The 143,730-nt window shown below is 42.0% G+C and overlaps 5 protein-coding genes across 8 annotated transcripts; 1 reads left to right on the forward strand and 4 right to left on the reverse strand.

Annotated features, from left to right (window-relative positions):
• Nucleotides 1-20,985: 20,985 nt before the first annotated feature.
• SPA17 (sperm autoantigenic protein 17) lies at nucleotides 20,986-32,266 on the reverse strand. The gene is made up of 5 exons (XM_015074032.3): nucleotides 32,108-32,266; nucleotides 30,753-30,933; nucleotides 26,827-26,897; nucleotides 24,186-24,272; nucleotides 20,986-21,314 (listed from the first exon to the last, which is right to left on the reverse strand). The coding sequence occupies exons 2-5, from the start codon at nucleotides 30,904-30,906 to the stop codon at nucleotides 21,171-21,173; spliced, it is 456 nt and encodes a 151-aa protein (XP_014929518.1). The 5' UTR covers nucleotides 30,907-30,933; nucleotides 32,108-32,266; the 3' UTR covers nucleotides 20,986-21,170.
• A 42-nt stretch (nucleotides 32,267-32,308) lies between these two features.
• Nucleotides 32,309-73,040, forward strand: SIAE (sialic acid acetylesterase). 4 transcript variants are annotated; one of them, XM_027036808.2, is made up of 11 exons: nucleotides 32,385-32,466; nucleotides 33,083-33,142; nucleotides 36,072-36,233; nucleotides 43,910-44,085; nucleotides 54,323-54,461; nucleotides 56,870-57,047; nucleotides 58,683-58,792; nucleotides 59,353-59,486; nucleotides 67,576-67,730; nucleotides 68,741-68,930; nucleotides 70,291-73,040. In XM_027036808.2, the coding sequence occupies exons 1-11, from the start codon at nucleotides 32,400-32,402 to the stop codon at nucleotides 70,540-70,542; spliced, it is 1,623 nt and encodes a 540-aa protein (XP_026892609.2). In that variant the 5' UTR covers nucleotides 32,385-32,399; the 3' UTR covers nucleotides 70,543-73,040. The 4 variants fall into 4 exon arrangements, with proteins under 4 accessions (XP_014929571.3, XP_026892609.2, XP_014929572.1 ...); XM_015074085.3 differs by lacking the exon at nucleotides 33,083-33,142 and having other exon boundaries at nucleotides 32,309-32,466; XM_015074086.3 differs by lacking the exons at nucleotides 32,385-32,466; nucleotides 33,083-33,142 and adding an exon at nucleotides 32,604-32,625.
• Nucleotides 73,041-74,678: 1,638 nt separating this feature from the next.
• On the reverse strand, nucleotides 74,679-86,015 carry TBRG1 (transforming growth factor beta regulator 1). The gene is made up of 9 exons (XM_015074087.3): nucleotides 85,641-86,015; nucleotides 83,878-83,948; nucleotides 82,998-83,230; nucleotides 82,289-82,425; nucleotides 81,848-81,994; nucleotides 76,567-76,664; nucleotides 76,196-76,306; nucleotides 75,695-75,837; nucleotides 74,679-75,016 (listed from the first exon to the last, which is right to left on the reverse strand). Exons 1-9 carry the CDS (start codon nucleotides 85,788-85,790, stop codon nucleotides 74,871-74,873), a joined length of 1,236 nt encoding a protein of 411 aa, XP_014929573.1. The 5' UTR covers nucleotides 85,791-86,015; the 3' UTR covers nucleotides 74,679-74,870.
• A 2,745-nt stretch (nucleotides 86,016-88,760) lies between these two features.
• On the reverse strand, nucleotides 88,761-97,313 carry PANX3 (pannexin 3). The gene is made up of 4 exons (XM_015074033.3): nucleotides 96,526-97,313; nucleotides 95,173-95,315; nucleotides 92,205-92,419; nucleotides 88,761-90,716 (listed from the first exon to the last, which is right to left on the reverse strand). The coding sequence occupies exons 1-4, from the start codon at nucleotides 96,704-96,706 to the stop codon at nucleotides 90,077-90,079; spliced, it is 1,179 nt and encodes a 392-aa protein (XP_014929519.1). The 5' UTR covers nucleotides 96,707-97,313; the 3' UTR covers nucleotides 88,761-90,076.
• Nucleotides 97,314-130,918: 33,605 nt separating this feature from the next.
• On the reverse strand, nucleotides 130,919-132,799 carry LOC106976581 (olfactory receptor 151). Its single transcript, XM_015074005.3, is given in 2 exon segments — nucleotides 130,919-131,691; nucleotides 131,693-132,799. Coding segments are annotated over 2 exon segments (963 nt in total). The 5' UTR covers nucleotides 132,610-132,799; the 3' UTR covers nucleotides 130,919-131,645.
• Nucleotides 132,800-143,730: the final 10,931 nt, after the last annotated feature.

Here is a 143,730-nt window from a genome sequence, read left to right on the forward strand (position 1 = left end):
ACACATCTGCACGCTTCACTTCCCTGTGGCCCTGTGCCCCCCTCCCCTGCCCCCCACCACCCTGTCCACCACCAGGACTTTCAAAGTCCTGGAAAGGTGCCTTCTGTCCTCACCTTCCCAAGCTGCCCCACCTCTCTGGCCCAAAGCCCAAACTGAGGCAGTCCGTTGATGAACCGAAGAAGGAACATGGGCTTTGGTGCCAGCAGCCTGAGCTCAAACTCTAGCTTAGTCGCTAACTCTATGACCTTAAGCAACTAAAGTTAGCTTTTGAGAATTGGATTCTTTATCTGTAAAATGAGAGCAATTGTGTCTACCTCATAAAGCCATATCCCATAGATGTATGTAAAGTGTTAGCACAGCCAGACATACAGGAGGCACGCAACAGATACTGGCTTCTGCACTTCTTACTTATGGTTGCTGTTGCTTAGGGACCAGGTGGGAATTTCAGCTGCGATTGCCAAGGCAAGGAATGCTATTTTCCAGGTAGCCCAAGATGGAGCTCAGAATATAATTCTACCACACACAAAAATTAGTTTGTCTTTATTATTGATTAAATAGGTTTTTATGGATTGATCTGAGATTGTAACTTCTATGTCTGTTTTTCACCATTGTGTCCCCAGTACCTGGGGTAGCACCCGCTCAATAAACAAGTGTTGAGTGAATGAACAAATGTGTTGTTTATGTCAGAAGAGGCATTTTAAATGAAAGATAATCAGCTTACAAAAGAATATTTGAAACATAAGGAGTTTATAAGTTTGGTCTGCTTACAGAATCTCTTTGAGGCTAGGACCAGAGAAGATAGGTCAGGGTCCAGGTTGGGCACCTGATTTGCCAGTGGGTCTGGACAACTCTGGAAGGTTCCTGGCTCAGACAAGGCCACAGGCTGCAGTCATTCACATAAATGGATTTTGTTGGGGAGGGTCTTCCCAGGAGATCTCTGAGGGGCTGTTGGGGCCAGTAAATGAATAGCCTTGGCCTTGGCAACTCCATTGTCTATCCATTCTCCCAGCAAACGAGGGGCATATTCAACTGAGATCTGCTCCAATGTGTGATTTGTTCTCTTTCCACCCAGCCCAGCCCAACCATCTCGTTCTCTCTGTCTCTCTCTCTGTCTCCCTCTGTGTTTCTCTCTCTCTCTCTCTCTCTCTCTCTCTCTCTCTCTCTCACACACATTATGTATGTGTATATTATGTATACACACACATATGAGTTTGGATATTGATTTTACCATTTTAACTCCAAAAACTGTTTCTCAAGTGTGGATAGTTCTGGCTTATTCACTTATTGCTGGAGTTGTCATAAAAATCAATTTCCCATTGCTGAAATAGTAGTTCCCTGTGTCTCTTGGGGACTCAGCAGGGAAGATGGCCTCCCTGTTGGACCTCTGGGAAATCACAGAGGCTGTTATACTTGTGGGCTCAGCATGTGACAGTCCCGAGGGGATTACGGCTATTCCTCCTGGGAAGAGTGTACCTGCTGCTTATTTGCATACTCCTTGAGTCCCCAACTCATTGAAGTGTTCACATCCTCTTCTTTATGCTTCCTACACAGGACACACTATAGACCTGCAGAATTCAGAATCCCTGAGTGAGGGGCCTTAGCTTTTTCCTTTCTAAAAATAAGGGTCTTCGATCCCTGGAAGCAGGCTGCCTGATAGCGGTATCCGGGAAACTGGGGGAGAGTAAGAAATGGGTGGGAAATCAGGTCATCCTCGCCTAAGGTATCGAATACTCCCCCGGGCTGTGGAGAGCGGGTTCTGGTTTCTACCCAGAAAAACTATAGAGGAAAACTGTGGCTGCCTACTACTGAGTATCAGGGGAAAAAGCGGAGATATTTTTAACATACGGAATATCAGTGAACAGAATGCTAAGGAACTAGAAAACTTATTCCAATAAATATGAAGCATATGCTCTGCCTAAAGCAAACCCAGCTTTTGCTATATACAAATTTCATGAAGAAAAAAAAATGTCGGAAATTGCAGAAATATCTGGCCGTAAGTGGGCTACAACCATTTGTTGCGGTAGACCTGGAAGGCTGTGCAGGTGGCATGGCCAAAGTGATTGGGTGGGCCCAGGGCGCGTGGGGGCCTTGGCCATGTCCTCACGCAGGTCTGGGGACTTGTCCAGCGCCCTCTGGAGTCCCCAGAGCACAGGCACCAGATGGACATTCCCACACACGCAACCCCAGCCTGTAATGTCAGGGTGTGCGTCACCGACAATCAGAACATCTTCTCAAGCTCCCCTACCCTGAATCCTCAGACATGGAAAATGCCTGCAGAATAAAAGGCACTTGGGGTTTTAAGGCACTTGCAGCTAGGAAGGGCGATGTGTACTCATGTCATTAGTGAGGTTCTAGTAATTGGGGGATATTAATTTCATCGCTAAACCTGACAAATACTGCATTCCCAACAGCCTCTGCTTTTGTGCTGCCAGATGGAAAGGATGCGTTTTTGCCATTTTCATTACTACAATTAGTACCTCAGCCTGACGCCTGCCCCCTCCCGGGCTGCACGCTGCCTGCCGGGGACGGGGACGCGGACGGGGACGGGGACCGGGGACGGGGGACGGGGACCCGGGGGTGGGGGAGGAGGAAGCGGGAGCCCCGCCTGCGGGCCGGGGTCGCGGCGTCCGCGGAGGACGGCCCGGGAGCCGGGGAGCCGGCGTGCACAGCGGAGGGAGGCAAGGCGCTGCCACGCGCTAAACCGCGGCAATAAAAACACCACCGCTAACAACTGTGTGGTTGACCAGAAACAGATCATTATGCCGCCTAGAACTCCCCCGGCAGCAGCTCGGCCCCGGAGCGCCTCCCCGCGCCCAGGACACCGCCGCCCGAGTGGGCGAGCGGCCGCCCGGCCTCCCCTGCAGCCTGGCCGCCGCCGCCGCCCCCAGCTGTCCCCACGCCTGGGCGCTTCTCTCCTCCGGCGCGGCCCCCGGCGAGGTGCTGCAAAGCCTGCGGGGAAGGGGTGCGTTCGCAGCAGGCAGGTATTTGAAAACCTGTTCCTTTTCCTCCAGGAGTAGGAGCCAGAATACCTCTCAGGCTGCCTGGGCCTCCATGTTGCTCTCTGGATCATTCGCTACTCCGTTCCCATTGGGGAAGCTGCTAACTTTGCCAAATATTTACTACGCCCTTGCCCGCCTCCTCAGCCATCACAGGACTCTGAGTGGCAGACGCCTGCTTCTGACACAGTTTCTGTCCCTGAGAGAGAGATGGGGGCAAGGGCAGTCGCGGTGCTGGGGATAGACTTGAGCTTGGGTCTCCAGGTTCCTTTCTGCTGGTCTCGCCTACGACACCCATGATTCTCTGACCGCTCCCCCGAGTCCCCTGGAGTCCTTGCTGTCAGGGAGCAGCTGGGTGCAGGGTGCCACTTATTTCCGACTTCGCCAAAGGCAGAGGGAAGGCAGAACCAGACAGGGAGCCTTTTCCGCCCTTCCCCTTCCTCTGGCCTCAGTGTGGATTTGGGAACCCTTAAGGGAAGTTTCCAGGGAGAAACCACCTCTAAGACAGCCCTAGTCTGCTCCCAGGAAGGAGTCTGTCCTTCAAGGGACTATGGTGGTTACACAATGGAAAACAATTTTTAAAAAATCATCCTTGAATATATTAGGTAAGAGTGGCCATAGCCCCTACACCGTGAAGATTGACCCAGAGGTATCACATTCATTTTCCCCATTTTGGGTCACCTCCCTGTATGATATCAACAGAGACAGCGTTGGTGGCAAAGATTTACTTTACATTGGGGTCTGGAGGAACTTGGGGAGAATTAAGCTCATGATCCCTAATCCTGGTTGTGTCGCCAGAGTACAGGAATCTCTGAAATTCACGGGACCTCTCCAATTTAGGAATCACACTTCTTCCTGGGACCAGGGTTTTGGAAACAAAGCTAAATGGAAATACACAAACTTTTATTTTATTTATTTATTTATTTATTTATTTATTTATTTATTTATTTTAATTTTTTTAATGTTTATTTCTTTTTGACAGAGAGAGAGAAAGAGAGACAGAGCATGAGCAGGGGAGGGGCAGAGAGAGAGGGAGACACAGAATCCAAAACAGGCTCCAGGCTCTGAGCTGTCGGCTCCAGGCTCTGAGCTGTCAGCACAGAGCCCTACGAAGGGCTTGAACTCACAGATGGTGAGATCATGACCTGAGCCAAAGTAGGATGCTCAACCAACTGAGCCACCCAGGAGCCCCAGAAATGCACAAACTTTTAGCTGTTTTCCCTGACTGGGATGGACTCCTGCTTCCTTTCCTCTATAATCTCATAGCTCTTCTTCCCCAAAGAAAAGTTCCTTGGCCCTAAGTGTGCAAAATAATCCTCATGGAGGATTCACTTACCTTTAGACAGCATGTGCTCCATTCACCTAACTTTAGACAGCATTGCTCTCTACAATTACAAGTGGAGGTATATCTTGGTCAGCAACCTGTTTGCAACGTCTTTTCTTGTTTAGTGCTAGCTCAAATTGACAGCCTTATTATGAGTTTCTTGATGAATGAGTAGGAGCAACACACTCATATGTAGTATATGTCGCCTCTAAAATCCAAAGGGTCCTGTCAAATATTTGCCTCTTTTTTATGGATGGATGCAACCAATTGTCTTTTCCTTTAGAGAGTATATCTTGGCATGAACTAGACCACTAGATCCTTAGGGACTTTACTGATGTGGTCAGCCCTTGAGCTTTCTATCATGTTAAGAGTGGAATGGACTAGTATGATGTTCTAGAAGATATCAAGACAATCAAGGATTCTCCAGACTGTATTATGACAGAAAGCAGGATTATTAACAGTGAAGGTATACCTGCCCCATGAAGTCAAATTCCTTCTGCTTATTTTTGTTGATACAGATGGAGAGTAGGGGGGAATTTGTTAGTTTAATATCTGCATACCAAGGGCTCTGTTGTTTTGCTCAACAAAGTAGCCACAAGCAGAACTGGCTGTAAATGGCACCACTGATTAAGTGTGTGATAATCTACAGCTATTCCCCAGGACCATCTGGCTTTTACAAGAGCCAGGAAGGAAGTTAAATGGAGATGTGATTGAAATCACACCTCTGCTTCTTTCAAGTTTTAATGGTGGCATTAACTTTGTCATTCTTCCAGGATGCTGGATTTGCTTTTGGATTACTAGTTTGGCAGGGGGAAATGGGTTGGGGTAGGGCAGTTCTAGGGCCTTCTACAGTGGTTCTCCCGTCTGGCCATAACAGACCTCACTCTGTGGATCAGGGAACCAAAATGAAGATTCTTCCAGTTACTAGGTACATCTGTTCAAAATATAGCTTCTGAGAACCATGAAATAGATTCATGGTCCCACTGGACTTAAATTAAAACTCCATTTTTTTACCTTTCATAAACACACTCTGATTAGTGATCCAAGGTAGTATTTTAGGATTAACTTAATTCAATTAATTTCTTAATACCCTGAAGTATAGAGTACCTATCCTCTGGGGCCTCCTGAAGGAATAGGGATGGGGGTGTTTGAGCAGGTTGCATATAACAGATCCGTTTTAACATTCTCATATTCTGTAGCATTTAGATTTCTTCTTCCATCTATAATATGCCAAGAAGTTCTGACATTTTGATCTTCCTGGATGTAGCTTAAGGTTGATATTGGCCAACTTAGTTGTCTAGTAATGCCACTTCCCAAACCATAACATTAAATCCCAATTCCCAGCATCCATTAAAAAAATTTAGCTAATCAAGTCTTAAGGTATGTTCTTCTTCATCTAACAAAGTTAGAATCCACTTAAATACATGCTCCTCAGACTCCTGTTGATAAAGTCGATGAAGTCCTGCAACTCTTTTGGCATATAGTCTCTCTCCTCTAGGCCCAGGGCTGGTACTTTACAGTCTGAACTATGCGGCCATTTACCTTTCCTTGAGGATCTGGAAGCAATGATGGTAGTGGAGGTGAGTCCTGAGGGAAATTGACTTCCTTGGTTCAGTCACTGAAAAGTTTTTATTCAGTGGCAAAAGGGTTGCAGGATATTCAAGGGAGGTTTAGGAGGATTTGAGCATTCAAGTTCTCAGTCCCCTCTTGTCTGCATAAACATGTCCATCCTATATCTTGGGGCCCCACTTCCTTCCCATCAGTACCCTCAGCTTACTGTAAGAGACTGAAACTGAAGAATTTGAGTATTTAACTAGGTTTGCAACTCTGTAACCATTAAAATCGTTTTCTAGACTTGGTCTTCATCCATATTAATTCAGAGGCTACAGGACATGGGGTCCTTTAGAGCTACCGTAGACACAGTCTTCCGCCTGGTTCTCAGTTGGATATTGGAGGCTTTCAACATGTCCTTTTCACTGTTTACTCTCTGGGGAGCCATCAGAAGCGGCCAGCCAACTCCACAGTCTTTACAATCATGATTGTCACCATGGAGACTAAGTACCACAGTAACTTTATTTCTATTGTCCTCCACCTGCGCTTCATTCCTTGCCACCATGTGTGAGAAGCTGAGTCACTGTGATGCCACTGAATGCCATGGATTAGCAGTAGCCCATTTTCTCCAGGTAAGGAGTTTAGTTCTGTGCTTTTCAAATAGGAGAGCAGTGGAATATCAGAATCCTGTTTTGGGGACAGTTTCTTGGGCCCTCCTTCCTGGTATCTTATTCTTACATCAGTCTAGAGCCAAGAAGGCAACACGTGGCACACTCAAATAATGTAATTGAGGTGGATTTAATAAGGCAATGATTTATAAAGGTTAGTGCAGGGATGGTAGAGGGAGTAGAGCTCAATTCTTCATCCCTATCTTTATCCGTACCATTTCACGTCCTCCTTATGGGTGGAGTGTACTTCCTTGCCTCAAAGCTTTGGACTGAGTCATGTGACTTTTTGGCCAATGACATGCGGGTGGAAGTGAGAGGATGTCAGTTCCAAGCTCAGGCCTCAAGAGGAGTCACATGTTCTTGTATGTTCTTATGAGCCTCTGTCATCACCATGACCAAAGCATCCATACTAGTCCAAGGAGGATGAGAGAGACATGTGGAACAGAGTTGGTCCAACTGTCCCATAGACCTACAGTGAGAAGCAGCACAGCTGCTGTGGCTATCAGAGCATGAAGTAAAGATGCCCAACTGAACCCAGCCTAAATCAGCCAAGTTCTAGCTGACTTGCAGATGTATGAGAACAAACGGTTGTTTTAGGACATTGAACTTTGGAGAGGTGGATATGTAGATTAGTATAGCAATAGCTAGCTGGTCCACTAGAATAAAGACCAGTGAGGTGAGGCAGAACCTCAGAGATGTTGATAGTAGGCTTAAAGGATGAAGGGGAGGAAGAAGTTACTAGAACCTGGAAAGAGTAGCTACAGGACAGGATGTTTGACAGGAGCTGTGGCCTTTGGTAGGGGGAGGTAGACAATTCATAGAAACCAGAGAGGGAGGCAAAGGGTATAAATATCACTCCCTTGCTCTCCTCCTAAACTCTGACTTCCTGCTAGTGTCTCTTAGCATCAAACCTAGAAGGCAGGGGAAACTATTGGTGCAGATCATTTAAAAAAATTCTCCTAGTGCACAAAGCAGGATGAAAGGCTGCTAAGGGAAAATGGAAAATACCCAACATACTTTGCATGTCTGAAAATGTCTTGGCTTCGTTATACTGGTACGATAGTTTGGTGGGATATAGAATAACTTTTTTCAAAACTCAAAGAAATGTCCAGTGCGGTATAGCTCTTGAGAAACCTCTCTTTTTTCTCTCTTGAAATTAGTAGAGTCTTTTTACTGTCCTTAAGTATTCACAGATTTTCTCCATGTGCTTTGTAGTGGATTTACTTTTATCTTTTGTTCTAGATACTCATAGGCTCTTTTTAATCTGGAAACTGTGTCCTCCAGTTCTGGAAATGTTTCTAGAAGGATTTCATTGATAATTTACCTTATTCTGTTTTCCTGCTCTCTTTTCCCCTAAATTTCTAATTTTCTCCTATTTCCCATCTTTGCCTTTTTGCCCTTCTTTCTGGGAAATTTCCCCAAACTTTCCCTTCAATATTTGTATCAAATTTTATTTTAATAGCATTCAAAATTGAGATATACCTCACAGAACATACAATTTACTACTTTAAAGTGTGTGCTTCAGTGATTTTTAGTATATTCACGATGTCGGGCAACCATTACCGCTATAAATTCCAGGACATTTCTAACATCCCAAGAAGATCAGGACATTTCTAACATCTCTGTACTTATTAGCGGTTAATCCCAATTCCCTCCTACTCCCATCCCCTGCAAATCATTAGTATATTTTCTGTGTTTATGGATTTACCTACTCTGGACATTTCATATAAATGGAATCATATTAATATGTGGCCTTTTGTGTCTAACTTTTTTCACTTAGTATAGTCTGTTTAAGGTTCACCCATGTTGTAGAGTGTAACAATACTTGATTCTTTTTTTTATGGCAGAATAACATTCCATTGTGTGGATATACCATATCTTGTTTACCCATTAGTCTGTTGATGGACATTTGGGTTATTTCCACTTTGGGGATACCATGAATAATGCTGCTATGGACATTTACGTACAAGTTTTGGTGTCAACATATGTTTTCAGTTCTTCTGGGTATACACCCAGAGGTGGAATTGTTGGGTTATATTGCATTTCTAAACTTTCTCAGGAACTGCCAAACTCCACTGAGTTTTGAAGTTCTACTGTCAAGTTTAATAATTCTAAGAGCTCCTTTTAACATTTCCTGAATGTTCTTCTTTTTAAAAATGGAATGTAATATCTTCCCCTCTGAGAATATCAATGATATATATTCTTTGAGAATTCTTCTTCCTGCATAGTTGTCTCACAAAGTTAATTTAATTTGATTTAAAAAAAATCTGTTTCTATGTTAAAGGCTTTGCCCACAGTCTATGTCTCATAACCTTAGGCTGATCAAGAACGATTTTATTCAACAATGAGGAAGCAGAAAGCTGATTGGATCACGTTGCCTATCATGTGGGTAGTCTTGGTGGCTATGAATGTCAAAGTGATTTGATGAGCTGTTTGTTGAGAACCCCTAATGCTAGTTATTTAGGTCAGATTCTTCAGAGAAGAGCCTTCCAATCTCCTGTGGATCTTTCTACCTGTACCCTAGGGGATGGCGAGGAAAGAAGGCTGGAGGTCTCTGGATACATGATTCAATATGCACATGGTCACTTCATAGCCTTCTTTGGGCATGGTGTTTCTGTCCTCAAATAGGCCTGGTAGTTCCTGGTCTGGAGGCTGTTTCTGTTCTCTCAGGACTGTAAGCCATCAGATTTCTGCTAAGATGGGGGTGGGACAGGTTCCTAGTGGCATGGAGTGGGAAAATGAACCTAAGGATCTAACTGCTGCTCAAACAGCTTTTAGTCAGTTTTATTTAGCCTTTCCCCTTTTTCCTCTAGTTCCTGTGTTAACTGACACTGTCTATTTCTGTAACTTTTGTGAGTTTTGTCGTGCAATTGTCTTGATTCTCAGTCTTCCTCACTTTGGGTTTGGGATTTGGTTCTTTTGGTTCTGCTGAATATGGTTTCCAGTTTCCAAAACTTGTTGATTTTGTCTCATTTCCTATTGCACTAATCATGTTTTAATTTAAAAAAAAAAGTTCATTTGCTGTTGTTTTTTGTTTTTGTAATTTTTTTAATGTTTATTTTTAAGGAGAGGCAGAGCATGAGCAGGGGAGGGGCAGAGAGAGAGGGAGACACAGAATCTGAAGCAGGTTCCAGGCTCTGAGCTCTCAGCACACAGCCCAATGAGGGGCTCAAACCTGTGAGCTGTGAGATCATGACCTGAGCTGAAGTCAGAATCTTAATTAACTGAGCCACCCATTTGCCCTGATTTGCTGTTGCTTTGATGGAGTTTCTAGATGATATGGAATTGGATGCATGTCTTCAGTCTTCCATCTTAATCCAGAAGTTTCCAATCCACTATTCTAAGTAAAAAAACCACAAAAACCACAAAAACCAAAAAACCCAAAACTCCCATCTGAATTCGTCACGACCTAATCAAGGGACAAAAACCCTATACTTACTTTAATAGAATTTAACATAGAGAATTGTTAATCAGGTATAAAGAATTGTTACATGGCGACTAAAAAAAGCTAAAATAGAAAACTCAGCTATTACGGAGATGGAAATTGTGGGAAGCAGCTACTGCTGGACCTGGAGAACAAAAAGAGGAAGTTGGGATTACTAAAAGTTCCAAACTTAGTGAAAGGGCCTTGGACAGCTGAAACTTCCAGCATCTGAGGAAGAACGCTGCCTGATGCTGGTTGTCTCTGGTGGGGACGTGAGGCGGGCTATGAGTACTGGAAAGCTTGTTCAATTGCTTCTGAACTGCTGCTCTGGGGTGAGGAAGAAGCAATGTTGAGTGACATTAACAGGAAGTCAACCAGAAATGAAACAGGAGCATGTGCCACCTCCCTCTTCCAGCCTTTAAGTCTCTCCTTGATGGCCCTTGTAGTCACAGCTTGAAAGAGATCTGGCCAGGGCACCTGGGTGGCTCGGTAGGTTGAGTATCTGACTCTGGCTCAGGTCATGATCTCGCAGTTCCTGAGTTGGAGCCCCACATCGGGTTGTCTGCTGTCACAACAGAGCCTGCTTCGGATCCTCTCTGCCCCACTCTCTCTCTGCCCCTCACCCACATTCTCTCTCTCTCTCTCTCTCTCTCTCTCTCTCAAATAAATAAACATTAGAGAGAGAGAGAGAGAGAGAGAGAGAGAGAGAGAGAGAGAGAGAGAGAGCTCCAGCTGGCAAAGGGGAACATGTGGTGTGCAGAGCCCAGTTCCAATGCCACGAAGCCAAGAAGGTGGAATTGAAGCTGAGGACAATAGCTTAGTAACTGGTGTAGTTTACCCTGTCGACTACTAGGATTATAATCCACCCAACTAAACGTATTTGAAATTCCATACAGCAATGAAATCAACTCTACATTTCTACCTTTTTGCAAAATCATTCTTTTTTTTTAATGTTTATTTATTTTTGAGAGTGAGAGGGACAGAGAGACAGAGAGACAGATAGAATATGAGCAGTGGAGGGTCAGAGAGAGAGGGGGGCAGAAGATCTGAAGTGGGCTCTGTGATGGCAGTGAGCCCAACACGGGGCTCAAATTCACGAACTATGAGATCATGACCTGAGCCAAGGTCAGATGCTCAACCAAGTGAGCCACCCAGACACCCCTTTATGAAGTCATTCTTACCCTCTCCTCAAAGTAAGGAGACACAAAGTCCAAATAGCAATTGTATCCATATGTGGGAGATAGTCTTAGTATTTCTGAGCTATGTTAATTACTGATCATAGTTCCATCTCAATATTCTGTTTCTAAATGTTATCTTTTGATCCCAGTTTTTCTCTTCCATTCCCCTCATTTGGTTCAGAATTCGGGTGGGGAAGAAAGGAGTATTATATATTGACCTCTTTAAACACTAACAAGTATGCTTATTGTCAACAAGTTTACTTGCTAATGTACCAATCAATGTACATGCATCCCCAAGAGCAGTATGAATTCCAGTTGTTCTACGTCATCTACTTTTAAGTTTTGCCAATCTATACGCATGAGAAATTGTATGTCACCATTGTTTAATCTACATGTCCCTTACTGGGGAGAATGGACATCTTTTTTCCATACGTTTACTGGACCAGGGTTTCCTCTTCTGCTCATATATGTGCCGATTTCCCTAATTTTTCTTCTTAATGATTTGCAGGATCTCAATTTTTTTTTTGTAAAATGTATTTGAAATGTATGGGTAAGAATAGAGGCTAATATAAAAAACATTCATGTTCCTACCACCCAGACTTATTAAATTGTCTTATTTGTATTCATTCGTTGTCTTACTTCTTTCTTCTTTCTTACTTGTTTCTTTAAAACAAAACCTGTACACACCTGAGATCCTTTTGGCCCCCTTCTTCAATCCCATTTTTTTCCATTCTCCTCAATAATCACTATCATGAATTTAGTGTATCATTCCCATGCTAAGTTTTTATACTGAGTGGAAGTTATATTCTGGATACTAACCCTTTGTTAATTTTATGCGTTTTGAATTGCAAATATCTCCTCTCATTCTGTGCTGTGTTTTTCACTTTGCTTATGGTGTTTTTTGATATATGAAAGTTTAAATTTTAATGTGATCATATTTATCAGATGTTTCTTTTATGGTTTGTGCTTTTTGTGTTACATTTTAAAAATCCTTTCTCTATCTTTCCTGTATTCTTTGTATGTCTTATCTTTTTGATAAATCTCTATACTCCCTTGAGGAAAGGATCATCTTCTACCATGTTAATTCCAGGGACTCCCAACAGCTAGGTCAAAAAGCCCCACCTGGTCCACAGCAGCATGTTGTCTTTCTTTGCATATCTGGCTTTAGCCGCTGAGCCCTTTAGTCACTACCTTGTGCTTTTTCCTCTGTTTTCCTTTTTCTCTGTGTCTGCTTTACTCCTGCCTATTCTTTTATGCCAGAGTGATGAGTTTAGAAGAGTATCAGTTACAGCTGAAAACCATTAAAAACAAATAATCTCATGCAAGTGGAAAGTCCTCAGACTTTCCTCATTCTGTAGGTCATTGACCAGATACAGTGTATTTCTGTCTTTTTGACCTGCTTCCTACTAGGTCAGCTTTATTCTAAACCTCCCTTGCCGCCACATGACATTTTTATGCCTAATTCAGTGACATTTGGGCTAGATAATTCTTTGTTGGGGGAGTGTGTGTCTATCTTGAGCATAATAGGATGTTAAGAAGCATCTCTGGCTTCCACCCATTAGATACCAATACCATTCCTCTCCACCCTGAACTGGGGCAGCCAAAAATGGCTCCAGACATTGCCAAACATCTCCTGGGGTGGGGCTGGGGTGAAATCAGCCCTCGTTGAGAAATTCTCACCTAATTAGACAGGCCTAAATCCCGTGTCTGGTCCTGAAACACTGACAGAAAGTGCTACTTGGCTTAAGCCAATCTGGACTTATCTGTAGAGCTAGTGCAAGTTTTGGTCTGTGTTGATGAAGTGTAGAAATCCAAGGGAAAAGCTAGGTGCTAATGGGAAGGGGGAAGGTGGAAGTGATACTTGATCAAGAAATGGCCACCCCTAGGGGCGCCTGGGTGGCTTGGTCGGTTAAGCGTCCGACTTCAGCTCAGGTCATGATCTCATAGTCTGTGGGTTCGAGCCCTGCGACGGGCTCTGGGCTGACAGCTCAGAGCCTGGAGCCTGTTTCAGATTCTGTGTCTCCCTCTCTCTCTGCTCCTCCCCTGTTCATGCTCTGTCTCTCTCTGTCTCAAAAATAAATAAACGTTAAAAAAAAATTTTTTTTAAAAAAAAGAAATGGCCACCCCCAGAAAAATCTGATATGATGCCCAATGTGGCAGTTAAGTGGCCATTGTCATTGTTCTCCCAATATAATACCTGGTAATTAATGAATCCTAAGCTCTCACCATTAGCTCCTCCATTATAATGGAAAGAAGAGAGAGAGGGAAAGGGATAGAAAGAGAGAGAGATTTCTGATGTCTCTTATTAGGACACTAATTTCATCATGAGGACTTCATCTAAACCAAAGTATCTCCCAAAGTTCCCATATCCAAATACTATCACATTGAGGGTTAGGGCCTCAACACATGAATTTGGGAGGAAGCACAGTTCAGTACATAGTATTAATATTTGGAATTTTGGCAATTATAATTCATTTAGAGAAGAAATAGAAATGTGTAATTTTTTGTTATGGATTAGCTTCTGATCAGCAGCTGTGTCCATCCCTGAATTTTTATGACATCACAGGAAGCAAAGAGTTTATATATGTGCAGGTATGTCAGAGACTTTCAACTTAATTATCGTGGGTCAGGTTCCTTGGAAATGTTTTTTGACACTGATGGTTTTGAGAGTTTGAGTAGAGGTGGTTTATTGAACAACACCTGCAAGGATGGTAGGGAAGCAGGACTGGAGAGAGGAGGAAGTTGAATTGTGATAAAGTTGCAACAGAAACTCAGCCAGTCCTATGTCTGAGAGCTGGGATGGCCCTTCAGAGTGGTCTCAATTTAAGGCAAGGGGCCATGCCCTTGTACCACTGTAGTCATTAGATGCAAGCTGTCTCCAAGGAGGGTACAACCTAGGGTGAAGCAGCTCCCTAATAATGAAGGCAGTTTCTAGAAAGGAAGTAGACTTTGGTCCTGACAAATTGGGGTGGGCATGGGGGCAGGTCTGAGCAGCACACCACAGCTTTCATTATGTTACCTGCACTATCTAAAAGCAGGTGACTCTAAGGGCACCTGGGTGGCTCAGTCAGCTAAGCATCTGACTCTCGGTTTCAGCTCAGGTCATGATCTCACGGTTTCATGGGTGTGAGCCCCACATCAGGCTCTGTGCTGGCATCGTGGAGCCTGGTTGGGATTGTCTCTCTCCTTCTCCCTCTGTCTCCGGCCCTTTCCCACTAGTACTATCTCTTCTCCCTCAAAATAAAGAAATAAACTTAAAAAAATTTTAAAAGCAGGTGACTCTAAACTCATTGTTGGGTTAGCACTGCAGGGATCATGTTTCTTTTTAATTGCTCAAGTCTTTCAGGCAAGCATTGTTGGATTGGTACTGCAGGGATCATGTTTCCTTTCTAATTGCTCAAGTCTTCCTTTCTATTGTCTCAAGGATTTAAAAAATAAGTCTGACAGTTTCCAAAAGCGGCTTAATGCCTGGTTTATCAAACTGAGCCTTACTTCTTAGTAATACAATTTCAATGGAATAAAATGCTTGAGTTTTTGGTCAGAAGCCCCTGAGACAGGTGTCTTTAGGGATAGAATGATAGCAGACATTCATACCTTCTCCTTCTCCTACCTATCTGAGCCCCTTGGGAAAGTGTATTCCTTCCTGTGGGGATCTCTTGGTCTTAGAGTGCTGACAGTCCTTTGCCAAGGTATTTGGCAATGAGTGTGGTGGCTCTTGAGATTTTAGGTGTAGTAACATCACTGCCCAGCAGGCTTTTATATTTTGGCTCTATACAACAGAGGCTGCGTATTCCCAAGCACATTTCATCACGGAAGTGTTTTCATGTTCTGAAGTATTGTACTTTGCATGTCCACTCTCTTCTGAGAGCCTCACAGTCCTAAGTAATTGTCAATCCCAGTAGCTATATTTGTAAAAAGCACTTCAGATTGGATATAAGTTTATCACCATCATAAATCGATACAAAATGGGTCATTGTATGTTCATTACAGATATAAGGGAGAGGAAAAAAAGGACTAAAAACAAAGAGCCAAAGTCCTAGTGTTATATTTGTAAACTGCTCTTTAGAAATACCCTCAGGGCAAGAGGGGCGCCTGGGTGGCTTAGTCCGTTGGGCGTCCGACTTCAGCTCAGGTCATGATCTCGTGGTTTGTGAGTTCGAGCCCCACGTCGGGCTCTGTGCTAACAGCTTGGAGCCTGGAGCCTGCTTCGGATTCTGTGTCTTCCCCTCTCTGTGCCCCTCCCCCGCTCCTGCTCTGTCTCTGTCTCTCTCAAAAAATAAATAAACATTAAAAAATTAAAAAAAAAAAAAAAGAAATACCCTCAGGGCAAGAGAGCTCCTTGTAGGAAATTAGTACCTGGCTCTTATACAGCCTCCCTTCCCTCCCATAAAACAAGAACATGGAAAAAATTCCATAGGACAAAACCCAGTTTGGAGAAAATCCGATACCTGTTGAAATGTTTCCAAATATTAGAAAACTCAAGGTAGCTTGAGGTATGGAGAAACTACTGGGTTACTTTTATTGAGAAATTAGGGAAGTCACTGTTGATTTTGCTTTAAGACTAACAACAATGGTGGATGATGTCACATTTAAAGACAGAAGGGCAGCAACAATTCAGATTTTTTCTCTAGGTACAGTGTTCTTAATGTTTTATGAAAGCCTCATGGTCACAGATTCTTACCCTTAGCCTCCCACAGAACAAAATTTTGCATGTAAGTTAAAAAAATTTTTTAATGTTTATTTTTGAGAGAGAGACACACACAAAGTGTGAGTGGGGGAGGGGCAGAGAGAGGGGAAGACACAGAATGTGAAGCAGGCTCCAGGCTCTGAGCTGTCAGCACAGAGCCTGATTCAGGGCTGGAACTCATGAACTGTGAGATCATGACCTGAGCCGAAGTCGGAAGCTTAACTGACTGAGCCGAGCCACCCAGGTGCCCTGCATATATTTCAAAAACACTTTAGGTTCTTTCTCATATGATGTTTCATGTTCTCCTGGACTCCAAAGCTCTTTCTCTTGGGAGATTTCCCTGTTTGCATTGCACAACTCCAAGTGGCGGTGGCGGCGGGGGGGGGGGGGGGGGGGGGGGAGGGGGGGGTCGTTAACATTGCAATTTACGTGGCAGGTGACTCAGATCCCTACATTGTCATGTTTGTTAGCCCCTCATTTGTTGTTTTAAGTTTTTCCTTTCATTTGTGATACTTCCCTGGTGTTTGGTTTTGGCAAAGAATTTAATAAACAGCATAGTGTGGTGTGAAGCCATGTGGTGATTAAAGTATTGTGGTGGGTATTTGTTGGTTGCCTGCCCAGAGTCTACTCTCCCTTCCTCCTGACAATATTCCTATATTTCCTAAAAGGGACATCAAACTTCCTTGAATTTCAACCAGGTTTTTTTGGGGGGCAGAACTGACCCTCTACTCCAGCGGTGGGTTCTGATGTTGGTAAGTACAGGCCAATTAGCATATTCTTTTCCCCTGGTCTCAGTGATTTATTCGAGGATGGATGTATAACCTGATCAGGGTTAATTTGATGGAGGAACAGAAATGTCTGTTCCCCCTTCTCTCCCCACTTTTGTATGAGCCACTAGAAAGAATTCACTCTTTTCTGCTCTATGTAATAGGGGCACTAGGCAGTGAACAAACTAGCAAATCTGTATCCCTATGGAACGTACATTTCAGTAGGAGAAAGTGGGCAGTATAGAAGATCCATTAATTAGATGGTGTTCAGAAGCATGGAGACAATTTTAAAAGATAAGGGAAAGGAATAAGAGAGGTGACAGGAGGCAATATCTGCATAGCGCTTTGCAGACCGAGATGGAGACTTTCACTTTTACTCTGAGTGAGACGAGAAGCCACTGGGAATTTTAAGCAGAGGAGTGACGAGGTATGATTTAACTAAAATAGGATGTTCTGGCTGCTGTTCTGCACAGGGAAAAGAGTAGAAGCAGGAAGACTAGTTGTGACAGTTATAAGGCTTTAGTATATTGCAATATTTCACTCTTTTTAATATAATAAATCTAGAGAGAGGGGGGAGACATATCTCGAAAGAAACTGTGGATGCAGCTTTTGGCTCATGGAGTTGACTGGAGTCAAACACAGAAAACTCACAAAGCTTTTAAGAAAAGCATATTGGCAAAACAACTAAACGAGACTAAGGGTGTGTGCAAGAAGAACAGAAATTTGGTCTCTCAATTGTCTATAGGCAGGAATCAGTTTGAGAATTCCACGTATCCACCAAGAAAGATATATTTTCCAGTGCCCTTCCCAGGTGACTAAGATAGATGATGGAAAAAGAATTATTTTCTAGACTGAAGAACCAAGAATTATGGAGAATAGACTGGAAAGTCATTCTGAGAGAGCAGAACCTATGCCTGATCATGGTACATTATTCCCTTTTCCAAATAGAGGAAACTGACAAGCTTCACTCAGTGGAATTGCATGTGTCATGGCCCAGTGACTGCCCTTTGCTTTCATTATTTTCTTTTTTTAATGACAGTATTTTTGTTTGTTGTGGTTACATTGTCTTGTACATCATTTGTTGTATGTTGGATGTATGAGAAGATACCTGCTCTTTTAATTCATATGGCTCAAGAACAGCCATATTTGGACCTGATGTAGATCCTGTGTTTCAAAGACTTGACGGAACTTTTAGAGGTCTTGGGACAGGAAAGAATTATTTTGTATGTGAAAAGGATATGAATAATTATAACCAAGAGAGTACACTGTGGTAGACTGAATTACTGGTTCTTCAAAATTCTTCACTACCCTGTAGTATTATTATGTATACATGAGGCCTTTGCTACGGTTGCATGGTGAGCAGTGTATTTTCTCACCTCTTGGCTTTGGGTTTGTGCAAGTGATTTTCTTTGGTCAATGGGATGTCAGGGGAAGTGATATGGGAAAAACCTTGAAATATTCTTCTATGTTGGCTTTTTTCTTCTTGTGCTTCTGTGACTCCCATGAGAAGAGCATGTCTTGGGTAGCATTTTCAGCATGGGCTCTGAATAGGACACATGAAGCAGAGACACATAGTAGACCCTTGGGCTCACAGCCTGAGGCAAACATTCCTCAGTCAACCCACAAACCTTCAGCTTAAAGTGGATCTGAACCTAATCTCAAGCCTGGAATCTGGCCTGCCTCAATTAAAGTGCTACTGATCCACAGACTCATGAGAAAAAGTAATTGTCTTAAATCTCTTTGGGATGGGTTATACAGCATTAGTGTGGTAATGACTGAGCAATAGAGAGTTAATTGCAATAATTCACAAGAGAGAGGATGGGAATCAGGGCCAGGGTGGTCACAGTAGAAGTGGTCAGATTTTGGGTATATTTTATAGATTAGAACCCACAGGTTTAGCCAATGGATTATAAATGAAGTGTGAAAGAAAGAGAGGAGTTGAGGATGAATTTTAGGCTTTTGGCTTGAGCAAACAGGAGAATGGAGTGGTCATTTTCTGAGATGGAAAAAACTGAGACAACTCAAGGCTTGAAGTAACATCATGAACTGTTACTAGGAACAATGACATGGTATTGCATGTGTTTGAGTTGGCTTGAGTTGGCAAATAGGGATGTTAGGTTGGTCATCGAATATACAGGTTTGGAGTTGAAGGAAGGCCCAATGTATACAGGTGGACAGCTGAGAATAGTCAGCTCTTAATTTTTTTTAAAATATTTACTTATCTTGGGGAGACAGAGACAGAGTGCAAGCAGGGGAGGGGCAGGGAGAGAGGGAGACACAGAATCTGAAGTGGGCTCCAGGCTCCCAGCTGTCAGCACAGAGCCTGATGCTGGGCTTGAACCCACAAAGTGAGGGATCATGACCTGGCCTGAAGTTGGACACTCAGCTGGCTGAGTCACCCAGGTGCCCCGAGATTAGTCAGATTTTAAAGCCATGACACTGAATAAGATCAACAAAAAAATGTGATCACTTGAAAAGGGGTCCAGCGACTGAGCCTGGTGGGCAGTTTCAAGTTTCATGGTTGGGGAGTTGAAGTTACCAGCAAAGGAGATTGAGAAGGAGCAGGCAGGAGAGAGAAGAGGAAAATGAGTTAAATGACAGTAGAGTGTTACTCATATGCATTGTTATAATACGGCATCCATTCCTTCCTACTTTCTTCTCTTCCTTTTCCTCCTTCATCAAAAATGTCACCACCACTAGATTTGTGTGTGTATGTTTGTGTACGATATGGAAAGCACAGTGTTCATCACTTTATACAGAAATAAATATAACAGAATTAGGAAGAAGGTAACAGGTATCTTATTTTTTTCTCGGTATATACTCACTAGGAGGAAAATTCCTTTTTTCTCTTCTGGTCTTCTCTCTAGGACAGAGAAGCTAAGTGTATTAATTCTGGGTCCCCTTCATAATCCCTCAAGCAGGATGGCTTTGTTTGAAGAGCAAAAGGATTGGAGGCTGGTGCTTTGAATGGAATAGAATGAGTAGCTGGAATGCTGGAGTAGAGTTGATTATTATTTTTTTCTCCCTAAGCCTGGGAGGGGGGTTAAGGATGGGAGGAAGAGGTCCAGTGCATATTAGAGACTTGTGTTTAGCTAGCCTGCAGCTCCCTAGTGACAGTAACACCTTGGAAGGGGGGATGGCTGTCCGGAGGTGAGTGGAGATTGGAGAATGGATGCCATAACCTTGAAATCGTTGGCCTAAGTCATCTGATCTGAGTGGAGAACTTCTGTTCTTGGGTGAACTTCTGTTGTAGAGCCTGATAAAGTCTCAGAGACGGGGGTAGGTGTGGTGCAACAGGGCACCTGAAATAAAACTGCTTTGCAGAAAGAGAATGTCTGAGCTTAAGAAAAAGATCTAAGTGTTTGCAGGAGCACACTTGTTATGCACTACATGTGGCTGGCTCTAGAAGCTCCTTGAGATAGAGCCAGTCATGTTTTTGAGCTTTGGGGAACAATGGTTGTGTGACTATGAACTGAGAGAGGTGTAATCCTAGAACCAAAGTTTGGGACATCCAATGTGTGCAGACTGGAATCTGAACCAGCCAGGACATTACCACAATGCTATATTATTGTGGTAGAAGGTAACAGCATTAGTTAAACAAGACTCCATTTTTTCCCTCTATTTTGTTTTGAGAAGAGTACTGCATCTTTTGGTCTAAGACATGAACCCCACAGTTGCTTAGGTATTCAAGGGTGAGGAGGTCTCGAAAAGGAGAGACTGAACTTTCCAAAAATAAGGTACTGGGTGGGGGGGCTTGAATGATTCGCTGGGGGAAAAAAAGGCATAAAGCCTCTGAGTTTATGATACACGTATTACTATTTGTGCTTTGGGGAAAACTTGGGAAGTTTTAGTTGAGGAAGGGTATTTAAGATGTTATGATGACTTTTGTTTTTCTTAAATATGTATTAGCCTTATTTTGTGTGGTTCTGGAGAGCAAAAAAATAAAAAACTGTCAGCTGCATGGGTGGAGGGACAGATAGTCACTACTAAATCATAGCACGTGTATTGGGCTCAATACATTTTTCACTAAATGACTGCATGCATGCATGACAAATGAAAACATATGGGTGAAACTTACAGGGAGGCAGATTTTTGACTCAGCTTATCTTTTTCATAATCTGAGTTATTAAAAAAAACTAAATGGACTATTCTCGAAAGGCAGTGAAATTCTCTATCACCAGGAGTGAAGCAGGAGCCAAAGGACTGTTTTGCAGCGATGTGATACAGGATTTCTTCATTAGATGATGGTGAGACCACGTAACCTCTGAGGTCTCTGAAAACTCAGATACACCAGTTCTGTAACTTTAAATCCAAGGCTCTTCATCTTTACACATAGACTTGGGAGAAGTATAAATAAGACTCATGATCTCAGGGAAATCTTGAAGAGGCATGTGTTCAATGGCATGTTTATTAAACAAATGCTCATGACAGATTTTCACAACAGCAACAAATGTTATTTCACTACATCACATCTCCCTTGCTAAGAAAAAAAAAACAATCATTGCAAGGTTGATGGATTTGGATTATTTGTTCACATTTTTCTGGGGAGCGGGGGAGTAAAACCAACCAGTCTCCTCACTCCTTTTCCTCTGTTTCCTTTTCTTGAGCATTACCTGGTTTCATTTTCTTCACCTCCTCTCTGACTAAATGTCCCCGGAAGGCTGCTTGGATTTTGACAGCAGCATTCTCCTGTTTTTCTTTTTCTTCTTCAGAAGATTCCTTCATGGAATGGATAAAAAGTAAGAGACTTCTTAAATATCCAATATTTTGATGCCATAAAAATAGTGCCTACATTGAATCCATTGACGGTCGTAACAACTGAGATCTGTTGCTTCCTAACAGAATTTTACATACTTGTCACATCGTATATGTACCAAATGGTGAGTGCCAAAATGGCAGACATTTTGTTTTGTCATTCTTTAATATGTCTCTGCAGTAAATGATCATTGCCAACTCCCCCAGGCCCCACCAAATAGTTCCTATTTAACAGTTCCCAATAACATTTTTTTAAAAATAAGTAAGAATCCTTAAAGCTTGGTAAAAATGTCAAGAAGAATAGTAAGTGTCCTGTTTCTAAATAATCATGATTACATAAAATTAATTTCTTAATTTCTCAATGATTAGCTAATCAAAATCATACATTTAAAGCAATAATGTCAGTTTTAAGGTGGTGGGCTGAACTTCTGTATATAGCTCCTTTTTTTTAAATTGAGGTATAATTTACCTAAATTGTCGACAGTGGAACACAGAGATCTTAAGGGTCTAGTTCAATAGCTACATAGTTTTTAATATATAATTTTAAATTATAACAGTGATACATATACATTTAAAAACTTAAATGTCACTGGTAGTGAAAGATTTCTCCCCCTTTCCAAATCATACTCCTAAGATGTATCCATTATTATGGGTTGAGTATATATATCCCTCAAAACGCTTTCTGTATACAAAGTATTCATATGGGTATATACATGCCTTTTTATTTAAAAAATGAGATCATGCTAATTACAATGTTCACAACTACTTTTTTGTAACTATCTATCTTGGTTCTCTTTTCAATGTATATAACTCTGCCCATTCTTTTTTTTTTTTTTTTAATAACACCATTGTATTACATTGTACTAATGGAACTTGATTTATTTACTCAGTCTCCTGTTGATGGACCCTTGGGGTGTTTATATCCCTCATTCCATTAAAAAAGTAATGAGGCACAGGGGCACCAGGGTGGCTCAGTTGGTTAAGCATCTGACTCTGGATTTCTATGTGCTAACAGCACTGAGCCTGCTTGGGAATCTCTCTCTCTCTCTCCCTCTCTCTCTCTCTCTCTCTCTCTCTCTCTCTCTCTTTCTCTCTCTCTCTCTCTCTCTCCTCCCCTCACCCCCTCAAAATAAATAAATAAACATTATAAAAATACAATGAGGCAATTCTAGCTCTTAAACTTTTTTTAAAAAATTAAAAAATATTTTTTAAAGTTTTTTTTTTTAAAGTTTATTTGAGACAGAGGGAGAGACAGAGTGCGAGTGAGGGAGGGGTAGAGAGACAGGGAGACACAGAATCAAAGCAGCTCCAGGCTCTGAGCTGTCAGCACAGAGCCCAACACGGGGCTCAAACCCATAAGCTGGGAGATCATGGCCTGAGCTGAAGTTGGACGCTCAACCGACTGAGCCACCCATGCACCCCTAGCTCTTAAACTTTTAAATGCAAACAGAATGGTATTAAAACCTCTGAGATATACCCCAATATGGGCAAATAATTATAGCGAAGTTGGAAATCAATGAGATCTCAACTCAAACTTCTGAAATTCTGTGTAAGGGCAACTACTAAAGATGTAAGGAAATGAAACTCCCTTTCGTCTTCCCTCACCTCCCATTGCACCTTATGGCAATGTTAAGCTGATTGGGTTGTACTGATATAATTCTGGAATAATTTATAAAGGTTATGGGGAAAAGTTCTGCCCCCCACTGGGTAGGAGGTGAGGTTTTCCTTGCAGGGGAGGCCTACTTTGGGTGTCAATTACTGGGTGACTAACTGGGACATCAAGATATGAAAAGGAACTCGGAGGTTTGGTCTTCAATGCTGTAGAGAGTGAATTCTTTCTCACTAGGGTTGGTCCTCTTGAGTCTGGACTATGAAGAATATAGACAGTGATATGCTGGCAAATGTTTATATACGGACTCTCCAGAAAAAAAAAAAAGGCTGATTTGCAGTATTGGCCACAATCTTAATACTCCTACTGTGGCTGATTTCAAGCTACTAAATAGACATTACTGAACATGGGTTTATACACATGTGCACAGTTGTCTCTTGAGAGCTGGCCCTAGCACACTAGTGAGAATAGGTATCTTTGAAGGTGGACCCTGCTCAGGTCTTTATTGCTTAGATGTGGGCTGTCAGGCAGGAAGCCATTTAGGCAGTAGTGCATGGAAGGTGAATAAGACACACTGTGTAAGGCCATTTTATTTGGTGGCACGTAATTCTCTGTGAGTTTCCTTTTGTTATCTCTGAACCTTTGCCACTGTGTGGTAATGAGAGCATCAATTAGTGAAAGCCTCCCAAAGGGGAAAATGAATCTGAAGCATCAAGACTGGGGCAGTGAGTTCTGTCTGTTCTTCTTGGGGAGATTTCCCCACCTGATGACAATCATGGAAAATAAGGTTTTATTTTTAAAGGGAAGAATGAGTTTTCCTTTATAATAGGCACAGCTAAACATGATCCACTAGCTAGTTTATCACTGATGCTACTTATCTAGAAAGTAAAATCATTAATTTTAGCAATATGGATAACAGACTAGATTCACATTGGAAATACGATTTTAAAGTTTATTTATTTATTTTGAGAGAGAGAGAGAGAGCGAGCACACAAGCATGCAGGGGAAGGGCAGAAAGAGACAGAGATTGAGAATCTCAGCCACTCCCAGTGCCTCTGTGGGGCTCGAACTCTCAAACCAAACTAGACCATGAGAACATGACCTGAGCCAAAATCAAAAGTCAGATGCTCAACCGACTGAGCTACCCAGGCGCCCCTGGAGTACAATTTTAAGTTGAGTGATATCTTTCTTTGTAGGAATCTAATAGTGTACAGAAAACAACTTACTAAGGCTGTGACTGGTGTCTCATCTTCTTTCACAGATGTGTGAGACTTTTCTTTTTCCGACTCACAATTCTCAGTTGATTCGTGCTCCTGGAAGAGGGGTGAGAGGATCAGAGGCAATAGTCTAAAACAGTAAAGTCTTGGGTCAAACTGCTTAAAGGTAATTAAATATTGCTTTATGTTATTGAGAAGAAGTGGGGATTAAATACATACTGTTTTTTTTTCAAGTAGGTTGGAAAAAAATAAATAAATGAAAACTCTCAAGGGAATATGTATAAACAAATATGACCAAGGAACTCATAGAAAATGTTTGATTTTTTGCTTTTGGAATGTAACATGGTTGGTTTTATATTAAAAACAAGCCATTGTCTTATACTAAAAGTTGATAATATGCTGTAATTAATCTTTTTTTTAATGTTTATTTTTGGGAGAGAGAGAGAGAGAAAGAGAGAAAGAGAGAGAGAGAGAGAGAGACTGAGGGAGGGGCAGAGAGAGAAAGAGAGAGAGAGAATCTCAAGCAGTTTCTGCACCATCAGAGCAGAGCTAAACGAAGGGCTAGAACTCATGAACTATGGGATTGTGACCTGAGCTGAAACCAAGAGTTGGATGCTTAACCCAAACTGAGCCACCCAGGAGCCCTCATGCTGTAATGATCTTGAACAAAATATAAAAAAGAAGTGCTGATAGTTTTTAAAATAAGAACAAAATATATGCCATTGTGTCTCATATGTGAAGTCAGGTTGACTTTTTTTTTTTAAACTTTATTTCTTTTTGAGAGAGAGACAGAGAGAGCGAGAGGGAGAGGGGAAGAGAGGAGAGAGAGGGAGAGAGAGAGAATCCTAAGCAGGCTCTGCACTGTCAGCACAGAGCCCGATGTGGGGCTCGAACTCACAGGCCATGGGATCATAACCTGAGCCAAAATCAAGAGTCGGAAGCTTAACTGACTGAGCCACTCAGGCACCCCTCAGGTTGACTTTTTAATGAAGTTTGTAGATTAAAAATGATGTCAAATAATTAAGTTCTCCTGTGGGGAACCATTTAAACAAAAAAGGGAAGGGGAGGGGAATCAGTTCTGCCTATTTTGACATGGTTATTGAAAATTTCCACCAAAACAGAGGCATTGCTAATTCACAACCTATGGGAAGAGTTTCTTTCATCTGTAAAACAGAAATCTGAAGACATATAAGCTAATCAAGTAATGTCTTCAGAATTCAAAAGATATGAAAAAAAACACCCTGAAATTGCTATGTGACACAAAGATTTAAAACTTTTCGACATTATTCCTTTGATTGCAGTACAACATGAATACAGAGAATCTAGTTAAATGGAAACAAACTCAACACCCCCACATCTGGCAGGCACAAATGGATGGAACTTCACGTTTGAACTTATGGAATAAGTGACAGGTATTTCCCCAGGAAATTCCCCAAATCTATTGGGAACACCATCAAAACTTGAACTTGGCTAATTCCTTTTAATTCTTCTTTTTTAAGTTTATTTTGAGAGAGAGAAAGAGGGAGAGCATGCGTGTGTGTGTGTGGGGGGGGGTGCAGAGAGAGACAGAATGAGAGAGAGAGAGAGAGAGAGAGAGAGAGAAACAGAGAGAGAGAGAGAGAATTCCAAGCAGGCTCCCTGCTGTCAATGCAGAGCCTGATGTGGGGCTGGATCTCACAAACAGTGAGATTATGGCCTGACCTGAGCTGGAATCGAGTTGGACGCTTAACTGACTGAGCCACCTAGGGGCCCCATATTCTTCTTAATTCTAATATCTGATGGTGCTTTGTGGCTAATGCATTATCTCAGTTGTCTAGCAGAGTGCTTCTCAGACTTCAAGGTACCTACAAATCATTTTGGGAGCTTGTTAAAATTCAGCTTCTGATTTGTAGATCTGGAGTAGGGCCTGAAACAGAAGTTCCACAAAGTTCCCAGCTGATGCCAGTGATGTTGGATCACACACAGCCCTTCTCAACCAGTGCTCCTCTTCTGGACCACAGAACACAGTGTTTCTGTTCAACTATTCTCTCAATTCTCCCAAGGATAGTAGATAAGTAGAATCATTCTAGACACAAAGGAGAGAATGATTCCCTACATGCAATGAGTGCCTTTGGCTTAGGGCGTAATTATTTTGAGGAACCTTGGTTGAGAAAGGCTGGTTGTAGGAATGCTGCTAAAGAGAAGACAGGTTCAGTGTCTGAATAGATTAGCTTTATAGAAAAAACACCATTACAAACATTAATTCTAATCAGCAATTTGTAAGATGTCAATGATGATGAAACAACTGGATAAATGGTGCTTTATTTTATGAAATGTCATTCATTAATTCAACATATATTTACTGAGGATCTGCTATTGCTAAGCACTGTGACAGTCAATGAAATTTGAAGAATAAATGAGGGTAATCATTCTGTAACTTTCAATACATTCTTCCTCTTGATCGTCTTTCAATTTCAGCTAAGTATCCGACCACGATTTAGATACTTGGGAAAAAAATTTCTCCTCAGAAAGAACAACACACTTAAAAAGGTTTAGGCAGATATTTGTGATGCCTCTCATGATGTTCATGATTCTGGGGAGATCCCGATGATCTCTGCTTTGGAGATAGGGAGAATAAATAACCCAGTCCACGAGTTTCATAGGACCATACCTTGAATGCATGGTTGTTATAGAAGCGGTCATCTACCTTAGTCCCCCATTCTGCTGGATCAAAGTTGGTTTCTAAATTGAAAAATATATATACAATAATTTCAGACTTATTTTGAGTTCATTAAAGTAAATCCAGAATAGTAACACAAAACAAGTTTTCTTTTTCAAATCACAGGTTCTTTACTGCCAGCTGAAAATCTTATTATTTTTTAATTTTTATTTATTTTTTTAATTTACTTTTAAAAAATTTTATTAAAAAATTTTTAATGTTTATTTATTTTTGAGAGAGAGAGCGCACAAGCAGGGGAGGGGCAGAGAGAGAGGGAAACACAGAATCTGAAACAGGCTCCAGGCTCCAAGCTGTCAACACAGAGCCTGATGCAGGGCTTGAACTCATGAACTGGGAGATCATGACTTGTGCTGCAGCTGGAGGCTTAACAGACTGAGCCACCCAGGTGCCCCTTTTTTAAATTAAAAACATTTTTTTTAATGTTTATTTTTGAGAGAGACAGAGAGTGAGTGGGGGAGGGATGGAGAGAGAGGGAGACACAGAATCTGAAAAGGCTCAAGGCTCTGAGCTGTCAGCACAGAGCCCCATGTGGGGGCTCAAAACCACCAACCGGGAGATCATAACCTGTGCTGAAGTCAGATGCTTAACGGATTGAGCCACCCAGGTGCCCCTGGAGAGGTTTTTTAAAAAGTGAGGCATATTATATATAGCCAGTAGATACAAACAGGAAGAAGTATTTATATTTAAGCAGAATTTTTCTTTAACTTTTCATTATGAACAATTTCAAACTTAGAAAGTAGAATAACAAATTCCCATTTGCACATTATTCAGATTCAACAATTATAAACTCATGATTTATCTTATCTGTAACTTCACTCAACTTCCCATCCTTTCTTCTGATTATTTTCAAGCCAATTCCAGGATTCCTATTGTGTTATCTACAAATATTTATTTCAGTATGAATCTCTAAGATATAAAGAAACCACAATATCACTATCACATCTAAAAACACTAATTCCTTAGTATCAGCTATCCAAATTTTCTCCATTGTCTAATATATTTTTTATTTTTTACTATTGATTTGTTCAAATCAGAACCCAAACAATGGACACACACAGACTTTTGTTCTGTCTTTTGAATATCTTTTAATTGAAAGATTTTTTTCACCTATCTCCCAGCCCATATTTTTTCCTTGTAATTTTTTTATTGAGGAAATTGGGTCATTTTTCCTTTGGAGTTTCCCATAGTTTAGATATTTCTGATTCCATTCCTATGACTTTTAATAAGTTCCTTTGCTTTCGAATTTTCTGTAGCTGATTCAGGTTTTATTTATTTATTTATTTATTTATTTATTTATTTATTTATGTTATTTAGCAAGAATACTTTATAGATAGTGCAGTGTAATTCTGTCAGGATATACATAATATGTAGTTGTTTCTCTTTTTAAGGGGATTGTTTCTTTTCTTTGAGGGCCCATTGATGATGATTACTTAGATAACTTCTTTAGGGATTGCAAAATGGCAATGCTCTTATTAGATCATTACTTCTTGTTTTCTGGAGCAATCAGTAAAGAAAAATTTTCCTGTATCAACTATTTGGTTACCCTGACGTAAGGTTCATCCAGAAAAGGCAGGTTGAAGGTTTGATTCCCTTTATCGGCCAGTTTTCAGAATAATCAGTTGGTTTCTTAGGATCCTCTCAAAAAGGTTTTGTTTATTTTTATCATTATGAACTAATGAATATTTAAGAAATTGGATAAACTTCAATCCATTGCATTTTTTATTCTTCCTGATGCTTTAATTGTCCAAAATTGGCCAGTTGGAGCTTATTTGCGTGCTCAGACGCTCCTGAGTCCATTGGAAACAACTCTAGAGTAGATGATCTCTTGAGGTTCCCTTCCACCCAGTGTGTCCATGAAAAACACAGTGAAGAAGGTCTGGGTAATAAACTGGTAATCTTCAATAGTGTGACATAATGTGATTTTAAGAGAACCTGCCACAAAGGCACATGTTTTCAATAGCAAGAACTGTTACTTGAAGACACCTGCTTCATAAAGCCTTTCTATGGCATAGGGATGGTCTTGAGCGAGTTTTATCATAACCAAATGCCCACCTTTTTCTTAGGGATTTGTGATACCACTTATATCAAATGCTAACATGTTTCCTGTCAGAAAAATAAAAATTAAGACCAATAATTAGCTATGAAGAATGCTGGCAAGGGAATTCTTGCCTTGTGTGAGAGACTGGGCTAGAGGAATTTTTCTTCCCTTTTGGAGAGACTAAATTCTGTTACTTGTATCAGTTGGATAACTCACCCTCGGTTTACATGAGTGAAAATGTTTGTCATGCTTCAAATGTTTTCAAATAGTTTTATACAGTTTTTATCAGTTAGAGAGCTAGTATTCTGAGACCATCAGTCTGAATCACCAATTGCTTTAATTACCATGATCCAGTAGCAATGACTCAAATGTTTTTGTAACGGGACATTTCTGAGATCTAAAATTAAATAAATGACTAAAGACATTTTACTCATGAATTTGTAAAATTAATGCTATAATAACAAAATTAAATGAACGTTCATTGTAATTCACCTCTTACCCTAAAAGATTTCGCTCGATAGTTTTTAGTGGCACTTAAGTTTCAAGTTGTGCAACAGATAGTCATACTGACTGGATATGGAAAAGACCAGCGACATTCAGGAAATTGGCAGAGATTCTGAGCTCTGCCTGGATTGAGATAAGACAAGATGGTGGAGCTGTGCCGTGAGTATGGGAGTGGTTTTAATTCAAGCCTTGTGGTAGGTTTCCTTCTTCTGGAAGATGATTTGAAATGGAATGCTTACTTACCTGTAGTTATTTCTAGTCACCTTTACCACTCTCTTGGAATACTGTAGTCAAAAGTAATGATGGTAACGACTTACACAAAATGGGTGTTCTAATCAAGAATAGGGTTTTTCCATAGAAATGTATAGCTGTAACAATGTATAGCTGTAACTAATCCTACTGGATTAGTCATAAACCAAGTTGTAACTTGATAGTTACGAGCCTTAAAGGCCGGGACTTTGGAAATTTTGTTTCTGGAAGTAAAGAAGCTGCTTTGGCTCTCAACCTGTCATATTGGCATGAATTTTAGTCTCTGGGCAGGACAGGACCTTGGGAGAATAGAGAAAGAATATAAATTACCTTCCCAAGCTGGAATTTCACATTTATTTATTTATTTATTTATTTAAATTAAAAAAATTTTTTTAAAATGTCTGAGACAGAGAGAGACATAGCACAAGCAGGGGAGGAGCAGAGAGGTAAACACAGAATCTAAAGCAGGCTTCAGGCTCTGAGCTGTCAGCACAGAGCCCGAGGTGGGGCTCGAACTCATGGAGTGCGAGATCATGACCTGAACCGGAGCTGGATGCTCAACCAAGTGAGCCACTCAGGTGCCCTGGAATTTTACTTTTTAAAAGCTGTTTTTCTCTGTGCCTTCATTCACTATTTAAGGAGCACAGAATTATATTTTGCAACACTCACGATTCTTTCAAGTAAGAAGGGTCAAAATGTATAGAAAGTCACAAACTCTCCTCCCAGGAAGAACAGTCAACTGCCTGGGATGCATAGGAGCAGCCTGTTGGAAAAAGCAGAGCTAGACTGGATGATCTCTTGAGTTTCCCTTCCACCCAGTGTGTCCATGAAAAACACAGTGAAGAAGGTCTGGGAAATAAACTGGTAATCTTCAATAAAGTGACATAATGTGATTTTAAGAGAACCTGCCACAAAGGCACATGTTTTCAATAGCAAGAACTGTTATTTGAAGACCCCTGCTTCATAAACCCCTCTATGGCATAGGGATGGTCTTAAGCAAGTTTCATGATAACCAAATGCTTAGTCTCTTACTTAAAGAAAAATATGCCTATTTTAAAAAGCTTACTCTCTCGTTTCTCTAGAAGATTTTCAAAATATGCTGCTGCAAAAGCTGGTATGTTTTCTGGTTGCTCCCTCAGAATCTCGCGTGTCAGCCCTTCAAGAAGATTCCCAAATCCTTGTGGAATTCGGTAGTGGGTGTTGGAGAATGGAATCGACATCTCCTTGGAAGGAAATGCCTATCGTACCTAGAGATTCATCAAAGGACACAGTCTTTAAAATTGTCTGATTTTACTTATATAATCACAACTATGTCAAATTATTTCTGAGACCCAAATTTTCTGGACTTCAATTCTCCCCCCCCGACCCCATCCACACAACCCCAATCCATCATTTCTTCCAAAGAATTTTGAACTTTCCATTATTAATTAGAATATTATAAATACAGACCCATTTAACAGGCCAAATCATTTTTTTACATTAAAAAAACCACACATTTTTCACTATAGCACTAAATACTTTTTCTCTCTGACCCCTTTTTTTGTCTTTAAAAGGTGAGGGTAATTTCTGCTATCCCACAGGAATTCAGAGAAAATGATTGTTAACAATTTATCATAAATCGCGGAGAAGACGCCGTTTGGGATCTAAAATTTAAAAAAAAATGAAGAACTAATGTTGGTTCTAGAAATTACTCTAATGTGTTGCATGAAGAAGTTTAATACTTAGTCTTGCCCTAGTTTCCACTTCTGAAGCATGACCTACAAGGCCTCGAAGCACCTATATACTCTGAAGGGGGGAAGCAGGGGCAGTGGGGAGGGAGGGTGGGTGGTGGCCGCAAGGTCAAGACTTTGCAGTCCTAGCGTCCAAAATTTTGGGATTCTTTCATTTTCTGGTTTTGTCTTGACCAGGTCTTATCTTCCTGTCTTGGAATACAAGGACTAGATTAAGGATAGCAGCCAAGCAGCGGCTGGGCTGCTTAGTAAGCAAACGACACTCAGGGACCTGGCTTTTTGGTGAAGGTGTCAATGTCACAAAAGCCCGCAAGCCGTGGTAGGGGTCTAGGTGAGGGACTCGACGGTTGAATGAGGCCCCATCTGTGGAGGATGTTTTTCTTTTTTTTTTTTTTTTTTTGTTTTGACGGAACAGGAGATGAGGTGTCGAATCGTTGATAGGGTTGTGAAAAGTACTGGTGAGACCCTGAACCAAACTGGGGACTGGAGGGCGGTCGGAGGGGGAACGCTGGTCTAGTCGGGGGCGAGACGTCGAGGAGCTGGGATTTCAGACTCTCGCAGAATGAGCTGCCTCGGCGCCCAATCTCTCCTAGCGATCCCGGAATTTGTCGGGGATCCTGAGAAAATACGAGAGGAAAAGGGAAAAGGCGAGGTCTTAGTTTTGGAGAGGAAGTGGGGTAAACCGCCTCACCTCTTGGTTCTCTCAGAGCTGGTGCCGTTGGTTCCAGTTGTTATTTCTCGTTGCTGGGTAACGTTTTTTTTTTTGTTGTTGTTTTTTTTTTTTTTTTGTAACTCCAACTACGGCGGCCGGGAAGGGGAGAGGCAAGGCTTTGCCCGGCTGCCGGCACGGGTTCGGCGACAGAATGGCCCTGGATGGGTGGAGTCTCAGGCATCCCCGCCCCCTGCAGGTCCCGCCCACGGCCCCGCCCCGGCGTGGAGTCCGCGTCTCGAGTCCCGCGCGGGGCTGGCGGATCCTCCCAAACATGGTAGCGCCGGGATTTATATTTGGGCTGGTGCTGCCTTTAATCCTGCCGGCCGACACAAGTAAAGGTGAGGCGGCCCGGCTTGGCCCAACCTGTGCCGGTCAGCCTGCGCGGGCTCGGAGATCCCTCGTCCTCTGCAGGACCCGCGAACCGCGAACCTGGAGCCGGTCCTCCGACTCGACCCAGGCCTAGGCCGCAGGTGTCCGCTGGGCGGGAGTTCCGGCTGGTCAGCTTATTCCCCGTCCTTTCAACGTCGTCACGTTGCAGCGTGTGGGGCAGAGGGAGGGTTGGGTGTATCTGATTGGGGAGGCCCAAATGTGCTAGACCGAGGCCCTCGCGGGGTCTTTGAATAACTTCAAGGGAGCTCGAAGGGAAGGGGGCGAAGCTAGTTCGATAGTATTTGGAAACAGGTAACTGAGTCATCCAAAACATTTCACTTCTGCCCCCACAGCAGTACCCTTGGGGAGGGTTTGCTGCAGGCTTGGTTCCTTGGGGGAATTAAATTTTACTAGTTTAAGTGGTGATTAGGACTAAGAAATACAACCCCCTCACTAGCTAAGAATATTTAAGGCTTAGCTTTGATTGCTGGCGCAGCTTACAGGGATAATATTCGTGACACTGGGGAGGAAGGTGACTCACTTTGACTACTGTCCAGGTCAGATCCTGTCATTTGAATACACCAGGCTGGACCCTGAGTCACAACCGTGGAGAACCAGAAGACGGCATCTGCGTGCTAAAGCAAAGTAAAGTGATAATGCTGGCCTTGTTTTTTTCTTTAAACCATTCGAATTGTGGACCCCAAAGTTCCCTGCTAAGAAATGAAAGTTGAGGTGAGAATAGGGACAGGGTGCAGAAAAATGGCTCGTGCTCTACCTGAGCACCCAGAAGTACTCAGACAGACCAACTGCCGCCCCTAAGTAGTTTTTCAGGCTTTAACAAAGTGTAAACCAGCAGCACTCTCTGAATATCATTTTTTGCCTCTCACCCTCATTCAGTGACCTTTGAGTCCAGCATATGATAGGCGAGTAGGGCCATTATTTTATTAACTTTTCTGTTAAAGGCTGTTATCTTTAATGCCGGTGAAATATTATGTCTTCACCTTGGGTCATATGCCCATGGTTACTATCTAATATTTGAAATGTACAAAAGTATATGAGCAATGAAACAATAAAATGAACACCCAAAGGTGCTGCACCCAACTTAAGAACTAGAATATTGCCAGTTTTATTGAGACTCCCAGGATGTTCCTCCCAGGGCATCCAGGAGTTCCTCGCCAGAGGTAACCTACCCACTGGATTAATTTCATCACTCACTAACAGAACCCTAATTCTTGTTTTCTACTCCAACATCCAAATGAAGGAAAAATTGAAGACCTAAGGAAAAAAGATTCAAATGCTAAGTGTCTTGTGCTTGACAAAAAGAATGACCAGCCCTGCCTCCTTTCTCGTTCTCCTATTTTGTCCATTGCTCAATTCCCTGGTAATGTTCCACTGTCTACTCTTATCAGCTTGGAATGTGAGCTTTATAAGGGCAGAGAATATGACTTTTTTTTTTTTAATTTACCAGCAATATCTGCAGCAGACTGGAAATTGCAATAATAACTCTGGAATCAGGTGACTTGGTTTCTAGTCCTTTTGTAAACTACCTGTGCGATTTAAGGTCAGTCAAAGGAGTTTAATATGTGCAGTGTGGATAGCACTGTGCCTGCCACAAATAAGCTCCCGGGTAGAATGTAAGCTTCCTGCTGCTGGTGAGGCTTTTTGTCTGTGTTTTGTTTTCCCTTTATTGTTTTCTTCTTTCTTTTTCTTACTGTTCTATCCTCAATGCTTAAAATGGTGCCTGGCACACAGTAGGCATTAATACAAAATTTGTTGAATTAATTCATTAATATGCAAGCTATTAGGTAAAATTACCTAATCTACCTGGGTATCAGTCTGTTGATCCATAAATAACATGATTGTACCTTGGGGTGTGAAAGATCCTTTCTTTCTTAAAATTAAAATTCTTTAACTCAGAATAGAGCCAGGCACAATGAGGACCAGTAAGTGTGTGTTGGCGAAAACAGATTGACTTGGAAAGATGTGTCCCCGGCACAATGAGACAATGGCTGCACTCTTAGAGAGCCCTTCCTTTGTATAGGCTCATGTGCAAGCGACAGCCAGTTTTCGACACTCCGTTCCCCTACCCTCACCCTCTTTCTGCTTAGCTCTTAGCCCTTTGGTTTTCAGTTCTTGTTCCATATGAAGCACCTACCCAAGACTAGGCCCTCCCACACGTGTGCCTCTCCCCTTCCCTCCAGCAGGCTGCCAACGTGCTTATGCAATTCTGGGATGTTAGAGTCTCTTCTTAGAGCATTTTGCTTGTGGTAGCTGTGCATCTCCAGCCCATTATCCAGCCTTCTGGATGATTGTTGGTTGTCATTTAGGTTTTATGATGGAACTAACTCATGAGAGAGCGCTGAGGATGTTTAGCGACTGGGCTGTTATTTGAAGCAAATGGGCCACCGAGTCCGTATGGGAGACCCTGTTAGCTTTGCTGCCCTGTTAAGTATAGCCTCAGGGGCCATCATCATTTGTAGCTTTCAGGGAAGGAACCTTGTTAGTTCTCATTCTCTTTCCTGCCTATCATTTTTGTTTAAAATGCTTAAAAAAAAATCTTAACTTTGTTAATTATTTTCTTCTAGGGATTTTAGTCTGTTTTGTTCAGACAAATTGGGACATAACTTAAGAAGATTTTTCCCCCCTTGTTAAGTTTTGATGAGGAACTCACTAAGATAATTTGGATAGATGCTTGTTATTAATAAAATACTTCAATATAGGCTGCATGTTAAAAATAGGAATGATCTCGTTAAAGTAAGTTCTTATTCAGTCTTGTTAGTGACTCTAGAATAGAATCTACAGTTTCAAGTGCTCTTCCTCTTGTTCTTTTTATATAACTTAGCTTGTGAAATGGGTAAAATTGAGACGAAAGACCTTTGTTCTGACATTTTGACCCTCTATTTCTCGCCGACCTTATTTTATCATCTTAATTTATTTGAATTTACCTTAGAAGGAAGCAGATGTCACAGATATTCATAAATGCTTATTTAAAATTTTTAGTGGGTTGTCAAAAAAAAAACACAATAAGGGGAATTATTTTTAGGAGTCGACACTGGTGGGAAGGAAAGGGGGAGATAAAGAATTGGGGAGAGATTAGGGGAGGCTGTGTTGGAGAGAGGCAGGTTTCTTTATTCCCAGCAACAAGGAGTGGGCATGGTAATGGAAAGTAGGGGAAGGAAGTGGTTTATTTTTCTCATAAATACCATCTGTGGGGTGCATAAAAGGAGCATTTTAACAATTTGGAGGGAGAGCGCAGAGCGTCAGGGCCAAGCTTGAGAGCAAAGGATGATCAAGAGCCCTGAAGCGGAGGAGGCTTGTGGCACATTGGTTGCCGTAGGCTCTTTGAGTTTTCCTTATTGGTCATCCTGTACTATGATGCATATTATTGGCAACTGCTCTTGTTATGTTGCTTACCTAATTAGGATGAATAAGATGTAGTTTTAGAAGATTAAAGGGTCTGGGTATATTTAAATTGTCCTGTATAAAAGCTTTATGGTTTCTTGCTGTTTAACCAGATTCAATTGGTGATGAATCCCCCAATGATGCTTTTCTAAGTGTTGGTTAACATTTTTAGATGTCCGTTTTCGCTTTGCTTCATACATCAATAATTACATGGTGCTGCAGAAGGAGCCTGCAGGGGCAGTGATCTGGGGCTATGGCATATTCGGAGCCACAGTGACAGTGACTTTGTGCCAAGATAAAGAAACCATCATGGAGAAGGTGACGAGTGTGAAAGGTAAGGCTGCTCATCCTCTGTTCAGCTTTTGTCCTCTTCTGCCACCTGCTGGATAATCTGAAAAACGAACACTGGTGCTGGAACTCAGGTTGTCGCACCCATCCATTTAAGTTTGAGTATTTATCATGTATTAGGCACTGAGGACACAAAGAAAATTAAGACAGAGTCAAAGTTCCTGCCCTCCAGGATCTCATGGCATAATGGAAATAGACACCAAGTCATAAAGTGCAGTGTGATAAATGCTATGATGAAGGTGTATATAGGCTGTTGTGGGATACAGAAAAGAAGCGTCTAACTCAGATTGGATGGTAAGAAACAATTTCCCCCGAAGGTGACATTTGAACTGAATTATACATAAAGGAGAGGCAGTATGGAGGAGTGCTTAAGAACTCAGGCTGTGGACTCACTGAGCTCAGGTTCTGATGCTATAACCTCAGGCATGTTATATAACATCTCTGTGTCATAATTTCCTTATTTGTAAAGTGGAGATAATAATGATATTTAGGGTAATTGTAAGGATTAAATGAATTAGCACATGTAAACGTGTGTTAGCTGCCATTATTATTCTTATTCTTATTCTTATTATAATATTTAGAGAGTCACTCAAATATTTATTGAGTGCCTATGTGCCATATATTGTGCTAGGTACTGGTAATACAGTGATTAGCAAGATAGATGTGGTCTGTCTCCTAATGAAGCTGACAGATGAGGGAGGAGGCAGAAAAAGAATAAGCAGTTACAGGTAAGTTAGGTGCCTCAGTGTGGAAGCACAGTGTGCTATGGGAGTGCTTAGGAGAGATAATTAACTTAGTCTAAGATTTATCTTGAAAAATGAGTAGGGCAAACCAGGTAGGGCAATATCCTGGAGCCATGGAGGCATGAGGGAGCATGGGTCATTGGAGAAATGGCAAGCAGGTTGGTTTGTCTAAGCACTGGAGTCTGCGACTGGTGGCAGATGACAGGAGAGAAGGTTGGAAATGTAGGAAGGCTTGTTTGTCACTGCTAAGGACTGTTTACTCTGTTGTGGACTATACAAATCGATGGATTTTAAGTGGCCAAATAATCAGATTTGTATTTTAAGAAGGTAACTCTGGCAGCACCATGGAGAGGAGAGCGGAGGTCAGTAAGAATAGAGGTGGTGGGAACCGTTAGCCTGTGATATTTAGGCAATAGATGACAAAGGCCTGACCCACCTGACCACCTTGGGCACCACCCAAGGTAGTGGTTGTAAGGATATTCAAGAAGGTGAGAACCAGAAGCTTCTGTGAGCAGACAGGTCCTACAAAGGAGTCTTTGTCTAGAAGGGGTAGAGTTGTGTAAGTTGGCATGTGAAAGAGCATAGCTAGAAGTTAACTGCATATTGGAGGCCACAGTCACGGCTGGGTCAAGTGGAGACAGGATCAGATCTTGGTTAGAGGTAGTGATATAGCCATGAAATGTTGAAGGTGAGAGTCAGACGGGTAACAAGGCTGCTTTGGGGAGCAGGGGTGTTCATGTGGGAGTTGGTAGTTTGAGCAGTGACTTGAAGATACATATGACAGGGAAGCTTGTGGGAGTTTTATTGGGCCTTGAAAACAAGGGTTTCCTGATTAGTTTTGTCAATATCCAGTCCAGAGTGAACCAGACCCTGGTGCAGCCTCTTTATAATTCATTTCCATACAAAAAACATTTTTTTAAGTTTATTTATTTTGAGAGGCAGAGAATGCGCGCGCGCGCGCGCACACACACACACACACACACACACACACACACACACACACTTGCATGTGAGCGGGGAAGGGGCAAAGGGAGAGGGAGAGAGAATCCTAAGCAGGATCCATATTGTCCGTGCAGAGCCCAACAGGGGGCTCAAATCCATGAACCGTGACATCATGCCCTGAGCTGAAATCAAGAGCTGGATGCTCAACCGACTGAGCCATATAGATGCCCCAACAAACATTTAAAAATACTATGTGCCAGGCATAGATGTGAGGTGAGTGCTTCTAGTTCTTGGATTGTAAGACTGTTTAAGGTAAGAATGTTTTCGGGTGACACTAAGAGACTTGAAAGGGGAAGCTTAATCTGATTGAGAAGTTGTTCTCTGTTAGATTTAAATGCTACTGGTGACCTGTGGGATGTGCTGAAAATGAATTCAAGAGACAATTTTTGTGTTGTGTCTATCTTAGAAATTAACAGCATAGAGTATAAATACTGGTGATCACAGTCGATTTAGAAATCCAAAGAGCTGCTGTAGTTTACAAATAAAAAATGGGGTTTCCTTGGCTAATAATTAACATTACCAATAAATATTTAGGAGACAGAGACTACATAGTACTATAGTGATAGATGCAAAAGAGTATACGTATACTTTATATTTGTTAGGCTCTCTACATTTGCTTGGTAGGAGAGAAAAAATAAAATATTTATTTTTTTTAGATCCATAAACCTACTTATAGGGACATATTGTTGTGTTTTGTACATGAAGCAAAATGAATAAAGTGTTATTTGGAATAAAGGAGGTAGACATGTAGGAAATTTTATAGGGCAAAAAAAATGTTTCTCAAAGGAAACACTACAGGGTATATTGAAAGGTTGACTTCTCTTTAAATTTGATGAGGACTCTGGGATTTTCAGCTAGACTACCTCAGTTTGTCATTCTGTCTCTGTTAATATTTAACTTATTACCTATAATCAATCCCCTGGGTGCCCACAACAAAATGGAATTAACAGCATGAAGATTTTTGTCCAGCAGACTGACACTTAAGCTTTGGGATGGTTCAATTAAAACTTGAGGGATGATTGAGAATATGGGTCAGGTACTGGGCCTAGTCAAACCATATCGTCAAATGATGCATGATGAGTTTTTCAGACACAAGGAATAAAATTGGGGAGGGGAGGGTATATCTTTTCACTTTGACGTACATGGGGGATAAAATGAGAGTGTGTCTGGATTCATCATCATGACCTGAGGTAAGTAGGGATATTTACTTTAACTTAGAAAATTACAAAAAGCCTAAACCCCTTAGAAAAGTAAAAAGCTCCTGGTTGCAATGTTAGCATGCACACTAGTTTTCTGTGCTATACAATAAATTACCACAAATTTAGGTGCTTAGAACAACACACTTTTATTATGGCACAGTTTCTATAGATCTGAAGCCTGGGCCATTGCTTAGCTGGGTTTTCTGTTCAGGGTCTCACAAGACCGAAATCAAGTGTTGGCTGGGCTGTGTTCTCATCTGGAGGCTTGACTAGGGAATGATCCACTACAAGCTCATGTAGGCTGCTGGCAGATTTCCTTCCTTATGCCTATAGAATTCATGGAAACATCTCTACTGCTTCAAATCTCTGACCTCTAGACCTTCTTCTGTTTTTTTTTTTTAATTTTTAAAAATCTTTTATTTATTTTTGAGAGAGAGAGAGAGTGTGAGCAGGGGAGGAACAGAGAGAGAGAGGGAGACACAGAATTGGAAGCTGGCTCCAGGCTCTGAGCTGTCAGCACAGAGCCCGACACAGGGCTTCAGCTCACAAGCCCTGAGATCATGACCTGAGCTGAAGTCAAACGCTTAACCGACTGAGCCACCCAGGAGCTCCTAGACCTTATTTTAAAGGGCTTACCTTATTAGGTCAAGCCCACCCAGGGTAATCTTCCTTTTTATTAACTTAGTGTCAACTGATTTGGAACTTTAATTACATCTGCAAAACTCCTTTATCTTTTCCATATAATGTAACCCAAATCACAAGAATGACATCTCCTCTCCCATGCCATTTTCTGATGGTTGGAAGCAAATCACAGATTCTGCCTGAATTTGAGGGGAGGGGATTTTGTACGGGTGTGACTTATTGGGGGGGTCACCTTAGGGTGTTATATGCCATAGCATGCTATACTTTAAATAATTTGCATAAATAGTTTTATTGATGGAAAAATGTTCAAGCTCTTTTTTTGCTTTTTATATTCATATTTGGTGGTGGTGATGAACTTTATACAGAATAAATGAAGGTTGCAAAGGGGCAGTTTGGGCAGTAAGACCTTCTTTACCTCCAAGTCACTTCTCTAGATCACTAAACTGATTTGCAGCTGGTGAAGTGCCAGGGTTTTGTGGGAGAAGAACTTCTTCCAATTCTAGGCTTTTCCTCTTGAGGAGGGAAAGGTCATGGATAATTTCCTTTTTTCTCTTCTTGGCATCTGAGATTTGGCACAATAATCTGAAAAATAATTAACATCTGATGTGAATAGCAAAGAGAAAAAAGCATGAATGCACCTTATGACTAATCATGTCTTTAGACAAATTCTTTTAATTTTTTTCCCTTTGAATATTTGTTCTTCTGATTTTGAGGTGGCGGGTGGTCAGGGAGATGGAGAGAAGAAAATGAAGAGAGTTCTTTACTTCAGTTGTTGGCTGGAACATGAAGAGAAGAGGGACAGGAAGAAATAGGCCCCCAGATATGCTAACCATTGGACACAGAAACACAAAGCCTGATTAGTAGTTTGCATGGCTTTCTTGGTGGTGTAACTCAGGACTGAGGTTTACTCTCTGCTGTTCACTGAATGCCTCGCACACAGTAAGCACTCAAAGTAACCGTGTAATAAAGGAAGGACATGAATCTTCCTACATGGGAGATGAAAGAATGCGAGGAAGCAGAGATTTGAATGCAACAAACATGAGAATTTACAGAAATCCAGGCCTGGATTGGTAAGCAAGGTCACAAGATTCGCATGTGATTAAGGTCCAGAAGAAGGAACCAGAACAGCTGTTGCTCAGAAAGTCCATCAGGATGAGCAGAAATTCAGCTGGATGGTGAACTTCCAACTCTTCGTAGTTGGTGACTCAGTTTTATTATTTGGATTCAACCTAGTGGACTTGGTGGGGGGGTGGTCAACAAAGTTTCTAAAGACTGTAACTGGATTTCATCATCCTGTGGTGAGCTCCACTTTAACCAGCCAGTCCTTAACTCGATGGCCAAGGACTAACCACTTCTCTTGTGAAATGTGGTGATTTCTACTTTTGTAATCCCATCCTTGCCTTTGGTCTAAGAACCAGCCTTCACAGAGCTTGCTCTCCTTTGTGTATACTTACATGGGAGTCAATCCTCAGTGTCTTAACCAAATTGTTTCTAGGTTGGTTTAACCATTAGTAAGCTCTCTGCAGTGGACCTGGTTTCCCCTGCATTCCCTGGCAGGTAACTTCACTTAACCCTCATTATTGTGTCAGTTTTATCAAGTGGGAGAGGAAAACAGCTTGAATCAAAAAGAGCTCAAGTATTAGACAAGAAGGAAGTTCTCTAAGGTCTTTGAGGGAGTTGAGAGTTTTCCTCAAGAGGGCAGTTCTTGGTGTGGATCCCTAGTTCTCTTCAGACTATTTAGGTACTAGAGGGAGCTCATTCTCTGGCTCTAGTAGGATGGCATTGCTATCTTTTGCCCAAACATCTCCCCCCTCCCTATTTGTCCTTCAGTTGCTGGGCAGTGAAACTTTTCAGAAACTCTGGTGAAGGTAACTTTCTTCACCGGCCATATTGCATGGATTGAGGCTAAGTGTAAATATCTAATTAACAGTGACTAGAAATAGATTGCACAGTAGTAGAAAGCTAAAGAAATTCTGCCCTAGGTTTTTTGACCTCCTCATCATAAATGAGTAATGTTTGTGGCAGAAGGACAGAGACTTAGTAAGATATGTGAGTGCAAGAAGCCTGGAAAGACCTTGGCAAGACTGTAGTGGGGACAGATTGGAGTGTCTGCCTGTTCAGAAGCGTGAGCCATATGGAGCACATCACACCTGTGCGACACAATCTGTACTAGCTGCCCACTGTTTCCAAAACAGTGATTTTTCTGCTTTAGGTGAATTATACATTTAATATGTTGATGTCTGGCTATTGGTGGTATAAAAACAATAGTGAGCATTTGGTCCTGAGCTTACTTGACCTCTAAGGGATGGGAGTAGCAGTCTCAGTGGGTTGTACTTTCGAGAGGGGCAAGCATGCACCCTTTCGCTGATGCCTTCAGGCTTTTGGACATTTTCCCCAAGACTCTGAACAATATGTGTGGTTTGAGTTTTTCCTAATCTCCTGTCATGCATCCGGACTTCTCATGCTTCTGCTTAGCTTTTGCTGATTGGGAAGAACTTAGCGTAGCATCTAGCACTTAGTAGGCACTTGGATACTTTTTTTATAATTATAATTTTTGCTGGCTGCTATAACTTTAGGGTGCTCCATTTCCACTTCTCACTATTCTTTCCCTCTGAATTAACATTAATCTGATGGGCACAAATTAGAAATTATTTTGTAGCCTTTGGCATGATGCCAAGAATATTTATTTTAAAATGATCATTTCTCTATTTTCTTTATTCTCTTCTCACTCTCCTTTTTTCAACTTTGTTCATGTTGTTTGGTTCTCCCAGGCATCATTTTGCCATTTTGAAGATATTTTCCCTAAGTTTCTGAATATGATGTTGGCAGTGGTGGTGGTATGAGTGGGTGAGAGGTAGGAAGGTGGTAGGGGGGTGGTTCCTAAGGAATGTGCTATGAATTTCTGAAACAGGGTCTTGGATAGCTTTTCATCTTCCTAATTGAGTCCGAAAACCTTAAGTCTGGTAAGTAACTCTGTGAAAATAATTAATTGGGCATGTCTAAATATCTTCTTCACAGAGAGATCAATTTGTGATTAATCTTAAATTGGTACTATGTATGCTCCTACTCCTTTGTCCTGTGTCAGTTTCTCTGTTCACCTTAAGGGAAGTTCCAGATTGTAAATTATTTTCTCTAATCTGTGTTCACATTTGATTAGATAATTACAAATTAATTTGGGGCACTGCATAAATCTATTAGATCATGATTATATTAATACTGACATTTGGATAGTATAATATGAATTTCTATTTTATGGGTTTTTTTAAATTAAGTTTTTTTTGTGTTTATTTATTTTGGAGAGAGACAGAGACAGAATTCGAGTGGGTTAGGGGCAGAGAGAGAGAGGGTGACACAGAATCTGAAGCAGGTTCCAGGCTCCAAGTTGTCAGCGCAGAATCTGACGTGGGGCTTGAACTCATGAGCTGTGAGAGCATGACCTGAGCTGAAGTCGGACGCTCAACCGACTGAACCACCCAGGAGCCCCTATTTTATGTTTGTTTTTTTAAAATTAAACTCCCTTGGATTTTAATCTCAGTATATTTTTGTCTGTTCTCATTTAGGATTATAACTGGGTGATTAATTTTTCCTGTAAATGCTTCAGTTGCAAGGAAGGAGGGATTGGTACAGATTAAGGATAGAAATGCTACTGCTTTTGTTATTTCTTTTGCTTGTCTGAAATTTGGCTAATTTTCATATCTTTTTAAAGTTTGTTTTGAGAGAGCGGGAGAGTGAGGGTGAGAGCGAGAGAGCGAGAGAGCGAGAGAGAGAGAGAGAAAAGTGTAGGGGCAGAGAGAGAGGGAGAGAGAAGAGAGAATCCCAAGCAGGCTCCACACTGTCAGTGCAGAGCCCGACATGGGGCTTGGTCTCACGAACTGCGAGATCATGACCTGAGCTGAGATCAAGAGTCAGCCTGTTAACCAACTGAGCCCCCCAGATGCCCTAATTTTCTTATCTTTGAATTCAGTTAATCACAGTGGTTGGGAATAGCCACAAATGAATATGATGCATGACAGGATTGTGCTTTAATTTCGTTTTAATTGATTGATTAATTCCTTGGAGTCTTTTTATGATTTCAGCACATTCTAACAGCTGGATGGTGGTACTGGATCCGACGAAGCCTGGTGGACCTTATGAGATGATGGCACAACAGACTTTTGGGAGAACAAACTTCACCCTGAGAGTTCATGATGTCTTATTTGGAGATGTCTGGCTTTGCAGTGGGCAGAGTAACATGCAGATGACGGTTTCACAGGTAATTTACAGAGTCTCAGTGTTAATAAATAATGATGATGAAGAAGAAGAAATAGAAGGTAGAGGAAGGGGACAAGTAGAAGGAGGTAGAAACCTTTTTCTGCCACATGCCAAGATCTGTTCTCAGTGTTTGCCATGTGTTAGTTAATTCGATTTAACAACTTTATGAGGTAAGTATGGTTATTCATCTCACAGATGAGGAAACTGGCCCACTGAGGTTAAATTACCAGCTTCAGGTCACACAGTTAATAGTGCAGCCAGAATAGGAGCAGGTAATGCGACTCCAGAGCCTGCTTTCTTAATCACAGCTAGTGCTCTGTACGTGTGCAGGGCACCATTTCCTGGCCTTCCTGAGCTAAGGGCAGGAGCTAGAGTATCTGACGGCAAGGAAGATTTCATATCAAATTGAAGACAAAGTAGATTACTCTTCTTTTTGATTGGTCTTGATGAGCTTCTGGAGAGAGCCTGGGAAATCAAAACAATTAGAATTTGTTTCAAGCTGTGCGTCTAATATAATATATGTCTTTTGTTGTCATGGAGATTTAAAAAATCGAGACTGAATGTTGGCTTTGCCTTTTACCAGTTACATGCCTTGGAGAAAATCACTTCGTATTTCTGAGACTTTGTTTTCAAAACCTGCTTTTTAGGAGCACCTGGGTGGCTCAGTTGGTTGAGCATCTGACTTTTGATTTAGGCTCAGATCATGATCCCAGGTCATGGGATCAAGCCCTGTGTTGGGCTCTGTGCTGAGCATGGATCCTGCTTACGATTCTCTCTCCTTCTTCTTCTGCCCCTCTCCTCTGCACCTGTGTGCTCTCTCTCTCTCTCTCTCTCAACCGCCCCCCCAACCCTGCTTTAAAAAAATTGTGGTTAAAATGAGTTTTTGTTTATTATATTTGATAAATGAATTTTATTTATCATATTTATCATTTTAACCATTGGTAATTGTACAACTTAGTGGCATTAAATTTGTTCACAACCCTCTGTGTACCTGTCAGCACTATCTGTACTCAAAAAATTTTCATCATCCCCAGCATCCCTCTGTACCCATTAAACAATAACCGCCCCCCTCTTTTTGCCTTCTTCCAGCCCCTGGTAACCTCTATTCTGCTTTCTCTCTATGAATTTGCCTATTCTAGGTACCTCAGTTTTCAGTATACAAGTCTCTTCCATCCTTAGCTAGATTTAGTCCTAAATATTTAATTCTTTTAAATGCTATTGAAAATGGAATCATACAGTCTTTGTCCTGTGTCTGACTTATTTTACTAAGCATAATGTTTTCAAGGTCTATCCATGTTGTAGCTTATATCAAAATTTTGCCCCTTTTTATGGCTGAATTGTATTCCATTGTGTATGCCACATATTGTTTATCCATTCTTCTGTTGATGGACACTTGGGCGGTTTCTGTCTTTTGGCTGTTGTGAATGCGTACAGATACCTGTTCAAGCCCGTGCTTTCAATTCTTTTGGATATATGCCTTTGAGTGCAATTGCTGGATCATCTATTAGTTTTGTGTTTAACTTCTGGGAAACCACCAAAACATTTCTACAGTGGCCGTACTGTTTTACATTCCTACCAGCAATCTGCAAAGGTTCAATTTCTCTAATGTGTTATTTTCTGTTTTTTTTAATTAATTTTTTTTATTATAGCCTTGCTAATACATAGGAAGTGGTATCTCATTGTGTTTAAATTTTTTTTTAGCTTTTTATGTAAATTTTAGCTAAAAAAAAAGTTGGGGCGCCTGGGTGGCTCAGTTGTGAGTTCGAGCCCCACATCAGGCTCTGTGCTGACAGCTCAGAGGCTGGAGCCTGCTTTGGATTCTGTCTCCTTCTCTTTCTGCGCTCTGTTTCTCTGTCTCTCAAAAATAAATAACTGTAAAAAAATAAAAAAAATTAATTTCAGCTAACATGCAGTGCAATATTGGTTTCGTGAGTAAAATTTAGTGATTCAGCACTTACATGATACCATCCAGTGCTCATCACAACAAGTGCCCTCTTTAATACCCATAATCTGTCTAGCCCATTCCCTACCCACCTCCCTCCATCAACCTTCAGTTTGTTGTCTATCCTTAAGAGTCTCTTATGGTTTGTTTCCTTCTCTCCTCTTCCTCCTCCCTTCTCGTATGTTTATCTGTTTTGTTTCTTAAATTCCACATATGAGTGAAGTCCTACGTTATTTGTCTTTCTCTGATTGACTTATTTCACTTAGTATAATACATTCTAGCTCCCTCCATGTCATTGCAAATGGCAAGATTTCATTCTTTGTGATGGCTGAGTAATATTACATTGTATGTATGTATATATATGTGTGTTTGTATATATACCACATTTTCTTTATCCATTCATCAGTCAATGGACATTTGGGCTCTCTCCATAGTTTGGCTATTGTCAGTAATGCGGCTATAAACATTAGGGATATGTAGCCCTTCAAATCTGTATTTTTGTATCCTTGGAGTAAATACCTAGTAGTGCAATTGCTGCTGGATTGTAGGATAGTCCCAATTTTAGTTTTTTGAGGATCATCGTAGTTTTGATTTGCATTTCCCTAATGACTAATGATATTGGTCATTTGTATATCTTCTTTGGAAAAATGTCTAAGTTCTTTGCCTATTTTTGAATTGGGTTGTTTGTTGTTGAATTGTAGGAATTATTTGTATGTTCTAGATATTAACCACTTTTCATATGTATGATTTGCAAATATTTTCCCCATTCTGTAGGTTGTCATTTCACTTTCTTGAGAGTGTCCTTTGATACATAAAAGTTCTTAATTTCAGCAAAGTCTAGTTTATTTATTTTTTTGTTTTCTATGCTTTTGATGTCAGATACATGAAATTGTTGCCAAATCCAGTGTTAAGAAGGTTTCCCCCCCCATGTTGTCTTCTAAGAATTTTATACTCTTATGTGTTTGATCCTTTTTAACTCAATTTTTATATATAGTGTAAGTTGAAGATCTAACTTCATTCTTTTGCAAGTGGATATGCAGTTCTTGCAGCAGCATTTGTTGAAGACTGTCCTTTCCATATTGAACTCTTGGAACTCCAATTGACCATATATGTGAGGGTTTATTTCTGGGCTTACTATTTTATTCCATTGGTCTATATGTGTCTCCTTATGCCAGTACCATACTGTTTTGATTACTGTAGCTTTGTAGTAAGTTTCAAAGTTGGGAAGTATGAGTCTTCCAACTTTATTCTTCTTTTTCAAGATTGTTTTGGCTATTCATGGCTATTCATATGGAATTGTCTTGCAATTCCATATGAATGTGAGGATATGCTTTTCCATTTCTGCAAGAAAGGCTTTTGGAATTTTGGTAGATATTGTGATGAATCTGTAGATTGCTTTGGGTGATATTGACATTTTAATGATTTTAAGCCTTCCTGCTATGAAGGGATGTTTTTCCATTAATTTAGATCTTTAATTTTTTTCAGCAATGTTTTGTGGTTTTCAGTATACAAGGCTCTTACCTCCTTTGCTAGATTTATTCCTCAGTATTTAATTCCTTTAGATGCTATTGTACATGAAATTTCTTTCTTAATTGCCTCTTAAGACTGTTCATTGCTGGTGTATAGAAACAAATGATATTTGCATGTTGGTCTTGTACCCTGACACTTTGCTGAATTTGTTTATTAGTTCTGGTAGCTTTCTTGTGAATTTTTTTGGGTTTTCTAATATAGGAGCATATCATCTATGGATAGAGATAGTTTTACCTCTTTGGATGCCTTTTATTTCTTTTCTTTTCTTTTTTTTTTTTTTGTCTAATAACTCTGGCTAGAGCTTCCTGTACAATGTTGAATAGTAGTGGTGAAAACAGACATCCTTCTCTTGTCCTGGTTTTAGTAGGAAAACTCTCACTCTTTCACCACTGAGTGTGATGTTACTTGTGGGTTTTTCATAAATGCCTTTTATCATGTTGAGGAATGATCCCTCTATTCCTAGTTGTCTGAGAGTTTTTACCATGAAAGTATGTTGCATTTTGTTAAACTAAGTCTGAGACTTAGTTTTCACGACTATACTGCAGTAGTGATTGTATCTGACCTAATTTACTGAGCCATTAAAAAGATTAAATTATTTTGTTTGTTTCTAAAAGGTCTTTATAAATTGAAAATAGCTGTCAAAATATAAGGTGTTGCTATTTTTTCAAATTTTTTATTATAAAAAGTTTTAAGCACACAAAAAAGTTAAGAGACTTGCAAACACCTATATACCCACCACCTAGATTCACAGTTGGTAATATTTTGCCTTATGTGGTTTATCTGTTTGTGTGTGTGTGTGAATTATCTCAATGTAAGCTGTATATCTTGATATTTCAGTTAGGTGTCATATGTCAAATTGATACATATTCATGTATAAAATTAATATGTTGATTTATATGTACATATATGTATACATAATAGAAAATATGCTAGGTCTCAAAATTTAAGAACAGTTAATCTTCAAAGGCTGTGATGTATATATAAATACAAACATATATTTGTATATTTTTTTTACACAGAAAGAACATATATGTATATATACATATTTTTTTTAACAGAAAGAAGGCCAGTGATGATTTTTTTTTTGCTCAACTTTTTCATAGCCTAGGATTTCTTTTGTTAGCATCAATTCATTTTTCTCTGTTTCACTCACAGCCTTTGAAGACGTTCTTAAATTTTGAGACCTAGCATATTTTCTCCTTTATGATAACTGTATAGAGGCTTCACTAGGCTCTATTTACTCTGCTAGAATTGTTGGGAGGAAAGGCACTACACAGGCTCCCAAGTAGGGACGGGACACACAGGGTGCATGGAGTCATGTGGGATGGAACCAGGGAATACTGACTTGCCATCTGTTGGTCAGTGACGAAATTCACTTTGAAGGGTTCCGGTGTTCGTTGCTCTTAGAGAATAGGGCTGCCCTGACAGACTATGAGTGAGGTCTGTTAAGTAAAGCTGGGTAAAAAGGACACTGAAGGGGCGCCTGGGTTGCTTGGTCAGTTATGTGTCCGACTTCAGCCCAGGTCATGATTTCATGGTCTGTGAGTTCGAGCCCCGCGTCGGGCTCTGTGCTGACAGCTCAGAGCCTGGAGCCTGTTTCAGATTCTGTGTCTCCCTCTCTCTCTGCCCCTCCCCTGATCATGCTCTGTCTCTCTCTGTCTCAAAAATAAATAAATGTTAAAAAAAAAAATTAAAAAAAAAAAAAGGACACTGAAAAAGTTGCCAAGGGAAGGAAAGTTCTTAGTAGTTTGGTATTCTAGCAAGGCAGCAGAGGTAGAACAAAAGCCTTGGTGCTGTATGTCTTTGGCATTCAGAGTTATTTTGAAGATCAGCTCTACTTTCTAATTAGACACAAAAACTGTCTAGAATGAAGAGGGTAGATTTCTGGATAGGGGTGATGGTGTTAGAGCTTTGGGCCTCAGAATTGTCTCCTCTTTGTTTGTTTAGTGGAAGCTGTCTGATTTAAAAAGGAAAGTAAGGGAGATCATTGTTATTTCTTTTAAATTAAAATCAGGGTTGGACAACATATTAGCAAGTTCACAGACATAATTGAAACTATATTAGCTTGAAATATTGCTGACAGAAGGGTAAAGGTTTTTTATGCAGTATCAGAACTTCAGAGAAAATAATCTGAGTTAAGTTCTTTGGCACATTTGAAACTGGGATTGATTTTCTTTCCTTGTCTGTATGTTCTGATTTTGCTATAATGAGCATGAACTAACTATAATTTTTAAAAGAAAGTTATAAAAACAAGAAACTGATATGCACTTGCCTAATCCCTTAAAGATTTATCGAAGGCTCAGTTTGCAATGAAGAGTCCCATTAAATAAACAAGAATCTTAGGAATAAATGGTTTTGTTTGCATTATGGGTTGGCACAAATATGTTCTGCGTACTTTGATTTGTTTCCTTTAATAAGTTAAGAACTTGAAAAGATTATTGTCTTCCTAGCTCTTCCCCTGAAACTTAGTTTCTCCTCAAGTTGATATTTATTTTCTTGCCTTTCTTTCATTATGCTTCTCCAGTTTTGAGGAATACTTAAATTTGAGGTTTAAAAATCTCTATGACTATACTATGATCTCAACTCATTTTTGAAAAAATTTTTATTTATTTTATTTCATTTTTTAAAAATGTTTATTTATTTTTGAGAGAAGAGAGAGCACATGAGCAGGGCAGGGGAAGAGAGAGAGGGAGACAGAGGATCCGAAGCAGGCTCTGTGCTGACAGCAGACAGCTCGATGCGGGGCTCAAACTCACGAACTGCCAAGATCGTAACCTAAGCTGAAGTCAGAAGCTTAACCGACTGAGCCCCCAGGCACCCCAATTCATTTATTTTTTTTAAATATGTAAAATTGAGTCCTTTCACATACTTTGTGGTTTATTTTGCTTTTATTGCTTCTACCCCGGATTGCTTTTTTTTTTTTCTTTTTCTTTTGTTAACTAATTACTAAATAATGCTACTAAAAAGATCCTACTCTGGACATACCTACTCCATTTTTGTATTAGTTTTCTAATTCAGAATCTAAATTCTTGCATTTATGTCTTCACAACCAGTATCTTATTTACTCTTGCTTCCTGCCCTACTTAAATATGTGGGAACTTTTGAATTTAAATGTTTATCGAACTGAACTTTAACTGGGCTCCCTTTCAGCCCAAGTGGCTGGAAGCAAAACTGAAGTTTTATATCTTGAGAGAAAGCATGGTTTTGTTTAGAAGTGGGATTGCTGTTAACTCACTAAGGAAAACAGTCCTTTCTTGAATGCTTTGATTATAGTTCCCTGTTTGCACAGAAAGGCATGGACCAGATGTATTTGTATCTATACAGTCAGGTTCTCAATAGCAGGCTGTGCCAGGGGATCTCATCTCATTTTCTGTCAAGCTAAATCAGATTTTGATTGTCAAGAGTAAACACATTCTTTCTGCCTAGAATTTACTCTTCAGCATCTTCTGCATTAGATTAAAGCTATAAGCTCTGAGATACAGGGAGATAGAAAAAGAATTCCATCTGACACAGCCACATGTTAATTTTTTATTTTTTTGTTTTAAATCATGCGCTTAGTTTGCAAGACAGCATTTTAGGTGCTGATAGTGTCAAAAGCCAAGTTTTCTAGTCTCTTAACATTCTATAGAACTTTATTTTTTGATCGAAAGCATGCTTTATATGATTCTTCCTTTATTCCTTTTGCTCCTTTTTCCTCTAAAGATGCCCAACACAGACACGCACGTACACACACATGTACACATGTACATGTACATATGCACACATGCACACACATGTACCCAGACACGGTATCTGTCTCTTCTCTTTGCCCTCCTCCATGTGACTTTTCTGAGGAGGTAAGATTTCTACTATAACCTACCACTCTTCACATTCAAATGAAGGAAATGGCAGATTGTATGCCCATCTTGTTGTTAGGGTAAAGTGGAATTTTAAGATTGAGTGTTATTTATAACACTGAGTGAGATGTGTATAAATGGAGAAAAGTCTAAATGTTCATCTGTCGCCTCCTAACTCAGGGTAGGTCTTAAGACTTGGATATTTCTAGTTAGGCTCAGAAGAAGATGGCCAGTGTTAGACAAGGAAGCCCAGTTTTCAGTATCTTGGCAATCCTGACATTGTTCCTTTACAAGTAGAGAAGTCAAAATCCAGAAGCAAAGGGCTCATACTGTATTACAATAAAAGATTCATGGGAGGTATGGTGGCTGGCTTATTTATAGTTATTGCCTCAACTTTAAAGCTGCTATATTCTACTGTAGTAGAAGGGACTCTAACTTAGAAAACCTAAATTCTTTATTAAGTGAAGCTCCCCTGTGTTCTTTGGTATGGATTCCCTGCGCGTGCGCACAGCCTCACATACTCTCACACAAGGGCCCTGCTCCCTCACGCAGACCCCATGCCAAGATTTTCTGAGGAAATAGATTCTTGACGTTTCTTCATTAATTCAAGAATGTGGCATAAAGGTTACAAAATGAACACAGGCGAGCAGCTGCTTTGATGGTGAACGGCCTGTCCCCAGGGAGGCAGTGGTACACTCTTTCCACCGCAGCAGCCTTAATGACTTCAAATACCTTGGTATTCATTTACATCCTCATTTAAATACTTGGTAGGAAAATAATTACACTGAGGTGTTTGATGAGATGAAATTTGATCTCAGCAGATGGAGTAAGGCTTCCCCTTTCATCAGCGGGGGAAACCAAGTGTCATTTAAATGAAAATCTTCCTGAAATCTCTTTATTCTTAAATTTGCTGCCCATATCCCCGAGGAAATGCTTCCATCAAGAAGGCTTGGTGAGATTGGGAAAGGATACCAATTTCAGAAGTAATTGTCATCAGGTACAGCAAGAATTTTCCCCCACCCCCAAGCGTTTTTTTAAACGCTTGCTGTGGCTTTCAGGTTTTGGCTTGAGATAATACACAAATGTGAATTTGAAAATGCAAGTTTTTCCCGGCCGGTGTTTTGGATCCAGATCTGTGTGCTGGTGACACGGGAGAGTGCCAAACACCGCAACCCTGTCGGCCTTGAATAGTCCACCGCACTAGCAACGGGCCTATGAGACAAGTAGCATGTTCACCCGTACCCGCCTCCCCAAGCTGGCATCTCACTGCGATGCGGCACTTGAGTTCCCAGGCAGTGCGGAAGCTAGTGTGGGAGGAGAGAAGGAAAGCAGTTTCATCCACGGTTTCCATGGAAGCAGCATACCATCCTTAGTGCTCAGAGAGGATCTGGTTTCAAGGGAGGTGACTTTTTACAGGTACTTGCTGCCGAAAAATAATTTTCCTGCCAGAATAGACTGTGAGTGCTTTAGCCTGTTTTCACTGTTGACTGTTTATTTTACATTTCGCTTGCCGGGCAAGATTTTGCACAAACGTGTCTGGATTTCCTATGGAATTTTCCCGAGAACGTATGTAGTCTCTGTCCTGATAGCGTGAAGACCAGCGACCCCCACCGGCTAGAGCTGCTGTTACCCAGGGGGCACTTCAAGGCTGTGGCTCCCGTAGTGATCCGAGAGACATTTCACTTGCATCTGGCCGTCTTATTGGCCACAGCAGGCTCAGTGGCAAGTCAAAAGGCGATTCAAGGGGGCAGTCTATTTCATTGAAATGCCCTGTGGGGGCACTCTGGCTGCTCCAGGGTTTCTCTTACACCGTGGACTGGAGGGCCAGCTGTATTCTGTGTGGTGGGTGGGAGGAAAGGGGAGCCAGCTGCACACTCGGTGGCTAGCGGCCAATGGAAAGTATCCCAGCCTCCTGCGCTCTCGCTGTGGCAGTCCCGTCAGCTGGAGCTCTTGTTCCCTGAGGCCAATGATAACTGGGCTTCCCGATGCGCCTGTTAGCCCTTTGTTTTGGGAAAACCAGACTAGTCCAGGGTGGGGTGGAGGGATAGAGAAGACAAGAAAAGGCACCCAAATTACAAAACAAATCAATACATTTACAATCTGTATTCTTTGTAAAAGAAAAGAAAAGCATAACTCAAAAATCAGGATGGAAGGAACTGGCACTTTTCTATAAGCTCACAGAGGAATGACTAACAAAGAAACTACTCGGTATAATGCAGTCTCGTCCAGAAAAGCTCCAAGCCATTCCTGTCATACTCTTGGCAACTGGTGAGGTTTTGTGAAGGGATCTGGGAAGAAGTGGGGTCTTTGGGTGGACACTTTTCTTTGTCTGCAGCCATGCTGAACATCACCTTTCAGACTGCCCTGTCTTCTGTGCCTTTCTTGAGTGATTGGGCAGGATGAGATGAGAATATAAACATTTGAGATATTTCAGTATGTCTTAGTACTTCGAACAATCATCTCTCAGGTGTGTTCCTTTTGAAGACACCTCTCTTCTGTGTTATGGATTACACACACCTACCTCCCCCTGGCCTTTTGAGCTCCATTTTGGAGAGACGTGAATGCTGTGGTTTTGTGTTATCAGTTACTTTTTCTGACTAGAAGCATTTTAGTTTCAAGATACTACAGTGGGTCTAGTTGACAGTTGATCTTTAGCCTAAACCTCATCCAATTCAGACTTGCTCCTTGAGATCTCAAATTTCAGGGTATTCCTACCTTCTTTGGGAACAGGATTCACCATGGTCTGTGTTTGTCAAGGTGTATCAAGGTGAGTCAGAGCAGCCCATCACTGGTTTGGGTTATTTATTTGATCTTGGTTTATGAAGGCTCAGAAGAGCTCAGAGGTTGGGTAGTGTTTACTAAGAGGTGGTAGGCTAGTTGGCTGCCCACTAGGTTGATGTAAGAAATGACATTCCTGTCTGTTTTCCTAGATATTCAATGCGACAAGAGAGCTGTCTAACACTGCGGCCTATCAGTCTGTCCGCATCTTCTCTGTGTCGCTCACTGAGGCAGAGCAGGAACTGGAGGACCTGGCCAAGATTGACTTGCAGTGGTCTAAACCCACCTCAGGTGAGTGACTGTGGAACGTGTGCCATCTCTTGCGTACTGGGTCAGTGCCCTAGGAGGACTCTGGAACCCTGAATTTGGTTCTGATCTATTTATTAGGATTCAGCCACCCTTATACTCATTTCTCGTTGACTCTCCACCTGAGTTCTGGGGGTAGCCACTTCATGCATTTCTTCCCAAGATTCCCCCCTGCTCTGAGCAGATGACACTTCCTTCAGCTTCACTGAACAGACTGAGGCCACTCACATGAGCTCTGCCAGCATCTCTCAACACTGCCTCAATGCTCTTCTCTTTTTCTCTTCCTTCCTTTGTTTCTGTGTCTGAACACAGCTGAGTGCTGTCCTTTCAGGGCTACCTGTGATGTGGGTGCTTCCCCTTCCAGGGCCTTCTACCCCTCGAGCTCTGGTCTTTCACCCCCATGTCCATTCAGCACAAAATCTTTATTTCCCACCTGTTCTGTGTCAGGCTTTGTGCTGGGCCCCAAGGACACAGCAGTGAGCAGGACAGACACAGGCTCTGCTCTCAGATTCTGCCTTTCTTTTACTCTCAGCAGACAAAACAAAACAAAACAAAACACACACACAAACATGACAACCCCCCTTCTCATGGTGTCTCACCACTCTCCTTTGCTCTGTTAAACTTTTCTAGAGTATTTTATGTCCTCATTCTTTTCACTGCCTTTTCTATGTTCACTCTTGGTAATTTGTCTTCTCCTTCCACCTCAACAACTTGTTCACCTCAAGGCTGCTGCTGTTCTTCCATTTATACACTCTGGAACACTCTAGCCCTTGACCCTGCTGAAGGACACCTGTTCTCATTGAGCTTGTATTCCAGTGCGGAGGAATACAGGAAATGCTTAATACAATTAGTAAATTCTATACAAAGTGTCTGGTCCTCAGTATTACACTATCTGAATTCTCCCTATGAGAACTCAGGAACTGAAGAGATTTGGGTAAATTTTTGGATAAATCTCTTGGTCTATGAACTCTCCTTACATGGTATCCCAAACTCAGGAATCAGTTAGGTTTGGATAATATATTATACCTTCCTATTATCCCCCTTTTACTCTCTGAACTCTGAGACCGAATACATTTTTGGGGATCAAGGGATAGGGTGGATGGGGGTGTAAGCTAATGAGACAGAACTATATAAATAAAATACATCAGGGGAGGGGGTGCAGTAGGACTGTTGGGGGCTGGGATGGGGTCGTGGTTTCTCGTTGAGGGTGGCCATGGGGGTCTCAGTTGAGAAAGGCGACGTTTCGGTGATCAGCTGGCAGAGGCGAGGCAAGCAGGTATCTGGGGAGGAACACAGTAGGTCAAGTCTCTGTCATATTCCAAATCTCTGCCACCTCCTCTGCTGTTGTCATGTCATGTCTCTCTGACTGCAGCGGGGAAGGTTGGCCGGTATGAAGGAGCCGCCTCTGATCTAATCATGGTACTCCTCCCGTCTCAATGTCCTCAACCCCAGTCACCTCTATAAAGTCCCCTTAGCCACTTCGGGTCACACACCCATAGGTTGCAGGCATCAGGGTGTGAACATCTTTGGAAGGCTGTTCTGCCTTCCACACATTCTCATTCCCAAGCCTTTTCAGTGGCTTTCTGTTTTCTCTCCTCCAAGATGTGATTCCCCTCCTGTCTTATCTTCCACTCGTCCCCTTTTGTGGTCTAGGCTCCAGTCACATACTTTTCAACATTTTTCCTACTCTGTGTCCTTTTTTAATATATTGTTTCCTCTGGATAGAATGCCAGCCCTGCATTCCCTTTCCCTTCCTTCTTATTTACCTTTTCCTTATACCTAACTGTCAGTGGACCCACCTTTATACCAGCTACCCACAGCCACCCGGCACCAGCCAGTGAATTTACTGACTCTGCATTAGGTACTAGACATCGGGGATCCAGAAGTGAAGAAGATAAGGGCCCTGCCTTCGAGTAGCTAATAGTTAAGTGGGGGTAAGGAAAACACTGTGCTTAGAAGATTAATGGAAGCACAGGAGAGGGGGTCATTCTTAGACTTTTTGTGATCTTCCTTTCATTTGATATTCTTACTTTTGCTGTTAAAACCCCTTACCACCTGTTTGTACCTCCTGAGGCACTTAACCATATTGGGTCGTCTATTTTATTCAGTTGAATGTCTTATTCTGTAGAATGTAAGAGCTATGAGGAGAGCCTCCATGTCTCTCCATATCTCTTTATTCACTGTATCCCAGCCATCTAGAAGTGCCTGGCACCTAGAAGGCGCTCACTCAGTTTCACAGTTCATTTGAAATTTATTTGAATTCCCAGTATTACACTGTCAACTTTTTGAGTGCCCGCATTGTAGAGAGTTTGGATCTTTTGCAGTGCCAACCCGGTGACTTATATGTAAACTACTATGTTTCTGTCATTTTTTCTTTAACTTTTTCTGACCAGAAAACTTAGGCCATGGAGTTTTCAAGTACATGTCAGCAGTGTGCTGGCTCTTTGGGCGTAACCTGTATGACACATTGCATTATCCCATTGGGCTGATCTCCTCCTCGTGGGGTGGGACACCCATTGAAGCCTGGTCTTCTGGAAGGTCACTGAAAACCTGTGGTGTTCCTACACGAGGGTAAGAAATCATCCTGAAGTCTGGGAGAAAGCCTTGGAAATTATGTAAGACAGAAGGATCATGGTTTCCTTTGGGGAGCCAAATCTGTGTTAAATGTCCAAATATGTATTGAATGTATGTAACTTATTCTGTGAACATGTATGGTATTCTTTTTTTTTAAAGTTTATTTATTTTTGAGAGAGAAAGAGCGTGAGAGAGCGTGTGAATGAGTTGGGGAGGGGCAGGGAGAGAATCCCAAGCAGGTCCTGAGCTGTCAGCACAGGGCCTGATGTGGGCTTTTTACTCACAAACTGTGAGATCATGACCTGAGCTGAAACCAAGAGTCAGACCCTTTACCAACTGAGCCACCCAGGTGCCACCGTAAGGTATTATTTTTATTGTCATCAGCACCACGATCATCTGAGAATATGTCAGGAAGCAATTATGATCCTTTTCCTTAATAATAGTGATAGCTAATACTTACTGAAGGCTTTCTCTTTGTTGGATACTGTTATCATCACTTTATATGTATGACTTCACTTAATACTCCCAACAACCTCTACAAGTGTAGATACTGTTAACATACTAAGCTACTAAGCTTAAGTCTCAGAGGGGTTTAGTAACTTGCTCATGGCTACAGCTGGTAAGTGGCAAAGTCTGGCTTCAATGTCTGTGCTCTTAACCACTGTGCTCTATTGTCCATGAGAATAAACACTGTAACATGAAGAACAAATATTCATGTAATCAAAGAGATGTATTAGTATATTGATTATGAAAGCACGATCAGGAAAAGCTGGATCAGGAAGAACACATGGGGTGGGGAAGAAAGGAATAGTTATTAAAATCCTGACACTAATATTAACACAGAGATTAATAGTCTGTGAACTGTTTTCATAAATATTATGTCATTAAATCTGGGAAGGGCCCTGGAGAGAGGCTGAACTTCAGCTCTTGGTATAGCTTAGGTAAAGTCATGCCTGTCGGGGAGGGAAGACCTTCCACTTTGGGACTGACAGAATGGCCTAGGTAGAGTGGGAGGGATCTAGATAGAGCCAGGCTTCCCAGGTCTCTGGGGACGTGAAGGGATGCCATCAAGGGTGTGGGGAAGTGGGCATTCTCATCCACACCTCCCATGAGTATAAATTCATATACGTATTTTACAGAGAAGTTTAGGAACATGTTTAAAGCTTTGAAAAAAATGTGCCCTTTGACCCAGCAATGTCATTTCTGGGCACTTATCTTAAGGAAATAAGCCTATATGCAGTGATTTTAGCTATAAGGAAGATAAGCAAAAAGCTTAAAAAAATCCAAGTGTGCATCAACTGAGTACTAGTTGAGTAAATTTATTGTCTGCATGAGACACTCACAAAAAAATACTCCTCTTCTCTGGTTTTAGTGACCTTATCTGGAAACTGGGATGGCCCCCTCTGAACTTGTACTGACTGATGCATTTATCCTGGGAAGAACCTGGATAGATATGAAAGTTGGAGGCTATTCAACATGTTTTCATGGGAAACAGAGTGGTTCGGTCTAATCTTGTGTTGCTATCATCAGACGTTTACCCCAGATGAAAGTTGGATAGACACTCAGTTTAGGGACCATGATGTGATCGGTCACTAGCTCTCTCGTGATACTTGTGCTTCTTATCAATTTTAGGTTCGCTCAGTCTGATTCTGTAACCGGTCCCAGTAAGAACTCTGTTCTCTGGAATGCCATGATCCATCCACTACATAATATGACTCTGAAAGGGATGATATGGTACCAGGGTGAGTGTTAATTTGTTGTTTCTCCATTGTATTAGTTAGCTTTTGCTGTGTAACAAACCAGCCCAGGATTTAGGGACTTAAAACAATAATAGTTTTATTTGGCTCCCCATTTGGTGGGTTATTGGGGTAGTTTTCCTGTATCGACTACTTTGGTTAATTTCTTTCAGGATCTTTTATGTGTCTTTGGCCACCCGGCAGGTGTCTGGTGGCTGGATGGCCTCGGATGGCCTCTCCCTCCTGTCTGTTGTCTGCTGGAGTACCCTGGTACTCAAGTGGTCCCTTATCCTTTAGCAAATTAGTTCAGATTCTTTATCATTTACACAGCAGCCTCAGGGTTGCAAGTATATCAAGAGAGAACAAACCCCAGAGCTGAAGCACTCTTCAAACCTCTGCTTGCATCATGTTTGCTGATGCCTCCTTGGCCAGAGCAAGTGACAAGGCCAGTCCAGAGAGACTGCAGGAAGACTCATTCCCTAAGGGCACGGGTAGAAGTTGGGGAGTAACGTGTGGCCATGTTTGCATCTACCCCAACCCCCTCTCATAATCTGGACTGTTTTTAGGGGAGTCCAATATAAATGTTAACAGGGACCTGTACAATTGCACATTCCCTGCGCTCATTGAAGACTGGCGTCAAGCCTTCCACCGTGGCTCCCAGGGGCAGACAGAGCGTTTCTTCCCATTTGGATTTGTCCAGGTATGTGTTGAGAGGAAGCAGGTTTTGGGTATTGGGGTGGGGGTGTCCTGTGGAGGTCTCTTTCCTGGAATCCATATTCCTTTTTTTGCCCTCATAGTCTGCTGGTCAAGAACTAACTGTAAGACTTAATTCATCTCAGTTCACCGATGGGACAATCACATCTTCAAAAAAAGTTAATAAGTAATATTTCTTTTATTTAACATTATTTTTTTAATGTTCATTTATTTTGAGAGGGACAGAGCACAAGTAGGGGAGGGGCAGGGAGAGAGGGAGACACAGAATCTGAAGCAGGCTCCAGGCTCCTAGCTATCAGCACAGAGCCGGACACAGGGCTTGAACTCATGAGCCATGAGATCGTGACCTGAGTGGAAGTTGGACGCTTAACCAACTAAGCCACCTAGGCGCCCCAGTAATATTTCTTATTAAAAAATGAATACATACATGTTCATTAAAGATATTTAAAAGATAAGCAAAAAAAAAAAAGCTAAAACATTTCCAATTGCACAATCCAGAATCTGTTCATGTATTTTCGCAGGAGGATCCATACCATAATACTGTACCATATCTTGCTGCTTCTCTCTCTCTCTCTTTTTAATGTTAATTTATTTTGAAAGAGATAAAAAGTATGGGAGGGTCAGAAGAGAGAGGGACAGAGAATCCCAAGCAGGCTGCATTCTATCAGCGCAGAGCCCCATGCAGGGCTCAAACATATGAACTGTGAGATCATGACCTGAGCCGAAATCAAGAGTCGGGCGCTTAACCCACTGAGCCACCCAGGCGCCCCTTGCTTCTTCTCTTCATATGTATTGCGAACATTTTTTCATGCCAATAAATATGTTTTTAAGTTTATTTATTTGTTTTGAGAGAGGGAAAGAGAGAGAGAGAGGGAGAGCATGCAGGGAGGGGCAGAGAGAGAGGGAGAGAGAGAATCCCATGCAGGCTCTGCTGTGTCGGCACGAAGCCCGATGTGGGGCTCAAACCCACAAACCATGAGATCACGACCTGATCCAAAACCAAGAGTTGGGTGCTCAACCGACTGAGCCACCCAGATGCCCCTCATGCCAATGAATATTAATCTTGAACACAATTTATAATGATTGCAGAATACTTTGAAATATGGTTGTATTGCAGTTTATTTAACTAGTTCTCAAGAAATGGACCCTTCGGTTGCTTTAAACATGTTGCTTTTGTAAGCAGTGGTGCGTTGATTGTCCTTGTAGCTAAATCACTGCATGCGTGCTTAATTCTTTCCATAAGATAATTCCCAGAAATGAAATTGCTGCATTAAATTGAACATTAATTTGAACGTGTCCTCAGGTTTCTCTGTAGAAATTTATGAATTTGTGTTCAGTGTGTACTCTTAGCAGCTATGTGTGTACTTGGCCGTGCCCTCCCTAACTTGGTGCTGTCCTTTCCAGCCCCTGTAGTGAACCTTGGTCTCTCACTCCCAGCCCACTGCCCCTGCTCTTTGCCTGGAGCACCCTTTCTCTCCTGCACTCTCCTGACCAACTTCGTCCTTTAGATCTCAGCCTGGACATCAGTTAGGAAGCCTTCTGTGACTGTCCAGCATCTGGGGTGCACCACCTCCTTTCCCCCGATGGGTAATTTCTTAGCACCCTCTCCTTCCCCCATTTTCCTTGCATGTCAGTCGCACACGGCATCATGTTTTCCTGCATCACACTTGTATCTCGGGACCTAACTGGTCAGCAGTTATTAAATATGGTCTAACACATAAATGAAAAAATATATCAAGAGAAATCACACTTTTAATTAGTGGCAACTAGACAGAGGATTCTGCTCTCGTCCTCGCCTAAAAGGAATGAACATATTTAACCAAGTTGTTGATGGCTTTGCCTTACCTGTTCAAATGACTCCTCCAAGACCTACACTCTTTAGCAGGGTGGTAAGTGGCGACTCTTCTGAAATACAGGAAATGAAACAAGTAAGGTGTTAGAAAAGCGGGGCCCAGCTCACAACATACTAATGGAACAGGCTTTAAGATTTGAATTGGACACATGCTTCCAGATGTCTGCCTCTGCATGTCCCGCAGATACCTTCTGCTCATCGTCCTCACGTGGCTTCTACCTTGTCTTATTGCACCACGCCTTTTCTTGGATGAGGACTTTTATGGACCTCCTTTCCACTTATACTGACTTTACAACCATTTTCTTTCTTCCTTCTTACCTTTGTTTTGACTTCGAAACCAGATTATTCTACTCATTATTGTCAAAATAGCCAGCCCTGTCAGCAGATCTGTATTTCTGGTGGTGGAAACTACATCTGGACTTCTGAGGTTCTTTTTCATCTTTGCCGTGTAGATGGTGATTTGAATGTGACTCCAGCCAATTCAGACCGTGTGTTGTATGCTGCTTATATGCCGTGAACTGTGTGAGGTGCTAGAGATACAGTGCGAATCAGAGAGACCTGGTCATTGCCCTTAGGCCTTACTGTTTGGCAGGAGTCCCTCAGACTCGGGGCTTTAACTGATCACCATCGACAAAACTATGTTGGTTACTTTTGGAAAACTGGGAGCACAGACATATACCTTTGAAGAGAAATAGCACATATGGCAAAATAATGGTTCAGCGCATGGATCTGCAGCTGGTCTGCGTGGATTCACATCTCAGCCCTGATGCTCCTTCGGCTCTGTGATTTTGAGCCAGATATTAAATAGGGAGATTATTATTTTAAGTATTGAATGAGCTAACTCATGTAAAGGCTGGCACATGCCAGATAATGTTCATCAGTGAGAGAAGTCAGAAAATCGGCGGCGGGGGGGACAGTTGGTCTGCAAGGAAAGATGAATTGGCTTTGTAGAGGTGTTGAATTTGAAATGATGGTTGCAATAACTAAAGCACGGTTAGAGACGCGGGACTCAAGCTCAGCAGAATGCCCCGGGCCGGACACACGTATCTGAGAGTTGTTAGTAGTGAGGTGACCGGAAGCATGGGAGGGAAAGAAGACCAGGAGGCTAGGGAGTGCTGAGGAGATGCTTTTGTACAGCGGGTGTGGAGCAACGGGAGTGAAGTGCAAAGTACATACAGTATGCTATTGTAAAGTCTTCTGAATGGGGCCCCTTTTATATTCTTTGGCTATTATATGCCTTCATTAGCGGTGGTATTTCTACTAACCACTGTGGGAGACTGAACGGCACCCTAGCGGATCTCAGAGTAGGGAAAACAAGAATTTCGTTTGGGTATGGAGTATGCTGGTGCCTCCATGTGGCCACTGTGTCATAGTGCAAGCGAGTCAAGTGCACCTGTCAAGTGCGAGTGCGTGGTGAAACTGGAGAGTTGCTGCAGGAATTCTCCACAAACGGCCATTTGGAGACCACTTCCTTGGCTTGAGCGGCTGTGTAAGCATCTCTCGGTGTTGGGCCTCAGCCTCGTACTTACCCTAGACTCTTTCTGGTGGCTCTGCTGCTGTGATCCTCCTCATGGCACTGGCTGCCGAGCATGACTCCACTTTCGGTCTGTTGGGTGTTGTGTGGGAAGAAGCAGTGTTGCTCACTGGGTCTTCTCGTGAAATTCCATTGTGAAGCTTCAGCACCTTTTATCATTTCATATGTGAAAGCAGATTTGCCGAGAGATAAGAGAACTGGAAATGTCCCCTTAATTCCAGATCACACCCCTTCTGCTGCTGTCGCAACCTCACCAGTGTTTTCCTGATGATTTTCTAGTCTTTCTGGAACAGGTCAAGAAGCAGAAAACTTCCTGTTTTCAAGCCTTCATTTGGCCACATTTGTCCAGGATGATCTCAGGTATTTGCTGGCCATGGGAGTGAGAAGGCTGTGGGGAGCACTCTCTTCATCGTGTAGCTCCCCTGATGGGGACAGAAGATTTCAAACGGGGCCCAAAGACAGTGGTTGCTCGCCCAGGATGTTTGCCAGCTTGTGGTTTGACTTACTGTTAGATCATGGTTTGTAAAAGAGGGATAATAGGTTGATGCCTCTCATTGCCTGGACTGTGGCTAAGAATAAGTTGCAGTCTACATCAGAGAACATGGTGATATAAATATCAGAGAATTAAGGAAGGAAGAAAGAGTGGGACCACATGCGTCATAGTAGTATTGGAGAATTTTTCTGGGAGTCTCTGTCCTTTGCAGGAGTAGGAGTCTATCAGTTTTTAAAAATTAAATTTTTTTTCTTTGAGAGAGAGGGAGAGACAAAGGTAGAGGGAAGGAGGGAGGGAGGGAGAGAGAGAGAGTGAGAAAGAGAGAGAGAGAGAGAGAGAGAGAGAGAGAGAGAGAGAGAGAGAGAAATTGAATCCTAAGCACGCTCTGTGCTCAATGCGGAGCCCAACACCAGACTCGATCCCACGACTCTGGCATCATGACCTGAGCCAAAATCGAGAATCCTATGCTCAATGGACTGAGCCACCCAGGCATTCCAGGAGTCTATCAATTTCAAGTTTAGATGAAAGTGTTTACTCAGTATGTTGCAGAGTCAGACAGCTTCTTACTACCTTTACTGCTCCTGCACTAGTGTAAGGTGCCATCATCTCTTCCTTGAAATATTGCCTCCTTACTGGTCTTCCTGCTTCTACCTTTCCACCCCCTTTAGGATATTCTCAACATTTCAGTTAAAGTGATCCTTTGAAATGCACGCCGTATCAGAAGGCTCCAGTGGTTCCTCCATATGAGTGAAGTCAACAAATGATGTGTGATCTGCCCCTACTTTTCTTTGCCTTGCTCACTCCACTTCAGCTATGCCGGCTGCCTTACTGTCTTTAAGCACACTAGGCTTACTCTGCCCTAGAGTCTGCCATTTTCCTTTCCTTCTGCCTGGAAAGTTTTTTCACAAGTATATTAGTTTTCTATTGTAGCGTAAAAAATCACTGCGTGTTTAGCCGCTTAAAATAATGTTACATACATTTGTTATCTTATGGTTTTATGGGTGAGGAGTCGGGGCATGCATGGCTTAGCTGAGTCCTCTGCTTGGGGCTGCAGTGAAGGTGTCGGACAGAGCTGGGGTCTCATCTGAGGCTTGGGTTTTCTTCCAAGCTCAGGTGGCTATTGGTAGAATTCATTTCCTTGAAGCTATAGAACTCATGGCAGCTGACTTCTTGAAGGCCAGTAGGAGTCTCTGACTTATGTACCCCATTTTAAAGGCTTATCTGAATTGGGCTCTCCACATACTCTTCTTTTGGTTTCTTTGAAGTCAGCTGATAGAGGACTTTACCTACATCTGCAGAATCCCAAGCAGATATTTAGGTGTTACAGATTCTGAAGGATGGATACTGTCTTTTCCCTGTATTCCATCCCGTATCCAAGGTGATTGCCTGCTTCTGTCAGTTTGTCTTTTAGGTTATCTTATTCCTGCCCATCCCATTCCTACTGCTATCCTAGGTCAGGCCTTTCTCTTATGTGTCTAGAATGTTCTAGTAGCTTCTGAACCAGTCAGTCTCTGTTTTCGGGCTCTTCACAGGATCATTTGCATGATCACTAGATTAATCCTTTGAAATAGTCCTTTTATCATGCCAATAATTTCAGTGGCTCTCTAATTTCTTTTTTTTTTTAAATGTTTATTTTTGACAGAGAGAGAGAGAGAGAGAGAGAGAGAGAGAGCGAGCATGAGTGGGGGAGGGGCAGAGAGAGAGGGAGACACAGAATCTGAAGCAGGCTCCAGGCTCCAAGCTGTCAGCACAGAGCCTGACATGGGACTTGAACTCATGGACCGCGAGATCATGACCTGAGCCGAAGTCGGACGCTCAACTGACTGAGCCACCCAGGCACCCCGGCTCTCTAATTTCTGAATTGAGGTGAAATTCATATAATGTAAAATTAACCATTTTAAAGTATTCAGTTCAGCAGCATTTAGTACATTCACAGTGTCCTCCAGCTGTCACCTCTACAGTGATTCCCTGTTGCTTATAGGTAAAGTATGAATTCTATCCAAACTCTTGCCTCACTATCTTTCCAACGTTGTCTTTCCTACATAAACCCTCAAGTTCAGCTCAGTTACTCTCTCTTGCTCTCAAAATTGCCCTTTTACTTCCTACCTTTTTACATTATAAGATTCTAACATGTCCTATTTGTAGTGGTTGCTTATATTTTCTGGGCCCATCCATTTTTTTCTTTTCTTTTCTTTTCTTTTCTTTTCTTTTCTTTTCTTTTCTTTTCTTTTCTTTCTTTTCTCTTTTCTTTTCTCTTTCTTTCTCTCTTTTTCTTTTCTTTTTCTTTTTCTTTTTTTTACATATTTTGAGGCCGTGTTTTCTTATAATAATTAACTTTGTTCTTATGCAGAGTACTTGCTGTCTTTGGCTCCAATATAACATTCAATCCATGCTATTTTATACTATTGTTTATTAACTTCTCTTTAAAGCATTTTTAAAGATGTTTATTTATTTTTAGAGAGACAGAGTGTGTGTGAGTAGGGGAGAGGCAGAGAGAGGGAGAGTGAGAGAATCCCAAGCAGACTCTGTGCTGTCAGCACAGAGCCCGATGCAGGGCTCCATCCCATGAACTGTGAGACCATGACCTGAGCCAAAATCAAGAGTTGATGCTCAACCGACTGAGCCACCCAGGCACCTCTTGTTTATTAACATTTCTTATGTCTAGGTCTGTTCCACCAACAAAGCTGTGAAGTACTTGTGCTGGTTAGCTACTGCTGTGTAACAGATCTCCTCAAAACTCCATGGCTTAAGATAACTATTATTATAGCTCACATGTGTGGATAGCTGGGGTTTGGTTGATCTTGGCTGAGCTCCACTGAACTCTTTCATATCTCTGTGGGTCAGTGGCAGGGATGGGGCCGAGTGGGGTGGGGGCTCTGCTTTCTCCTGGGCATGGTTGGCATGGGTCAGAAGAGGCAGCTCTGTTCCACAGCTCTCCTCCTTCTCCAGAGAGCCATAGGCTAGCCTAGGCATGTCCTTGTCATGGTGACAGCAGAAATGTGAAGGAGCCAATGGGACCACTCAGGTCTCTTGGGGCCTAGGCTAAGAACTGACACACCATAACTTGTGTTTCAATCTGTTGACCAAAGCGAACCATATGACTGAGCTCAGAAAGTGGTAGGGAAATACACTTTGTTTTTTTAAGTTTATTTATTTTGAGAGACAGAGCAAGCAGGGGAGGGACAGAGAGAGAGGGAGAGAGAGCGAATCCCTAGCAGGCTCTCTACTGTCAGCATGGAGCCCGAAGTGGGGCTTAAACTCACGAACCGTGAACTCATGACCTGAGCTGAAATTGAGAGTCAGATGCTTAACCGACTGAGCCAGTCAGGTGCCCCTATACTCGTTTTCTTAGTGGGAGAAACCACAAAACCATATGGAAAGAGGCCGTGGATATAGGAAAATGTGAAGAATTGGGGTCTTTGATGCAATTTACCACATGTTCTTGGCAGATTCCTCTCTGCTTCCCTACAGCACTTGACCATGTTAAATACAGATGTATCAGTTACCTGTTGCTTTGTAACAAACTTCCCCCAAACTTAGTGGTTGTAAAACATCAGCCATTGTATTTGCTCATCATGCTCATGATTCCATGTGTCATGGAATCTGCCTAGATTCCAAGCTCTGCCTAGAGCTCAACTGGGATGGTTCATCTCTGCTCTAGGAGATGCCAGCCAGTCTTGCTCATGTGGCTTTAATTTGAACTGGAGCCTCTAGCGTTCACATGACTGGCCTCTTGGCTGGGACTGCTGGGACAATAACTCCTTTCTCCCCTAAGGGTCTTCCTGTTTCCAGGGTCCCCTTCTCCATGTAATTTCTCCAGCAGGGTAGCTGGACTCTTTTTACATGGCCATCTCCAAGTTCCAAGAGAATGAAACCAGAAGCCAAGGGCCATTGAGGCAATGACTCAGAAGCTGCACATCACTTCCCCTGCATCCTGTTGGTCAGAGAAAATCACAGGCTTCTCCCAGATTCAGTAAGAGGAGAAATCGACTCCACCTCTTGATGAGAGCAGGGCACAGATACGCTGTGTGGGGTGAGGGGAATTGAGCCACAACAGTAAGACACTCAGTAAATACTTGTTGAATGGTATTTGAACAGATTAATGAAGCAGAAGCAGGGTCTATATATGAAAAAAAAGACTCTGGTGTAGGATTCTGATGCAGTAAAATTCTGATGCAACATTCTCTACTTTCCAGTTATCTTCATATTTGTCTGCAACCTCAGATGATAAATTTCCCCAGATCCGTTGGCATCAAACAGCAGACTTTGGCTATGTCCCCAACGTGAGGATGCCCAACACTTTCATGGCAGTAGCAATGGATCTCTGTGATAGGACGTCCCCTTATGGCAGGTATGGGTGCTTCTTGGGCTTTGCTTGAACAATAATCTATGTTCTTTGTCTGTGGCCTTCATTCTGATGTTCACTTGTGAGGGGCAGAGAGTGGGTGTTATGAGGATTGGACCTTTGGAGCCTTATCTATCATTTACACTGGGGATATGCTGCAGTAACTCAACATCTCAGCGCCCTGATGAGACAACATTTTACTTCCTGTTCACAATACATGTCCAAAGAAGGTCAACAGAGAGGCTTTGCTCGTTATAGTCATTCACAGATCTAGAGTGATGGAGGTTCCAAGTTGATCTGGGCTCCTGGTCACCTTAAAGTCTCACACTGGCAATGAAAGTAACGCATGTTACTTCTACTCACGTTGCATTGGCTCAGAGCAGGTAATATGGCCATGCCTGGCTTCAGCGAGAGCAGGCACGGAATTCTTCCATCAACTCAGAGGAGGAATAAAGGGATATCTGTGAACGGCTCCAATGACTACCACACGCTAGCTGTGGGATACAAGGGGATTTGAAATATGAAATGGGGCCCACACAGTGTCTGGTTTATAGTGAGAACTTAAATGAATATTTATTTTTGGACCAATGAATATTTATTGATTGTCCTATCTGAACCTGGATCGTTTTATTCATTGAACATGTGAACACCTGATTCAGATGAAACGCAGGACTGCCAGTGGTTGGAGTAAGTTTAAGTTAGCTCTCCTAGGTTAGTTCCAGTGCCTTTCCTCTGTCACTCAGGGACCTGTATTCCTTCCTTCCAAGTCATCTGCTATTTCAAGGTTTCTAACCCATAGGAGGCCCGGAGCCCCATTATGGTTACCGTTCACCGTGTCTCTTAAGCTGACGAGCCATTGACCTGTTAGATTCAGTCAACTTTGTTCTTACCTTCCTAAAGGGTGCTTTGTATAATCCTTCCCCACCCCTTCCCACCCCCCCCCCCCCGCCCCCGTTTTTAAATGTGGCTATTGTTCAGTGAAAACCCAAAGTTCTCTGCCTGTTCTTTATCCGTAGCATCCACCCTCGAGATAAACAGACTGTGGCCTACAGGCTGCACCTGGGGGCCCGGGCTGTGGCCTATGGTGAGAAACTGATCTTTCAAGGACCACTGCCTGAGAAGATGGAACTCCTGGCTGACAGGGGGCTGCTAAACCTCACCTATTCACAGCAAATCCAGGTGAAGAAGCAGGACAAAATATTTGAGGTGAGAATAGTCAGAACTTAATAGGGGTTCATCCTGGGTTGGGAGTCAGGATTTCTCCACACTGAGGCCCATCATCTCTTTAATTGTAACATTTCTGTGAAGGGGATCTTGGTTTTTGGCGGGGCTGAGTTTATCTCAGAGAGGTGACTAAGTAGCTATTAATTCTTTAACTTAGGGGCAATTTTGATAGGACAATCAAGGGAAGGAAAATGAATCTACATTAAAATATTCCTTTTGTTTTTCACTCCCAGAGCATCCATCTTTGCTCTGGCAAGGGCCTGCAGCTTTATTTGTAGGTTACCTTTGGAAGATTTCTTATTCCAGAGTGTTTCCCTCATCTTGGATGTCTTTTTATGTCACACTATCGCAAATTCTGATAGTCTTTTGAGTTTAGTGTTTCCTTTGAGAGGCTTAGCTTGGGAATTTGTAGCTCATTGTAAATTAATGTAATGAAACTACTTTCTTCTAGCACGTAGCGAGGATCATTCCACTGTGGAACTAGGGCTAATAATTAAAGAGCTTATGTAGTCTTTCTTCCCTAGTTGGGGGTGGGGGTGAGGCGTTCCTATTGGAACATGCAAATGAGCTTCTTTGGGAACCAGGAGGCCATTAGGCTGGTTGGAGGGGGTTGCTGTATGAAAAGAGGGCACTGGAGGGAATGAAAGAAAATTAAAGACAGACTTTAATTACACGGGTTTATCCTTGCTCCTCCTCTAGAGTCCTAACTACAACATTCACAGGCCTCAGGGCAGCGCTTGCCCCACTGAGCTTCTTTGGACACTGGGTTTTAGGTGGTTCTAGCTCCCCAGACGTCTGCGTTCTGACTTCAGTTCCCCCATGGCAGAACGGCCTGTCACCTGGACCCAGAATCATAGTGGGGAGCAGGACAGAGTTTAACCTGGGGTACTGAAAACTTCATGTCCCCTTCCTTGGATTGCTTTCTGGTTTGAGAAAGGCTCTCTGTCCGAGGTTCCTTTGTGCCCCTTGTTTGTCGTCCCCCCCCCCCCCCACCCCTTCGGGAGTGCTGGAATTGTAGCAGCAGCTGGACTGCCCCGCTCCCCCACTTCCTGCCTGCTATGCTGTCTGGTCGGAAGGCTCACAGCAAGGAGGTTCAGGGGAGCCCTCTCTAAATGCTCTATGTGATTATGTTTCCTTGTCTCCCTCAGTAATTTAATATTTGTTTAAAAATTGATTTATTTTGTCACAGGAACATTCATTATCACACCACCCTGGGTCTGGGTTTGTTCTGGTTATTGTGGGAAATGGATCCTGGGCCAAGAGTGGCTCCTTCTGTCCCTTGTGGTCTCTTGGAGTATCCTAACTGACCTAACCGTTCCTATTTTTCTGATTCTCTTACTAGATCTCGTGTTGCAGTGACCGTCAGTGCAAGTGGCTCCCAGCTCCCATGGGCACTTTCTCAGCCCAGACCCTGGCCCTGAATGTCAGTTCTTGTCGCGGCACTCCGGCTGCTGTTCGCTACGCCTGGACCACGTGGCCTTGTGAATATAAGCGGTGCCCCCTGTACCACCCCAGCAGCACCCTGCCGGCTCCTCCCTTCATCGCTTTCATGACAGACCAGATCCCTGGAGATCTCAGCAAGCTTGCTAAATGATTTAGCGGCATTGCGATCATTACCTTGGACATAAGTGTGCGTCCTTTCGATGTGGGCATTTAGCCGTTGAAGTGATGACAGCTATAGCTTTTAAAGGCAACTAATAGAAAAGCCGCATTGGACAGCTCCCAGCTAGCACATGGCTGTGTCCGTGTTCTGAATAGGCGATGAGCAGCGCTGGCAGGCTAATGAGATGCTTGCCTCTTGTCCCCTAGTCAGCCTAGGTGTCTTGCCGGACTAATTATTCCCAACTACAAATGGAACTTCAGTGTCCTTCACTTCCCTGTGGAGAGTGCAGTGTCTAACACTTTTGTCTACTTATATCCAGAACTGTGGAAACTCGTGGCTGGAAAGGATTTGAAGGCCATGTGGGCCAGCTCCTATGTATGTCTTCTTTACAAAATCTGGTAAGTGGTTACTGAATCTCTGTATAAAGTTTCTAAACTTCCCCACAGTTTTTTCTTATGTGGAGATGAACTCTTTCTAGGCCTGTTTGTGTTCTGCCTTAAGCCAAAGCCAGTTCTGTTCCTTTCAGTCTAATAACAATAACGTGAATGTTTGAAACCAACAGGAACTGTGTGCGTGCATCTGGGGAGGTGCGAAGGGGCTGCTTTAAGGAATGAGGAGAAAGGGTGAGGTGGCGGCGGCCCAGGAAGGCACTCAGGCAGTCAGTGACGGGTGGGGGAAACACGGGCTCAGGAAAACATGGCAGTAGAGGTCACGGACAGGCAAACAGGTTAAATACAAATCTCAGGCTTTCTAAGGTAAGAGGTTTACCTCTAAAAAGGATAACCCAGATGGAAGAAAAAAGAGGCTGAAAATAAAGCTACACAATAAGCATCTAGAAAAATAATCCAGATGGGACAAATGTGAAAGTGGGCTTCTGTGACTGTTAAGAATCCTAATGCAAAAAGAAAAAAACCAAAAAACATAGCACTACTGCTTATTGGTTGATTAAAAACAGCTAAGGGCACTTGGTAATTGTGTCCTCTATTAGAATTTGGAAATAAAAATATAATCATTAGTGACGTGTAAACATTTATAGCCCACCAAAACTGGGTTAGGAACAGTAAATGTGCTTTGAAGCATGAGGAAGGAGGAAGATTTATTTGAGTAGCTTCCACTCCCTTAATGGGAAAAATAAGAACTAGAGTAATAAGCACCTGACCCCAAGGGGTCCTGGTGTAGCGCTGAACAGCAGGAATAGCTGTCAGTGTCAGGATTTATTTTAGTAAGAAAACAAAACAACTATGTAGTATACAAAGAACTTTGGCTCCTCTGAGGACTTCCTAGTGTACAATTAACTCCTAACACCCATACTTTGACCTCATATGCCTCTGGCCTAAGGGGAACCAGGGACCTGGGAACAGACTCCTGAGAAATAAATCTCCGGGTCCACCCCTCCCCTGTGCCAACACACATTCACTCATGGGCTGTCCTAACTTGTAGGCAGCTGGACATGGTCAGGAACCCCATACCCAGGCTCCTTTCCTAGTGCACACAGTGGGAGATACTAGGTTTAGGTAGTGGATATACTAATGAAAAGTCATGTGAAACTTTAAAAATTTTTTTTAATGTTCATTTATTTTTGAGAGACAGAGACAGCGCGAGCAGGGGAGAGGCAGAGAGAGGGGGAGACACAGAATCTGAAGCAGGCTCCAGGCTCTGAGCTGTCAGCACAGAGCCTGATGTGGGGCTCGAACTCACGAACTGCTAGATCATGACCTTGTGGGGCTCGAACTCACAAACTGCGAGATCATAACCTGAGCCGAAGTCGGACACCAGACCGACTAAGCCACCCAGGCACCCTGTGAAACTTTATTTTTAATGGCTGAATGCTTTTAAACATTCTGTGGAAATTCAGGTTAATTTCCCAAGTGAAAATAACTTTTTAGTATTTGTAAAATGAAATTTATAACTATTGTAGATTTGGACACAAACAAAAAGAATAAACAAGTAAAAATCACCCCAAAATCCACCATTTGGCAAAAAACATTTAATATTTTGGTAAACATTCAGTTGATTTGCTTGGGTTATATTTTATACACTACATGTCATACTATTTTGTAATAGTATTTTGTTTTTGGCTTATTCTAGTAAAATAATTTTCCTATGTAAATTGAATATAGTGTTTTAGTTTGTGGGAGCCCCATACTTTATTTAACCAATTTTTCCATTAGTGGACACAGATTTTTTTTTTCCAATTTTTCCGTTAAAACGAATACAGTGATGAATGTTACATGCAAACATCATACTGTACTTTCTTCCTTAGGATCCTTAATGTGAAATAACAATTTTAAGGATTAAACATGTTTAAAAGTTTGATACCTGCAGCTTAACTCTCCTGAAGGGTCCAACAGTTTACATTCGCACCAAGGCACAGTGCCATTTACGCTCTCCCACTGACACTGGATAGTGTCAGATTTCACTCTCTTAACCAATAGATGAAAAGACGTTTTAAGTATACTGGGGTGGAGGGAGGCTCGTTTTTTTTTTTTTTAAAGAATTTTTTTTTTAACGTTTATTTATTTTTGAGACAGAGAGAGACAGCATGAACGGGGGAGGGGCAGAGAGAAAGGGAGACACAGAATCAGAAGCAGGCTCCAGGCTCTGAGCCATCAGCCCAGAGCCCGACATGGGGCTCGAACTCATGGACCGTGAGATCGTGACCTGAGCTGAAGTCGGATGCTTAACCGACTGAGCCACCCAGGCGCCCCGAGGCTCAAGTTTTTAAAAAGGATGATCTGTAGTAAAACATTTTACCTTTATTCCGTGTACTCCCTTCATGTGTGTACATGTGATTTTTATATAAATACATATATATATTCTACAGTTGAAACCCAAATTTCAATTTTTGACATGTGATGCATTCTATTAAGTTATAATTGTTTTATTTAATTTTAACAGGTGTAGGTCTTACCTCCCTAAGTTTAGGAACAACTGATGGGTTGAGATCTGTACTTTGAAAATTACTCTTCTAGGAAAGCTACAAAGTAAATACTCTTATTAAAGCAAGCAGCGCAATAACTTAAAAAAATCTTAAATAATCTTTCTTAAAATGAGGTTCTCTTGTATGTGTTTTCCTCAGAATGTAATACAATGGAAAGATATTTGCTCTATGGTAAAAGCAGCATATATCATTTCTGTAGGAGTGCACATATGTCCAGCCAACGTGTGCAGTGAAGAAAGAAAAACATTAAAGCATGAACAGCTTTGAGTAATCCCCCTTTTATCCCAGGTTTGGTGTTATCCTAATTTTATTTTTTTGTACTGTAAAAGCTGCACAAACTTATAGAGACCAGAGTTAAGAGCCATACAATTACTAGCAGTTAACTTTCGTTTCTGATACTTCTGCTGCCCATCTGTTCCTAGGAAACAAACCCCTTCGTGTTGTCCCTGGTCAGCAGCTACAAACTGCAGCACAGTGACAACTGACACTCCTTCCTCGTTCTCCTTCTGGGGTCCTTCTGTTGCTTTCTTCCAGCTGTCCCGGTCCCTGGTTGGACGGACAGCAGGGCCTCCCATGCGGTACTGCTGGGGTCCAGATGGGGTGATGCGGTAAACCTGTACCTTAGTGCCACGGGCAGGGTCCAACACATTCGGTTGCACAAAATACGGAGTCAAGTTATTACAGAGCTAGTGAAGTGACTGGGTGAGCCTGTGAGGGAGGGTGGGAGCGCCCCTGCCCTCCCGGCATGTTGTATCTGTGCCATCATGTGGATTCAACGTATTCAGCTACAAGCACATTCTCGGGTAAGGAACGGCAAAGAGCCGGTAGGAAGGATTACAGAGGACTTTTGGTTTCCCTTGAAGGATATGAAGTGTGAAGAAAAAGATGAACGGCGTGCCTTGGGCCAGCCTCTCTGGCTTGGGGAGAAGCAGAGTGGACTGTGATCGTCCAGACATGGAAATGAAGCAGCTGCTGGGGTAGCAGGGGCTGGGCCTTCATTCCTGGAGCTAGGATCAGAATCCAGGTGGAAGGCTGGGACTCCTCCCACCTCTCCCTCCTGAGTCTGCAGCCTGTTCTCATTCCGGCTTATAGAACACTTAGGTTTGCTCTACCACTTCGGGCAGAGCTAAGCAAAAAAAAAAAAAAAAAAAAAAAAAAAAAAAAAAAAATCCTGATCACAATGAGATGAAAATAAGCAGATTTGTAAAGAGAAATTTATTGCTAAAAATAAAGCAGCTGCAGTTTTTCCAAGGGAACACTGTCACCACAGGAACCTCTGTAACAAAATGTGTATCTCCTTCGTTCCTGAACTGCTGCCTTCTTCCATATTCTAAGTTTTACTTTAAGTTAAATGACGTGGCATCTGACCCCTTCCTGATCAATCTGAAGACTGAGTTGGGCTACACTGGGACAGAGACTTCAGGTGCTGTAGGTGAGTGTCTACCAGGGGTTCATGCGTCAGGAACATGGGTTGATAAGAAGACACGAAGGCCGTGGGCTGAAGCTCTGGAAGGTCCAAGGGTCCTGGAGAAGAAAATTCCTTCAGTTCCATTGCTGCCTGGGAGTCTCAAGGGACTGATCCCACACATGAATGTCCTTTCAGTACCTAACACTCTTGCCCGTCAGCCTAATTTTGCCCTTGCTTGGTAAGATAGGACAGAAATTGACTTTTACAACAAAGAAAACTGTGGCCAAAATAGATTGTTTTGTCTAGGGTTATATAGTATACAGACAAAAAGTGAGGATTTTAATTCTATGATTTCTAGTCCAGAGCTCTGCCTATGTGACCCAACGCCAGATCCCCTGAAAGCTCCACCCATCTGTGGGAGGGAACCCACCCAACACAGGCAGGACCAAGGCCATCATCTGCTCCCCTTCACTTCACATGAAATTCTTGTCCTGAGCAGTCAACTTTCCCCTGCAGTTCCGCTTGGGTCTGTTTTAGGTGGGAAAACGAGAAAGCCTGGTTTCCCTGTGGGCCCTGCCTCACTGTGACGGCAGCCGCTCCCTGTCACCCCTGCAAGTGCTGCTGGAGAGCCCCACAGGGCGGCCCATCCTCATACTTGGGAGTCTCCGTGGTCCCAGCAGCGTAAGTTTCTATCACTTACTGCTCAGCTCTCTGGAGTACTCCGCTACCCATGAGGAGCAGACAGCAGTCTAAAAATAGTCAATTTTCAAACCGGGAAGGGAAAACTAAGCTACCTTGCAGAATGGGATCAGTACGATCTTCATCAAAGGCCTGTCTCTGAAAGGCTTCAAAGCTTATACTTGCATCATCCTCTGGCGGTCCCTGGGGCGGCTGCCCATCTCCAGGTTTCCATATATCAAACTTCACCCACTGGTAACTGCAGGATCAAAGGGCATCGTTATCAAGAGCTGTCTGTTAGCCACAATAACCCATTCGTACTTCCAAAGAGATCAGGTACGTTTTTTCTGTAATCTTTCCCATATGTATCTAAGAATCACATTAATGAAAACACTAAGAGAAGATAGGCATTTAGTGACACGTTATCCTGCAGGATTTCCCAACCCTTTTGCTGTCATGGTACACACAGAAAATGATAATTCTAGTACTGTGGGGTACTGCCTTCTGCCCCTTGTCCAGAGGGCTAGGAGGACCAATACTGAGGCACACAAAGGAGCAAGCCTGCTTTGAAGACAGAAGCAGAACACAGCGTAACAACGAGCAAAGCAGTAACTTACTTGATACATTTTCGAGCTCCTGGACAACTCTGGATCAAGTTGTGAATAGTTGGGTGAGAAAACCCAAAAAAGTCAGCTCCAGATGGAAGCAGGTTGGGCATTAGTTTCCCCCTAAATAGGAGAGGGAGGATGGTAGTTTCAAAGTTTAGAGGGAGATGAGAATGGCTTTAGGAATGGAATGGGGGTGTGAATGCAGAGAACAAACTTTCTTGACTTGGATACTCTGGAGAAATCCATTGGATTTCTGGTAAAAAATCTAAACGATGCAGGATACCTTTCTATAAAATTAGGGATCTCCATACATTAAAAGCAAGGAAAATCTCATTGTACCACAAGTGACCTATTTAGACGGTCTTCAAGCTTCAACTTACATAGTAATACTTATGGTCTTGAGCAGTTCTGCATGACAGGCATCTGCAGAAGAGGTGACAATGGCATTCTGGGGGTCATCTTCGGGAACAATTTCAAACTGAGAAAGATAAAGGAGCAATGAGATCAACTTTGAAAGAGGGGACAGTAGAGAGAAAGCCACACTACTTCTATAACTATTTCTTCACTCTAGCACTTGAAGCTGATGTATATGATATTAGAAGGTGGGTCCAATTTCCTAGAGTGCCGTTACAAATTCAAACAAATCCAAGAAAACACAGAGAGTCCTTTAACTGTTTCAGTTCTAAACACCTTGTGACTGCTCTCCACAAGTCCACACTTAATTTGTTACACACCTTTCCTATCCACTTACTTACATCCATAAGTACAAATACAAATGGTACTTTAAAAATACATGAACAATAGGGGGCGCCTGGGTGGCTCAGTCGGTTAAGCGTCCAACTTTAGCTCAGGTTATGATCTCATGGTCCGTGGGTTTGAGCCCCGCATCAGGCCCTGTGCTGACAGCTCAGAACCTGGCGCCTGCTCAAGATTCTGTGTCTCCCTCTCTCTCTGCCCCTTCCCTGCTCATGCTTTCTCTCTCTCAAAAATGAATAAAAAATTTTTAGCAAAATTAAAAGAAAAAATAACATGAACAATATACAAATTATGGAAAGAGTTTAAACATTCATCAACTGATGAACGGATAAAGATGTGGTTTATATATAAAATGGAATACTACTTGACAATGAGAAACAATGCAATCCTGCCATTTGCAGCAATGTGGATGGAACTGGAAAGTATTATGCTGAGTGAAATAAGCCAGTCAGAGAAAGACAGATATCATGTTTTCACTCATATGTAGATCTTGAGAAAATTAACAGAAGACCATAGAGGAAGGGAAGGGGGGGAAATAGTTACAAACAGAGAGGGAGGGAGGCAAACCATAAGAGACTCTTAAATACAGAGAACGAACTGAGGGTTGATGTGGGGGCGGGGGGAGGAGAGAGGGGAAAATGGGTGATGGGCACTGAGGAGGGCACTTGTTGGGATGAGCACTGGGTGTTGTACGTAAGCAATGAACCACGGGAATCTACCCCCAAAACCAAGAACACACTTTACACACTGTATGTTAGTCATTTTGATAGTAAATTATATTTAAAAAATAAACAAAAATACATGAGATCAAATAAGATAATTTAATCTTATATTTACTTTATAATATCTAGGAGGAATAAGGCCATTCTGACTCCAAGCCCCATTTTTTAAATTGCAAAATATCTTGACTATATACATAAAAAATAACCCTCAACTCGAAATTCTAATACTGAAGAATTTTTGCCAAGAAAGTATTTTTGTAATAAATACTATCTAGCCAACTTAATTCCTTGACCAGTTTTCTCTAAGTTCAATGAATTTTTGCATAGAAAATACTTAGCCAATTAAATTCCCTGACTAGTGTTCTTTTCATAACGTTCAGTTAAACAGTATCCATTTTTCCAAAGAGGACCTAAGATGGCCAACAGATGCAAGAAAAGATGCTCAACATCACTCATCATCAGGGAAATACAAATCAAAACTACAGTGAGCTATCACCTCACATCTGTAAGAATGGCCAAATTTAACAACACAGGAAACAACAGGTGTTGGTGAGGATGTGGAGAAAGGGAAACCTTAACACTGCTGGTGGGAATGCAGCCACTCTGGAAAACGGTATGGAGGTTCCTCAAAAAATTAAAAATAGAACTACCCTACAACCCAGCAATTGCACTACTAGGTATTTATCCAAAGGATACAAAAATACTGAAGAGGCACATGCACCTCGATGCTTCTGGAAAGAGCCAAATGTCGTCCATTGGCTGATGAATGGATAAAGAAGATGTGGTAGATACACACGGTGGAATACTACTCAGCCATCGAAAGAATGCAATCTTGCCATTTGCAACACGGAGCTACAGTGTATTTTGCTAAGCGAAGTAAGTCCATCAGAGAAAGACAAATACCATATGATTTCACTAATGTGTGGAATTTAAGAAACAAAACAGACGAACATAGGGGAAAGAAAAAGCGGCAAACCATAAAACAGACTCTTAATTCTAGAAAATTGAGGGTTGCTAGAGGGAACATGGGTGGGAGATGGGTTAAATGCAGGATGGGTATTTAGGAGGGCACTTGTGATGAGCACCGGGTGTTATATGCATGTGATGGAATCACTAAATTCTACTCCTGAAACCAACAGTACACTGTGTGTTAGCTAACTAGAATTTAAATAAAAACTTAAAAACCAAAACAGTATCCCGTTTTTCAATGTACCTTAATAAAATTATCCCAAACAGGATTTACTTATTTTCTGTATACTTTCAAAGAATAATGTGATTAATCATTTTTTAGAATCCAAAATATACTTTACTGAGTATGGCTTCTCCTGCTGTTAGTTTTCTTCTGCAGTTATTACTTCAGTTTTACTGTATCAAATTTTAGACCTCTTTTATTTTTGTCAATAATAATTATCTTGTAGTTTTAGTCAGTGGTTTTGTTACTTCAACTAATGACATATGTTGCAAATTTAAGATACTGAGGGTTTATATTTATTTCTCAGCTAATTTATGGAAAAAACTGTGAGCAATTATCTTCAAATATTCCAGGACTGCTCTCTTTTTGGTACTGGTCATGTCAATTCCAATCTTTTTTTTTTTTTTTTAATTTAGTTTGAAAGAGAGATAGACAGTGAGTGGGGGAGAGGCAGACAGAGAGGGAGACAGAGAATCCCAAGCAGGCTCACTGTCAGCACAGAGCCTGATCTCACAAACCATGAGATCATGACCTGAGCCGAAATCGAGTCAGTCCCATGCTTAACTGACTGAGTTCCCCAGGCACCCCAAATTCCAATCTTTTATACTGTGTGCACAGTATTCTATTTTGCACAAAGAGCAATTAAAAGGCCAAAATCTCATATTTTGGTCTCGCAGAGCTTTCCCTGTTAGTATGTGTAACTGTACTTCATTCTTTTAACTGCTACATAATATGACATAAGGTGGATAAATCTTAATTTTTAACCATTCTCCTTATAGGCATTTCAGAGATTTCTAATTTCTTGCAATTACAAACAATACCATAATGTAGATTGTTCCATGTAACTCTTTTGTTCACATTTGTACATCTCTCTAGGAAATACTTCAACACCTAGCAGTATCCTGGGTCAAAGGATACACATACCAAACTTGTTGATATTGCCAAGCTGCCTTCCAAAAGACTGCAAGTTTTCACTCAAGCTAATGCTTACTTGTTTTCCTACACTCTGGCCAACACTCAATATTATCAATCTCTCTGCTGTCTGCCTATAAGCAAAATCGTTTTATCTCCATTTCTCTAATTGCTAATGAGGTCCGTTCTTACCAACCATCTGCACAGTTTCAACTGATACCTGTTGTATTTGATTGCTTTTTGTATTTGACCAGAGGAACACTTTATCTGGATATTAATCCACTGCTACATACTTTGTTCCTTTTTTTTGCTTGAGTTTTAACTTGGATTATGTATCTTTTGTTGTTCATTAAGTTTTTAACAGTCCAATCTATTCTCCTTCATAGTGTCCACATTTCATGCCTCACTCAAGAAAAGCTTTCACCTCACTCTAAGATTATAAAAATATTCTTCCATATTTTCTTCTAAGATATAGTATGAAACATTCTATAAAGCTAAAGAAATTAAAGTTCATATTAGCATTTATAGACAAAGAGATGAAAAAGAATTGTCTACATACTTTTAGTATATACTAGAGATAACACTTGATGTTAGTTGGAAAAAAATTAAGGCTCACAATATACCTGCAAATAATGTCCAGAAGAATTAATTAGCTAAAAAACAAAGCAAAGCAAAACACCTAAAACCCACACAAACTCTTCTTTTCACAAATATTTTAGCAATTTGTCTTCAAGGAAATTAAGAACCAGTTTGTCAATATCTATGACAATTCTATTAGAATTTTTATTAGATTTGTACTGAATTTATAAATTTGTTATAAATAAATATGGTATACTACTACCATAGGAGTCTGTTATAGTACTTTATTTTTACTTTATTATTACTTTTTAAATTTTTTTTTTGGGAGAGAGACAGAGCATGAGCGGAGGAGGGGCAGAGAGAGAGGGAAGCACAGAATCCGAAGCAGGCTCCAGGCTCTGAGCTGTCAGCACAGAGCCCGACATGGGGCTCGAACCCACGAACCCTCAGACTGTGATCTGAGCCAAAGTCAGATGCTGAACTGACTGAGCTGCTCAGGCGCCCCCTGTTACAGTACTTTCCAAACAGAACTCCTGCATGGCCAGGTCATCTGAACACTCAGATGCATCTAACAGCACTGTAACCAGGAGAGGAGCGATGCAGTATTATCCACATGTGGCAGCAGGCTCTCCGCTTCTGCTTAGAGGTTCCCTTCCCTGTGTCTACTTCCTTCCACCTAACTTTCTAGTGATCTGTAACATCAGACAGAGAAGTCTGGAACTTTGAAACTGGTTTATTTTTTTCCCAATGACCAGAGGTGACGGGTGGGGAAAATGAACTCCCTTGCATCACAGCAGCGAGAAGGATGAACAAAAGTATTTGATAAGACTAAGGTTCGGGGCGCCTGGGTGGCTCAGTTGGTTGAGTGTCCAACTTCGGCTCAGGTCCTGATCTCATGGTTAATGAGTTCAAGGCCTGCATTGGGCTCTGTGCTGACAACTCAGAGCCTGAAGCCTGTTTCGGATTCTGTGTCTCCCTCTTTCTCTGCCCCTCCCCGCTCACACTCTGTCTGTCTCAGAAATAAATAAACGTTAAAAAAAATTGTTTTAAAAAGACTAAGGTTCACATCTCCCAGGTCCTTAAGAGTGTATGCGACCAGAAATCAATATGCAGTTTCTTTGCTACCTCCATTTTTGTCCTACTTGAAATGGCAGAATATCAAATTAATCTTTCTTGTATATAGGCCTGCACTTCACAAATAAGCATGCTTGCTCAGCCTCCCACAGTCACCATAGCAACAGTACAAGGAGCAGGGTTCAAAGGGAAGGGCCTCAGTATGAGAGTCGGACAGATAGACTCAAATCCCAGCTCAAGCACTTGTTAACAAAGGTTTGACTTGGGGCCAATCACTTTTCTGCATCTTGGCATTACCCAAATGGTTATTATACAGCATGTACTGGGAGTGTCAGAACGGGTGATATCTAGTAAGTGGCTGTCACAGAGAAGGGTCTCAAAAAACAAAACAAAACAAAACCCAGTAGCTGTTAATCGAGTGGGTACCTGGGGTTGCATGCCACCATCCTTGATCTGACAGGTATACAGACACTTCTGGTCTGGGCACTTCATGCTGGCATATATCCGAGTACTGCAGTAGCCAACAGGGTAGATGGCACTCTCATCATGGAAGCCAGGTCGGTCGGTGATGATCTATAAAAAAGATTCCCCCACTCTGCGACTGAGGTCACTAGAGAATTCAGAAGTCCAGTGTATCGTGGTAGCCTTTAAAACCACTTTGGGGCCGCAAAGAGTGACTCGAATCACAGAGAGAAAGTGTGTCAGCTGCGCAGCAGACAAAACTGACCTGGTTTCCTAGGGACTGGAGATTTTCTGGGGTTAGTCTGGATCAGCAAGGGGCTGCTGCTGATGGGAACAGGGAGGGAAGGCTCAACCCCATTCCCATATTTCTGATTCTCCTCTCTATATATCGCTGGTCTCACTCACCTCCCCCAGGCTATATACTGTTAGACCCCCCAGTCCGATGGGGAACACAGGCCGTCCTGAGGGATCCAGGGCAATGGGCTGAACCAGCTTGCGAGCACCTCCCTCCATTTTCTTTTTCTTGGATGTTTTCTTCAGAACTGAAACGCAAATCTGGGGTCACCCACTTTAAGCCCCTCCCAATGCTGAGGGGAAGGGAAAAATTTACACGTGAATGCTAAGAACAATACGCCAATCCTGGTTCTGTACACTCGCTGAATGGGCACATGGGACTTTTTCCCCAAAGCCCGGAGTATCTTTCTAACCCACCCACCTGGCAATGGCTAATTTTAGTATCAATGCTGAGGACCTAAAAGCCTTGCAGTTTTTAAGCCCTCTTCATTTATCCGATCAGAAATTTCCCAAGCCATCCGTGTGCTCAAAAGGCCACCTAGTCCATTTCCCTGCCTCTAGGAAACACTGAACTGAAGGCAACCCAGAGAGTTGGGGGCGTGGGAGAAGGGGGAGGCCTTAGCCTGCTCCCTTCCATTTAACCAGGTCTGACTAGAATTCCTCCACCCAATGTGGCTCTAATACACTTTCTTTCCAAGGGCAGCTAAGGGACCAAGTGAGGGTTTAAGTATATCTGTGGCCGTGTGTGTCTACCAGTTAGTACCAGGTCTTTGTCATTAGTCGTGGAGCCACCGGGACAACTATCGTCTCCCCAAGGTACCTTCCAGTTTGTTGTTCTCTTTGCCTTTTTCTTTTTTCTCCTTCTTGGATTTCTTCCCAAACGGTTCCTCAGCCCCAGCGCTGGGCCCAGAGATGGGCCCAGATCCCTGTATGGCTCCCACAGAGCCGGCCACGCCGTAAGTTAGGGGCACACTGGAGCTGTGGGAAGGCGCTGCGGCCTGTACCTCGCTTTCAGTTAGAGCCTGAAGCTGGAGGAGCTTCTTTAGCAAATACCTGAGGTTGGGAAGGAAAGGGAGCAGAGGAATGAACTTCTATTTTATCTCAATTCAGTATTTTACTTAAGTACTGGAAAAGCCAGAATTATATAAAGATTATTACACTCATAAAAATAAGGTTCTTCTTGGACCCAGGGAATAAGAGGCTCCAGAGGACACTTCCTCAAGAAGCCAAAGATAAGGACTGTAGTTTATCTCTCTTGCATCTGGAGGGTTCCTCTACCTTGATGTTGAAAGGTATTATGCTTCTGGAGGGAACGTACCACGATCTCCTTAGGTATGAATTATACATACCCACTGTGCTTTGCACAGAATATAGTACATACTGAATAAATATCTGTGGAATGAGAGGTAGTTTCTTTTATCCCTTGTCTTTTGTAACTGGGCAGTTATAAGAAGATAGCTTATGAGATGTGGCAAGAGGGCCGTGTCAGAAAGGTGAATAGAGGTGCTGTCTCGTCACCACGGTCCAACACGACTTGGGTAAATGGGAACCAAAACCGGAGGTTGTGAGTTTCTCTGCATTGATCAGAGCCAATGGGCTGTGTAATACATGAAAATTCCACTGGAGAAAAATCCCCAGAGCAGTAACACCATATCAATCACTGAAAATGGGATTCTGAACACAACACGAAGGCAGCTCACCGTCTTTCTTCTTTTGCTTTAAGAAATTTTTCCTCAAGGCGAGCAATTTCATCACAAATAGCAGCATTTTCCTTTAAGAAAAAATTTTTGGATATAATCACATATAGAGAATAAAAGATCCAAGTATTACGCTGGGAAGAGAAGCTATGTTTCAAACCAAGAAGTCTGTGTTGCTGGGTGAGAGGAACAAGTTAATCTACCCTGCAGACCAACTATTAAGAAAACCTATAGGTAAAGGTAGAGTCAAATTCCATTATGGGCAAGGTCATTACATAATTTATTGAAACTGGGGCACCTCAGAGTGAAAAAGGGGTGCTATTAATTATTATTCCAGAATAGTATGGTAGACTAGGATTGCCCTAGGCAAACCAAGATGTATGATCACCCTAGTTAGGGTAGACTTTGGCAGAGAAAAGGGCATCCTGCTGAAATCCATATAGGCTTCAATTTAAACCTTACAAATATGAGAAATGTCCATTCCCAAGTGCCTTGACTCTTGGGGAGATAACAAAACCAAGCTTTGCTAACCCCAAAACACCCATGCAATATGAACCTTAAAAGGACAACTGGACAAAATAAAATCAACTCTGGTATGCAAAATTCTTAAAACTTCATAATCTACTTATGTGTATTCAAGTATCATCTGACTCTCTGACTCAAGCTATTTCCCAAGCATCAGTTGTAAAGGAAATATTCTCATCTGGACATCCCTCAAGTGAGAGCTCAAAATTTGAATGTTCAAAGCGATATCCCTTTTCTTCACAAAGCCTATTTCAAGTACTTGAATGGAATCAACATCTTAAGAACATAGACTTTAGGGATATCCGACATGTAGAGCATAAAAGAAAATGAGCGGTCAATTAAGTATCAAGTCCTCTTAATTCTACTTTTTTCATGTCTCTCCAGTGCACACAGCCAGTGCTAAATAAATGCTTTTGGAATGAATGTTCTAATTTCCAAACCTTTCCTTATGCTTCTAAAAAAGCGGAGATGTGTGCAAACTTGTGGTAGAAAGAAGAGTTTAAGGTGGTGATTCAGACACGGAGGCACATTTGAAAAGTGAGGACTCCATTCCCTGTTTCCCAGCACTGAGGCAAGCTCGAGCAAGCCAGAATGCCAGAACACAAAGTTGTGGCTGGCAGGTCAGTTCACTTATTCAATGAATTCAGTGCCTCTACAATAAAAGAACAGCAGAAATATTTGAGAGACTAGAGAGGTTAGAAGGGGGCGGGGGTGGGGGGAATTATTGAAAGTTTTGTGAGCCTGTTTAGGGCAGAGGTCTGTTATGCGGATTTGGGGTGCTTGGGAAATAAGGCTGTGTAGTCGAAGTACTGAAGACACTAGGACCAGGAATCAGGGCTGGGACACAGCGCCCTTGCAGAAGTCATCTCTTGGGGTTTCGGTGATGCCATTTTTAAAAACAGTGCCTAACTCTAGGGTTCTCTTGAGAATCAAACGCTTTTCCAAGAGTTTCGTGGTAAGAACGATGACTGAAACCGACTGGCACATCTTCCAGATGTCAAGCACTTTACTTTTCTCAATTAAATCTTCACGACTCTGAAAGGCAGTTAGCTCTCTTCAGGAAACAGAAGAGTACAGAAATTAGCTAAGGTGCCCAAGGACACAAGGCTAACGAGAAGTAACGTGTACTGCAAAAGCTAACACTACTGATTCGGCCACTCTGGGAGGGGAACGGTGTGGGGAAAGATTTCGCGAATTAGAAGTGTCGAGGCGGAGAAGGGCCGAGCGACACTCTGACTCACAAACACGGTGGCTTTGGCCGCTTTGCGCAGCCGCAGGTACTTGAGCCGGTACTTCTCGTTCTGGCTCTTCTTCGGGAGCTTTTTCATCCTGGCCTTGCTAGACTGCAGCGGGGCCCGCGGCGAGGAGGCCGGGCCGCCCAGCAGGCTCATCGTCCGGCCCCGCTACGGGGCCTCCAGGGCGCGGCCGGCATCGGCTCCCAGGCCGAGGAGCGTCGGCTTCGTCTCGTCGGGGTTGCCGGAAGCCGGCTTCTTAGGAATCTACCCCTCCAGAACTTTCCCAAGGCGAAAGGCCGGGCCAAAAGTCCGGCAACCGACCTCGGCCACCGGGCCTCCCAGCACTTCCGCGTCTGCCTCGGAAGTAAGCCCCGCCCGGAAGTTACGTAACGGCGCCGGCCGCGAGTAACTTCCGGGGCCGTGAGCCTGGGGTGGTCTGGGGTGTGCGGATCTGCGGTCTGGAGCAGGGAGGGGCGGGTGCAGGCGACCGAAGAGCAGACTCGGTGTTTCGCTGCTGTGTCCTTAGCTGAGGAGTATTACTGTGGAGCTAACGGCTAAAAGCCCCGAAATCTTCCCGGCGCGAATCTCCCACACGCTCCCCCAGCCCACCGCGTTTCAGCTCCAGTTTTCCACACTCCCTAACGGGTCTTCCCGAAATGTGGGACGCACTTGAAAGCCTGTGTTGGGACTGCGGCTTTCCAGTATACAGCTCGCATAAAGGTTTCCCGAAAGCCTATGAGGCCGAGATTTAACTAGGATCTGGGACAACACTGGTGACTAGAAAAAAGGCTTCTGCCCCTTCAAGTTAGGCTCTAATAGGGAAGAGAAGAGTTTTAATAACGAGCTAGCACTAAGTAGGCACTCAGTAAATGTTTCCCTGATGAAACCAAAAGTATGTTTCTGGACCTCTACCTATATTAACTTAGAGCTAACTTTGTAACCAAGGTCTATCTAAAATCCTCAAATAAGGAGGGTAGGCAATTTTTAGGAGGCAGTGCTGGTAAATGCTCAGGTCTGGAAGACAAAACGCTTGTATTTTTTTTTTTTTAAGTTTACTTTTGAGAGAGAGGCAGAGAGAAGGGGGAGAGAATCCCAAGCAGGCTCAGTCAGCACTGTCAGCACGGAGCCCGAAGTTGGGCTCCAATTCATGAACCGTGAGATCACGGCCTGAGCCAAAGTCAGGAGTTGGATGCTCAAAAGGCTTGTTGTATTCTTATTCCAGCAATGCCACTAACTAGCTGAATAAGCCTGTGTGTCACAGGTTTTTCCGTTGAAAACTGAATATACTATTTAGAATAAGGGAGGCTAGTGAGGGTTCTAAACTGGTGTAAAATATAATTACCGTTAGACAGTCAAAATGTGGACTTCTGGAGTTGTATATGGAAATTAAAGAAAGTATGTACATAGTTAAAACAAATTCAGTGAATTACTGGAGAAAATGTAACACTAATGTGTGTAAGTAACAATCAGAGTTCAAAAAAAGGTTTCAAATTGATGACCCAGCTATTTCATTTCTGATTATTGTAAAAATAGTGACAGGGTCAAGACAAAATGGTTTTCACACAGAAGTCTTATGAAAGTTCTTCATATCCTTCCATAATGAAAGCTGCCCTTGTTGCATGTGGCTGAGTTTTAACAGAGCAACTCTTCAGGATGCCAGTGTGCTTTCACAGCCATACTCAAGGCAGCCATAATAGATACATTTTTGGAAACTGCCAGGAATATTTTCTGCCCACAAAATATCCACAATCAAATATCCACAATCATGTCTTTGCTAGTATAGGTTGGCTCTTGGAACCTGAGAAAAGATAATTGAGTGACAGGAAGAGATTTTTTTTTTTTTAAACCTATTTGCAGGGGCTCCTGCAAATAGGCGCTTGATAGGTTAAGCCTCTGACTTGGGCTCAGGTCATGGTCTCACCCTGCATCGTTGGAGCCCTGCATCCGGCTATGTGCTGACAGCTCAGAGTTTGGAGCCTACAGCCTGCTTCAGATTCTTTGTCTCCCTCTGTCTCTGCCCCTCCCCTGTTTACGCTCTGTCTCTCTCTCTCAAAAATAAATAAACATTTAAAAAATTAAAAAAAAACCCTATTTGCCAACTGTGTGACTTATTTGCTATTCATCTGTATTTTGTCTTTGCAGGCTTTGTGATCTGACTTTATTTTCATTGTTCCTTTTAATATACAGGTTTCATACCTAGTGGGAGGGAAAGTGTGTTCATTCCTTTAGTTTTCAAGCTGCTCTAGCCAATGGATTTCAGTGGAATTTGCATTACAATATGACTTTTTCTTCAGTAGAAACGTTTCCTTACAATTTATAAAGCATTTTGGGCAAGTTTTAGAAATTTAGAAAATATAGTACAAAGAAGATTTTTAAAAAATCCATAATGTTGCCACATAAGGTGAGCCACTTTTATTTTATTTTTTTATTTTAATTTTTTTCAGTATATGAAATTGATTATCAAATTGGTTTCCGTACAACACCCAGTGAAGGAGAGCCACTTTTAACGTTTGTATGTGTTTAATACCTTCATGCATTTTCATATATGTTAGATAATGTTTCCTTTTTGTTCACTGACCTTTATTATCATTTTGTGGTGTTATTATGATTTCTTTATAAGCATAATTACAACTTTTTTATTAACGTTTATTCTTTTTTTGAGAGACAGAGACAGAGCGGGAGCATAAACATAATTTTAAATGAATGCTTAATAGTCCAGTTACGGCATAATAATTTTACATGATTACTTCCATGTTGTTTGGCTTTTTGCTCAGCAATTGCTGTGGAGTGCATCTCTGTGCACAAAGTTTTTATTAATGTTTATTTTTGAGAGAGAGGTACAGAGTGCGAGTGGGGGAGGGGCAGAGAGCGAGAGACACAGAATCCGAAGCAGGCTCCAGGCTCCGAGCTGTCAGCATGGAGCCTGATGCGGAGCTTGAACTCACAAACTGCGAGATCATGACCTGAGCTGAAGTCAGACACTCAGTCGACTGAGCCAGCCAAGTGCCCCACAAAGCTTTTTTTATACAAGATTATTTAGGGGCTGGGTCTGTGTGCTCCAAACAATGTAACGTGGTTGAGCAAAATTCAGTCACTTACTTATTCAGATTAATACTTATTTAGTGCCCACTATGATACAACCTTTAGGAAACTTGTTAAAGAGGAAAAGGCAAATGAGTGGGCAATATTCATACAGTGTAAGAATTTTTATCTCAGAGGTAGGTATTGAATGATATGGCAGCACATAATTAGGGAAGAGGGGAGGAGATAGGGAAGCCTTCTTGCAGGAAATATGTCTGGGCAGACTCAGAAGGAGAGCTGGTGGACAGCCAGTGAAGAACAGGGGAGGGCATCTTGGGCAGTGAAACAGCATATTCAAAGGCTCAGCGTTGTGAGAAGCATGGGAGCAATGGAATTTTTCTGCTTACCTATATGAAGAAGGGTCTAAATGGTGCATACAAAAATTCTCTGAAGAAATATGCAGCTCTATAAATGAAATATCAAATGAGAGACAGCATGGTATCGTGGGCTGGGCAGGGCCTCAGAAGTCAGATCAAGGTTCCATTAAATTCAGATGCAGGAATGGAAGTTAGAAGCTAAGAGGGGGTAATAAAGAAGAGAGAGAAAGGGCCCAACAGCACTTTCCTGTCTTTCCCATTTAGTTCTAATGGTCACTATTCAGTGACTGGCTGTAAGTGGAGGAGGTGTGGCATCTCCTGGAGTATTCGAAGCACGCCTGGGCCCCTCAAGAGTTGTGAAGAAGCCCATAATCCCAGCCCTTGGCGAAGTGGTCCCTGGTTTAGATGATGAAGAAAACCCAGAGCTCCACCCCTAGCTGATGCATGGCCCTGGCCTCGTTCTATGCTGGCCTAACCCCCAAAAGCAGATAACAAGGTCCTGCCATCATTGTCTTCTATCCCACTCTGCAGGCCACACAGGACCTGGGCAAGGTCAATGACTTCCACAAAGCAAGCTGGCAAGTTCCTAGGATTTCAGGCCACACCTGAAGCATTTCACATTTTTATTCACTTAACAGATTGCCCTTTTGCTCTTTGGGTTGAGTTGAGCGTGCATTCCAGAAGGGCAATGGAGTGCATATACTGAAAAGAACCTGCTTCCATAAATAGCCTTTAGCACCTTCTTTCCTTATAGAATGTCTAGACTTCAGCTGAGTTTTAGGTGTTTTTTTCCCCCCTATCCTCATAGAATGCTCTAGATCTAATTTTTTAGTTCTTTGACTCTTCAGCTCTAACTTTCAGATTTGTTTTCATGCGTTGATTTTATCTTCTCACCTTTAGGAAAACATGATACAGGATGTGATTCAGCTGAATCCACACTTAGCATTTCTAAAGCGGGTATTTTTGTACCTTAGTGTGTGAGGCTTGTGAAGAAGGAGAGAGATTTTTACTTTCCATAAAATTTCTTGCTCCACGGTTTTTTAACTAGGGGTTTTCATCACACACCCTTTGGGTGAGATGTTTAGGTTTTGTGGGTTCTAAGCCAGCCAATAATGTCATGAAATCGACCACTGTGTCAATGTTGTGCTTCTGGGTGGTCGTGTCCTTCAAAACACATAAGACACTCAACCAACTAAAAGAGTTGAGTTCAGAGATGTTGGCTCGGAGGAAAAGGAGGATCACATTGAGATCATTGATGGGGCATCCCAGCATCTTTCTGCTGAGGAGATCGAAAGCTGGCAGCATCTCATAGATGGATAGGAGCCGTTTGTCCCACCGACATAGTCGTGTGAGGTTGTATATTATCACCGGAACCAATAGGGTGTATATTGTTAAACTGGAGAGACTAACAATTTGCAAAATGGACAGAGAGGTCAGCCTGCATGTGATCAGATGGGGCACGTGGGTCTCATCACTTAGGAGGCCTGTCTTGATGGAACAGCTGAATTCCTCTTGGAAGAAGACATCCAGGTGGAAGTGGCCAAGGTACAGGTAGATGGCTGAGGTGAAGAGGAGCAGGAGGGAGTTCCTCAGGAGGTAGGTGGCCACCAGGGAATGTGAGCGCTGCTTACAGGCCAGGTACCGCTCTAGCAAGGGGAATTCAAAGTATCGTTCTTTCCGAGCCCTGGGCAGGGGAAGAAAGGAGGCAGGGTGAGGAGAGACCATTTGGAACCATATCTGAGAGAGCCACGTGGGGCAGTAATGGAATCTGTGTATGCCACGTGGCATTCTTGGCTCACATGAAAGTCTGCCTTCCTGGAGCATAACCACCCCTCTCCCTAAAGAGACGTGTGAGTATGTCTTAATTTTCCAGCTGATGAGTGCAATGTGGTCAACCCAGGGAATGATCAGTGAATAACAAATGGCCACACTGGATTTCTGCCCAGCAGAGCAGACTAAACCTGTAAGCCGAAACAGGATCCTTAGGAAGCAATAAGCGTATTAAATTAGCACTGGACGGGGAGTCTAAATAACCACGTTCTGGTGCTTGGTCTGTATGCTGTGTGTATGATTTTTAGGCCAACCCACCCATTTTATGAAAATAAACATGCTAACAAATATTTGTTGAGAGCTATGGTGTTCAGGCACATGTAAGCCAGTCTCTGCTCTGAAGGAGCTTACAGGCTGCCTTGTGGGGAAGGGGCAGATAAGGTACGCCAATAGGAAATAATAGTAGTGCTTGATTTGTTGCTAAAATGGTGGATACAAACCACGGTGTTGTACAAGTTAGGAGAGAGTTACCAACACGGGCTGGAGTGTTCAGAAACCTTTATGGAGAATCTTGTCTTGGAGCTGGATGGAGAGGTGGATGGAGTTCAGAAAGACACACAGGAGAGGAACGTTTTTCAGAGGATAGAGAATGTGCACACACACAAGACAGAATATGCTTCCAAATCTCAGTTCAACGCTCCTGTTGGTGGAGCCTACCTTGGCTGCCCTATTTAAAATGGCACCACTCCACAACCTTGCAGCTTTCCTGACCCCCATACTTGGCTTTGCTCCCCCACTCCCATACCACTTATCTTCTGCCATATGATTTGCTATGTGTTGTGTTTATTTGTTGTCTGTTTCCCCTCCGTAGAATGTGAGTCCCTATATGGGTAGGTATACTTTTGTCCCCTCCCCACCCCTGCCTCTGACATACACAAGGCACACTGATGGGTCTGGAGCACCCAGAACAGTGCCGGGGCCACAGCAAATTAGGCATGAATGGCTAATCAGGAGAAGAGGAGGAGACTGCCTTGGTAAAGTGGGAGGTTTCTGTCACTTGGTGGTCAGAGGTGTGAAAAAAGTAGAGGGCCTTGGGAAAATATGTGGGAGAATTTGGGTTTTTTCCTGCAGGCATGGGGGGAGGTTCTGAGCAGGGGAATGGTATACAAAAGTGGTACATTAGAGAGATTAACCCCTTTGTGACGCAGGATGTTCATCTATAAACTAAGGAAGAGTCCTTTCTGTCCTCCCTGTACAGAAATGATGGAAAGTTAGTGAGATGGTGTGTTAAACTCTTTGGGTTCATGAGAAGGACAGTACAGAGGATAGTTTGACGATGACCCTGCACGCCATGTTAACGCTCAACTGAGGCCTTCAGAAATGGGTGGGAGAGACAACTCACTTCTCCAGCTCATCCCAGAAAACATGGGGGTCTGAGCTTTTCTGCCGGATCTTCAACATGTGCTGCACCAGGCGGATGGAACGATTGTAGGATTTGTCCAGTTCGCTGATGATGAAGAGCAGATCCGAGCTGAGGGCCGGCTGGGCTGCATACTGCCACAGCAGAACAGGCAGGTACATGACCACAGCCAAGGCCAGCAGGGAGTAGGGCAGGGCCTGTGGGGTGAGAGTGAGCTGAGGAGGGGGCCCCAGTGTGTAGAGAGAGCTCTGAGAGAGGGGCTCTCATTCCCTGCTTCCTGCGTCAGGGAAGGAAGGCGGTGGGGGGAATGAGCCACCACAGGCCCAGGACGTAAGGCTGTCTACTGACCTGGCTGAGTATGTTGAAGCCCAGAGGAGAAGGTTTGCTGAATCTCCATGTTCCCCAGCTGCACTCCTCAGATCTGGGGTCTGTGTAGGTATGTAGGAGCCCAGGGAGGACAAGGGGAGGGAGAGGGATATAAGGAGGGAAAGAGGGAGACAGAAGGTGGGGGAGAGCGATACAGAACCACAAGAGTCCCTCCGTTCCCCATGCATGTTAGCCTGGGTCGCTAAGCAGAGACCATGGCCAGCAGTGGTCATGGCATCACATCCTAGGGGAGAGTGTCCGCCTTCTTAATCTTCCATCTCCCTTTCTTTGACTCCTCCAAGTTCTTATCGCCAGACACCCAGAGTCTGTTAGCTTTCAAAGTCCAGTCAGGGGCCTCAACATGGCTGACTTTGGCTTAGACCCTCCAGAGAGGGGATCAAATCCCATAGCCTCCACGCTGCCTTCCCCGGTTCCTCTCGTGTGCAGTTGTGTTTTCATCTCCGCGTTTGTGGCCATGCCAAACGACACCACCAGGCACTGTCTTGGAAGACTTTGGGGCTATTCCTGTTCAGTATGTATACAAGCTGACGTTGACGAATGGGTGAGTCTTGTGTCCTCAACTACACAATTTACCACCTGAGGTAAGGGACTTTTCCCTACCACACCCAACAGGGGCTGGGCCGCTATTTTACCCACAGTAAAAACTCAACTTGTTTTGTTTTTTAAAAATTTTTTTTAACGTTTTTACTTTTGAGACAGTGAGAGACAGAGCATGAACGGGGGAGGGGCAGAGAGAGAGGGAGACACAGAATCGGAAGCAGGCTTCAGGCTCTGAGCCATCAGCCCAGAGCCCGACGCGGGGCTCGAACTAACGGACCATGAGATCGTGACCTGAGCTGAAGTCGGACGCTTAACCGACTGAGCCACCCAGGTGCCCCATAAAACTCAACTTGTTAAAGGCTTTTTAAGCTCATTTGTGCCAGGTGCTTGACATGCATTATTTCATTTGCTCTTCACAAAGATGCTATCAGGTAGGTACTATTAGTATCTCTATTTTACAGATAAGAAAATTGAGGCATGAAAAGGTTAAGTAAGCTGTACAGGGTTATATGTCTCGTGGATGGCTGAGCAGGATCAGGAACGAGGCAGTCTGATTTAGGAGCTCATAAGAACTACTTGACTGTAGCTTCTCCTGAACAACGGTTGCCTTTTATTTTGGAGGAGAACTTGAAGAAAAAGAGGGAGGATGCATATTTGGTTGCAGCTAGATGGAAGAAAGTGTGTGTGTGTGTGTGTGTGTGTGTGTGTGTGTGTGTTTCTGAACTAAACACGAGAGACATGTTAGGAAAACTATACTAATCCACGAGAAAAATTAGAACCTTTTCATTCCTGTTCTAAGACATGGCATTTCTTGAAGATAAGCATCACCCCCAGAGATTCTGTTCCAGTAGGTTTGAAGTGGAACCAGAGAATCTGGGTTTAAAGAGCTCTCAGGCAATCCTGGCGGTGAGACAGTTTGACTTTTTTCACATTTGAATCCCCTCTGCAGTAACTTGCCCTTGTTGCCATCTGGATCCTGTTTGAACACTTCCACTGACAGACACCCCATGAACTCTTTCCATTAAGTCTGTAGTTTTGCCTGGGTCCCAGACCTGTGTGGCCTTTTGAGGCCTTGTAAATTGTCATAACTTAAAAATGTCACCAGTGACTTCCAATTCAACATTGTGAATTGGACACACACGTGACTTCTGCTCCCTCACGAAGCCCCACTAGCATGGCACTAAAGGGATAAAAAAGACATAATTCTCCAAGGACAAGGAAGACAAGAGCAAGAAAATGTTGCAAACTGGAAAGCAGTCGTCTGCTAGAAAATAGCAGCCTGTTTGGGGGGGTAGGGAGATGGGAGTTGAGGCAGACCAAGCAAGCTGTTTTTGCACCACAGAACCAGAAAGACTCAAGAGTTGCAGATAGGAGGTGTGTCTGAAAATGGGGGTACAGGTGGGGTTGCAAACAGGAATATTGAAAAAACAGGCCCACAGATCTTCCCTATAATATGATGCACTTCTTAAGCGACTGCCTTTTCCATCCGCCGGCAGAATCAATCTGCCTGTGGTTTGCTCTTTGGAAACATTAAACCAAAGAGTTTCTGCACTTGGGTCCTTTGAGGGCAGGGGAACAAACTTGAGAACCATGTTAGTTGAGTGAATACTGAGTGCTGAGACCCACAGTTGAGTCCCTAGAGTGTTGGTAACCGAGTTTAATACCAACTGCCACCCTGGATCCACACAATTAACGATCCAGTGATGCTTTTTGGGAATCAGCCCAAGAGAAAGGATTACAGATACCGATATTTGAGGTTTTCCCAGTGAAATGGCCTGAAGGGTTCACTGTAAACAGAAGGCTGCTGGTCAGCCAGCCTCACCCATAGGCACAAAGCTTCCAATCAGATAAAAGTGGGCAACAAAAGATCACCAGACATTTGAAGAAACATGAGAGTCAATGACAAAAGAAAAAAAAAAAACATGGGGTGGGGTGGCAAAGAGGCAAGAGAGAAGATAATGATGTGGTTCTAGCCTGCTCCACCCTGCCACGAAGCAGCCTGATGGAGCCCAGCTTACTTTACCTTGTGAGGCCACAGGGATTTCATCTTGTTCTGGCCAAGCTCATCCTGTTCGTGGTGAATAAGTGAGTCCCAGCAGGAACCGTCCACGTAGGCGGCCTGCCGGATGCTGAAGTTACTGGGAGAGAAGCATCGGATGGGGGGCCCTGGAATAAGAACACAGCTTGGAGGCAGCCTGGAGTTGGGAGTGGAGGAATGGGGACCCAGAGGACTGTCAGCTGAGAGCCTTCCAGGGGATGCCTCCAGAGCTCCGCCAGTTTTTTTTATCTGGCAGGCACTTTCTGATTCCCAGGCCCCAGTTTCAGGTTGTGCACTGCAGCGTCACCATAGGCCTGTTTGGCTCAGCTCCCTCAATGCACTGGCTCCCCTTTGACATGGGTTCTTCCCTCTCAAAGCTTCCCTTGGAGTCCCAGACACGCGGGCAGCAGGGGCGCCCCACACTCCTGTGGTTTGGTGGTGACTTCTCCTTCCTGAGAGAACTGGCATCTTTTAGGTTCTAAAATTTAGAGGATTAATGGCCTGTTTCTGAGCCCAATCAAGGGAAAGGGTGAGCAGGAGGTCCTGAAAGGGAAGGGGCTCGGAGGGAGAGTTTTGTTTTTCCATGATTCTCCAGAGAGAGGTGGAAGGGGGAACCAAGGGTTCTCTCCATCTTGTGGGGGAACGAAGAGGCAGTGGGAGGTTGACATACCTCTTTGGGAAACAGTAAGCTAATCGTATAGCCAGAAAAGAAAGCCAGAAATCCCAATCCTCAGGAAGTCCACCTTTTCTTTACTAGAGGTAAGAAATTTGCTGAGTTAATCTAGTGCCTAGAACACCAGGTCTGTGTGTTTGTTAATGTGTGTGTTAATGTGTGTGTGTGTGTGTGGCCACGGGCTGTGGGAAAGAAGGAATGGATTTATTTAGCACCTATGATATGTCAGTCTTTTAACATATGTCCTTAAATCAGAAACCCTGGAGGTGGAGAGTAGGCAGAAGGCTCTGAGACAGTAAGAGACTCATCTAAAGCATGGCCAACTAAGACCTTTAGCGGTCCTAGGTCCTGAAAAGATTATGGAGCCCTGATCTCTCTAGATCCATATGAAAATCAAAATAAAAGTTTAATTATTGCAGTGACATAAAATATACTAATACCGAAATTAAAGCTACATATTTTTACTACAAAAGTTCGGAAAATGGTTTTCAAAATTTTTGGTGCCTCTGCTCTGCTGGTGCCCTAAATTCATGCATAGTCTGCTTTTTGGGTAATGCCCAGGCCAAAGTCATGACACCTGGACAATATGGGAGCCACTTCGGAGTCCATGCAAAGAGTGAAACAAAGTGGGGTCTCTCATACACTGGGTCTTGGAGGCTACTTACCGGAAGAGAACTCCTGGGCAAATGCTAGGGACATCAGCAACAAGGGGAAGCCCACAGCTATGAACTTGACCATGCGGTCCAGGGGAAGTTCCAGGTGCAGTCCTTTGAGGCGGGGTCCCCTACGGTCGGGCAGCAGGGCATCTGATAGCATGTACTCTGCAGCTGTGTGTGCGAGTGACATGGTGCCGCTGACCTTTGGGGTGCAGAGGCCGCAGGAAGGGTCCCAGGACCGCGGTGTGGGGAGATGGCAGCTTCAGGCAGCTGGCTTTGAGCAGACAGTGCCTGCGGCCCCAGCCTCATGGAGATCTGTGTGAGGAGCAGGCACTGGTTCTCTAAATAACTGGCCAGGCCCTGAGCCAGGCATCTGGTAATTAGAGGGAGGCATAGCTTAGCGGGTCCTCACTGGAGGAGGGTCGGGCTTCAGCTGGGGCTGGTGCCAGGCCGCTCTCTCTGGGCTGTCCCTGAGCACATGGAGTCCTGTGGCTTTATGCTGCCCTCTCATTAATAAAGTATTTTTGGTGGGGTGGTGGAGAGAAGGAGAGTTGTGGAGCCAGGGCCCCCCCATGTAATTGGTGTGGAATTTGGGTGGAGATTGCTTAAATGTGGTGAAGGCCCTCATTTTGCGGTCTGCGTGGGAGAGGAGCCCCCAACACCCAGCTAGGATTGTTGCTCTTACATAGTATTCTTTGTCTTGCTGGTGATTTTTGCTTTGGGCCCAGAATCTTTCCCAGAAACTACTCTATATTTGCTGTTAAATTTCCTTCCCGGCCTCTGGTCTTTTCCTACAATGTTTCAGCCACATATTTACAATTTATGCATATTTACATTTTTGTTTGTTTGTTTTGTTTTTTTTTAGCCCCCTTTGAATCTCTAGGAAGCTGGGAGATGGGTGGCAGTATTGAATAGTGGAAAGAATAGGACCTTTAAAATTTGCAGGGAAAAGTCTCCCACTGGAGACCTAGCAGTACTCATTTTTTTATTGCTTGACTTCAGGCAAGTCACTTTTGGCTCAGTGTTCTCTATCAAATGATCTTACGTTGTAATCTTGCAAGCTTGTGAGGATTGACTAAGAGTATTGTATGCGAAGGTGCTTTGCAAAGTATAAAGTGTAGAGCAAATGTCAACTCTATTTCAGTTTGGTGGAGTTGGGTGGGTGGAAAAGCACAGGGTACTTACTCTTGTCTCTGGTGCTACTTCTAGACTTGGCAAAGAGAGGCCCTGACCTTGGTCTTCACACTGGCTGCCTCTGGCTGAATCCTTCTCACAGGCTAAGTGTCCATGGGGCTAAGGAGTTGTGACCTTTCAGAGCACATGGACCTGCTCTAGGTCTAGTGCCTGAGACACTGTGATTCCCCCTCCAGGTGGCCCCATCCTGCTTCCAGGGCCTGTACAGGTCTTTTCCTCAGGTGCATCCTCCCAAGGGTAGATCATGTTGGTGGTGTGCACTCCTGGGCCTAAAAAATGGCTTGTTGTGGGGATTTGGATAAAATTTAGAAGTCGTGGGATGCCCACACATGCAATCGTGAGACTTCTTGCAATGTGGGACTTAGCTGGTTTGGGAAGAAGGGATCTGAGGAGTCTGGGGATTCTAAATTCAAAACTGGCATTCCTGATCATTATGAAGGGTGTGTGTGTGTGTGTGTGTGTGAAGGCAGACAGACAGAACATATTTTATTTAACAGTTTGTTAGCTTGATCTATAACGTTAAAATGTATAGGTATATGGTATGTGGACTTCTATTTAAACTGTTTTTCCTGGGCTCACAAATGTTTAGACTGGGCCTGCCTCTCTCTCCATCTCCAGGTTAGAGGCCAACTCTGATTTAGAGCTGCCCTGTGTTTGCTGAATGGAATGAGACAGGCATGGGAACGGGAGAAAAGATCCTTTCCTATTCCCCATTAGTATTTCCACACTCCTATTTCTGAATCTTTTCATAATGTGAAAAGATTCATAATGTGTATGCGTGTATTTTCTTTTGCCTAAATCAGTTTACATTTTGGAGAAGTATATACATACATTAATATGCATATATCATAAGCATAATGTTCAATAAACTTTCTTCTGATCAAAAAATAGAACCTTACTAACACCCCCAGAAATGCTTCCTTTTTTTAAAAAATAATGCTTATTCATTTTTGAGAGACAGCGAGACACACAGCACAAGCGGGGGAGGGGCAGAGAGAGAGGGAGGCACAGAATCTGAAGCAGGCTCCAGGCTCTGAGCTGTCAGCACAGAGCTCGACGTGGGGCTCGAACCCATGAAGCACGAGATAGTGAACTGAGCTGAAGTCAGACTCTTAACCAACTGAGCCACCCAGGTGCAACCCCCACCAGAAGTGCTTCCTAAGTATCATTTCCCAAAGGGTAATCATTATGCTAACTTCTTTTTTTTTTTAATTTTTTAATGTTTATTTATTTTTGAAAGAGAGAGAGAGAGAGAGAGAGAGAGAGAGAGAGAGAGCATGAGAGGGGCAGGGGCAGAGAGGGAGACACAGAATCCGAAGCAGGCTCCAAGCTCCAAGCTGTCAGCACAGAGCTTGATGTGGGGCTCGAACCCACGAACCGTGAGATCATGACCTGAGCTGAAGTCGGTCGCTTAAATGAGCCACCCAGGCGCCCCTACTTCTAATGGTATAAATTAGTTTTGTCTTCTTTATACTTTCTAGAAATGGAATCATATGTATATATTCTTTTGTGTCTGGCTTCTTTTTTTTTTTAAATACAATTTATTGTCGAGTTGGTTAACATATAGTGTATACAGGGTGCTCTTGGTTTTGGGGTTAGATTCCCATGATTTATCACTTACACACAACACCCAGTGTGTCTGGCTTCTTTTGCTCTACATCATATCCTCAATTTTGGGGTGGTTTCAGTTTGCTGAACTTTTGTTAAAGATTTTGCATTTATATTTACGAAAAAGAGCAAGCTTGGTTTAATTTTTCTTTCTTGTGAGGGCTTTGGCACATTATGCTGGCCTCACTAAACGAATTAGAAAGTGTTTCTTTATCTGTTATCTGGGAACGTTTGTGCAAGATTGATGTCAGTTCTCTCCACTAAATATTCGGAAGAATTTATTAGTGAAGCCATGTGGGCTTGGGGTTTTCTTTGTGGTGAAGTTTTAGTTAATGGACTCAGTTTCCTTGATAAATATTTGACTATTCAGATTTTCGGTTCTCTCTCCTACTAGCTTAAATGCACTACTTTTCTATTGCTGCAATAAAACTGTACTAAAAGTGAAGGTTTAAAACAGCAAGCATATTATTTCATTTTATCTCCTCATTTGCCTGTTGATGACCACTCACTTTGCTTTTAGAATCTTTAAGTCTCAGGACAGCATATACTTAACTTGTCTTAAGTGGTATCATACTGCTCTCTGGAAAGGCTTTGTTGCCCAAAGTTCATCTCAAAGATTCTGTAGATCAGAAATTTAAGAGCAGCCTAGCTGGGTTGTTCTGATTCAAAGTCTCTCAGGAGGTTATAGTCAAGATGTCAGTTAGGGTTGCAGGCAACCAAAGCCTTCAGTGGGACTAGAGGATCCAAATCCAAGCTCGCCCAGTGATTACTGGCTGGAGTCTCAGTTCCTTGTTAGGTGTTGGCAGAGGCCTTAGTTTCTTACCATGTGGGCTTCTCTACAGGGCAACATGGCGGCTGGTTTTCGCAGAGCAGATGCTCCAAGAGAGAGAACAAATAGGAAGCTGTGCTGCCTTTTGTGACCTCACCTCTGAAGTCACAATGGCTGTTTCTATTTTTTTTGTATTCAGTAGAAGGAAGCCATGAAATCCAGCCCATATTCAAGGAAATTAGGCTCCACATTTTGAAAGGAGTGTCAAAAAAAAATTGTGGAATATTTTAAAACACTATAGGGGATTAGTTAAATTTTCGAGGAAATTGTCCATCTTTCATCCAAACTGTCAACTTTATTTCACATACCGATATTTATAATATCTTCTTATTAAATTGCATCAATATTTTATTATGAAAGCATTTAGATATAAATCAAGGTTGAAAAGAATATACAGTGAATATCTGTGATGCTTCTACCATTAGCATATTTTACTCTGCTTGATTTTTTGCACATCTATCTATTCATCCCTCTATCTACCCTTCAATCTGTGTTATTTTTCTGGGTACATGTCAAAGCAAATGGCAAATATTCACATACTTGTCCCTAAATACTTCAGCATGCACATCGCTAATTATACTTCAATATTTGCAGCTTGTTTCTTTCTTTTTTTATTATATATAAATATATGTATATATTTAATGTTTATTCTTGAGAGAGAGAGACAGAGGGCCAGCAGGGGAGGGGCAGAGAGAGGGGGAGACACAGAATGCTAAGCAGGCTCCAGGCTCTGAGCTGTCAGCACCGAGCCCAACATGGGGCTCGAACTCAAGAACCGTGTATGAGTCATGACCTGAGCAGAAGTCTGACACTTAACAGAGTGAGCCACCTAGGTGCACCCCTGCCTTTTTTTTTTTTTTTTAGGGTTTTTTTTTTAATGTCTACCCTTGAGAGACAGAGAGAGAGAGAGAGAGAAAGAGAGAGAGAGAGAGAGAGAGAGAGAGATAAAGTGGGGGAGGGGCAGAGAGAGGGGAAGACACAGGCAGCTTGTTTCTTTCAAGATAAAATTGATACATTGATGCACAAAGCTTAAACCTGCATACAGAGTTTGACAAATGCATACACCAGTGTAATCCACACCCACTCAAGATTAGAATGTTATCGTCACTCCAGAAAATTCCATTTCATTTTTTTTTTTAACGATCCTAGTTTTCTGGTGAAAATCTCCACACTTTAATTCATCCCTTCTCGATTTTCTTGAGCCTATTAACCAGAGTTATTTTAAAATCCTTGTTACTAACTCCAGAACTGGGGTGATCTGTAGACCTGCTTCTACTGTCTCTTTTTTGCATATGATTTTATCTCCTTGCAGTTTTGCACTATATGCTGAACATTGTAGATAAAAGAACCGTAAGAACCAGAGATGCTAGGTAAGGCTATCTTTTGCCAGAGATGCTTCCTTTTTCTTTCGTCAGACACACAGGGCCAGACGTTGATCATTGAATTTCATCGGGGACTGAGGCGAGTTAGGTCTGTGCTGGAGTTTTAGTAAGATTCATTCTGCAGTCAGTTTTTTTTTTTTGTTCTGAAAGCCTGATCTTTCCAGGTTTTTGATTGAGAGTTTGTTGGGTCCTCTTAATCTCTGAAGGATTGTGAGAGGGTCTATTATCCTCTTTAGGGGATTTCAGTTTAATTATTTAACCTCCCACTGTATGTTAGTCTCACAATCTGGCACATGTTTTGAAGGAGAGACTGATTCGGTAAATTTGTATCAGTGAGTTCAATGCAGGCTCACTCCCTGTGCAGTGTCTTTGTTTCCTAATTATCGCTAGTGGGGGAGATTTCACTTTTGGTCTAGTCCACCAATACTCAGTAAATGTCCTGTGGGGAAGACTAGGAATGTGTTTAAGTCCCTCAAATTTCCAATTGTTGTTCCACCCTCATAACAACAGCCCTGACGGTTCATTTTAACCCCAACATAGGCCCTTCGCCTAGACCAAAACCAATGGTGAGCTGGCATCCGGAAACAGAAAATTCCTAGAGATTGTACTCTTACCTTGAAATGGTTCTGTCCCCTCTTGAAGTTTAATTCATCGTGTCCTCATTTTCTGCATAGCTTCCTGATATCCTGATAACAAAACATAATGTTTTGTAATTAATATAGCCTTTTCTGTTGCTTGCAGAAACATTTCCCTGCCATGACATGACATGACATGACATGACTGAGCTTTACCCAAAAACCTATGTACTATAAATATTCATAAGTGATTTTGTTTTAAATCTCATTTTTTAAAAAAAATGTTTTTTTTTAATGTTTATTTATTTTTGAGAGAGAGAAACAACAGGCGAGGGGCAGAGACAGAGGGAGACACAGAATCCTAAGCAGGCTCCAGGCTCTGAGCTGTTAACACAGAGCCCAACACAGGGCTTGAACCCAAACAGTGAGATCATAACCTGAGCTGAAGTCTGATGCCCAACCAACTGAGCCACCCAGGCGCCCTGAGTTTAAATCTCATTGTTTCTTTTTATTTTGACTGAGCCCTGTACCTCTAAAGTTGATACATATTGCTATGTTCACAGCTAATCTGTTGTTTCTACTGCAGCAGAATACTTCATTTTACCTCATTTGCCTGTTGATGAACACTCATTTTGCTTGCCCTCCTGTTCCATAGAAAATGTACATTTCCCCTTGTGGTCCTTCAAGACAATTCAATTGGCATATGTAACCAGGACCTTGGAATTTTAGGTCATAGGGCAGCATATAGTTACCTTGTCTTAAGCAGTTTCGTATTGCTCTCTAGAATGGCTGTGGTGCATAAAGTTTCTTATATTCCCACATCTTCACCGACAGTACCATTCAACTTTAAAATTTTTGTCAGTCTGGGGGTGCCTGGGTGGCTCAGTTGGTTAAGCATCCGATTCTTTTATTTTTATTTTATTAAAATTTTTTAATGTTTATTTATTTTTGAGAGAGAGAGAGAGAGAGAGGAGGGGCAGAGAGAGAGGGAGACACAGAATCTGAAGCAGGCTCCAGGCTCTGAGCCTGACACAGGGCTTGAACTCACAAACCTTGACATCATAACCTGAGCCAAAGCCAGATGTTAACTGACTAGCCACCCAGGTGCCCCGTAAGCATCTGACTCTTGATTTCAGCTCAGCGCGTGATCCCAGGGTTGTGAGATTGAGCCCCGCGTCAGACTCTGCGCTGACAGTGTGAACCTGCTTGGGACTCTTTCCTTCCCTCTCTTTCTGCCCTTCCCCCCACTCATGCACTTGGACTCTCTCTCTCACTCTCAGAATAAATAAATAAACATAAAAAAATATTTTTGGGTCAATCTGTTGAATGTAAAGCAGAGGTTCTCAAAGTGTGGTCCAGGAACCCCTGAGAGTACTTGAGGAGCTTTTAAGGGGTCCACAAGGTCAAAACTATTTCCGTACTAATATCAAGACACTATTTGGTCTTTGAACTCCCATTCTTGCATGAGAGTGTAGTAGTATTTTCCAGAGGCTGCATAATATGTGATATTTCAATGGACCAAGGCAGATTGATTGGCAGGCAGATATGAGATTCCTTCTATCTTCTACCAAACCAGATATTCAGAGATTTGCAAAATTGTAAAACAGGGTCACTTTTCTCACTAAGTTTTTATTTTATTTTGGAAAATATACTTATTTTTCACAAAAATATTTGTGTTAATATGGGATGGATTTATGATTTTATTTTAAAATACATGAATAAAATAAAGATTTCCCATTTTCGTTTCTAACATGGTAAATATCAATTGATATAACTCACATGTACAAAAGCTCTTTGGGTCCTTGATATTTTTTATGAGTGCAAACTGAGATTAAAATGAGCTGGTGCTCTAAAGTGATATCTCATTACATCAATTTGCATTTCTTTTGATCCATGAACAAGTTGAGTATCTCTTCATATGTGCATTAATTATTTCTGTGTAACAAACAAAGGTTTATTATCCCTTAGTTTCTGTAGGACCAGCTTAGTTGGGCTGGTCTGGTTCTCACAAGGTTAAAGTCAACAGACTGGCTGGGGCTCTGGTCATATGAAGGTTTGAGTGGGGCTGGATGATTTGCATTCCAGATGGCTCACTCACGTGGCTGTTGGGAGAAAGCCTCGCTGTGTCAGGCAGCTTCACTTCCTCACCACATGACTCCCCATAGGGCTGACTGAGTGTTCTCACTACATAGGAGCTGGCTTCTCCTATGGCAAGTGACCTGAGAGTGAACAGGGAGATGCATGAATGCATCAGGCCCATAGAAAAATCTCAGAGCTTTTGCTGAAGGCTTTGGACTTGCTCTCTGTGGAGCTGATGTGGAGGATGCTGGAGAGAAAAGGCCTAGGACACAGAGATGTCACTCTAGTGACTCTGGTGTTGAATTAAGCCAAAAGGAAAATTGTCATATCAATATCATACATGCTAGTATATGAGAGAAGTAATGTCTGATGAATAGCTCACAAAAGGACAATCTTCATACAAGGCATAGGGTCTGTTTGTGCGCCATTCAGTCCCATTACAAATCCTACAACTACCAACAGGGAACTGCCTTGATGGCGATGACAAAGTGTCATGGTCAGCATGTCCCCGTCAGCCATGACGAACACAAGCAAGGGACAGAGCTGTGACATGCTGTCCACAAATGGTGTTTTTCTCTGACCCAAAGTTCATCAGTATCTTAGGGGTAATAATAGAGCAGTTGCCAAGATCCACCAATGAGAAACGTCTGATGAAGCGGCAAATGGGAGTGTGAAGCTGAGAAGTAAGAAATATGAGAGCAATCCAGACCAACCTCCCCACACGGTGCACCCTAGGAGAGGTGGGCTGGAGCCTTGGCTGCCTTGCGGAGTCCCCGAGGATTAACTCTGTCACCGTAGAGGGATTTTCTGCACCAATTCTTCTCCAGGTGGGAAGCCGGGTGGGAGCAGCTGCCCCCACTGAACTGTTTCCTGTGTTTTACTCATCTCACTACTGCCAAGGTTTGTTAGGAGTCAGACGAGTTGGACAGTGTTTTAGAGATCAGGGTGGTTAGAGGAAATGGTCAAGGCCTGGACTTTTTACTGCTTACAACCTTTTCATACATTTAGAGATCAAAATTTTTGTGTTACATTTCTTGGGTCTGGACATGTATTTTGCTTCAGAAATTTAATCTCCTTTTTGATACAGGCAATCCCAAAATATTCACCAGAACATGATAATGTAAAGCTGACATTATCCCAAATCCAGAGAGTACAGCGTGGTGTGGTTAAAGTTATACCATGTACTGAGTGACAAGTCCTTATCTGCAAAGTGAGAAGTCAAAATATCAACTCTTAAGGTGTTCTGTAAACCCAAAATGGGATAATGCATATGGAATTTTTTTTTTCAAATGCTCAGTTGCTATGGAAATATGAGTTGCCATCAGGCATCTGGAAATTGGTCTTAGATTTTCCCTGGTCCTGAAGCTCTATGATCCAATACAGCAGATATTTGGAGAAGTTAATTACCAGCTAAATCAGAGGGCAGTAATTCAGGTGACAGCACCCTGTGGTCTCTCCTGAGAAACCTTTCAGAAAGGGGTACAGTCTGCACTCTGACAGGCCATGCATATCAGTGTTAATGGAGCTTGATTCATTGAATTTTGTTATTTATTTATTTCTTTTAAGTAGACTCTATGCTCAATGTGGGGCTTGAACTCATGACCCAGAGATCAAGAGTCACGTGCTCTACCGACTGAGTCAGCCAGGTGCCCCTCGACTCACTGAATTTTAATGCACACAGATGTAAAATTTAGAAGAACATGAAGAAACTGTTTTAGGTGCCTGCATGTGGCATATACATGATGTAGCCAAAGATAAAGGAGAGAAATAAAAGACAAGGGATTGTATACATCCATTAAAAAAGATGTATGTTATTAGTTATTTATTTACGAAAAATTATATATACATTAGTGAGGCGCCTGGGTGGCTCAGTTGGTTAAGCGAAAAATTATATATACTTTGAGTATATGTATCAAAAATTTTTAAAAAGCAAAAAAGAAGTAGGATATAGTACTTTGTGTATTTATGCCAGTAACTAGGTTTTCTTAGCACGTGTATTGGTAGTTGGATTTAAGTCCTATGATGCTGGAAAGTCAGCATCAAGGACTCTATACAGTGTTCTATTAAAGAAAGATTAGATGTATCAACTGAGAGTTTTGTAGGTTGAAAGGTTCAGGAATCAGAATAATTTTATAGCTTAAAAATTGGGGGTGCTTGGGTGGCTCAGTCAGTTAAGTTTCCAACTCTTGATTTCAGCTCAGGTCTTGATCTCAGCGCCGTGAGTTCAAGCCCCATGGTGGGTTCCATGCCCAGTGTGGAGCCTACTTAAAAAAAATTGGCTAGATTAGGCTTGGAATGTAGTTTGTATTGAATAAAGTAAGGGAACTAAAGATAAATGAGATTTATTGGTCTTTCTGTAAAATTCAGGTTAGGTCAGGGTTAGAAGTAGGTGAAACTAGAAATAGAACATAATATTTTAACAGAGAAAAATGGTTTGAGTGGGGAACTAGATCCCCCTTCTCTTGTATCTTTTATATTGGGGTCCCAAGAAATCTGTCTTTCCTTAGATTCTTGTCTCATGTTGCACTCCATCCCTGAAAGTGAACTATGAAGAAATATTAAGAAGATGCATGTAGAAAGTCATGGGGACTGCATTCACTCTGGAAAAAATAAAATAGAACAAGTAGAGAAACATAATCATAGTACAGTAAACATTAAGTATTGAGAAATTAAAATTGTGATGCACCTATGTTGGGGGGGAGAGGAGAATTGGGGTTTCGGCGAGTATAAGAGCTCTAAATCCAAATCAAATCTAATCGGGAGTAATCCCTTAGCAAATAACTCATAATAACTACATTGAGTTAGACTATTCTGGGCACTGAATTAATGAATAATGTCTAAATTAAGTGAATCAACAAATAGCATTGTAACTGTATTATTTAGAAACTCCTTCTGATCTTGACTATGTGGCCCTGAGCAAGTTATTTGACCATTTGAAGCCTAAACTTCCTTAGCTACACTTGGGAATTATTATAGCAGCTACTTCATAGGATCGTGAGATTTAAATTACCTCAGTGCCTGGTAACTAGCAAGTGTTCAATAAGTTTTCACTCTGATGTGGTTTATTATTATTATTTACACACTCACATCATGGTATTTAACCAAGACCCTGTTATCTCCAACAGTGGCAAAGTACTCAAATCTTAGACATGCTTTCTAGAAGCATGCATCTTCATTGTTGGGAATCTAAACTGACAGACATCTGTGTCTAAGATGTATTTCCTAAAATAAAAATAATTTAAATTCTAGTTACTTTAGTTGCCTTACTTATATAATTGATGCCATTTGCATAATTCAGTAGAGTTTATGTATTCCTTTCATGCATTTAAATCATTGAATCCTCATAAAAATCTTGGGGGCAGATGGTACTTATTAGCAGGAATTATAATATGCTTTTTTTTGGTAAAGAAACTCAAGAGCAGATAGATTAAGAGATTTGCCCAAGGTCACAGAAGTAAGGGAGAGGACGTGGAACTTGAACCTAAAGAACTTTTTTCCCCTTTGCCTCTAGTTCAGTGGTTCTTAACACGTGGTTCCCAGACCAGCATCATCAGCACCCTCTGGGAATTTGTAAATAAATCTTGGGCTCCACCCAGATCTATCAAAATTCCTTTTTTTAAAAAAAATTTTTTTAATGTTTATTTATTTTTGAGACAGAGAGCATGAACGGGGGAGGGTCAGAGAGAGGGAGACATGGAATCTGAAGCGGGCTCCAGGCTCCGAACTGTCAGCACAGAACCTGATGCGGGGCTCGAACTCACGGAGTGCAAGATCATGACCTGAGCCGAAGTCAGATGCTTAACCGACTGAGCCACCCCTATCAAAATTCTTGAGATGAGGCCTGCAGTCTGAGTCTTAACTTCTCTAGGCGATTCTGATGTACATGAACATTTGAGATCCAGGGTTCTAAGGGTGTAGCCTTTCAAATATGTACGTCTGTGTCTCTCTGGCACTTTTCTTCTTGATGTCTTGCTATTGGCACAGCATAGGGAAAAAGTGGAATGCTGTATTATTATGATAGTTTTCATCTTCTAGGAAACTGAAGCTCAAAAAGGTACTCAAGTTACCAGGTAGCTAGTGCAAGACAGAACTAGGACCCAGGACTTCTGGACACCAGCCCATCCTATAACATGCTGTTTTGCTATAACTGACTTTTGCACAGGACTTTATTTCTTAAAGTAAAATTGATTTACTGGGTTTCTGGAGATAAATAGGAGAGGGATCTTATTACTATATTTCATAAGCATTTTAAAAAATTTCAAAAGCAATAAATGTACATAAAAATGAGAAAATATAAGTAGCTAAGAAAAATGAGAAGCTAAGAACACCATATTTCCTCTGTCTAATGATGACCCTTCTTAATTACTTAATGCCTATCCTTCCAGATACTTTTGTGTGGATATGTATACCTTTTTTTCCTTGAAATGAGACCATATTACATACACTGTTTATAACTTACTTAAAAAAAAGGTTTTTTTAATGTTTATTGTTTGAGAGAGAGAGAGACAGAGTGTTAGTGGGGGAGGGCAGAAAGAGAAGGAGACACAGAATCTGAAGCAGGCTCCAGGTTCTGAGCTATCAGCACTGATCCTGATGCGGTGCTCGAACTCAAGAACTGTGAGATCATGACCTGAGCCGAAGTCTGATGCTCAACTGACTGAGCCACCCAAGCGCCCCTATAACTGACTTTTTTTTTTTAATTTTTTTAAACGTTTTATTTTTATTTTTGAGACAGAGAGAGACAGAGCATGAACGGGGGAGGGGCAGAGAGAGAGACAGACAGAATCAGAAGCAGGCTCCAGTCTCTGAGCCATCAGCCCAGAGCCCGACGCGGGGCTCGAACTCACAGACCGCGAGATCGTGACCTGAGCTGAAGTCGGACGCTTAACCGACTGAGCCACCCAGGCGCCCCTATAACTTACTTTTTTATGTTGAATTTTAAAATACACGATTTCATATGATTCCCACCTCCTTCCCCTTCCATTAACAATACCTGCCTTAACCATGTCCCTTGAGGTTTCAGATTTCAGTAGTAAAGACAGGGAAACCCACGTTGTACCATAAACTTTATACCTTAAATTATAGTGCCAGAAGTGGCACCATTTGTTCATAAATATAACTCTTCGAGTTGTGTTTATTACCCCATCTTAAGTTAAAGGAGTTGGAATTCAGAGAGAGATTAAGCAACTTTGCCATGGTCATTCAGCAAAGAGGTGGCAGAGGCAGGATTTGTAGTGAGAACAGACTGATTGCAAAGTGTATGCCCTGAATAATTAGCAGGGCCATGTAATTTATCATGCAGCTGGGGTATGTCTGAGAGTGAAAGGTTACGATTCTAGAGTGATGCCACCAGAAATGGCAGGGTAGGGGACTCCCAAGTCCTTTCATACACAAAAGCAATAAATAAACTCACAGAAGGCTTTTGAAATTAACTTTCTTGGAACTATGGATATTAGTCACAAGTTTGTAGCAAAGAGGGGCACACAATTAAGGGGAAAAAGCCGAATCTCAGTAAGAGAGTTTTGTGGCATTTTAATTTATCCTGGATGCATCTCCTGCTCCCGGCTGGGTGTTGGCCTTGAAGACAACAGCCTGCCTGGTATAAGTACCAGTACTAGAGGCAGGAGAACAGACTTTATTCTCCAAGAATTGTGGTTCTTTGTTTTGACCTCTCTGGTGGTTCTCTGAAAGGCCAGCTCAAAGCCTTTGCCTCTGTTTCACTTAACCTGGAATTCTCCCAGGGCTGAGGTGGCTATAGGGGGGGAGGAGGACAAGTGTGGAAAATGTTTAAAGGCAAAGTCATTAGTCACTGACCCCTGGGGCAAGGGAAAACAATGGGGCAAACAATAGATGAGCCATAAAGCTTGGGAGGAAAGACTAGGGAAAGAGAAGTTTAGGGAAATAGGGGCTTTGAAAAGCTCTCCTACATTCTGGGGAATCTAGAAGTCCACATGCATGCCCAGGGCTGGGCACATGCTCAGGAAAGACCTGAGAAGACCCTAAATTCTCACCTCTGACTGACCTTCGGGCAACATTATTTGCAAAGTGGGAACAACCCAAATGACCATCAACTGATGCACAGATAAATGAAATGCAGTATATTCATACAATGGACTATTATTCAGACACAAACAGATTGAAATATTGACACATGCTTCAATATGGATGAACCTTGAAATCATTACACTGAGTGAAAGGAGACAGACATAAAAGTCCACATATGTACAATTCTATTTATATGAAATGACAAAATTAGGCAAATCAATAGGGACAGAAAGCAGATTAGGGGCTGAGGGTAGGTGAGAGTAGGGAGTGACCGCTTAGGGTTGCAAATATACAACAAACCATAGTATATGCCACTTAATATGTTTAAATGGTGAATTTTACCTCAAAAAGGTAAAAATAACATCAAACAAAAACAATAAAGCAGGTGGCTCTAATAGCTTTGAGATGCATTTGAAATGATGCCTCCATGGCAACAGTCTCTGACGAAGCATCAACTCAAAAGAACTTCCCCTGGGGTTGCATCATCCAAGCAAGAGCCCTCAAAGGTTCTTAGAGAAAACTCAACTTTTAATGAACCCCTGAGGCCTTATTTGTGCGAGAGTCCCAAGGAGAGTCTGCCTTATGGGGCTTATGTGAACTTTGTGATAATGAATTGTTTTTTGCTATTTGTAAATTTTGTGCAGTGGGATTAAGGAGATAGCTTGGGATTTATTAACGATACTGAAGGATGTAGAAAAATTCTAAGCAAAAATCTAAATCTATAGATAAAGTACCAACCAGCACTGCTGAACCTTGGTTGAATATGGGTCACAAAGAAAAATAAGCAATTGTTGATAAGTGTGTACATATACTCATCAACATAAACAGGCCTTGAAGAAGATGGGTTTTGGTGTTTATGTTGTAATTTCATATAATTTCTCCAAGGCCCTCCAGCCCTTAACTGTGACCAAAAATATATCTAACTCACCCACTTGCTGAGACTTGAATTTCCTCATATTGAGATTTTTTGGCTAATAAGTTTGTCCTTATTAAAATAAAAGTGTACCTAATAAGGAATGTAGAGTACAGATAGTCACATACCAACTTTATCAGTCCTTGAAAGAATGAGTTTTATCAGATCCCTTCCTAAAGCCAATTACACAAGGCATGGAATTTAGAGCATATAGGGCTAGGTGTTTAAGAACAGAATTGGGTGTGTATAGGTACCTTCATCATATGACTTATAATTTCTTAACATTCCAAGAAAGGTCTTTTGCTCCTCTAAACTCTATATCTAAAATTTTCTCCCTTAAAGCCAGTGCTTTGGATTAAGGTATGGTTACTAAAATGCATGATAAAAATGTATTGCCTGGGAGGGATGTTTCATTGAGCTATGTTTACCCAACAAAACGTTCGAGTAGCTGTTATTACCAAGTACAGCTCCAGCCATGTCTTTTTCAAGTATTTGTACAATTATCACCTTCACAATGAGGTCTGACCTCACCATCGCACTTCAAATTGCAATTTTTCCTTGCTTTATTTTTAAGGATATAAAAATTTAAGAAAAAAGATATTTTATATTTATCCACATACTTATAATTTTAAATGCTCTCCAAGTTTATATTTATATTATATATACAAGGTTACTTTTTACAATTTCAGGGGCTCCCCAAATTACTTTTAATTCTGCCTACAGAATTTCCCCTAACATTTCTTTTAGTGCCATCAGCTGACAATAGAATCCCTAAGCTTTTGTTTGTATGAAAACCTTGATTTCACCTTTAATTTTGAAAGATATTTCCACTGAATACAGAATTCTAGATTGATAATTTTTTTCTTTCTGCACTTTTAAGATGTCATTCCATTATCTTCTTGATGGCATTGTTTCTGATGATAAATCTGTAATCATTCTTATCTTTGTTCCTCTGTATAGATCTATAATATGCTTTTTTTTTTTTCCCTTTGGCTGCTTTTAAAATGCTCTCTTTATGATTGATATTCAGCAATTTAATTATGGTATAACTTTGTGTGGTTTATTTGTGTTTATTCTGCTTGTAGATTAATTGAGCCTTTTGGATATATGGGTATATAGTTTTCATCTAATTTGGAAAAATTTCAGCCATTATTTTTCAAAATATCCCCACCCCTCACCCATTCTCTTGCTAGGACTCAAATTACAACTATGTTAGACTGCTTGCTATCATTCTAAAGTTTACTGAGGTTCTATTAATTTTTATGTCTGTCTTTTTTCTTTCTGTATTTCTATATACAGACTTTCTATTGCTATGTCTTCAAGTGCATTGGTATTTTTCAGCAGCATCTATTCTAATGTGAATACAACTGAGTGATTTTTCTTCAGATATTATGTATTTTTAAGGTTCTAGATGTTCCATTTGTTTTTATTATATCTTCAGTTTCTTTTAGCATCATGTTCATTTTTTCTTTAAATTATTGAGCATTGATATATTTATAATAGTTAATTGTAAAGTCCTTATCTGCCAATTCCATCAACTCTGTCACTTCTGGGCTGTTTCTGTTAACTTATTTTCCTCTTGGTTATAGATCACATTTTGCTGCTTCTTCCATACCTAGTAATTTTTGATTGGATGTAAAAATGACAGATTTTATGTTGCTGAGTGTTAAATTTTATTGTATTTCTTTAAAGTTTATTGGGCTTTCTTCTGGCAGGCTTTTAAGTATCTTGAGGATCAGTCCAATTCTTTTATTGTATTGTATTGTATTGTATTTATTTATTATTTTTTAAAATTTTAATGTTTATTTATTTTTGACAGAGAGAGACAGAGCATGAGTGGGAGAGGGGCAGAGAGAGAGGGAGACACAGAATCCGAAGCAGGCTCCAGGCTCTGAGCTGTCAGCACAGAGCCTGACACGGGGCTCAAACTCACAGACCGCGAGATCATGACCTGAGCTGAAGTCGGACACTCAACCGACTGAGCCACCCAGGTGCCCCAGTCCAATTCTTTTAATGTGTGTTTTTAAGCTTTTTTAGGTACATCCAGAGTAGCCTAGTGTATGCCTCATGTATTTTTTGAAGTCCCTTCACTCTGTCTGGCAGGAATTCGAATGATTCCAGGCTGCATGAGCTCTGGGAATCTCATGTAGACCTTTATACAGGTTTCTGGAGTTCCCCTTTGCAAGCAACCTCTGCTCCAGTATTCTGCTCCACAGATTCTAGCTCTTTTGGGCTCCCCAGATGCCAGCCTCTGTCTCCTCAGTTCAGTAAGACTACCAGGCTCTGTTTGCTTTGCTTTCCCTGCACCCCTGTTTGGAAATTGCCTCTAGGAAGAGAGGGTGATCACATTTATTTCCCCCTTTTCCGGGAACTAGATTCCTCTGCTGCTTTTTGTCAACGTTAGAAAGCAGTTGTTTCAGATATTCTATTTTCTTAATTTAAGGCATTGGGCAAGTCTTAACCCTATTACTCCTTCATGGTTGGAAGAGGAAGTTGCAACCCCATCTTGTCTTAAAGTATCTTTTCTGTATACTTTTAATGTGCATTTCTCATATGGGAAAAGTTGAGCATCTTTTCATATGCTTAAAAGCAATTAATATTTCTATTTTCTTTGAAATCTCTATTCACGTCTTTTGTCCATTTTCTCTTGGGTTGTAGGTCTTTTTATTCTCAATTTTTAGAAGCTCTTTATATTACAGACTTTAGCTTTTTGTCTGAGATATAAATATGTACATTTGAAATTTCCACTGTTTGTGGTGTGAGAAATGGATCTAATTTTATTATTGTTCATATGGCTATCCAGTTGTACCATCACTATTTAAAAAAATGGAAACTCAGCTTTTTCCTACTGACTTGAGATGCTACCTTCATCAAATATTAAATTTCTACCGGTTCTCAAGTCCATATGCAAGTTTTATATTCTTTTCTATCCATTTACCATTCTCTTTATGTGCTATTATAGAAGCTTTTTAATGTCTCTGTATAACGTTAGGGTTAGCTTTTACACATTGTGTGTCTCCCCACCCCCAGGATTTTCCATGATATTTTTGCTTATTTATTCTTTCTTATAAACTTTATAATCAGTTTATATTCTCCAGAAAAAAAAACTGAGGCTATATTTATTGAGATCATGTCACATTTATAAACAGACTTAGAATTGATATATTTTGGTTGAGTCTTCCAATCCAAGAACATGGAATGTCTTCCTATTTGTTAGATCTCATTTGTGTCCTAAGTGTGTTTATATCTTTAGCCATGTGGGTTTTGTAAGGTTCTTGTTGGATTTTTACCTAGAAACTTTATTTTTCTTTTATTATGAGATCTGTAAGTTCCAGGGTTACTGTTTGTATATGAACTATGTTGATTTCTGATTTTACTCCTGCAATGTTATTGGTATTATTTTTTAGTAAACTTTCATTAATTCTTTTTTCTTTCTTTTTTTAAAATTGTTTTTACATTTATTTTGAGAGACAGAGAGAGACAGAGTGTGAGCAGGGAGGGGCAGAGAGAGAAGGAGACTCAGAATCCAAAGCAGGCTCCAGGCTCTGAGCTGTCAGCTTAGAGCCTGATGCGGGGCTCAAACTCACGAATGGGGAGATCATGACCTGAGCCGAAGCTGGACATCCAACCGACTGAGCCAGCCAGGCGCCCCAAACTTTCATGAATTCTTTTGAAGTTTTCAGATATATAATAAAGTCATCTGCACAAATAGATGGTTTTACCTCTTCCTTTCTGATTCTTCTGCCCCTAATTCCTTTCTTTTGTCTAATGCCATTTTCTTTCCCCTTGTATACAATATTAAATAGTAGTGGGCATTCTCTTCTTGGTTTAGGTTTTAATGGGAATGCATTAGTTTGCTAGGGTTGCCATAACAAAATACCATTGACTGAGTGGCACAAATAACAGAAATGTTTTTCATCACAGATTGGAGGCTAGAAATCAAGATCAAGGTGTTAGCAGGTTTGGTTTCTCCCAAGGCCTCTCTACTTGGCTTGCAGATGGCTGCCCTCTCCCTGTACCCTCACATGGTTTTCCCACTGTGTGCATATATCCCTGGTGTCTCATTTGGTGTCTAAATTTCCTTATTTTATAAGGACACCCAGTTGAATTAGGTGTTGGATTAGGGCCCATCCTAATGGCTTCACTGTAACTTAATTACTTATTTAAAGGTCATATTTCCAATACAGTGTTATTAGGGCTTCAACATGAATTTGGAGGATGTGGGGCACAATTCAGCTTATAACAGCAATGAATATTTTTACATGAAGAATGTTTTCAATTCATCTTAAGAACCATCTATCAGGCATCTGGGTGGCTCAGTTGGTTAAGTGTATGACTTTGGCTCAGGTCATGATCTCATGGTTTGTGAGTTTGAGCCCTGTGTCAGGCTCTGTGCTGATGGCTCAGAGCCTGGAGCCTGATTCAAATTCTGTGTCTCACTCTCTCTCTGTCCTTCCCCTGCTCACGGTCTGTCTTTCTCTTTCAAAAATAAATAAACATTAAAAAAATTGAAAAAAAAGAACTATCAATTTCTATTTATTTTATATTTAAACATAATGAGTGAATTTTATATTTAAACACAATATATTTAAACATATTGAATTTGGCAAAATGCCTTTTCATGTGCTCTTGGTCTCACCCCATCATATCCTCTCAGGTATTTCAAATCTTGAAAATTCCATTTTCTTCCTTGTGCCTTTAATATTGTCCTTTCTACTAACTCTTTTTCTCAGTGTACAAGCATAAGCACACCTTCATGAGACTAAAAATGTTCCTCCAGTACCCTTTCCCTCTCTTTTATTGTAAAAAATTTTAAAACAGCAATATATACTTGCACCTTCCATTTCTGTCTACGTTCAAGGACTGGTGATCATTTTTAAATGTTATGTTATTCCTTGCCTTTCTCCTACTACCCAGTGCACCTTTTGTGCAGATGTACTCGTAAATCAAAATCTGGGTTTTCTATCCGTTTTTGAACTTGTCTAATTGTCAAGTCTTCTTGGGCTAGAGGGAGCTCCTGAGCACAATCTTTGATTCCTGTTCTTGAATTTTAGGCATGTTGCCACCAGGTGGCAGTAGCTAAAGGAGTCATCCAGTCTGAACTGATACTGAAGATGTTTAGGCCTTTGTTGATTTTTCAACGCCATCTTTCTACCTCTTTTTAATGGAAATATAAAAGTGTATATAAATATGTATTTAAATATGTATCTATATTCTTATATAAAATATACATATTTACATTTTTATATACACATATATAATTTATTTAATGGGGGAATATATATACATATATAGTATAAATAGTACACATATATTTGTATATAATATATATGTATATTTCTTTTAAGAAGTAAAAGAGCAAGCACTAGAGTTTGTCATGTGAAAAATGTTCCAATCCTGTTCAGTTTCCAGATCTATAAATTGTGTTACTGGATTTTGGTCATCTTCATAGAGAGCCAACGTAGGGATTCCCACATAGCACTCACCTTGGGCCCCAGGACCAAACAAAGGAGGGGATAGAGTAGGCACCTGCCTCCATTATTCTTGGTATAAGCAGTGCCAGGGTTGAAGTGAAATTGTGCATAGTAGGGGTTAAAGTGTGCTTCATGTGTGATCTCAAAGGCCATGATTTCCTGTTTTCTATATTATCTAGGAGAGTACTTGAGGGAGCCACCTCTTGATTACTACTTAGGCCTCCGATTTATCTACATGTGAAATAAAACTCTTTAAAATACCATTTTATGGCCACAGTGATACAGACAAAGGATATTTTTCTCCTTCATTTGGAGAGAAGCCTACGGGAAGAGTCTTAATCAGAAATCATGGTCTTTAGCTCAGAATTCCTGCCAGGATAACATAGAAAGAAAGGGATTAGGCTCTTCTTTTCTTGGAATAATAGGGAAAAGAAGGGTCTAGGTTCAGTACTGTCCCCTCCTCCATTAACTGAGCGTTTTCCCTGCTAGGAGCAGGAGAGAAGGGGCTGTAGGATCCAGCTCTGATGTTACCATTGGGAGAGTGGCTGAATTCCATGTCTCTTTGTAGCCTTCCCAACCTAGAGTCCCACAGTGGAATGTTTTGGATGTGGATTTTGGTTTGGATCTGTCCTCTCCTCTTGTTTGGATCTGGGGTGGGGAAAGTGAATCAAGGGAGGAAATCTTCCCAGGTCTCAGTGTTTGAATCTGGTTCAAGGTCAAGTTCTGAGTAGCATGGGCAACCACTCAACATCTCTGAGATGCTGTGAGTATTGGATTCTGTTGCACAGCCTAGTGGAGCCCAACATGGATGGGAGATATGCCTGGCTGAGGACCTGTGAACACTTCAAACCTGCAGATAAATTTATAAGGGGAGAGCACACTTAAGTGTGGGAAGGGACAAAAAGGAATAGCCATTACTACCTCACGCCTCTTCCTTTGCATGAAAACTAGACATTCTCTTGACTCAGAGATAGAAATTCTAATTCTGAAGGTAAGGAACTGGCTCTACCTCTAATAAGGTTCTAAACCCAGAGATCACTGCCCGGAAGAGGATGGCTCAGCCATGATTGCTAGGTCCCTGCTGGGTTCACGCATAGACCAGACCTGCAGGCCAGTCACTTCATGATCTTTGGGAAGCCAGGGCTTTACCACTCTGTGGTGAGTCACTCAGTACCCCTTCATCTTGTCCTTTTTCTTATCTTTAGCTTATCCTTCACAGATCTATTTTATTCATTTTTCAATTCACTCCAAATAATAGCACTTATTAACTGTCATCATCTATGTGAACTGTAAGGCTTAGATCTTTTTATTTGTTCCTTGTCATTGGTGACCACTGTGTTTTGATGCTAGTGGCTTGTGGTCACTATGGAGGCTGTGTTCTCAAAGATTCTTTCCTGCTCATGCTTGGTTCCTATGTTACAATGTTTGCTAGAGCCATGGCTCGGCCAGGAGGCCTGGACTGACCAAGTTTTATGATGACAACAGCAGCAACTCTTACAGATATGTCATAGCCCCTTCCTCCAGCTCTCCTGAATTAGGTCTTGTGTTGTGGTCGATGGGTTTTATAGTCATGGGCAAAAACTTTGTAGTTGTCAGACTCAGTATCTTTATCTCACGTTTTCATTCACTTTATATTCATAGGTACCATCTTTGGTGGGTGCAGGTCAAAGTCTCACTCACTACCTACAGGTTACATTTAAAACTGGTCACTCTCTCTTCCTCTTCTTTCCTTTTCACCCTTCCCCACTTCTTCACCATTCATGTTCTTCATAAATTCTCTTGGAGCTAGGGTGTAGGGTAAACCATCCAATTTGAGTGTGCTGTTTTCTACTGGGATTCTGAGTGATATTGTCATGGTTTCCTGGGCAAGCCCTCAATTTCCTTGACCTAGACTCTAACCTTGTCTCTTACTAGTCCCTTCTCGGGGAACTATTTTATTTTTCACCAACCACTGTTTGTGGCCCTGCTATGTATGTAAAGATCACAAGGAGGCAGGAAAGTGATTAGGGTCTAGCTTCAAGTATTCTTTCCTGCCTTTGCTTTTCTAGCTCCCATGCCTCCTTCCCCCATGGCTAGGACTCTTTATTTTCCCTGCCTCACCAAATATCAGATTTGCTTTGCCCTATGGATCCTATTCATGAACTCAGGTCTTGTATACTTGCCTGCCCTACCAGCCCACAGGACAAGGAAGGACACAGGGAAGCTAAAGATTAAGACTGACAGAGGCACCTGGGTGGCTCAGTTGGTTAAGTTTCTGACTCTTGATTTCGGCTCAGGTCATGATCTCATGGTTCATGGGTTCGAGTCCCACATCAGGCGCTGAGCTGTGTCAGCATGAAGTCTGCTTGGAATTCTCTCTCCCTCTTTCTCTGTCCCTACCCCAGTCATGCTTTCTCTCTCTCAAATAAGTAAATAAACTTAAAAAAAGGACAGGTGCACATCTCTCTGTTCCTCTCCCTGACAAAGAGCTCCTCTCCCAAAAGAGCTCCCAAATTGGGTTGGAAGTTCTTTGGGTTGGTCTTGACTTGAGACATACTTTGTATATTTACCCAAAATTGCAAGTGGGTTCCCAGAAACAGATCCAAACTCTGACCAGTGGAGAGAAATGGCTAGGCTAACAAGGAAATAGTCTTTTAAAAAGGCCGTATCTTAAGATTTCTTAATTATTTCTTGGGGGTAGTTTAAAAATTAAAGGTATGTCTCAGTAGTATCACAGTATTGAACAATATTTAGTGGAACTTTATAAGGGAGTCTTTAAGATGTGACAAGAAGCGAACCTGCTGTGGGTTGTGATGATTGCCCCATCTGTGAATGGGCCACTGGCTCTGGGCAATAGTAGATGAATCCTGTATAACTGGATACCTATGCCTTCTGTGATCCAGGATGGTGAAAAATGGGAGGAATCCTTTCTCTTTGTCCAAGACTCATCCTTTGTCCTGACTCATCCCCAAGAGAAAAGCTAGGAGACAGTACAGCTGAAGCATGGCCCTGCCCCCTGAGCCTTCTCTTTTTAGGACAGACTAGTCCACAGGAGTTTAATTCTCTTCAGAGTGCCCTCTTTTTGCAGGGAAGAGTTACTACTACAAACTCTGCTGGTTTGTAAAGTTAATCTGGGGAAACAGGGAGGGAATTAGAGGGTCCTTTTAAGGCTACAGCTCTAAAGTGCTTAGTTTAGCTTTTTAAGTTTAGCTTTTGTGAGACAAATGGCCTACAGACTTCCCTCACCCTCTTCCTCAAAGATGTTACTCTCTGAAATCATAATACTCTCTGGAATCTGGCCTGGTTGTTTGCTTGTTTGATTTTGCTTTAATACACCAACAAAAAGAACCTAGAAGGGGAAAGCAAGTATAAATGCACATTGTGTATTGTGTGGAAGCAAGAGGGAGGTGCTGTTTTTACCCTACCAAGATGGTGGAGGGGCTTCTGACCAGTCACAGGATGTGTGAGCTGTTCCCTGGCCCTGAATGCTCTCCTCTCCACTCCCTTCCCTTGGGTGCTCCAATTGACTAGCAGTGATGGTGTGTCCTATCAACTTCATCAATATTTAGGCTGATCTTTATTTTGTATTATGTGCCTCTTGTCTTCCTTCTCATTTCACTGCCCAGAGTGTGGAGGCGAGGAGGATTAATTATCAGTAACCACATGTATCAGTCAGAGTTCTCTGGAGAAACAGAATCCATAAGATCTATCTATCTATCTATCTATCTATCTACAGATTTATTTTAAGGAAGTTGCTTATGTGATTGTGGAAGCAGACAAGTCCACAATTTGTAGGGCAAGCTGGCAACTTGGAATTCAGGTAAGAGTTGAAGTTGTGGTTTTGAATCTCAAATTCATGGGGCAGACCAGCAGGCTGGAAACTCAGGCAGGATTCTAGGTTAAACTCGTGAGGCAAACTTCCTTCTCCAGGAAATTTCTTTGTTGTTTAGGCCTTCAACGAGTTGGATGAGGCTCATCCACATTATGGAGGATAACCTGCTGAGAGTCAGATGATCATAAATGTTAATCCATTTATAAAACACATCCACAGCAACTTCTAGAGGAGTGTTTGATCAAACCACTGGATGCTATAGCCTAGCCAAGCTGACATATAAAATTAGCTGTCATAGTCCACCCATTGTCAATTTGACATCCAAATGCATCTCCTTGAACCATATACTTGATCTCCATATAAAGATAATAACAAAGCCATACTTCTGACATGATACAACCAAGCTGACACATAAGATCAGTGATTGCACTGCTCTTACCCCAAACTCTCTTATTCTTCAGTACACTCATTGATTTAGCCATATTATCTACCTTTCCCTAAATATACTTGAATTTTCTATACCCCCATGTCTTTTTTTTAAAGGCTTATTTATCTTTGAGAGAGAGAGACAGTGAGCGAGAGAGCATGCATGCGAGTGGGGGAGGGGCAGGGAAAGAGGGAGAGAGGATCAGAAGTGGGCTCTGTGCTGAGAGCTGAAAGCCTGATGCAGGGCTCCAACTCATGAACCCTGAGATCATGACCTGAACCGAAGTTGGATGATTAATTACCTGAGCCACCCAGGTGCCCCAACTATGTCTTTTTTTAATGTTGCTTTCTCTACCTGAAAATCCTTCTCCCAACCTCTGCTGGTGATCTTCTACTTATCATTTAGGATGGTGAGCAAAGAGTTCTTAGCACATCATAAAACTTAATCATGTATTTCCATAGTAACGATGTTAAGAAATAGGACACAATTTCTGAGTGAAGATTGAGTATAAAAAATAAAGGGATGGTTAATTATCTGTCATAAAAGTGAAGGCGCGCCATATGTTACAAACTATAATCATTGAAAACATAAAATCATAAAATAAATTGTACACAGTAGGAAATGAGCTACTCTTTGTATTGATTACATAAGGCACCTCAACAGACAACAGTTTGTGCGTGTGTGTGTGTGTGTGTGTGTGTACATGCATGTGCGTGCATGTGAATGTCACATAAAAGACCTCTACTATAAACAGTGCTCACTTAAAATATAATGCTAACTATGCCACATGCTAACCATGTAAACAATAATGATGTCATTAGCTTTATTTGAGTTTGGAAACAATTTGGGGGATATATTAAATTATTTTAAGAAGCTTCCCAGTAAATTTTGAGCAGATACATATATAGATATCTAGGTTACAAGCAAATGTGTTTAGAGCTGTTTTGCCATATTAGAGTATTAGTTTATCTTTTTAAAATATAGCTCTTGTGAGACAAATGGCCTACAGACTTCCCTTACCCTCTTCCTCTAAGATGTTACTGTCCGAAACCATAATAATCTCTGGAATCCAGCCTGCATGTATGTATGTATGTATGTATGTATGTATGTATGTATGTATTTGCCTTTACTCCACCAACAAAAAGAGCCTGGAAGGGAAAAACAGGTATAAATACACATTGAGTATTGTGTGGAAGCAAGAGGGAAGGGCTGTTTTCACCCTACCAGGAAAATGGTGGAGGGGCCTATGAATAGTTACAGGATGTGAGAGCTATTCCCAGGCCTGAATGCTCTCCTTCCCATTACCTTCCCTTGGGTGTTCCAATTGGTTAGCTTCTGTTATAGCCAGTGATGGTTCTTAGCTGGAAGAAACAGTCTGACTCTGGGGAACTTCAGCAGGAAAGACATTTATTGAAAAGGTATGGGGTAACTCCCAAAACTGTACAGAACATAGGAACCAAGTTTAGGAAATAATTAGGATCCGTGGGAAGCCCAGTGGCTAGAATCAGTTATAGCCACAAGTAAGGAATGTGCTGCTTTAAGTCACACTGGACATTGGCCATTACCAGTGGTCCCATTACCACTATGTATCACAGCTGGTTGCTCTGGAAGCAAAGTCCTAAGTGGGAGAATCTGATTGGCTGAGGTCTCTCTGTACCTTTTAGAGATTTGGGAAGCATTGTCTGGCCCTACTCACTATCAATTGGGGAGATTTCAACACTCAAACCAGCACAGTTTTCCAGACAGAGAAGGGGGTTCTGGTGCTGGGGAGCTGAATATCTACCACACCCTACCCTTCAGGTCTCTAAATTTCACTTCCTCAGAGAAGCTATCCCTGACCTTGGAAATTCAATTCAGCTCCACCATTTAATGCTTCCATCCAACCCTGTACTTTCTGTTGGAGCATTACCACACTTCTAATTCCACCTAATAACATCTAGGGCCTTTTTATGATAAGTGTTTGGTGGGAGGTGTTACAACTCATCGATTTAGCATGAACTCAAGGTCCATACACATGGGAGTGCAGGTGTGGTTAGGGTTCTCAGGGGAGAGGGTTTTCCTTTTTACCCTGTTCAATCCAGAACCAAGACTGACACCAGCTCACGTCCTTGCCCTCAGCCTGTGTGGGGCAGTTTTCTTCTAGTTCATTCACTCAAGTGTCATTTTCTTTGAGCATGGGTTTATGAGTGTGGTAGGAGGTGACATGGTCTCGAATCCCAGTCTGCATCGTGCCAGTGCCCCTCGCTGTATCTCTTGCTCCGCCTGTGTGAAAATCCAGGTTCTTGGCCTCTAAGGGCACCACGAGGTCAACACTGGCTCCAGCACTATCAGATTTCTGCTTTCTTAAATTTGTTTTTTCTTTGCTCTTACAGCAACTTTCCTTACTTTCCCATAAATCATACCATATAATGACAGGTTGCTTTAATATTGCCTATCCACTATTTTTATGTGTCTCTAGTGAGTTTTTCTCCCCCCTGCTTATATAGCCAGAAATATTTATAGTTCTAGTAAATATTTTTTTCAATTTAATGAATGGATGCTTTAATAATTATTTTCACTTATTTTTCTTTCAGGCGCGTCTAGGTCACTTCTGTGTACTTGGTGAATCTTCCATTAAAAAAGCCATTTTCCCTAAAATAAACTCAGAACATTCAAATTTGGAACTGAGATTGACTCTCAGGGTGGGGGAGAGGTGATTGGACCAAGAGACTCTGTCCTGGATATTTTCCTGTCCCTTCTCTGTGATGTCCACCCACCAGCATGCAGGCCTCAGAGCGTCTCTACTTCTCCTCAACACCAGACAAATGACCACAACCTGGCTGCCCCGTGGTGCATCTTGAGACGAGGCCAGAGGGTTCTACTATGACTGTCCTAAAGGCTAGGGGATGACAAAAGGGAAATAAGCTTGAACCATGTCCACAGAATACACCTTGTGAGATGTTATTTAATCATTATCAGCTTTGGGAGTCCCACAGAGGTGTCCACACCCCAGCTCCTAGGGCAGAGGCCACCCTTTACCCTCACTACGCAGGATCACATTTGCACCTGTCTACTTCTCAAAGTCCAAACTGAGGAAGGGAGGTCAAGACCTCTCCCTTTTTCCATCTAGGCCCCTCTTCTTACACTGTTGGTTTCATGTATGAGAATCCACGTATCTCCTATGTGATTGGCCCTGGCAACACCTTTTCTTTGTAGGAGAAGAATCCAGCAAGGCATCTCTTGTTTTGACAGTAAATGAAGGCATCAGAATTTGCACTCAGGCCAGCCTGACAACTAAGCCCATGCAGTTGGTGCCGTATGATGCCACCACAAGGTTCTCATTTCTCTGAGCATCCAGGTGATCGTTTTTCACTCTGGACCCATGTGGCTTTATAGATGAATCGCCAATCTTAACACAAATAAGGACATGGTGTCTTAAGAAAGAGCTTGATCGTCTGAGATATACTTCTGAGATGTGCACTGGCATGTTTGCTCTGCTTCTTACTAACCCCCAAGTTGGAACTAATTATTTCACTTTTGTTAACCTCAGCTTACTTTATCTGTAAAATGGAAATATTACCAATATCTTATGTACCAAGGTATGACACCCTTGATGCTCTTTCCACTGCTGGGTTTTTAGAATGTTGGCAGCCAGTCTCATGGATACATTCCTTATCCATCCCAACCCAACCTTAAATAAGGAGGCTGAAGAACTTTTTGGTGAAGCTGACAAGCCTAGAAGATTACACGTACTGATAAAGTGGCTTACGTATCTTTTAACTAAAACAGTGCTTCTCAAAATGTGGTCCCAAACTTAGCAGCATCAGCATCACCTGGAAAATTTTTAGAAATGCAGGTTCTCAATCTCACCCAGAGATAGTAAATCAGAAGCTCTGGGGTACAAACCTGCACCTTGTCTTCCTAAGCCTTCTAGGTCATTCTGATGCAGGCTCCAGTTTGAGACCCACTCATCTATCAATCAATGACCTATTTCAATTACATTGGGGTCTTAGGTCACGAAACAATTATGGGGCCCACTCTCCCTCATCCACATGAAATTCAAAATATAATTTTAATATTTGAAATGAAACAAAAATTACATAGATTCTGAAATTAAAGTAGTTTCTAGCCTGTTTTAATTGGAAAATTGTGGAGACGGTTTCTAAAATCTTTTCGGTATCCTGATTCGCTGGTGCCCAAGCACAGGCTTCATCTGCTTGTTTCATTATTTTCTGCCCAACCCACAGTAAAGAAACTTGGTCAATGTATGCTTCACCCATGGAGCGGTCTTATTCTGAATTCCATGCAAAGACAGGAATAAGGTGGCGGAGACTCTCTCCCACTGCATTATGTAGTGGCAACAACACAGTGGAGAGGAACTCCTGGGCCAGGGACATCAGTGGCAGGAGGAAGCCCAAGTCTATGAACATGACTCTCTGTTGGGCACCGGGGCTTCCAAGAGCATGTGCCCTGCAGCTGTGTGTACAAGCAGCAAGACACTGTTGAGCACTAGAGTAGGGGTGGGGAGGGGTGGGGAGGCAGAGGCAGCAGGTGGGATCCCAGGATAGGCAGGGTGAGGACAGGACAGCTTTCAGTAGCTGAGCAGTTATCTATGCTAGAAGCAAGAGATGCTTCTCTAACTGTCCAGGCCTCTGATAATTAGAGGAAGGCTGGACCTTGCAAGAGTCTTTGCCGGAGGAGGATCCAACTTCAGCTGGGACTGGTGCCAGACTGCTTACCCTGAGCTGTCCCTGAGCTGGTGGAGCTCCACTGCTTTGTGCTAAACTCTCACAAATGAGGAATTTTCAGCATGGTGATGGAGAGAGGGAAGCTACAGGCCAGCGAACCTCCATAATTGGTGTGGGAGTCGAGTGGAATTTACTTAAATGTATCGAAGACTCTAATTTTGCAGTTTGGAATGAGAATGGAACCCCAACACTCTGGGATTATTACACCTGCATTTTATTCTTTCTCCCAGTGAAGGTTTTAGCTCTGGACTGTGGTTCCTCTTCCAAAACTGCTGTGCATTTGATGCTAAAGACCATACTTTCCATACCCTCACCCTGGAACATTTTCCAAGCTGTTTCTACCACATTAGATCCTTCTAAAAAGCTCAGGAATGCATAGGAGGATACAAAAGTACAAAAAGCATGAGCTTTCGAAGCTGCAGTCAAAAGACCAGGGATGATAGTATCAGTTTTTTGTTTTTTTTTTTTTTTTGCGGTGTAACTTTTGAGGAACTGAATATACAAACGCATAATGGCCAGACCATGTGTAAAAATAGACTTCTTACCTGCAATCTCTGCAGCACCAGCCTGCGAAGCCAAATCACAGCCTCTGGAATGATCAGCCCAGAATGGTCAGGATTCAGTTTTTGACTGCCAGGTTTGCTGATTTCTGGCCTCCGTTCCAACTTGGGACCACAGAAAGCCAAATATGTTCCCCAAACCAATCACATAGGGAGCCCTGTGTCTAGTTAGCCTGTCTCCAGCTTCCCCATGCAAACTGCCCCCAATTAGAGCCCCTCTGAAGACATCTCCCTCCTTCTCACTCCCTGGACCCTTTATGAGTCTCTACCAAAGGCAAGCGCTGAATAAGTAGCCTTTGCTGGTTCTCATTTGGTGGCCTTTGTTTATTCCACACTTTAGACCACCCACTTAGCCCTATTTTTCTTATTTGTAAACAGTATATAAGATGATTTCACAAGATGGTAAGTATTGATTGATACTGAACATTAAGGTGCCATCTAAAAAACATTTTATTGAGGTGTGATTGACATATAGAATGCTGTATGTATTTAATGTATACAACTTGATGCGCTTGGGGATAAGTATACATCCATGAAACCATCACCATATTTAATGCCATGAACATACACATCACCTCCACAAGCTTCCTTCTGTCCCCTATTTAAAAAAAATTTTTTGGGGGCGCCTGGGTGGCTTGGTCAGTTAAGCGTCCGACTTCGGCTCAGGTCATGTTCTCACAGTCCCTGAGTTCGAGCCCCGCGTCGGGCTCTGTGCTGACAGCTTGGAGCCTGGAGCCTGTTTCAGATTCTGTGTCTGCCTCTCTCTCTGCCCCTCCCCTGCTCATGCTCTGTCTCTCTCTGTTTCAAAAACAAATAAACGTTAAAAAAAATTAAAAAAAATTTTTTTGGGGGGCGCCTGAGTGGCTCAGTTGGTTAAGCGACCCACTTTGGCTCAGGTCGTGATCTCGCGTTTTGTGAGTTCGAGTCCTGCGTCGGGCTCTGTGCAAACAGCTCAGAGCCTGGAGCTGCTTCAGATTCTGCGTCTCGCTCTCTCTTTGCCCCTCCCCTGCCCATGTTCTGTCTCTCTCTGTCTCTCCGTAACAAATAAACGTTAAAAAAAAATAATTTTTTTTTGTGATAAGGACACAGCATAAGGTTTACCATCTTAGCAAATTTTTAAGTATATGATACAGTATTGTTAACTATAGGCAAAAAAGGAAGACACACTTTGAGGTATAGGCTGAACATACTTTTCAGAGGACACGCAAGAAAGAATGTTGCATGTATAAATATTCCTTCTGTCTCTAACAGTATGAAAAATGAGTAAGAAGCTTATGCACTCACATAACCTTCATCTCTTTTTAAGAAAACACTATGCCACACCCATAACATGTAGGGAAAAAAACCACTGAGAAAGCTGAAATTAAATTAGTCTCAAACTTAATATGATTTTCTCATAAAGAATAGTCTTCTGCATATAAATTTGAATTCACTGTAAACAAAAAGATGCTTTGGGGGTGCCTGGGTGGCTCAGTCAGTTAAGTGTCCAACTTTGGCTCAGGTCATGATCTTACAGCTTGTGAGTTTGAGCCCTGCATCAGGCTCTGTGCTGACAGCTCAGAGCCTGGAGCCTGGTTCAGATTCTGTCTCCTTCTCTCTCTGCCCCTCCTCTGCTCACGCTTTGTCTCCCTCTCTCTCTCAAAAATAAGTAAACATTAAAAAAACTTTTAAAAAAAGGTGCTTTGTAAAGTAATATGAGGGACAAACATATCTTAGCTCAATTGTATGACTTGCCAGTCAGGGAGAGGAGAAGCAGCTATGGGCAGACACATGGGCAAAGGTCACCTCCTTCCACAGCAGTCTTCTTAGACTCTGTGAGAAGTGCTCAGTCCTTGGCCTTCTCTGGCTGTGCCCCTCCCCAATGGCTGAACAGATCCAAGGGGATGTGTCCAGCCAGAGCCTCTGCACCTCATTCTGGACTTGTTCTCAGTTTGGGAATACCAGGATTTCAATGCAATTTCAAATACCCATTACCTGCTTATAAGGCTCTTCCCGAGGCCCGCCCCCTAAAAGCGGACCACATAGCTGGCTGTTCATCCCTAGACCAAAGGGGTTAGCAAGGGATGGCTGCGTGCAGGGGATATGGACAGAGTTGGGACACACGGATACCCATAGATGTGTCTGTGTGAGGCCCCTTGTGAAGTGGAATAGCACCAGCAGTGGCAAGCGGAGAGAGCATGCTGTGGCCACGAGCAGGGGGCCGGGGGCCAGGCAGAGCCTTCCTTTAATATCACTGTTCTGGCGCAGAACTCTTAGCATCCTGAGATTTCTAAATTTGAATTTGGCATTCTAGCTTGTTTTGAAGGTATATTTGTCAAGGTAGGAAGAAGAAAATATTTAACACTTTGTTAGCTGGATTTTTTAACTGCTAAATATTCAGAGGCCCTTTCTCCAGGCCTCACAAATATTAAGGGGTGGGCCTGCCTGACCCCCCAGTCAGCTGTTTGGTGGCCAGCTCTGATCTAGACCTTCTTGGGCGTGTTGATTGGTATGCATCTGGTGGGGGGTGGTGAGTCTAGAAAAAGGAAATTTTATTTCTGTTTTCCCACTCCCTATTTCCATGCCTCTTATCTCCCTGGGTAGCCATTCTAACCTACTTAATGTATATTTTATGTTATTTTTTTCTGTCTAAATGTGTTTTTTTTCCCCTGGTTCATGTGAATATAATTTTGTATTCATAAGTAATACTGTGCTTTATACCCTGCACAGCACTGGAGCTCTCTCTAGGCTATATCGCTCCTAGCTAATCCTCTGCTTCTAACTGCTGCCAAGTCTCTGCTGTAGTCTGTTTACGTACCCAGTGGTGGGTGTAAAGAGATATCTCATTGTTTTAATTTGCACTTCTCGGATTAGTAATTGGTTTAAGCATCTTTTCACATGCTTGGCGGCCCTTCAGGCTTTCTCATCTGTAAAATGTTTGTTGTATACACCTTGCCCATTTTTTTTTTTCTGTTGCTGTTTTTCTTCTTGTTGGTTTGCCTCTGTTTCTAATATATGCTGGTTAGATATCGTCTTCCATGCTGTTTCTTTTAGCTCTATCCGCTGTGTCCTTTGCTGAACAAATATCCTAGGAAGTGAAATTCATAGGAAATTCACCAATTTATTTAGCCTTATACCTTCTCACCTTCAGCTAACAAATATTTTCCTACATTTTTTCCTGACTAGAGGGGATCGATAGTGGTAGAGATCTCATCTTTGGAGAAAGGTCAGGAAAAAGTAGGTAGCCACTTGGGAATGGCTCTTTCTTTCTTTCTTCTTCTTTTAATGTTTGTTTTAGAGAGAGGGAGACAGAGGGCAAGCAGGGCAGGGACAGAGAGAGGGAGATACAGAATCCAAAGCAGGCTCCAGGCTCTGAGCTGTCAGCACAGAGCCTGATGCGGGGATCGAACTCATGAGCTGTGAGCTCATGACCCAAGCCAAAGTCAGACGCTTAACTGACTGAACCACCCATGTGCCCGGGGGAACGGCTCTTTCAATATCCATTCTGCCCTCATTCTAGTCAGGTTAAAGACTCAAAGTTTCATACCCAATTCCCTGGTAGCTGGAGCCCTGGGATGTGAATTCGTTACCATTTGAAAGGTGGCACGAGGTTCTCACGCTTCAGTGTGTCTCAGAATCACCTGAGGGTTTATTAAAGCACAGATTGCTGAGCCTGCCCATGAATTCTACAGGTCTGGAGCCTATCCAGGGCCTGAAAATTTACATTTCTAACAAGTTCCCAGGTGAGGCCATCATGAGTGTGAGTGGAATCTTCACCGTGGCAGTCGTGATGGTGGCAGGGCCAATAGGAGCTTCTGGACCCTCTAGGTCAGGTCTTGCAGAGTCACTTGAGGGCCTCCCCATTTCCCCAGTCATTCAAAGATCTGTTAGCGGCTAGTTTCCTGTATTATAGTCCTTTCTGCTTGAGAAAATTCGAGTTATTTCCGTTTCCCATAATAAACCACTGCTTGATACAACAGCATACCAAAAATAGCTTTCAAGGACAAGAGGTTGTCCACAAATCTGTTGCCCTACGTCAGGCTGCTGAGCCTAACCCTTGTATCCTCAATTCCATCATAGGCAAGGGGCGCAGGGAGAAATTTTGTCCCGAGGCCCCTGGATTTACTGAGCGAGGCTGACAGTAGAGCTATCGGTCATTTCAGTAGGACAAGAGATTTGCAGCGATGTGTCTCCTGGGGTGACCCATCATCCTGCTTTGTCTGGGACCGGGAGATTCCCCAAGGTGTAGGGCTTCCAGTGCTAAAACCGGAAAAGGGCCCAGCAAACCGGGTCAAGTTGGTCACTCTAGTGTAACCTTTCCTAAGTCACCTTGAAGGAGTTGTCTATAAAGGGAAAGAAGCTAGGGCAGGTGATAAAAGGTGCAGATCTGAGAAATTATTTTTTTGGAGGTATTTGAAATCGGAAGAGCATAAATAGGTCAGGCTTAACAGGCTGTTCAAATGGAGTGTCGGCCTAAGGCATTGGGGATAATGCGTGAGAGCCAAGACTGTGGGCTCTGGGTTACTTACACTTGGATCTCAGTGTTGCTTGTTTGCCAGTGATGGGACTTTAGCACGTTACTAAACCAAGTTTCCATATCTGTGAAATGAGGATAACAACAGTACCTACATGTTATGAGGTGTAATTGTAATGATGTATATAAAGCAGTTAGGGGGGTTGCATGGCTCAGAGTAGGCACCTCAAAACATGTGACCGGGTCTTGTTTTTTTTACTGTCACTATGAAATTACATACAGGGGTCGTGTAGAGGCTCTGGGGCGGGAACAAGCAGAGAGGAGTGAAGGCAGGGGAGGAAGTCTGGATGAGGAAGGAGTTGTATATCACTTCTTGGTGACTTTCACATTCACCTCTCTTTGCCTTCTATACTCCCAGGCACAAAAAAAGAAGAATTGGATTGAGTAATAGTTTCTGTAGGGAAGGTAATAAAATAATGGATGACTTTCAAACTCAGTGCTGACATTTTAGTATTTTATATTATTTTATTTTATTTTATTTTATTTTATTTTATTTTATTTTAAAGCTTATTTATTTATTTTTGAGAGAGACAGAGAGAATGTGGGTGGAGAGCAGCAGGGAGAGAGGGAGAGAGAGAAACCCAGGCAGGCTCCACGCTGTCAGCACAGAGCCTGATGCGGGGCTCGAACTCAAGAAACAGTGAGATCATGACCTGAGCCAAAACCAAAAGTCAGACGCTTAACTGACTGAGACACCCAGGTGTCCCTCAAAGCTGAAAGTTTAAAATTTTTAGTAAATGTTTACCAAAGGGTTCAGGAGAGAAAATGGATTTCAAGTGAAAGAAAATATGAACTTGAAATGATTTGGTTTTAAGCAGAAATGAGAGTCCAGAGAGGGAGGGAACGAAGAAGGATGAAGGGGAGGAGGCACTCATCCAACTATATACCCAAGTTAATGCTTCCCATAGTGGCCGGGCAAGCATTCACAGGGCTTCCCTGTGTATCACAACTTAATTTTAAAATCAAAAAAGAATAACATTTACCTCAAAACATTATTTCCCCTTGGTGCTTTCTACATGGCATTTGCATCTGAAGTTTTCTCCTCAGTGTTTTCTGCACGGCAGCCTTTACCTCCTTATTCCTCAAGCTGTAGATCAGGGGGTTCAGCATGGGGATCACTGTGGTGTAGAACACGGAGGCCACATTCTCCTTGGCCACAGAACTGGCCGTGGAGGGTTTTAAGTACATGAACGCTGTAGATCCATAGAACATTCCCACAGCTGCAAGGTGAGAGCTGCAGGTGCTGAAGGCTTTGGACCTTCCCTGTGTGGTGCTGATGTGGAGGATGCTGGAGAGGATGAAGACGTAGGAAACAAGGACTGTTAAGCTGGTGACTGTGATGTTGAATCCAGCCAAAAAGAACACTGTCATCTCAATATGATAGGTGCTAGAGCAGGAGAGCTTCATGAGGGGCACGATGTCACAGAAGTAATGACTGACGAGGAACTCACAGTAGGACAGTTTTAACATCAGACCAGTGTCTATTGTTGCGCCAATGAAAGCCATGGCATAGGCCGCAGCCATCAGCAGGGAACACACTTGAGGAGACATGATGACATTGTAGAGCAAAGGGGTATAGATGGCGACATAGCGGTCATAGGCCATCACTGTCAGTATGTAACTCTCTGCAACGACAAACACAACGAAGAAGTAGAGCTGTGACATGCACCCCGCATGGGAGATGATGTTCTTCTCTGACACAAAGTTCACCAGCATTTTCGGGGTAATGACAGAGGAGTAGCAGAGATCCACAAGGGACAGATTGCTGAGGAAGTAGTACATGGGGGTGTGAAGCTGAGCATTGAGACAAATCAGCGTGAACATGCCCAGGTTCCCTATGATGGTGACCAAGTAGATCCCAAGGAAGAGGAGGAAGAGGGGGAGCTGGAGCTCTGGCCGATTTGTCAATCCCCTGAGAATAAACTCGGTCACTGTAGAGTGATTTTCGGCAGCCATTCCCCTGTGATTGGGAGCCCTGTGGGGATGGGAGAGAAGAGCCCATGAGAGCCTACATCTTAGACTTCTTGGCAAAGCTGGTTTTGAGCACTTGGGTTCAGTTGGGTGATCCTGGGCTCTTTCCCGATGAATCCTCCCTTCCTTTGGCTGTTGGCTGGAGAAAGACCAGGTTCTGGGTATTTCAAAGACCATGAGGTTGGGAGGAAAAAGGGGACAAGATCTGGGGCTTTTACCACTTTTATGTTTCTTAAATATCCTACAGCAATGGTTCTTAGGGTACATTTGTTGGACCAGCAGCATCAGCACCATGTTAGAGATGCAAACTCTCAGCCTCCACCCAGGACCTACCAAATCAGAAACTCTGGGGTTATATATATATATATATATATATAATTTATATTTATATTTATAATATATATTAATATATATGTTAAGTTTATGTATTTTGAGATATTGTGAAAGAGGGTACACCTGTGCATGCAGAGAAGGGACAGAGAGAGAGGGAGGAGTGGAGAGAGAGAATACCAAGCAGGCTCCTTGCTGTTAGTGGGGAGCCTGACACAGAGCTTCAACTCATGAACCTTGAGATCATGATCTGAGCTCAAATTAAGAGTTGGATGCTTAATGGACTGAGCCACCCAGGCTCAGTCCATTTTTAAAAAGTTTCGTAACCTGCTTTTTAAAAGTACTTTAATACATTGTGTCATTTGATTCCTATAGTAATAACAACTCTGGCACTAACCTTATTTCCATTTCTTAGATATAGGAGCCTTTAAATCCTTAGGATGTGCTATGAAGACACAAAAATCTGATTTGCATTATAAACTTCATATGTTATATTATTGGTGGTATGGCATTTAACTTCACAATAACTAGTCTCAGAAGTAGCTAAGTTTTTTTCCACGTATTACTGAGAAGAAAACAAATTTCTTCTAGATAACAACAATAGTTTAAAAAAACTAACATTTTCCCTTGTACACAATTTTCACCTCTTTTTAAAAAAATATTTTTTTAATGTTTATTTTTAAGAGAGAGAGAGAGAGAGAGAGAAGAGAGAGAGAGAGAGAGAGAGAGAGAGAGAGAGAGAGAGAGAGAATGAGCAGGGGAGGGAAAAGGGAGAGAGGGAGACACAGAATCTGAAGCAGGCTCCAGGCTCTGAGGTGTCAGCACAGAGTCTGACAAGGGGCTCAAACCTATGAACTGTGAGATCATGACCTGAGCTGAAGTCAGTTGCTCCACCCAGGCACCCCACAATTTTCACCTCTTAAAACAGTAAGAAACATAGAAAATCCACCTTGAATACACCATTACCAGAAATCAAAGTGTTCTACAAAGCAGTGCAGAGTAAATACCACTCAGTGTGGTGTGGACTGGAAAATCCTAGATAGAACTGATTTAAATTTAATTTTTTACTCCCATAATCATCTAATGATATGAAATGAGCAAACATGATCCATATATTTGATATCAGTTACTACAATGATTACCTCTAGTTCTACTGGACCATAAGAGGCTTCGGCTTGCAGCCTATGAGAACTCAGCACATAAAGAAGAAAACGCTTAGAGATGAAGGTAAACAAATGCTTAGAAATAAAGCCTGAATTAGAAACAGGAGTTCATGGAAGAAATATTTTTTTCATATAATTGCTTTAAATTTGTAATTAAATACCTGTGTTGAGAAAAAAAACAACACAGTCTCCTGGAAATTTTAGGGGATGCCTTCGTTCCAATAGTTAGGAACTAAACATCAAGAAATGAGGGAGCTGTCCAGATTTGTATCTATTCCTAAATATATTCCAAGAGGCCAGTAGGGTTATGAAAAATGGGTCACTGGGGGTCTGTTTATACAACACATGCGCAGAACCTCCTGGGATGCAGTCATTTCAGGCCCTGGAGTCTTTGCTGAAGGAGCAATTAGAGTCCGGCTTATGCCTGTGCTGGGAATCATGGTTTGTCTCCCAGGTGTGTTAATTTTCCTTTTATTTGGAGTCATCTTCAGCTTGGGAAACTTGGAGTCTAAGCATTCAAATTTGTATAGCTAAACACCCCATAATCACTACCACCACCACCACCACCACCATGTCAGTCATTACCATCAACATCCTCAGTTACTACCATTATGGCTACTACTCATCATTATTCTTCATTAGGCATACTCAACGTGGCTTAAAATGTTTATTTTATTTATTTATTTTTGGAGAGAGAGAGAGAGAATGATTAGGGGAGGGGCAGAAAGAGAGGGAGAGAGAGAATCCCAAGCAGGTTCCATGCTCAGGGTGGAGCCCAATGTTGGGCTCCATTCCACAACCATGAGATGATGACCTGAAGAAAAAGAAAATTTGAGCAGACCCATAACCTATAGAAATTGACTCAGTAATCAAAAATCTCTGAACAAACAAGAGTCCAGGGCCGGATGGCTTCTGAGGGGAATTCTGTCAAACATTTAAAGAAGAATTCACACCTATTCTTTTGAAACCGTTCCAAAAAATAGAAAGGGATGGAAAACTTCAACACTCATTCTATGAGTCCAGTATTACCTTGATTCCAAAACCAGACAAAAATCCCAAGAAAAAAGGAGAATTATAGACCAATATCCTTGATGAACATTGATGCAAAAATTCTCAACAAGATACTAGGAAATTTAATTCAACAGTACATTAAAAGAATTATTCACTATGATCAAGCGGGATTTATTCCTGGGCTGCAGGGCTGGTTCAATATCTACAAATCAATCTACGTGTTACACTACATTAATAAAAGAAAGGATAAGAACCATATGATTGTCTCAACAAACACAGAAAAAACATTTGATAAAATACAGCATCCTTTCTTGATAAAAGCCCTCAAGACAGTAGGGATAGAAAGAACATACCTCAACACCATATAGTCCATATACGAAAGAATCATAGCTAATATCATCCTCAATGGGAAAAAAAAAACTGAGAGCTTTTCCTCTAAGATCAGGAAGAGGACAGTGATGTCCACTCTTACCACTGTTGTTCAACATTGTACTGGAAGTTATAGCCTCAGCAAACGGACAACAAAAAGAAATAAAAGGCATGCAAATCGTCAAGGAAGCAGTCAAACGTTTGCTCATTCCTGATGATATGATACTCTATGTGGAAAACCCAAAAGACTCCACCAAAAAAACTGATAGAACTGATGCATGAATTCAACAAAGTCTTCATGATACAAAATCAAGGTACAGAAATCTGTTGCGTTTCTATATGCCAATAATGAAGTAGCAGGAAGAGAAATCAAGTAATTGATCCATTTACAAAACCATAAGATAGCTAGGAATAAGACTTCACCTTTGGAGGTAAAATATCTGTACTCTGAAAACTATAGAACATTTATGAAAGAAATTGAAGAGGACACAAAGAAATGGAAAAACATTCCATGCTTATGGACTGGAAGAACAAACATTGTTAAAATGTCCATACTACCCAAAGCAATCTACACATTCAATACAATCCCTATTAAAACAACACCAGCATTTTTCACAGAGCTAGAACAAAAAATTCTAAAGTTTTTATGGAACAACAAAATACCCTAAATAGCTAAAGCAATATTGAAAAAGCAAAGCAAACCCAGAATCATCACGATTCCAGATGTCAAGCTACATTACAAAGCTGTAATCATCAAGACAGTATAAAGAAAGTACTGGCACAAACACACATACACAGCTCAGTGGAGCAGAATAGAGGACCCAGAAATGGACCCATAACTATATGGTCAACTCATCTTCGACAAAGCAGGAAAGAATATCCAATGGAAAAAAAGACAGTCTTTTCAATAATTGGTGTTGGGAAAACTGGACAACACCATGCAGAAGAATGAAACTCGACCACTTTCTGACACTATCCAGAAAAAATAAATTCAAAATGGATGAAAGACCTAAATGTGAGACAGGAAACCATCAAAATCCTAGAGGAGAAAACACATAACAACCTCTTTGGGTTCAGCTGGAGCAACTTCTTATAAGACATGTCTCTGGAAGCAAGGGAAAGAAAAGCAAAAATGAACTCTTGGTGTTTCATGAAGATAAAAAGCTTCTGCACAATGAAGGAAACAATCAGCAAAACTAAAAGGCAGCTTATAGAATGGGAAAAGATATTTGCAAATGACATATCTGATAAAGGGTTAGTATCCAAAATCTATAAAGAACTTATCAAACTCAGCACCCAAAAAACAATAATCATGTTAAGAAATGGATGGAAGAGGGGAGGGCGCCAAGATGGCAGAACAGCGCCAAAGTTTTTTTTTGCATCTCTCATCTCTGAAATGCAGCAAGATCAACACCAAACCATCTTGCACACCAAGAAAACTTATTTGAGGATTAACACAACAATCTGAACAACTTGAACCACAGAACTCAGCAGATATGTGGTGTGGATTGTTGAACTGGGGGAGAGAGAAGCTGTGGAGGGCAGGAAGCTGTTTTTGCTTGTGGAAAGAGGACAGAGATGGGGGGAGAGTATAGGAAAAGCACCCCCCTCCACCAGAAAGCAGCTGGAGAGGAAGTGGAAGAGTGGAAACAGCACAGGGACTGAACAAAAAAGGGAGAAAGAGAAAGGAGGGGGTTTAAATTCCATTAAGACTCTATAAACAGGGGGAGTGTAGAGTCTGACACTCCGCAGCTCGATACCTGGTGGTGCTCTGGTGGGAGGGGCAAATCCCCAGGAGCAGACAGCAAGGTGCAAGGGGTCCTCAGGCCACATGGGGAGAGGTGGGTTCCCTGCTGTGGGGACATTTAGTTGAGACTGTGCGGCCTCCCCACAGGCAAAGGTCCCAGCAGATGCTGGAGAAAAACCACATATCCTGGTGTGGAACAAGGACAGTAAGGGTGAAGCCTGGCACCAGATGTGTGTTGTGATTTACCATAAGCCCTGAAGTGCTGCTGCTACATGATTGAGTGAACTTTCTCCGGGGTGGGCTGGTACCAGGTCGTAGTCTCTGGGCATCTGCTGCAACACGGTTGTGTGAACATTCCAGGGGGTGGGCTGGCACCTGACCATTATTTGACCAGATCCTCCCCCAGAGGGCCAGAATAGGTCAAAACCACAGTCCCTCAGAAATGAGGGATTAGGAAAAACAGCCCCATCGGAGATAAAACTCAGGAGGGAGGTGCCACCTGGCAGCCTGATGGCTTGGTCATGGACAGTGTAGAAGGGGGGGAGTGGATGGAAGCCAGAGACAAAGGAGGGGTACTTCATTGCTGGTCGAGGAGAGCACAGGGTTCTGATACTAGAGACTGGGTAGCTGGGTGACGCCATTTTCACCCCTTCTGCGCATGTGGGTACATGCCTACACGTGCCACAATGATCTACCCCATGTAAACTAAACAGTGCCATGTAGTGGAAAACAGAGCCATTACACTAAGTCCCGCCCAATTGGGCCAACTGAGCTCTTGAGAAACACCACAAGTCTCTCTTCTGCGTCTGCTTAGTTTACGGATTTTAAAGTGCTTCATAGTTTGACTTTTAGGGGAAACTGGGTGTATTTTCATTAGTATTTCATTCTGTTCACTGGTCCATCTATTAATTTTCTTTTCTTTTTCCTTTCTTTTCTTATTCTTGAATATAGATAGAGAAAAAATTATTTTTATTTTCCGTTTTTCTAGAAAAGGTTTTTCTTTATTTTTCCTATATTTTTTACTTTTTTGTAAATTTTTAAAATTCTATTTTACTTTCATTCTTTCATTTTATTCTATTTTACTGCAGTCAGTTTTTCAAATTTTCAAACGTTTTCCTCCCCCCCCCACCTTTTTTCTTTTCTTTCCCTTTTTTTCTCTAATCTATCAAACTCCTTTCAACCACCAGACCGATACACAGGTAGGGCCTAACATCCTTTATTTGATTTTTTGTATTGTTTCTAATTTTTTAATTTTAATTTTTTTACTTTATTAATTCATTTTCTTCCTTCAAAATGAGGAAATGAAGGCATTCACCCCAAAGGAAAGAACAGGAAGAAAAGATATCCGTGTGACTTAATCAACATGGATACAAGCAAGATGTCTGAACCAGAATTTAGAATCATGATAATAAGAATACTAGCTGGGGCGAGCACAATATAAGAATTAGAGAACTTAGTGACTCATTAAAAAGGAATAACGTCAGAATCATAGAGGTCCCAAAATATGAAGGGAGAGAAAAAGTAGTGGAAGGTTTATGTGAGCAAAGCATGGCAGAAAACTTTCCTAACCTGGGGAAAGACATGGACATCAAAATCCAGGAAGCACAGAAAACTCCCATTAGATTCAACAAAAACCAACCATCAACAAGGCATATCATGGTCAAATTCACAAAATACTCAGGCAAGGAAAGAATTGTGAAAGCAGCAAGGGAAAAAAAGTCCTTAACCTACAAGGGAAGACAGATCAGGTTTGCAGCAGACCTCTCCACAGAAACTTGGCAGGCCAGAAAGGAGTGGCAGGATATATTCAATGTGCTGAATCGGAAAAATATGCAAGCAAGAATTCTTTATCCAGCAAGGCTGTCATTCAAAATAGAAGGAGAGATAAAAAGGTTCCCAGACAAACAAAAATTAAACCAGTCCTAAAGAAACATGACCACTAAACCAGCCCTTAAAAATTTTTTAAGGGGGACTTTCTGAGGGGAGAAAAGATGAAAACAAAATGAAACAAACAAAAACCCAAAAGACCATGAAAAACAAAGAGTAGAAAGGACCAGAGAACACCACCCGAAACTCCAACTCTATAGGCAACATAAAGGCAATAAATTCATAACTTTCAGTATTCATTCTAAATGTCAATGGACTAAATGCTCCAATCGAAAGACGTAGGGTAATAGAATGGATAAAAAAACAATATCCATCTATATCCTGTTTACAAGAGACCCATTTCAGACCTAAAGTCATCTTCAGATTGAAAGTAAGGGAATGGAGAACCATCTATCATGCTAATGGTCGCCAAAAGAAAGCCAGAGAAGCCATACTTATATCAGACAGTTTAGACTTTAAAATAAAAACTGTAACAAGAGATGAAGAAGGGCATTATATCATAATTAAGGGGTCTATCTATCAAGAAGATCTAACCATTGTAAACATTTATGCTCCGAACATGAAAGAACACAAATATATAAATCAATTCATCACAAACATAAAGAAACTCATTGAGAACAATACCTTAACAGTAGGGGACCTCAAAACCCCTCTTACAGCAATGGACAGATCATCTAAACAGAAAATCAAGAAGGAAACAATGGCTTTGAATGACACACTGGACCGGATGGACTTAACAGATATATTCAGAACATTTCACCTTGAAGCAGCAGAATACACATTCTTCTCGAGTGCACATGGAACATTCTCCAGAATAGATCACACACTGGGACACAAATCAGTCCTCAACAAGCATAAAAAGATTGAGATCATATTTTCAGACCACAATGCTATGAAACTCAAAATCAACCACAAGAAAAAATTTGGAAAGATAACAAATACTTGGAGACTAAAGAATATCCTACTAATGAATGAATGGGCTAATCAAGAAGTTAAAGAGGAAATTAAAAAGTACATGGAAGCCAATGAAAATAATAACACCACAGCCTAAAACGTCTGGGACGCTACAAAGGTGGTCATAAGAGGGAAGTATATAGCAACCCAGGCCTTCCTAAAGAAGGAAGAACAATCTCAGATACACAACCTAACCTTACACCTTAAAGAACTGGATAAAGAACAGCAAAACCAACAGAAGACAGGAAATAATAAAGATTAGAGCAGAAATCAATGCTATCAAAACAAAACAAAACAAAACAAAACAAACAAACAAAAAACCTAACAGAACAGATCAATGAAACCAGGAACTGGTTCTTTGAAAGAATTAACAAAATTGATAAGCCCCTAGCCAGTTTGATCAAAAAGAAAAAGGAAAGGACCCAAATAAGTAAAATCAAGAGGGAAAGAGGAGAGATCTCAACCAACACAGCAGAAATCCAAACAATAATAAGAGAATATTATGAGAAATTATATGCCAATAAAATGGGCAAACTGGAAGAAATGGGCAAATTCTTAGAAACACATAATCTACCAAAACTGAAACACGAAGAAATAGAAAATTTGAACTGACCCACAACCAGTAAAGAAATTGAATTACTAATCAAAAATCTCCTAAAAACCAGAGTCCAGGGCTGGATGGCTTTCCAGGGGAATTCTACCAAACATTTAAAGAGTTAACACCTATTCTTTTGAAGATGTCCCAAAAAAATAGAAATGGAAGGAAAACTTACAAACTCATTCTATGAAGCCAGCAGTACCTTGATTCCAAAACCAGACAAAGACCCCACTAGAAAGGAGAACTACAGACCAATTCCCCTGATGAACATGGATGCAAAAATCCTCAACAAGATACTAGCCAACCGGATCCAACAACACATTAAAAGAATTATTCACCATGACCAAGGGGGATTTATATCTGGGATTCAGGGCTGGTTCAATATCTGCAAAATAATCAACGTGATACATCACATCAATAAAAGAAAGGACAAGAACCACATGATCCTCTCAATATATGCAGAGAAAACATTTGACAAAATACAGCATCCTTTCTTGATAAAAACCCTCAAGAAAGTAGGGATAGAGGATCATACCTCAAGATCATAAAAGCCATATATGAAAGACCCACTGCTAATATCATCCTCAATGGGGAAAAACTGAGAGCTTTTCCCCTAAGGTCAGGAACACGACAGGGATGTCCAACCTCGCCACTGTTATTCAACAAAGTATTGGAAGCCTTAGCCTCAGTAATCAGACAACACAAAGAAATAAAAGGCATCCAAAATGGCAAAGAAGAAGTCAACCTTTCACTCTTCACAGATGACATGATACTCTACATGGAAAACCCAAAGATTCCACCAAAAAACTACTAGAACTGATTCATGAATTCAGCAAAGTCGCAGAATATAAAATCAATGTACAGAAATCGGTTGCATTCCTCTAACAATAATGAAGCAACAGAAGAGAAATCAAGGAATTGATCCCATTTATAACTGCACCAAAATCCATAAAATACCTAGGAATAAATCTAACCAAAGAGGTGAAAAATCTATACACTGAAAACCATAGAAAGTCTATGAAAGAAATTAAAGAAGACACAAAAAAATGGAAAAAATATTCCATGTTCCTGGATTGGAAGAACAAATATTGTTAAAATGTCAATACTACCCAAAGAAATCTATATATTCAATGCAATCCCTATCAAAATAACACCAGCATTCTTCACAAAGCTAGAACAAACAATTCTAAAATTTGTGTGGAACCAGAAAAGACCCCAAATAGCCAAAGCAATGCTGACAAGGAAAACCAAAGCTGAAGGCATCAAAATCTTGGGCTTCAGGATATAACAAAGCTGTAATCATCAAGACAGTATGGTGCTGGCACAAACTAGACACTCAGATCAATGGAACAGAATAGAGACCCCAGAAACGGATGCACAAACGTATGGCCAACTAATCTTTGACAAAGCAGGAAAGAATATCCAATGGAATAAAGACAGTCTCTTCGGCAAATGGTGCTGGGAAAACTGGACAGCGACATGCATAAAAATGAAGCTGGACCACTTTCTTACACCATACACAAAAATAAACTCAAAATGGATGAAAGACCTCAATGTAAGACAGGAAGCCATAAAAATCCTCTAAGAGAAAGCAGGTGAAAACCTCTTCGACCTTGGCCGCAGCAACTTCTTACTCAACACGTCTCCAGAGGTAAGGGAAACCAAAGCAAAAATGAACTACTGGGACGTCATCAAAATAAAAAGCTTCTGCACGTTGAAGGAAACATCAGCAAAACTAAAAGGCAACCGATGGAATGGGAGAAGATATTTGCAAATGGCATATCAGATAAAGGGTTAGTATTAAAAATCTATAGAGAACTTATCAAACTCAACACCCCCCAAAAGTACAAATAATCCAGTGAAGAGATGGGCAAAAGACATGAATAGACACTTCTCCAAAGAAGATACCCAGATGGCTAACAGACACATGAAAAAATGCTCCACATCACTCATCATCCGGGAAATACAAATTAAAACCACAATGAGATACCACCTCACATCAGGCAGAATGGCTAACATTAACAACTCAGGCAACAACAGATGTTGGCGAGGATGTGGAGAAAGAGGATCTCTTTTGCACTGCTGGTGGGAATGCAAACTGGTGCAGCCACTCGGGAAAATAGTATGGAGGTTCCTCAAAAAATTAAAAATAGAACTACCCTACAACCCAGCAATTGAACTACTAGGTATTTATCCAAGGGACACAGGTGTGCTGTTTTGAAGGGCCACATGCACCCTAATGTTTATAGCAGCGCTATCGACAATAGCCAAATTATGGAAAGAGCCCAAATGTCCACTGATGGATGGATGTATAAAGAAGATGTGATATATATACAATGGAGTATTACTTGGAAGTCAAAAAGAATGAAATCTTGCCATTTGCTACTATGTGGGTGGAACTAGAGGGTATTATGCTAAGTGAAATTAGTGAGTCAGAGAAAGACAAATATCATATGACTTCACTCATATGAGGACTTTAAGATACAAAACAGATGAACATAAGGGAAGGAAAGCAAAAAGAATATAAAAACCGGGAGGCGGACAAAACATAAGAGACTCTTAAATATAGAGAACAGAGGGTTGCTGGAAGGGTTGTGGGAGGGGGGATGGGCTAAATGGGTAAGGGGCATTAAGGATGATACTTGTTTGGAGCATTGGTTGTTATACATAGGGGATGAAACACTGGAATCTATTCCTGAAATCATTATTGCACTATATGCTAACTAACTTGGACGTAAATTAAGGAATTAATTAATTAATTAAAAAAATGAAATGGGCAGAACATATGAAAAGACATTTTTTCAAAGAAGGCATCCAGATGGCTAAGAGACACATGACAAGATGCTCAACATCACTCATCATGAGGGAAATACAAATCAAAACTATAATGAGATAGCACTTCACAGCTGTCAGAATGACTCAAATTAACAACACAGGAAACAATAGATGTTGGTGAGGATGTAGAGAAAAGGGAACACTTTTGCACTGTTGGTGGTGGTAATGCAAACTAGTGCAGTCACTCTGGAGAACAGTAGTTCCTCAAGAAA

The sequence above is a fragment of the Acinonyx jubatus genome, chromosome D1, assembly GCF_027475565.1.
Source record: "Acinonyx jubatus isolate Ajub_Pintada_27869175 chromosome D1, VMU_Ajub_asm_v1.0, whole genome shotgun sequence".
NCBI lineage: Eukaryota > Metazoa > Chordata > Mammalia > Carnivora > Felidae > Acinonyx > Acinonyx jubatus.

Coding starts and splice junctions, on each gene's coding strand:
- TBRG1 (XM_015074087.3), bottom strand. CDS start 85,790: ATGAGCCTGCTGGGCGGCCCGGCCTCCTCGCCGCGGGCCCCGCTGCAG. Junction 82,426..82,997: donor AGAGAACAACAAACTGGAAG/GTACCTTGGGGA, acceptor TTTGCGTTTCAG/TTCTGAAGAAAACATCCAAG. Junction 75,017..75,694: donor TACTGATCCCATTCTGCAAG/GTAGCTTAGTTT, acceptor TTTCTTCTCCAG/GACCCTTGGACCTTCCAGAG.
- SPA17 (XM_015074032.3), bottom strand. CDS start 30,906: ATGTCGATTCCATTCTCCAACACCCACTACCGAATTCCACAAGGATTT. Junction 26,898..30,752: donor TCTTCTAGAGAAACGAGAGA/GTAAGCTTTTTA, acceptor TTTTCAATTTAG/AAACCAACTTTGATCCAGCA. Junction 24,273..26,826: donor ATAACAACCATGCATTCAAG/GTATGGTCCTAT, acceptor CCCCTCTTCCAG/GAGCACGAATCAACTGAGAA.
- SIAE (XM_027036808.2), top strand. CDS start 32,400: ATGGTAGCGCCGGGATTTATATTTGGGCTGGTGCTGCCTTTAATCCTG. Junction 32,467..33,082: donor GCCGGCCGACACAAGTAAAG/GTGAGGCGGCCC, acceptor TGAATACACCAG/GCTGGACCCTGAGTCACAAC. Junction 68,931..70,290: donor AGCAGGACAAAATATTTGAG/GTGAGAATAGTC, acceptor TTCTCTTACTAG/ATCTCGTGTTGCAGTGACCG.
- PANX3 (XM_015074033.3), bottom strand. CDS start 96,706: ATGTCACTCGCACACACAGCTGCAGAGTACATGCTATCAGATGCCCTG. Junction 95,316..96,525: donor TGCCCAGGAGTTCTCTTCCG/GTAAGTAGCCTC, acceptor TTCTTATTCCAG/GGCCCCCCATCCGATGCTTC. Junction 90,717..92,204: donor TTCTGGGATGAGCTGGAGAA/GTGAGTTGTCTC, acceptor TCCCCTGCCCAG/GGCTCGGAAAGAACGATACT.